Here is a 138,052-nt window from a genome sequence, read left to right as displayed (position 1 = left end):
AACTTAGAAGAACCAAGTGGGATTTAAGAAGAAAAGCTGAACACATGCTTCGTGTGGGGGCAGTGCGTGCTCGGCCCCTCACCTGCAGGCAGGACCCTGATGAGGCCCCGAGGGTCAGGACACCCACGGGTTGTGGGGAGCACCCAGGACACGGTGCTGACTGCCCCAGCACCGCTCTGACCAGGGCAGGAGGCTCGCTGCAGACAGGGTCCCAGCTGGCAATCTGTTTTACAAGCTATCACGTCACAGTATGCAGAGCATTCAGCACACGTGTTTATTTAGTTCCAGGATTACTTGTCAAAATAACAATTTAGGATTGTTGCTTTCCTAGCCTTAAACCTCAAAACTGCATTACTTGTTGGGCTTCCCTCGGACGCAGGGAAGCTGGAATCCAGGTCTGATTTCCATCCCTGTGCAATGCATCTGGCCAGGGACGGCAGAACAGAAATACCCTGAATACCTGCGGATGCTTGGATCCTGGCCCTGGGACACTCTCCAACCCAGAGTGTTGGAGGTGGGAAAATCAGGCGCTGAAGAACTTGTGGTGCATACCTATGGCTGTTCATCTTGGCCTTCACCCTCAGCCTTTCTGCCACCCACAGCTGTGAAGCACTCAGGCCATTTACATCCCACTGAGCTCCAGGAAACAGCCAAGTAGCTCAGGCCAGCGGATGCTTTGTTACGCTGAGCACCTTTCCTCCCACCTGGCTGCCAGGGCTGCCATCACCTCCAAGATGCAAACTTGATTTCTCCACAGATTTCAGCCTAAAAAAAGTAGCACACAAAGCTTTAATGTGGAGACCTGGGCCTATGGCTGATCTGTTTTACAGCACACAACAGCAACACCGCATGGTGAACGCTTTGCTGGCGGAGCTCTGCCACCCAGCAACCACCTTGGGGCTTTCTTTAGGGCTCCAGGCTCAGGGGTTTGTAGCAGGGAGGTCTGGGGCCATGGGGAGAGGGACGCAGGGACGGGTGTGCTACGCAGCTGTGGCACAGACGGTCCCTGTACGGGCGCACAAATTTTCCAACGCCAGTCAGCAAAACCACTTGCTTATTTAAAGATGGGCACCTGCTTGAGTTCCTGGCTGTACTTCAAGGGAGAAAAGCCAAAAGAAAAAAATAAATTGTTAGAATTTCAATTGCTCTTTTCTCCAGACTTCAAGAGTTCGTGTATCAATGAATTGGAAAAAAAAAATAGAGTAGATTAAAATTGCTTTATTACTCATCCAACCACATGTACACATGCATGAACTTTAGATAAATAAATTCTTCTGCCAGAAAAAAATCCATGAAAAACAAAATAATTAGTAAGAATAAAATGAAGCAAGGCACATTAAAATTAAAACTGACAAATGTTTTGTCTCACTAATGAGACAAACCTTAAAATTGCCACACCAACTTCAAACAACCAAAGCACACACGGAAAAGCCACGGGCATAACCTAAAATGCTAGTTCAGTTGTCACTTAGGATTTCACAGCCTTATGCGGTAATTATAAAGAAAACTCACACAGAGAATTCTTTCTAAAATTATCTCTTAACTTTCCACATGAAATTGCCAAGAAATTGGATACAGTTGCAGCATATTACTTAACTCATAAATCCTAATTATTAATAATTGAGGTAATCAGCTTTTACAAGATTATTCTGTCACACATACTTATTAACTATGATGCACTTACAAGAATAATTTTTGCTTCTGAATGGCCACCTCAGCGTTCGATTTCATACCCTGGATAAAAGAAATACGACTCACAATAAAATTAAAGTTGTAATAGAAGTAGAACCAACTATATAATTTAAGAGAAGCAGGAAATTGAAATGTAGTTATTAACACCTCATACAAAGTAAAGTCTCAGTGTAAAATCAGTAAGGTGCTTTTTTAGCTGAGAAAAATCTGAAATGAACTAAATAGAGGCAGGGAGAGTGTGCCTGTCTGTAGGGCTGGTTACAGATGAGGCTCAGCTGTTTGCCAAGCGTAAAACCCCAAACATTGCACACAGGGAAGAAATCTGCTAGTACAGCTTTCATCCCTGTCTTCACAGCAATCAGGTTACCCCAGTCAGTGACCCTGAACATTCACTAGTGAAAATTAAGTCAATCCTCTGTTTCCTAGCTAGTGCAAATGACCTAAAAGCTGATGTAACGAATCTGCAGCAAACCAGAAAGCATTTCTGTACCTGCCTGCCACTAAACATGCCAATATCGCCCTTGCTACCCAGAAGACTGTTTGTCATAGCTACTACCAGGCAGACAATTAAAAGGCATGCACAGATCTGTTCAGTGGTGGATGTGGTTATTCCCTGAAAATCCACCAAGGAAAATGAGGGATTATTCATCTTTCCCCACATTCAAATCAAGAGCATACTTTTCTCAGCCTGATAACCTCTTCCACAAACCTCAGTGCACCGGTAACTGAGTAAACTGGGACGGCTCGTGCATATGGGAGATCAGACCAGAGAGACTCTGGGTCTCTCTTCATGCTCAGCACTACACGTGTACCTCTATGCTGGAAGTTTCAAATATATTCAAAAGTTTTACCATGCTTAGAGCTTTTACAAGGCCGGCCTTGTGCTACCAAACCACAAAGCAAATGCACAGAACTGCTGTCATATTATTCTTACTCCTTATCTTCTGGTACCACGTGCCGAAGATTAGCTTCTTACGCATTAACAGCTTTTTCATGTTATCCCAATGGAATTTTAGAGCTGTGGAAGAGCAATCACTGCATTTATCTCACCTGTTATTTACTTCTCTAACAAGTACACAAGATGAACTAAAAGGTTGAAAATCCAAATGAATTACACTGATTTATATGAACTGAATCTCCTAAGCATTAACTCTTCCAGAAAGTTACAATGTGCAATGTGACAGAAGAGGAAGAAAAATAATTGGGCATTATTTATGTTAAGTTTCAAAAAGCTTTCATATACATTGCTGAGCTCTTGTATGTTGGGGGTCTCTAGTTCTTCAGCTTTGCAGACAACCTGGAGATATTCAGGAAAATTCTCTAGAAGTGTCTTTAAATAAAGGGACTTATATTGTTTGCTGCACCAATGCTTCTTAATCCATACTTTTATCAGTCCCCTCTCTCTCCCAGTTGTTTTGAGGACATAGGGAGATATGAAACAAGAACAAGCGCCCATGGAAACTGACTGCAGCAGAAATAAACGCTGTAAATTTGCTGTGAGTTACACGGCTTCAAAATTGTCCTTTTTCAAAGCCAGGTCCCATGCGCTGCACTGGCAGCTATGAGATATCAATATAAATATTCTCTTTAAGCTCTTTTCATGACTTCAGGCAGTCTGTTTACAGTTACTTGGAAAAGAGCCAACTGTTCTCAGAAGATTAGTGCCAGTCTCCATCTCGTAATTAGCATGCATGAATGAATAAGACTCTCACTGTCTCCCAGAGCCCTGCCACGACAACAGGAGCGACAGAGGTCACCCCAAACTGAAGCACAGACCAGATGCAAGTGTGCTGCAGCCAGGCCACTGGCAGAATGCTTCTGCTGCTGCTTCCTGCGCTCTGGCAGGGCCACGAACTTCAAGGGAGCGGTGCCAGTGCGAGCAGGAGATCTGTGCTGAGGAGGACACTCGTTCCCCACCGCCACAGGCAGTGGCAGTGCACCGCCAGCCCCAGCACCCAGCAGGGACACAGCCTCGCTCCTCTCCCTGTCCTGCCCGCTCTGTCCCGTACTGCTACAGACTGTGAGAGATTTTGCTCTGGGTAACACTCAGCTAAATTGTAAATGTAAATCGATCAGACAGCCAAAGGTGGGTTCCTTAATTCTTTCAGTTTTTCTCTCAATCGTTTTTGCTGTTGCTAAAATAATCAGCACAGGCAGGAAGCTCTGCAGCATTAGCTAAAAGCTTTCAGGGACAAAAAACCCCAACAGATTGCACTGCAGTAATACAGAACCTGTTGGTGCCTGCATTCTAATTGCCTTCCTTTCAGCCAAGGCATATGGAAACAAATGTTTCACTGCCAGCTTATTCTCTCCCTATCCCTTGCCCAAAACCACCCCTCCTTTCTCACCACGGATGGTCCCAGTAAGGTCCAGCTGTGGGCACTGTGTAAAACCCACAGACTGAGTCACTTCATGTGCACCAGTGTGCCCCTGAGGTACTTCAGATGTGATCTCAGCTTACGTTAATGGGAAATATACAGCAGGATTTGATGTTTCCATCAAGGACTAACAACTTTGAAGCAAGTCTCAATACTTACTGCTAAACTGGGACGTAGCTTGGAACAGGACAGCAGAAAGGGAGTAGGAAAGAATGAGCACCCTCTGAGACATGCCTGGTGCTTGAGGTCTGCTGCCTCCTTGGTCCTTGTCATGCAAGTTATGAACTTCCCATCTGCACCATTATAAAAACAACCCTATGTTTACTAACACTTAAGCTGATGCTACTGGTTAACCAGGTCTGTTAACAGCAACCTTCCCTAATAATGTTTGTTCACTGCCTGCATCGAGGGTGGCTCCTCAGGGCATCTCCTGCAGCGTGAGGGCAGCTACGTAGCAACCCCAGCTGTCATTGTCCGGTGCCTGGGAGCTTCCCAGCAGGAGCTGTGCAGACTTCAGCATCTTGACCGAATTGTGTGTATGTGGGATTTAATTCCGACGTGAGAACCAGTTCCTGCCTTGCTGGAATTATTTGTCCTCTTTTCCTGTTGCTTTTTATTTTCCAACAAGTTTTATATCTACAATACTTTCACTAGTAAAACTTGCACGGACTTCACTGGAGATAATTAGTTCCACTGGGGTTAGCCTATTGTTAAAGTAGGTAATTTCTATAAAATGTTATCAAACTTTCCAAAAGTTACACCTACTTGTAAGCTTTGTTCAGTGAATGTGCAATGAATCTGAATTTTAAAGGAGAATCGAGAAACAGAAAACTGAGTCCCTTCATCTCCAATTTATTTCTATACGGTGTTTTTCCAGTTTTAGGATTGCATTTACATGTCTGCAATTCTGAAAGTGAATTTCAAATCATTAATCCAAAGAATGCCCTTTCTGTAGGGGAACAGTTAAGGAAAAGGCTCTGAAAAATGTAGATATGAACTCTTTTAACTGATTACAATAGTTCATAAGATGTTGCTATTTCAACAGCCTAGCAGGAAGATAAGGTACTTCAAACATTTCCCAACAAAAGGATTGAAGCATTGCTTGCCATAGCTGAAGACATTTTGTGGTTGCTATTAGAAACTAAAGAAAGCTTGGGAGCCTGCACAACCACATCTTTGCAGCTGAAGGATGCTATTTTCTGTCTGCTCTTTCTTTATTCCTTCTTTGCCTGCATGTTGCAGAGAAAATGCCTGAATTAATGGCAGGGGGATGAGGGAACTGGGCGGATGTTTCCAAAGAGCTAGTTCTTAGCCCTAGTTTAAAAAAAAAAAAAAAAAAAGGCACCTGAAGAACCACTGTGTTTGTGGTCAACTTCCATAATGATAGATAATAGCTTATGGGTTTGATTCACTGCTGGTGTCATTCCTTACAGCTGGGGCAGAAAAAGCACCCATTTCTGTAGCCCCTTTAGGGCTGTGCCTGTCCACCTCATGCTGATCCTGCACCCCGGGACCCCCAAGAAACCCCAATGTGGTGCTGCAGCTCTACAGACAGGGCAGGCACTGGGAATGCAGGCTGAGACTTTCAAACCTGCATCTCTCTGGTTAGACACCCGAGCCCTATTTGATGGCGTACCTCAACTGGGCTGATTTTCAGGAAAGCATGGTTCACTGTCAGGCAATGACACAAGTGATTAACCCACAGTTACTCACCTGACTTTCCCTTTGCTGTATTAAAATCCTGGAATTTTATGGCTGTCATAGCAACAGAATCAGAAAACGAGGAAATCTGGAGTGTGAGGCACATAAGCTTATAAATGTTTTTCTCTAATGAGTTGAAACTCCACAGTGTGCCTTTCCTCCTTAAAATGGAGTTTGCCATTTGTCCTCCCCACATTCAGATTCCACGCTTCGCTTAGCTTCTTGGCTGAGGTCCCTTCAGTGGAAACTATGCACCAACACATACGTAACGGGTGGGATCTGGGTTCCACGAAAGGCTGCAGGAGTTTTATTACTGACTTCAGAAAGACCCTGATTTTGGCTGTAACGTGACTAATTGCACCTCCATGACAATGAGTTTGACAGAATTCCTGCATATGCGAAGTGAGAAGCCATTCCCTCGTTTCACCATTCCTTCTACATTGTAACTCCCAAACTGTGTGCTGGGAGTTCTCCAAACAACGTGTAAGGAGGTTTTTGTGGTGCTTGTTTTTTTGGTCAAGATCAGTATATGAAAGATTGCTCCTTTCCTGAACATTCTGAAAAATTGGCACTTCTTTTATTATTTTTCTTTTTCAAGCTATTAGAAGTGTTCCCAATTCAGCTCTGAACCTGCTAGTTAACTCAAATACATTTTAGTTGTCAGGATTTAGTCTGTCAGTGTGTGCTGAAATTTTCCACTATGGTTTCATTAAACTCAAACATAATTTTGTAGTTATCACCCTTGCGGTCAGATTTCTGCTCTTATTTTCTAGCAATCACTTCAGTGTTCCTCTCATTTGGAAATAACTTCTATCATATTTTCTATTTTCTAAGCCCTTTTTATCTCCTTCACCTTGACTGTGACTTACTTCCTAACCTACTGTACAAAACTTCAAAGTTCATTTTCATCTCTGCTTCTCTGAAGATCCTTAGGACTGAAGAGACATATCCCAGGCTGAACTTTTGTTGCATTCTTCCATTTTCTCATTCACTACACCACCATTTTAGAACTGATTGGCTTTCTTCTTCAGTGAGCCCTTTTGACATCATTCCCATCATTCGCTTCTCTAAAAGAACCTTATGTTAATTAAGAAAGGAGGCTATTAACAGTGAACGCAATTAGATAAGCAATGCACAAGAACCCACACAGCCCTACCAAAATAATTCTGATAAATTATACAAATGCATACAGCTTTTATGTGTATATACATATGCATACATGAAACAAGTACACAAAACCCCAAAGCACATCTCAGCACTTACATGCAACAACTCCCATTAAAAGCCCAAGGATTAAAACCGCAGCTGAAGCATTGCTTAGAAGTATTTGTCTTACTACCTGGTCAGCTGCAGCTCTATCATTGCCCTCTGAGCTGGAAAGGACCCATTTTTTTGTCATGTTGCAAAGATGTAAATGACATGTCCATGACCAGCTAGGAAACCTCTTGACAGAGCAGAGAATTAAATGTACATCCTTCAGATTTCAGTTCTGCCCCTTTCTGCTGGTTCTGCCATTGGAGAGAAAGAAAATGCAAGTTAGGAGTGACTTCTGCAAAATGGAGAGGAAGTCAGTATAAGAAAAGGCACACCAAGCCAAGCTTTGTGCTCTTTGGTAGTATTGTATTATTATACTTTTCATCTTGCATTTTTGATTTCTTTTTTATAGCCTGTCTAATTTGTGTGATTTTTGAAGGGGTCCAGAAGTTGTTCTATTAAGGACTGGTCAGAGAACCATACATTTCAGCCCCACTTCTGCTACACCCTCTCCATGACTGCTGCGACAGGAAACACAGAACTGGCACCAGCAAACTGCCTTCAGCTTCATCTCTCCTGTACAAAGGAGACCCCCAGCTGTCTGTGCAGACACCTCCTTCCTGGGGGGCTGTGCTCAGTGCAAGCTACTAAAAGCAATCACAGAGAACCTGGGTTGGTTTTCAAAGACCACCGAACTAGCACTGCCTCTGCCCTTGTATCAGACAGCAGACAGGGACTTCTCCTGCAGCAGCGAGGCGTGGGTGAAGGTCTCAACAGGCTGAGACAGTTCTGTGCTCACACAGCTCCCAGTACTGCAAAGCGTTACAGAGCGCCACTACAAAGCACGTTTATTGCCTGACCTGCGAATGGCAGCTCTGGCACTGGGATTCTGGGACCGAGAGATGCAGTTGTGAGGAAGGAAAAAAAAGGAGAGGGGGTATGTGAAAGGGAATATTGCGGGAAGGAAAAGAAAGACCTTCAGCTGAAACAAGAGCAAGTTAGAAGCAGAGTGAGAAGTGTGAGAATTCATACAATGCTTTCAACGAGACTAAAGAGAGAAAAGAGTTGGGGACAGAGAGGCGTTTTCTGAGCCAAGAACAGATTCCCAAAAGAGAAGTCTGGATTCAAAAGGAGGGGAAAAAAAAGATGTGGACAGACAAAGTAATGTTTTGCCAAAGGCCTCTGTCTGAGGGAGAACAGCTCGTGTGCTCTGCCGAAGCAGTAAACTTGGCTTTCTGAGATTATTAATTTTATCTCTGAAACAAGTTCCCTTAGACAAAATATTTTTATTGCTTTTCACTTGGCCTCAGAATTACTGCTAGATTAATTTTATGCCTGAAATCAAACCGAAGGTGACCAAGACCTTGAAAAAGGCATTCTTCCAGAGAGGCAATGCTGGACCCAAAGTAAGCAGAGTCCTTGCCCAGCACAGCTGTGGTGAATGAGTTGTTTTATGGATGTGAATGAAGAGCTTAAATACTTTTCAAGTCACTTAGAAAAAAAAACTTACTGTGGGAGCCGTGGGGCCTGCCTTACCCCCACAGGTCAGCAGTACAGCGTGCAGCACAACAGCGAGCTCGTGTACCTTACCCAGTGGGGAATTGCTCCGGCAGGCGGGAGCTGGGGCACGGCCCGAGACTTGTCTAAGGTTTGAGCCAGGTGAACCGTGGTTCCTGGTACAACGCTGCTCATAGTTATACCTGGTCTTATCTATGATGCTTTGGCTTTTCATTTCTACAGGCTGAAATGGCATTTTCAATGTTGTATCTTTTCATTTTTTGTTGAAGTATGCTCCTCTGGGCCGTGGCATTAAAACTGGTAGGAGTGGGCTAAGGTACGCACACATACAGCAAGGAAGTTTCTTCGCAGCTCTCAGAAATTTTTGTCTGGCTCCTTCCTAGAGACCCCTGCGTTGTTAAACACACATTTCTGGATCCATGTGTGGTGTCAAACGCTCATGTTTCATTTACATATTTATTCAAATTTTCTCAGGAGATGAAAGACAAATAAAGAGGCTGAAAATGTTGAAAAATGCAGTCTGAAAGCAAGAGAAGAAAAAATTAACATTTCTGTCATTACTTGGAAAACCTAAAAAGAGGATTGCAAGCGGCAATTTGTCTGTGATTCTGCAAAGTGCTTCCTGTTCTTGTTTCTGCATGTTCCTTCTCCTTTGAGAACCTGGACAAGGAGGAAAAGGGGATGCTGGCACCCCGTGTGTCCCTGCAGCACCGAGCTGGGCGCATGGGGCTGGTGCTCGGGAGCAGCCCGCTGCCGTGCCGGCTCGCTGGGGCATGGAGCTTGCTGAGGCACGGGCTGACATTCCAGGGCAGTGCTTCGAAGCAGGCTGTGTTCTTGTGTTGTCAGTGATAAAAGACAGAAGCTAGAATGAAATACAGAGAACACATTTTTCTCTCTAAGAGAAAACCAAAGAAGTGCTACAAGCCAGTTTACCTAGCTTGGTGTCTGCTTGCTCTGTATGATAATTAACCATTTATTTCAAACAGCAAAATAACCAAAATAAATTATCTTAATCATCTCACTTTGGGTCATATAGGCTTATTGAAAAGAGCAATTATTTTCAAGACCTAGCTAAGGGACATTAAATACCAGATACAAAGGCTTGCACGTGGTGAACTCTCACGTGCTGAGTGGCAGAGAATGTTCCTTTTTGTCAGGCAGAACACTTCTCCTGCCAGATGCTCTCTATGGATTGCAGTGTGTATCAGTTTGTGAGTGCCGTTACGGACTCCTGTGACTTGGCAGCAATCATACAGTCAATCTCACAGGAAAGGAATTTGGCCTTACATTGCAGCCGGAGCCATGGCACAATCCACACCTCTCCAGCTGTATAACGAACAATTCTTTATGATCCGCTCAGCTCAGCCTGTCCAAACTCCTTTGTAAATACTCATAAACGAGTTTACTGATTTAGAATTAATTTTTGAGCTCCACCAATACATGCCAGCTTTAAACAGATTTAAGTGCATGCAGTGGGGATACAACAAAAACGACAGTTCGCCATGTACAATGGGGATGCCGCAGAGGGGAGTTCTGAAGTAGCTTCAGCACTGAATTTAGGCCATCTAGAGAGGCAGCAAAGTGCAAACCAGCTAGGATCCATTATAAAGAGTACGACAACTTCAGTTTTCCCGTGGAATAAAAATAACTCCTCAGAAGAATTAACAGTTGTTATAATAACTCCAAACACTAACTAAATGGATGAACATTTTCTGCAGAACAGAGATGTGCACATGCCGTAACGGACAGACACGGGATCCTCTCGTGCCCCGGTTCTTTTTTCTTTGCTGTTGATGTTTAACTTCATTCCAGTTAATGATCACATTCACTGTAGTGCCCCAGCATGAGGACACGGAGCCTGAAGCAGCCCCGTATAGCACTGCTATACGCCCCCAGCGTGTCAGAAGAATGGAGACACTCAGTCCCCCCGCAGACACAGAGCAGCATTTCCCCAGACCATCAGGGAGAGGTGCGGGTGCTCAGCCATACCCAGCGCTGTGCCACGGGCACTGCAGCCCCACGTCATGCTGCCGGCACCTCTGCAACCTCAGCTGTGTCCGCTGTCTGTCCCACAGGCACGGCTAGAGCCGGTGGCCCCAGGCAGGCTACGATTCATCGTGATTCAAAGTCTCAAATGCCTTTACCAGATATCCTGGGAATCCCAAGAGGAATATTTAAGGCAGAAGCAGGCAACATGAAAAGGGACAGCCAGCTACAGATGTTCTTATCCTTGTGAGTGAAAACCTAGGAATACTTGAAATACTCCAGATAGTTATGACTGGCCAGCGAACGCCACAGCAAATACCTATCTTTGTTTTAAGTAAACCATTAACAGAAGAGTCCAGTCACAATGATAAAAAACACACCAGTGTTCTTGGACTAAACTACTTACCCAAACTGGCCAACAAAAACTAAAGCTACAAAAACTGAAATGGTTCAAATACAGGAGAAAACACAGAAACTGCAAGCTTCTATGACACAAACATTTTGAAAGCTGATCTCCAAAACATGGGAGATTTATTAGAAGTACGTCATACTACAACAAAAGAGGTCTGCTCCAAAATTTCAGTCTAAAAATAGCCTTTCTCACAGAGTCCTACTTTGGATGAAAGTTGTATTTAAATTACAATATAATTAAATGCCTTGCTTTGCCCTTTTGCTGGTACTCACTGCAGAAACGGGAAAGAGGGATGCGTTATTTTGAGATGAACATTTAAACACCGCTTGTATGCTACATACTTCCATGAATTAAATATTTGGGCACTTTAGGCACATTATTAAGACAGTTATATATGTTTATAGGCATCAATACACATATTTTTTTTCCCTAGTCTAGATCCAGACTTCCCTCTGCCCACAGCCACCAAATGGGCCCACAGTGCCGGCTTTCCCAGGCACCCAAACTGGCAGAGAGCAGGCTCAGAGACAGGTACGCAGCCAGGAACAGGGCACAGGACGGGTGTCACCGTGTCACCGCACCCTTCCCGACACCGTCCTGCATGCCTCCCGAGCTGAAACCACCAACCCCGACCACCACGTCCCATTTGCTGAGGATGGGACCGCTGCAGAGGCTGTAAGTGTGCCATACAGAGCGGCCCCAAGAGGCCCCTGGCAGCGCTCTGCAAGCCTGTGGGAAGTCCTGGTGGATGTGGGGCTGAGCGGGGAGCGCTGGCTTTTTGCCCGTTCGGCTCCTGGTTTCTTTACTGAGACTGTACAAAGAGGTACAAAACAATGCCAAGCACGCTGCTCTGCAAGCTGATGTTAAAGCTAGTTCCTTTCTTTTTCATTACTTATGCACCTATCTGTATTCATATATTCATGTATACATTTCTGTAAAAAAAATGGCTGGCTTAGAAACCACTCTGTGATTATTTCTTCTCTCTTTGTTCTCAACCCATCATTGCTAGTACCTGCAAGAAGAGTACTCGGCATGCCTCGCATACTTCCAGTCCTCTGGATAGAGCAGCTGAGGTCAAGGATATGTAGCAGACCGCCAGCATATATGTACAGCGTGTTTGTTTGGGGAAATACATATTCACAGCTGACTTTGTCACTGACAAAGAGTCCGAAGCCTCTTTATCAGGAAGGGTACTACTTTCCATTGTCCCTGTCCCTCCCAAAGGAAACAGAGGTTTCTCTCATTTAAGCACAAGAAGGACAGGCAAATAATGAATCAAAAAATGGGTCGCTCCTTCCAGGAGCATGGAAATCCTGCTCCTAGTAACCAGAGGTAACGCCAGGATGGTAGGGCTGCCTGCTTCTGACACACAGAGAGCTTTGCCCAGGACTGGAGAACAAGATAGCAAATGGAAGGCAGCCACTGCACATACATAAAAGCTCTTGTCAGGGTAAAAGAAAAGCTCAGCATGGTTTTAGTTCTGTATTTGAAAAATACAGTATGAAAAGCTCTTCACAAAGAGCTAAACAGAGGCAGCGGAGCTAGCAGTCCTAATAGACCCACATTAACAAGCAAGCAAGCAGGCAACTTCTGAATCCATTATAAGAGAGATTTCAATACTTTTTTTTTTTAATTATTATTTTCTTTTAATTGATCTCCTTTCTCCTCTGGGCTGTACACCATCATTTCACTTACACATGCTTCACATTTTGTCCATTCTCATGCTCTTTGGAGAAAGAGAAGTGAAAAGACTGTATTTGGAAAAAACAGCATGGAACAATAGATTTAAGTGCACATTTGCCATGAAGAGTGTTCACTTAATAAAGACCAAAAAGACCAATGTTAGTAAAGGAGTCCTTTTAAATAACAAAAATAACATGTAAAGTAGGGCCGGTCACAGTGACTGTGAGACTTGGGAAATATTTCACGCATATCAAGGCTATAAAGGTGAGACAAGAAGCACAAGTGTCCCGTCTCCTACACCAAATTCCTTCACACTGCAGTTGCTCAGCAGGCAGTGTGCTCTTACGGGGAAAAGGATGTAGCTGGACCAAAACATGACCGGAGTGAGAATGGCTTAGACATGGAAAAAAGAGCGCAGAACGGGCAGTTCCAAATCCTGCATTCACTGACCAAAAACATACTCAATGAAAATGAATACATGACTTAATCATTTTAATAAATAAGGCCTCTGTTTGGATTTCCATGGTTTGAGAGGAAGTTTGTCTGGCTTTGGTTGCCTTCTACCACTCCTAGCTGTGGCAGGGGCACTAGGAACACTCTCCAGACTGTCCCCTACCCCCAGAGCTCCTCTCGGCCCCCTCTGTTCCCAAGTTGTGGACCTCATGCTGGCACGGGGACACCAAGGGTTGTCCCCAGCTAACAAGAGATGCTGTTCATGCATCTCCTTCACCTCGTGGAAGAAGTATGCTTAGCCACATACAACCGCAGCACCGTTTTTATGTACAAAGAAACTGTGGATTATAGTCAGCTGGCTGCTCACGGATCGGTTGTGCTGTATCTACGGCAACAGGCATCAGACTAACGCATGTGTGACATAAAAATCAGAGCCCCGTTAATCCTTTGTTTCTTCTGCATTCAAATTCCCAGGCTAGATTAAGAACTGAAGAAGTTTGTGACTTACATTCCTGGACTGATAAGCTCATTTCCTGCTAACATTTACAAGCCTCCATCTGAAAATGTAGTGTGACTAAAACTTGGAAGGTAGAAAAGTGTGGAAGTGCCTGACCTTAGCTACTGCTTCACCTAGGCACAGGAGGACACATTTGTGTCACACACACACTCACATGTCTGTGTGCAAGTCGTGTATTTGCACTTTTTGCTTGAATAAGTCCATCTGCAGGAAGGGGGCTTTAACTCATTTCTGCAACATCCAAAGTTCTGAAATAAGAACCTGGAATATTTCACATCATTTTTTTCAATGCAGAGATGATTAGCATCGTGTAAAACTGTACCATGTGCATCTCAGCAGGAGTTGCCTCTGCTAATCCTTAACTCTTCAGCTGAAGGCTGGAAACAAACATCCTCGACTACTACAGAGGCACAGGAACACAGCAAGTGTCAGCCTGAAAATGACATCTGTAGCTGGTTTAGAAATCTAAGATGCTCCCCATGTATTTTTAACAATTCAACTCAAATCCAACATTCTTTAGGTTTTGAAATTATGTAGGAAAATGTTTTTTCAGGTTTCTATCTGGGACTACCAGCACAGCAGTAGGAAACCACCAGAAAATGTGTAGCTATATGGAATTTGCAAAGTGGCTTGGGAGAACTAAGAGGTTCACAAAGTGTAGCTGAACCACAGACAAGCATCCAAACTGCAATTTCTTTTGCAGTGTAAAATATCTCTTCCCTAATATTTCTTTCATGTAGAGGTTGAAAGACTTAAATTTTGTACATGTTTCCAACAGCACTGCTGATGTTGTTAGCTTTACCAAACATGATGGGGGCTGAGAGCACGCCAGCCTGCGGAGAGGTGGAGGTGCTGGATGCCACAGAGGGGGGGGCTGAATGCTGCACAGGGGCACAAAAGCAGTGAGGGGGGACTGAACAACATGCATCCACAGCTCCATGGGGGAAAGAAACCTCACTGGTGGTGCTTCACGCTAACCATGCAGCAGTGGGTACCCTAGCTTCTGTGAATGCTGCTCATGCTGCCACTGTTGCCACAAATACATAGACTGCTTACTTTACTATGTCTTTGTTCACCTTATTTTAGCCCAGGAAGGAGCGTAGCAGCTGTAGAAAAATGAGAAGCAAATGAAGAAAAAGCTAGCTTTCCCAGCCCTGGAGGAGATGTAATCCTTGGATTACAAACGGATGAGCTTTTCTCCCCGAGCCTCCCTCGACACTTAAAGCTCATTCCTAGCAGCATTTTTCACCTACTTCCACAACCTGCCTCAGTTCATTTCACAGAGGTTTTCCACAACTGACTCACCCCACTTGGAGACAGATGATAAAGTTAAAATATAAAGGGACAGGAGAACTTGAGAGAAACCTACCGCTTTTCTTTGCCGGTTTGGTGGAGAAGCACAATCCCCACCTGCTGTACTCAGCTCCCAGGTACTGCTGGATGCGAACCTAACAGCAAAAGAGCCTCACCGAGGCACATCACCCTCAGGTCACACCTTCCCACAGACAGGTTTACTCGCACGGGCGGGCGTGTGTGTGACACTTCAACACCGTTGCAGCAGAATGCCATGCCTGACTGTTTTTCACAGTAAATAAAGAAAAAATATCAAGAGAGCACCCAGGCAAACCTGCACCCGATAACATCTGGCAACACAGGCAAAGCACCAGAATCTGGTGCTTTGCTTTATGCAAAATGACCTGCACCACTGGACAACAGGAAGACAACCTGTGTCCTTTATGTTATGCAAAGCATGCAATAAGAAACAAGTCACCATTATCCCAATTTTGTTCTCATCAGGTGAGAGGCGAGATTTGTATCCTTGCTGGGAATCAAGTTAAGCCGGCAATATGAGTTTTTGAGAAAATCCTCTCCTAGAAATCACTAATGCACAGTATTATGAAATTTGCCACACGCCAACTTGCACAGTACTCATTTCCATCCCTTTTGCACCGTATGGTGAGGTTATTAATTTGTCGATGCAAATAATTCACAGATCACTCAATCACACACATATTTCCTTACCTGCCCCTTTCCCTTGCACATAAAAGAAGAAGCAGATGCTTAAAGAAAATAGAAAAGGATTAAGTTTTATTCTCATTTACTTCCACGCAAGTTCTCTGCCTGTGTTCTTTTCAAATCTGTATACAGCTCAGCAATAACCAAAAACCACATCCTTAATCAGACTAAATTACTGCTGACCCCAATCCTATTTAAATTCTGCCTGCATAAAATAGAGCTTCTGCTAAGACATCTAGCTGATAATCTCTGTTGGACACTAACTAATAGTTATTTTCATTTACAGACGAGAATAATATACATTGTAGTTTGCCAATCCTATTACTCCAGAATTAATGCTTGATATTTGAGGGAGACAAAAGAAAACAATGCTTTAGACAGTGATTTATACGCAGTTGCAAGCAATCATTAAACCAGCAATTACATCACTGGCAAAAATCAGTTTGTAAGAGAGAAACTTGTTTAAACAGAGTCAACGAGCAACGTGTATTATCTGCAAACATATCAACTGACCCTGAGATCCAGACGCTGCTCTTTCTCGTATTGCCTTTGACTCCTGCGAAGCTGCTACTGTACACCGTCCTTATCTGCTAGAGCCTTCTGTCTTGCATTCCTCCCTGATATTCCGTCTTAATTCCTACCACCGAGAACACATGCAGGAACAGCCTTTTTTTTCTGATCTTCACTTTGCATACCACAGTATAATCAACCATTCACTGTTTGCTCTGGTGCCCCATTGCTGACTTTTCTTGAAGAACGCACCCAGGGAGGCCCTGATACAAAATCAGCTGCTCCTTCAGATTTATCCTTCAGCAACATTCAGTCTGAGGTTCTGGGACCTTTCAGCTTGCTCTGTTCACTGTGACTGCTGCAAAGAGCAGCCAGCCTTAGCAGAGTGCTTTAGACACAAGCCCAGTTAAGTGACAGTTACACTTAGAGCTTAGGGTGCCTTTAATTCGAGAATTGAAGGAGCAAACAAATGCTGGTTGGTTTACATGGATCTCTGGAGAACAGCACTCTGAGATTTACATGTCAAACTCCACTTAAGGCGTAATTCCTTTGGTAGTCACTGCAAGCCTTCAAGCTGTGATGAACACATCTGGTATTAATAAGAACCATAATGTAATTAAATAGGAGTCCCACTGCTGTCAACTGCAGCTCATGAAAGTAAGCATAAACAGTTATTTATAAGAACACTGAGTTATAAAGAGAGCATTTGAGAACCAGTAACAGAGAGATCTGCACAGTCGGTCACTGCAGGCATCTCTGTTCCCGCGAGGATGAGCACACAGCTGTGTGAAAGGCAGCGTGTGTTGGCTAGGAAGGGAGCCAGTGTGGGACTGCTAATCACCAGGCTACTCCTGCTCCGGCACCAATGTCTGGGAATTAAATCTTTCTGCCCACACAGAAACCGTGTGTGTAGAATGGAGTTTGTGCTGTTAAATATATACATACACCCCACACACGTATATTATATGCATGTATACAAATATGTATATATGCATCCTCACCCAGGAAATTTGACGAGGGTAGCATTACTCCAAAAGAGTTTATAGGTATCAAATCAAGTGAAAGAACTAATAGTGTATGAGTTATGTGATCAGTCACAAGTGATCAATATGATAGAATTGCTATGCAAAACAAACAAAGGCAGAAAGATCTGAATTTAAATATGAATATAAATCATGATCCTAAACTTGTTCAGCTCAGTGGAAAGACTTACAGCTTCTCATTGACTTAAGCAATTTCTGAGTCTGGCACATAAGGTTATTCCAATTATGCAAACACTATCCAGAAGTCAAGGCTGACTTATTACATGCAGAAAGAAGGGGTTATATTTGCAAAGAACATTCATTAATGAATATCTGTATGGCATGTTTATACAAATGTATAAATGGCTTATAAAGAACACAATATTCTAGTCTAAGGATAAAAAGAGAGTTTTATTCTCTATTTGTATATTTCGTTATGTGATTATTACATTAGTTATAATGAGCAACGTGAGCTATGGAATTACCGCCTTAATACTACAGGTTAAGAACCAAGCACATTTTTGTCCAGCTACTAGGTCAGATAGGGACTTCTCATGAGGACTGAAGCAACGCATGTGCAGGCCAGCAAGTTCTTCTGCAAGTGTGTGTGTATCTCCAGATCCACAGTCTTCATCTCTTTGTGTGCCTGCTTCCCACAGAGATCAAGACAGAGTATGAGAAAGCAATTGTGACCATTTAACGTTAACACGTGCAAGTTTGTTTTATATGTGATTGACATACACAGTTTGTTTCATAAAAAAGCAGGCAAAGTAGCCGTTTGGTACTAAATGGAGCCACAAAACCAGCAACACAATTTCAAAAGAGCAAGCAACTTCGAGAAAGCCTTAGAAATAAATTTGTAAGAGAAGCTGGTTTATATACAACCACATTTAATAATTTGTTCTCCCCTCCAAATTAGCTTGCTTTTCTTATTCAATTTTGCACAATTGTATGTAGGAAACACCCTTTACAGCGAATAGGAAGAACAAGTTAAAACTGACAGGATAATGCTTCCTGCCAACTGTTGCCTTCCCTCAGTTTGTCACCAAATGGAATTTTTAGCATCTATCAATCTTGGGAGCATATTAAAACTTTGCATGCTGGGTTACCCACAGATCTTGCTGTTCAGAGCAGCAGCTGAGAGACCCTCATGCGTTGAATATGGCCCCAGGAGCACACGGCACCTGCCCTCTGTGCTGCCCTACTGAGCTCAGTGTGCTCCACCTCAGGCTGCAGAGCAGTCTGATTTGCCTTGTGCCTGGAGAGAGTTCAACTCAGGGCCAGAGGAGAAACCATTTTAAATATTAAAAGGGAGAGGAAATAAAAAAAAAAAAAAAAAATTCTCAAGAGGGCAGATCCTAGAAATCCTGAAGTGTGAAGTCTGAGACTCGGCAGGCAGCCAAGAACCACAGTGCGTGGAAGAGATGACACGGGGCTTGCAAGGAATTGGCAGGCAGTCGTGATGGGAGATGCCAACACCACACAAAGAGAGTGAATTGAGTCAGAACTTATAAAAGGAGATGTAAGAAAGAAAACCCAGCTCAAGGGGAGAATGAGAAATAGGAGACATGATCCAGGACTTGCAGCTTAAAAAACATCGGACAAAAATAACTGAAAAACCTAATTCACCAGATTCAGTCTGGTATATGGCAGAGAAAGGCAACAAAGAGATGGGGCACAAAGAAAAGCGCTTACACAGAACTCAGATAAAGCAATAGTCCAGAGACAGCAGTTGAATCAAAGTCCTGAATTCTTTCTGGGCAGGGCACTTTGCAAACTGCAGGTTTCTATTATTGCTTCTCTCTCCTTATCTTCAGCCTTTGCTTATGCAAAAAGCAAGTCAAGGCTGCAGGCTCTGACTGGAGGTGTTGCAAGGGAGGAGACAGATTTAACAAGAATGCATTCCTTTTATAAAATTCTGTTGGCTTCACTGGAGACTTCAGACAAACATGCAAGTTTAGACTTCACATTAAAGCTCTGCTGCACATGACTCTTCCAGCTAGCCACAGCTTTATTTCTGTCTCTACCTGCTTGCCCTGAGATTAAGAAATAAAGACTGCCTGCTTAGAAAAAGCAGAGTTCTTGTTTCAAGAGAGCTTAACATATAAAAAAACGGTGCCATTTGTTTTGCAGTCTACAAGCATCTTCAGCTCTTACCTCTGGCTGCAGCACCAACATGCTATCGGTGTTTGTGGGGCGTGCACTTCACCTGACATCTGAGCAGCTCCTAGTGAGGTCACCTTCACTCCTTCAGGCTCCGACCTTTGATCCTCTGCAATCTGACATCATTAGACAAGGATAGCGTGCTGAGTCTTTGCCTCACGCAACTTCTTTATTATTTCTGCTTACTTATTTTGATTTACCACAACTAATGTAGGCAGTCTGACTCTCAGATCTAGGCTGTACAATGCACGGATGCATATGCACATACACAACAAACACCAGTATACAAATCAATTATAATACCAATAATTTCACTAACTCTGCTCTCTTCACACCTATTTTCCATTTTGATAAAGGTTTTTTTTTTAAAAAAAAAAAAACAACAACAATCAATACAATTAAAAAACAAACAAACAAAAAAATTCTTGAATTCTTTGAAACATTCTCCAAGATCAAACAGAGTGGTAATGATGAGTGGGTAGGTGTGCAGCAGGAGGGTGGGCTGGCTCTGGGTTTCAGAAATCTCTTATCTCAATGAGCACACACCTGAGTGTGACAGAACAAGAAAAGCAAGACCAAGTAGGTGGGTGTCAGGCTGCTAAACTCTAGAGACCAGAGATAACACCTTCCCCAGTGCTGGGAGGCAGCTGGGTCCCTGCTCGCTGCTGCACCCACCCTGCAAACCACCAGCCCTGGGCCAGCCTGCCTTATGGGGTGATGGTGTTTTAAAATTATGAAAAAGTCCCTTGGGTTTCCCATCCTCACTGGGCCGTCCATGCTATTGCCCCTGTCCCCACCAGGCTCACCTTGAGAACCGGGTGCTGCTGGGCCCAGCAGAGCAGCACACACGGCAGCCCGTAGAGAGCCCTGAAGTGGGGCTGCTGCAGGACCTGAGCTGCGCAGGCGGCGATCCCAGCAGAACCTGCCCCTTTCTGCAGGTAAAACCTACCTCCAGGAGCACCACGGGACCCACAAGAACCCAGAGTGATGCAAAGTCTGCTCCCACACGGCTTCCAGCACAAAGACAGCTTCCACTTGGGAGCCCGAGGCAGGTTTGGACCTCTGGCACTGAGTATGTCCAAGGGGAGGCGTTAGATACAGCCACAGCTTGAGAAGTGGCAAGCCATCAGGGAGTTGTATTGGTTTGGGTGAAAATTAAATAAAGGCAGCTAATCTCTTAGGAGAAAGCTAATGGCAGAGTACGGCCTCACATGTTTATCCAGGGTCTCTGGAGAAGTACTTGGAGCATTTACCATGTAGAAAAGCAAGCCAACCATCTATTTTTAAACTCACTTGATTCAACACATATGGGGCTGAATTCTTTTAGAAGTAATGTCCTTCTGATGTAGTTATTGAAATTGCCACTAGACAGGGCTGTTTATCTTATTTTTAACCTCAGAAATATTTATGAGCCCAGCGATGTGCTAGAAGGCCAAGAGGAGTTTGTGCTACAGACTCCATGAAAAGGGCACATGGCTCTGCAGCTCACGGCGCTGGCGCCAGGCTGCAGTTTTTGCATTATGCTATTTATAAGCTTCTCGCTGGAGCCGAGGGGCTACATCTGCAATGCATAAATTCTCTAGTCATTTACCAAGAGCTAGTGATAAAGAGATGACAGATTAAAAAAAAATATATCCAGTTCTTCCTCCGTTAAACTACACTGTGTGTCTGTGGGATGTGAAAATAAGCAACACATCTGGAGATCTGCGCAGACTGTGACAAGGCACTGATTGTGCAGCTTACTGACAAACACATTTTGCCAGGAAATTTTTGGAAAGGTGCCACCAATTGTACCTCTGGGAGACAGAAAGGTTTCAGTTCCAGGTAGGTGACACACAGTCAGTAAGTCACCATGTTAGTGCCAGCACACCAGACTCAAGAGCTAGGACAATGCAAACTTCTTAAAATACTGTACTGTAGTTTGACCACTAGGTAATGACATGTCTCATTGCATATGCCTTGCTATCCCTGTGCTCTGATGCCCCTCCAAAGCAGCGGTTCCAGCCATCAAGTAATGCAGAAATGGGGTTAAATGCCAGTTGGCATCCGTGGAGCTATGCCAGTTTGTATCATCCAATTATCCAGCCTTTTGTGATAAACTCGGGGTAAAACACATTGTCTTTAAATCAAAGTAAGCACTCATTTTGAGATGAAGCAGACAGAGACCAGCATTTTCCGAGGGCTCACGCCCTGATTTACATTGCAGGCAACCGGGAGCAGGAACTTCTGGAATTTCTGCAGCTGTAGCTACAGCACTGATTTCATGTTGTGACTGCAACTCAAACAGCTGTGAGCCACAGCCAGCACTCATGTAGAGTCCATGTAGAGAGTAAGAGAGGTTGGTGTGCTATCCGAAGTTTTAATTCACTTCCCTGCTGGTATGGGACACGGGTTATACGGTTCCATTTTAGTGTCAGGCACAGTAAGTGGGCAGGCACCGGCTGCTAGGCTCTCTCTGAGGTCCTGTGAAGGCTACAACAGGACTTGAAGTGCCTAAATGCTGCACTGCAGGTAATGCATTTGTTGCTTCAGAAAACAATCATAAAGCCTTTGGCTCTTTCTCCTCCCTGACTCAGCTGCATCTCACTTCCACACGCATGGCCCAAGGCCGGCAGTGCAAGCAGCCAGCCCCGCGCTGTGGGAGCAGGCCTGGGCGGCCGAGCTCCAGCAGCACCCAGCGTACACACACCCCTGGCTCAAAGCGTGGCCGTGCCAAGCTACCAGCCTGACTCAGGGCTCCTCGCCCGCCCTGCACGAAGCAGGTGCCGCATACATGGAGTTTGGCATTGCCCTGCAGCCCGTTCCTCCTCCTGGAGGCACACCCGAGGCCCGAGGCCAAGCTGCGCCATGCCCACGCTCACAGGTCCCGGGGAGCAGGAGGAGCGGGGCAGCGGGCAGCAGCCAGGTGCCAGGATCCTGCCCACTCCCACTCGGGACAGAAGAGCCAAACTGCACCTTCTGCCCCGGGGCAAAGTGCACAGGCACAGCCCAGCCACCAGCACGTAAACGGAGGCTAATTCATTATCTGCTATTCCCAGCACTAAGCATTTCTGTGAAGCTTCGGAGCTCAGTGGCAGTTCCTGCACCTGTTACCTGGCTTGTGGGTCACTCCTCAACTCTTGCAGAATTTTTGGCTGACAGCAAGGAGGGTTCACAGCCGTCTGTAAGCTGAATGCTCATATCCAGCTGCTGGGCACAAACAAGGAAGTAATGATCCTTTTGTCAGCTTCAGTGATGACCTTTGGACATTGGCAAAGGACTGGTCAGCTCTGGCAGATGTGTAATGCAGAAATATGCTTCTGCAGCTGTGTAAGGGAAACACTGCAAGAAAGATACAAACAGGAGGATGGACCTAGAAGGCAAAACTGACAACATAGATAAATACAGGAGCACGGGGCATGCCCGTGAATTATTGTGCTTCGTGCAGTTTATCTCTGGAATTTGCCACTTGCCCATACAGAACCTCGGGCTTCTGCTCAGTTCTGTGTTTCCTGCCTGCCCCTAGACTTCAGTTCTGTAAATGAGTAACTGAATATCTCAGCTGTCTGTGCAGATGAATACCCTACCGACCGTGAAGAACTCTGATCTTGTGGGGACAGGAATGTATCGGTGAGGGGAGAGCAGGATGGAGTTCAGCTTCATCCTGTCCTAGGGGTTGCTTCCATTCATTTTGTATTCCATCCTGAGTTTTTATTCCTGCTGCCACATTTGTATGGAGACCTGTGAAAACAAATTAAAAACCTGCTAATCCTAGTGCCAAAGCCATTTTCACATATAATCTTTTGAAATATATACATAGAAATATGAACTTGGAATGAAAGTTAGATCTTGAAACATGAGTGCAATGAGTTGATTTACTCTATATATACCCAAGGTATCAGATTTTCATAATCTTCAAGGAAAATGCAGATTAGAGATATTCTGATTCTGTGACATTGCCAAAAGAATGTCAAAACAGAAGGTTGTTTATTATCATCACTCAAAACAATAACTCGGAAGTAAAAATTAACTTTGTCTGGAACATCTCTCATTCTTTATTTGGAATTAAGCTCCTGATGTGTTTTTCAAAATCTGATCAAAGCACAAGATATAAACTAACATTCCCTTGTATTCTATCTAGGAAATAAATGTTTCACTTTATTCTAGCTCATTCTCCTCTGAGATAGCTACACGGAATGGTGTCAAGCCTTTACTCTTACCTGGTATTCCCAGATCTTGGTGTCCTGAAACACAGTTCTGCCGTGGGACTTCTGCAAGAACACAAGCTTCTTATCCCTGGCTTTCAGTTACAAGGATGCACTATAAAAGCACAGGAGGAGATTAAATCACCAGCAAAATGAAACAAAAATACATAACTCTTAATTCTAAGTACTATGGTGACATCTGAGTATAATCTGTCTTAGAAAATTACACATTCACATTCTACTGGGCTGGTTTTTTTTTTGTTGTTTGTTTGGTTTTTTCCCCCACTAAGATTATATGGGTATTTGAAGAAGTGGCAATCATAGCAACAAAATCTCATTTGTAATATAAATACCTATTGTACCATTGTCTTCAGTGAAACTGCAATTCACACTGGATCAGGGTTTGCTTAGGGTATTATGTAGCACAGAACACTGGTAAACAAAAAACTAAATCTCCTATTGATGTCTGTCTGGAACAATTAATTGCACAAATGACTCTTGGGATACAGGATTCAGAAATACCCAAAGACAGGGAATTTTTCAGTTCTTTACGTGTTTGCCAGGTTTGCCAGAGTTAAGGACTGAGCACACTTCTGTGTGGGGTACAAATGTGGGCTCTCCTCAAATTCTGTGCTCTTCTTTCTGCTTAATTAAAGACCAAGACCCAAGCAGTCACTCCTGCACCATATAACAGCTGGGTAATCCTTGGATTTTTAAAGATAAAACCCTAATTGTGACACCACAAAATTCAGTCACAACTGCATCCAACTGACAGCCTCCTGCTGCTCCTCTGGTGCAGGCCATTGCTCTCTCCATTCTTTGCTCCTCCCAGGCATTTTTGTGTCTGCCCACCTGCCAGGACACCAAGCTGATGACTGGATATTGCAGTCATCGAGACCAGAGCAATATCTGATGTGCCTAGAAGACCACTATGGGTAAGCAGTATCTCTAGATTTTTTCCACAGCCTTTGGCAAGCAATAAAATGCAAAGCTCACTTTGAACAGCCTCAACAGCTATGGCTGGGAGTTGTTGTCTTCTGACAATTAATCTTGGGCACTTTGTTCCAGATTTACCAGCAATCAAGGCTTGATTTAGGCCACTTCTCCTTGGCAATCACACTGCAAAGTACATACCTGTTGACTTGCTGTCATCTGTCATTTAGCAGGAGAGAAGAAAAAAAGGCTCAGAAAAGATCTAGTTTTCTCACAATAGATAAGCATGCAAACAGGGCAATGTGTTGAACGTTTCTTACTGACATCTTGAATCTACCCAAAACAACATTTGAATGCTTTTGGAAGAAGAGAATGTAATAAAGAACCACCCACACGGTATCTACTCTGAAACGCAGATTTTGCTTGCGTGCGAAACAAACCTCTGAAGGCAGAATAATGCCATGAGAAAGGAATTAAGAAAAAAAGTATCTGGGCATTTGGTAAATGGCTAATAAGCGTGGAATGAAGTTACTTCAGATTAACTGAGAAGACCACAATTTAACAGTTGTGTCGACCAAGCTTTAGACTTTCATGAGGTATATAACAAAGTGATTTTTATTAGGAGGTTTGATCCGCTGTGAGATGCTCCCAGCTTCCCTAGCAATAGCCCTACACCTCAACTCACAGCTCAGCCACCCCAAGAGTACAGCCCCTCCCCAAAATTGTCCTCCACTCACCTGAAAACAGTCACGGAGGTAATCAGTGACACACTTCCAGGTGTTTTCACTGAACTTAACCCTGAATTTTGAGCCCCGAAGGGACTGTCAGCTTGTACTGGATGGAGAAGCTTTAAGAGCCATGGTCAGTGCCCCAGGCAGTGGGGGAGCACACGATGCTGCTGCCTGTTATCCTAACCCAGCTCCCTCCACCAGGAAGGTGTGGATAAAGAAATTGGTTCACGACTAGAGTGTGAAGGAAGTTCTTGAAGGAAGGGAAGAAAAGGCCTTAAAATACATTTTAGATGTGGTTTCTGTTTTGCAGTTTTCTGGGAAATAAGGCTTACCAGTTCCCTGTGGCAGTTTGATTGAGGAACAAGCATTTCAGCACTACTTGCTTCCCTCAGAACAAACTAATGATATCTTTGAGGTGATACTTCTGCAAAACACAGCTCCTAAGCTGTTCGTGTGCCTTCCTCCCACCTCTCTGGGCGGATGACTTGACCCAAGCAGCCTTGTACTGGCTGTTGAAGGGGTGAAGGTGGGGATCTTGTGCTCTGCAGCATTTGTGGTGAATGTGCTCAGCTGCTCATGCCAGCAGGCAGACAAAAGAAGAAATCCAAAGCTTGACTGTGCTTCTCATCCTTTTGTAGAGTACAAAGGACAATTCAGTAAAACAAGTGGCTTGTTTTTACCAGCTCCTTATAACCACTTGAACATGAGAAGCTAACATAAGCCTTATCCCAGCTTTTCCTTTCCTTTTTCACATCCTATAGCTAGAAAGTATTTTTAAAAAACGTGGCCCCACAGGAGAGCTTTTAAACAATAAACTGGACACAACATCAGACTAAAAATAAAAGCAATAGCAGTTGCAGCAGCCACACTCAGCCAATGGACACTTCCCTGCATTGTTCCTACTGAAGTGCCGTGATTTTGTGAGCAAACCACAGCTTGGGTGCTGCCCTGGGTCCCTGTGTCCCCATGGGTCCCTGCCCAGGTGACAGTCACAGCCAGCTGGGCTCACTGCAGCGCATCACCCCCTGCCAAGCTCAAAGGATGCTCTTGCCAGCGTGCCCCTATAAGCCTGCATTTCCTAGGGAAAGTGACTCCTCAAATGCATCACGTTTGGGAGCAATAGCTTACATGTGTTAATTTAATTGCCCTTGGGTAAGAAGTTAAATAAGGCAACTGGGAAATTTGTGGCAAGGGAGGTGTGGTGAATCACCTTTAATTTGCATTTACAGCAACAGACCAGGGCACCTGGAATTACTACCATAAGCAGTTTTCATTTATAAAAATAGAGAAAATTGATTCCACTTCATTTAGTTTGTGTTTTCCGCACTTACACTCCACTGGGGTTGGCCATGGATGGAGAATTACTCCTGAATAGCCAAGTAATTCAAATAATGATTGCTGTTCTTTAACATACTTTGATATTCCTAATCATGTTCACCCTCACCAGCCCTAGCTGTTGCTGCTTCTGCTGTCAGCCTGTGCAGGTTGAAAAGAGACTGTAAAATTTGACTTGGCAAGCAATTCTTCCTTTTATTGTTTTAGAAGACTTCAGAAACAGCTCTGTGGCCTCACTACATCCCACCCTGCTGCAGCGCATGAGAGCCTGGCTCATCAATACGGCAAAAAGAAATGAGGGGATCCTCTTAGGAAATGTAGGAGACACGTTTTCTGGCTTAAAACCTGGAAGGGAGAAGGCAGTATAATGGGCAATCTTCTGCCACTAATCACATGGAAGGCCTTGAACACAGCACAGATCATGCCGTTCCCTGGAAAGGGCGTGAGAAGGGAAAGGCAGGACTTCTCTGCAGGGAGTATGAAAAGAAAAACTTAATAAGAGGTAATAAAGAAAATCAATTAAAAAAAAAAAAAAAAAAAGAGAGAGAGAGAATGAAATATGCCTCATCTTTTTGGCGGACTTGTAGTGTTAGATGGCGGTTGCACTTGATGATCCTGAAGGTCAGTTCCAACCTGGATCATTCTATGATAAACACGAGCTCAAGAGGCTGGACATTTCCCCGCTCTCGGAAGCTTTAAGGGTGGAACCAGCTGTGGGTCAGCAGTGCAGGAGAGCACCCCTTGGCCAAGGAGGTGGCCTGCTTCCAGCGAGAGGCTGCGTCCCTCCTTGCTGCAGGGCTGGTGGCCCATGGGCTCAGCCAAGCGGCCCAGTGGCACCCAGCTGGGGTGAGGTGGGCCACAAGGCAGGACCTCAGCTCCTCGTTCTGGAAACTTTATCTGCAGTTTTATGTTCATCTTGTTCCCAGTTTCACCACAAAGTGGCACTACAGTAACTGGCATTCATTTCAGTCAGTGGATAATGAAGAACTTGTGACAGCCAGCTTTTTTTTTTTTTTCCTCTCCCCCCTGCACTGAGTCACCACTAATTCCCCTCTGCTCATGCCATAATAACCCCCACAGAGGGCTCACTTCGTTAAGCATGCGTTAGATGGGAGTTTACTGCCTCAAAATCATTTACGTGCTGCAAACATTTTGTTGCAATACTTTCTGCTCAGTCCGTTTTCCAACACTTGGCTAATCTGGAATAATAAAAAGTAAAATGTTATGTTTGCTTTAGCAAAACATCAGCCCAACATACTAACATACAAACCATCAGAGTAACTGGTTACTGAACAGTTGAAACAAAACTCTGGGAGAAAAGTAAGAGCAGGTAAGAGCAGAGAATTCTTCTCCAAGGAGTGCACTTTCCTCTGCTGAGGATGCTTGCCTTCTTTTTCCCACCTATTCCAGTACGCTTTCTTCTAGTGCAGGCAAGGCCTAAAATAGCTAACTGACTCATAACAATTAAAACAAAATTATTAGTTTGGAGCCTATTGAATACCACAAAAGCAGTGCTCCTGACTGTTCATTCAGGCTCCCCGTGCACGCCTGCTTACAGCTCACTGCTCCCAGTTAGCTGCGTGCTAACTGCGCCGTGCCAACCTGCCTGCAAGGGCCAGTTTTGTCCATGAGGAGTGTGCAAAAAAATGCTATTAGCCACACAAGCAGCAATTTCTGCAAACAAACCTGAACTCTCACTGTGCTCTTTTTGTGCCCAATGTCTTTAAGGCACTTCATACGCCGCACCTTGGCTGACTTTGCTGTCCATCAAACATGGCAAGCAGCAATCGCGCTGGCTAAAGCCAATGCACACGAACTGCCCTGCGTGCACAGTTGTGGACAGTCCTAGAATTCAAAGCTGGTTCATTACTGATTTGTAAATAGATAAGAGAGCCATCTTCTTCAGATGAAGTATCTGTGTAAACAGTTCTATTAGCTGGTATCAGTTTTATGGTACTAATCAGCTTATTGTAGTAAGAATTCATTTTTGCTGTGTATGAGTAAAGACAGGGCAAGCTGGCCCTTGCCACGCAGGACAACCCAGAAATAAAACCTAATTGCTTTTGTTGCTCAGTCAACTAACTGCTGCTCACACTCGCTCATTCTGGAGCTGACTGCTTTAATAGTTGCTGTTACGCCATGACTGGTGGCAATTTATCCTCAACCAGTCATTTTCTAATTTCATTTGATTAAGACCCATGGTTAGAGGTATATTATGATGATAGTGTTATGACAAACTGATATAAAATACTTTAACGGAAATTGAAGTTTACCTCTAAATAGGAAAAATGTTCACTATTAAAATGAATACATAAACTATATGTATTTAAATAGAAAATATTTTCAGATGAATCAGAAAATGTAGAACAATTTGAAAAAAAAAAAAAAAGCAGGTATGAGGAAGGATGAAGAAAAGGGCTAGAGGCAATATGAAGATGCAGTTATTAACTAAGGACAAGTGCTGTGTCTAACTAATATACCTGTTCACTGTCCTCTGAGCTTGTGGTGACTACACTGCAGTCTTAACTTTTTTCAGTAAAATTGCAACAATTTCTATTGAGCAATAGTTGCACTGAGCAGCAGCAAAACAGCGCAGGGTGGAGGAACTCCTTCCTGACCCATCATTCTTAGCAACCTCAAATATACCATGGGTTATAGTTGAAAATAGAAGAAATCTTAACTCTGAGTTAATTTGTTTTTCGAGGGGTTCAGATGTCTTCTTTTTTTTTTTTTTTTATTTTTGTAAATTTAGATGCGATATTTTCTTATGTGTCACATAATTTTGTCCATGCTTAGCTGATTATTTGAACTGAGTAACAATCACCACAGAAAAGTCAAGTAACTGAAGTGCCTGTCCTCTGGCAGGCCTTGTGCCAAGTCTGTTTTTTCACGTGAAATTCACAGATCGCTCTGGGGGAGCCAAGCAAACCTTCTGCTCTTATAAACCTGCATCCTTCCACGCTGCCCTTCTCCTTCCTGCTGGAAAAGCGTGAGAGATTAGTGCCTCACCGAGCTGCTTTTCTTGTTTAGAAAGCACACAACTGCTTTCGAAACATTAAATCAGTGGAAATCAGTGTAAATCCAAATGGCTTCATGCCAGCTTTTCCTTTTAGATGTGACTAACTGGCTTCCTGCAGCAGATTTTTATCTTGCAGCTACATATGAATGTCCCCAGCTAAAATGTGTAAGGCATTTGATTATACATAAGACCTAATTTTTTCTGGCAACAAGCTGTAGTTCTCACAAAGTGTAAAACTAGCAGTATGACATGATAGCAGATTCCTCACACGTCACTATCTATACTAAATTATTGGTACTTTTTACTTCTTTTTAATGTAAACAGTCTTTATGAACACATTATCCCAGATTAAATATTATTCAGCTGGAAAAGATATTTCAAATTTTCTTTAATTATAATACACACAATCAAAATCGTGGAAAATCGGACTAAAAATAAAGTGATTTTGTTACCTCTAACAATCAATGAATCCCAAATTTACTTTCCAGGTTTTTGAGTCAGAACACATCTGACACTTCAGTTAGGAATTACCAGCATGTGATAAATAAAGCAATAAAATAACATCGTGCAACAAACCTGGCACAAGATTTCTAATAGGGCTCTGACCTCTCAATCTGTCAAGCTAATTAGGAAGATCAGACAGCCATTAACAATGCAGTCCCCCCGGGACACGGGACGTGTTATTAACACAGCGTGACACGGGAGCACGCAGTGGTGTGAGACTGCAGAGGGTGTCTCCGTGCTGAACCGCGGCGAGCGCAAAGGCGGCCACGCAGCTCGTCCATCACGGGCTGTCAGCTGCACCTCCCTGTCAGACGGGGTGCCATACAGGATTAATTACCCGGAATCAGCAGCCCCAGCAAAGCACTCATCATCTTCCAGTCACTTTTCATTTGTAACTACTAAACTTATCTTCCCCAACAAGGAAGGTACGTCCTCGGGAACACCCGCAAGTGTGATTGGAAGCGTGACGGAAACCTTAGGGTTCAGCAACTGCAGGTGGTCACCCTGGTGCTGGGGGAGATGGGAAGAGCACCCATGTGCCCTCTCCACCCCCAGCTAGCCCGCAGGCTGACCTGCCATGGGGTTGGGTAGGCTGTCCCACGTCCAGCTGGAGTGGGCTCTTCCATGGCTGGGTAATGGAAGCGCAACGTGCCCTGACACTGAAATGAGGGAAGAGGTCCCAGAGCAAACACCTATATTAAAGATGAACAGTTGCTAAGTCCAAATGCTACATACCTTGAGCTTGAGACTCCGGAATGGCTGAAAGCTTGAACGTATTCGATTCAGGGGCCTTTTTGGTGATGATACAAAGTACAGAGGATGCCGGGATGATTCTCCTGGAGTGCCCAAAGGGTTGTGCTGCCCGGAGCAGTCACCAGGCAGCAGCTGAGGTGGTGCCAGAGCAGCGCAGCAAGAGGAAAGTCCTTGGCCAGTAGTGGGGACAGCAGCACGAGGAAGACAGGGTGCAAAATGCAGAAGAGCTCTGGGTGGGCTCTCAACTGGCATCGGAAGCTGCTGTCATTCAACATGCTTTGAATCTACTGGGGTTCATTTAGTTTTAACTAGGAATGAGAACAGTAATGTTATTTTTACTTGCTATTGCTTTGTTACACTTGCCATCTAACTTGATTCATGGTAATCCTTTTACTGCAGCCATCTGCCAATTTGCAGTAAATTACTCAGACATGCTGAGCCTCTTTGGTGGCACTAGAATGTTAATCGCAACCATCTAGGCCTGCTCTCCGTCAGCCAGAGCAGTGTGTGCCCTTTCCTTGTCACTGCTGAACACATTTCCCAAAATGTGCCCTTGTACCCAACTGTACAAGGCTTTCTTTGGACATATCAAGAACACCTTATCCTTCCTTTCTCAGTGATTAAGCAGACGCTGGGATATGCTACACTGATTTTTAGCTGAGGTTAAATGTATTTTTAGCTACAGCTTATTGTACATTTCTGTAAAAAGGCATCCTTTTGGTATAGTTATTTTCCCCATATCATTACAAAGCAATATGGATTTCCAAACCTCCAAAGACTAATGTGAATAGTGCTCTGGATACTTAAATTCATTTACTGCTCATTCAGTTAATGAAAGTGCAGATTCACTCCTTGCATTGCAGCTGTTCAGCGCCTGCTGTGCCTGTGCCTGCTCCCTCATTTGGAGAGACAGGTTATGATTTACATCCATGGAGAAGTGGAAAAGATTTTTTTGTCATATTTTTGTCATCAGCAGTTGGAGGCAGTCTGCAATTGCAGACCCTTCTAAAGAAAACAAAGAGTTTTCTCATGTCAAAACACGGCCAAAACTTTGCCGCTGACTAAGCAGATGTCTTCCACATGAAGGGGGTCTTCAGAGATGAAGTGGTAACTAAAGGCTGTCTCGTGCAGCAGGCGTGCCAGGAACCGGGCTGACATCTGGAGCTGAGCTGTGAGGGGCCAGCTTTGTTCTGTCAGCAAAACTACCCTGAAATATAGGGGTGCATTCCTGCAGAATCAGAAAGCCAGGACAGCTATGATTCAGTGATTAGGGCCTGCAGAGCGTATATCCACCTATTTTTGTTTTAGCTTTCTGATTTAAACTGTTTTGGCATAGGGTGGTGCGGAATAGACTGGCTTCATTTAATACTCAACAACATTGAAACTCCAGTGACATCTGAATAAATTCATCCTCAGCTAAGTTCCCACCCTGTACAAAGGAAGGCTTTGGGCATGCAAAACGAGAAAAGCTGCTCTGGCCCAACACACAAGATAAACTGGATTCATTAGTTCTATCTTTGTGTGTGCTTCTAATCGTGAATGACTTCTGTTCCAGAGATGCTGGCTGGGACCGGAGGGTTGGATTAATCCCCAACAGTCCTCCAGCAGCTCTGGTCAGGAGGCTCTATTCACAAAAGCATTTCACTTCCTATAATTCTCTTTCATAAAGCCACTGCTAACCCCAAGCAAATCACACTGAGTCGGCAAGAGTGCCCGAGAGGCTGAGCAGGAGACGCTTCTCAGCCTTAATTCATGGCGTGGATTATTGACACATCAAGGTTGTCTAAAAGGCTTAGTTTGCCCTAATGCCACACAGCCTCCCGCTACTTGGAACGCCGTGAGACCTACACAGATGTACATTATGGGATTTTCAGTGTTTGAGGGGGAATAAAAGGAAACAGCAAATGCTTTCCAGCTGGCTTATTTAAATGCTCTTCATCTTCATCTGAGCCATGTGCAGGTTAATTTCAGCTGATGACAGATCCCTCATCCAACTGTCGCTCCAGATAACACGAAGCGTTACACTTAGCCTGCAATGAACCTGAACAAGGGAACATTCCTGAAATCATATGTCCGCGTGACTGCAATCAGATCTTCCTGAAACATATTAACTTTAAGTACAGAAACAAGGCTCAAGGTTTGAACCCACAGCCTTAAACTAATTACACCCTTTCATACGGAAAGCACCATGAGTTGAGTACGGAGGGAGTTAACACCTTCGGGACCAGCTGGTTTAGGTTGTGCTATCTACATCCTGCTGCTTACCATGAGAGATAGGCTGGCTGCTAGAGCTAAGTGCCAGATACAGGCCATATGGCAACGATGCAATGTACAATTAAGAATAATATATACACAGAAAATTAATGTCCCACACTTGCCAGAGGCTCCCCACACACTGAAGAGGAAACAGAATGGACCCCACAGTCCTCCAGCCCATTAAGCTCATTTTCACATTTCTGGTACCCACCAAGCTCTCGATGTACAGCGGCGTTATGCACTGTGGAGAGGAGCAGCCAGCGCCTTGGGATCCTGTCCCTCATCGCCCCAGCTCACAGCCCTTCTTCCACCATGAGGTCTGGGCCAGGCACCTGCTCAGCACCTCACAGCAGCCCCGTGCCGTGATGGATGTCCCGTGTCACCGCGCTCACCGGGCACCGCCGCCCTGCTGCCATGACCAGGACCCGGTGCATACATAATGGGGACTAGACCAATAAATCCATAGGGACCAGAGGCACAGGGACCTAAGTACATAAATATTAACCTGAGAAAACAGGAAAAATGAAACCAAGCAGTTCTATTACTTATTGGCATTATTTTCAAAAGTTGTAAACTTTCCATGAGCATTTAAAATGAAATTTCCAGAAACCATAAAGGCTCCTGAGACAATCCCTCTGGGATAAAAAGTACAGGGTGGAAATAAAGTGTTTTTTACTTGCCATCTTCTCTAGTTAATGGGAAAAAAAAAAAAAAAAAAAAAGGTAATTTATTTTTGGTTTTGTTCAGCAGGTTTTACCTATACACTCTTATAAAATAGGGAAGATGTAAAGTTTTTCATCTGTCAAGGCAAAAGGAAACTTACAGTGTATTAATTATGGGGCTAGACAAATATGCTCTGATAGGAAAGTGAAGAGTTTAAAAACAATTCCTCCCAGGACAAACTAACACCCGTTTGCTTCCATCTGCAAAAAGAGTGCTGCACCTCACTGCAGGTCCTGACTGTACGTGTCACCTCTGGTATCTCCTCCTTCAGTGTTTTCCTCATGGAAGTTTGGCAGTCACTCCAGGCATGATATTAACCTTTCCAGCTACAAGTAGAGGCAGAATCAATTTTTATTCCTTACACAAAAATGAAATGCCAGTGGTTTTCTAGATCATTTGTCTAAATAATAAATATTAATGAACTGATTTAGGCCTACAAAGATAAAACCTCTGCAATGCAATTAGCCAAGGCAATTATGAGAACAATAACACACAACAAAATGCAAAACCCTTTTTATCAATCAGTACTGATGTCCTTTCATCAGTGCAGTCAACAGTGATTCATAACGTGCCAAACCAAAGAGCTACTGTCACTAATTAAGGTGAGACATCCTAACAGAAAAGTATGGAAAAGATCTGAAAACAGGAAACCTGAAAAACATCATAAATTTCAAGCCAAACATGCTCACGTATAATTCAAAAAAACAAGTCCAAGTGGACTATAATGAAAGTGCGTGGATAGACAGAAACAGAGGGAAAAAGCTGCAGCACAGATAATTTTACCTCCAGCAGGATAGCTGGGGTCAGCTTGCTGCAAAGTGATGAGCTCCAGGGGAAGGAACAGCTTTTACAATTACCACTTTGTCATGCTCTTCATTAAATAATTCAAGAACATATAACACCATTTGCTTATTTTAAGATTAAATTGCGACATAAATCCTCTGAGGCCAAAGCAATATTGCAGCACCATTGATGTACCCCCATAGTTCCCTTTATAACTCCAGGGCATCAGATCTTATTATAAACAGCCACGTATTTTTAAATGCCCCATCAAAGCTATTGTTTTAGGAACTCTGACTGATGACTCCATGGTAATAAGTGATGTGCTCCAAAGAATCCAGCGTCAGCATAAAGGAGACAGGATGACACATCGTCCTGACCGTCTGGGTGAAGCCGGGCACTGGGCATCCTGAGGCAGGCTGGGGAATTCCCCTCACGGCAGCCTCAGGGTGGAACAAATGGCACCATTAGGCAAATGTGCTGCTGAGCGGCTCAGGGACCCACAAGGTGAGGTGCAAACCTCAGGACATGCTGAGGCCGGGCTGAGCAGGGCCACAGGGGCCAGCCGACAGTGGGCTGGCACATGGCAGTGCCCCAGGCACCTGCGATGCTTCCACAGCATTCAGCCCTGGTGGAAGACACACCAGGCACTGCTCTGGGCTGGGTCCGTCAGCTTTCCCTACACTCCTCTGAGAGGGATGGGCACTCAGCACAGACTGAAATTTCATTCCATGCTTAACTAATTAAAACAAATACACCATAGCATACATGGGCGTCACGGACTTTGTATCGAGCAAGTGTTCATTCATGCTCCCTATGGAAAGGAGAGGAAGAGCTATCAGGGCCTGCTGAGGGGGCTCCTGCCCTCGCAGCCCACAGATGTCCTGCAGGGCCGGGCAGGGCAGGTCCAGCCCCTGGGACGGGATCCCCAAGGCGCCTGCACCCCTCTGGCTCTGTGAGGCCGGCAGCACAGCCCCACTGCTCCCAGCCGCACAGCGATCTTCTGCCCGCATGTCCCACACAGTGCTCGAGCTCCGAAATTTGTGAGCTCGCTGTCACAAGATACAGACAAGCATGCAAACAGGGGATGGGTAATCTGTCTTTATGGAAAAGGATAGAACGGAACAACTTTTCCAACCTTAATGATTGTATGATTCCATGATAACTTACCCTGAATTAATCTGCCCTTAAATACTGTTAACAACAGAATGGCTCATGACAGCAGTCATTAGGTTACGTGAGGTCTAATACCATTTCTTTGAAAACCCATAATTAAACAGGTATGGCAACAGATAATGTAAAACATTAGCTTTAGACTACGTGACTAAACGCTGAAAAGCAAACATGCTGCTCTTGCTATGAAAATGCATAGTCTGTCTTCGCCATAGCGAATATGGGCCAAGTAATGGGAAGTTTGGATCGCGTGGCTTTGTTTTTCCGAGAGAAACCTGGGAGCATGAGGCCAGCAGAAGTGTTCCTCGTGTGCTCCCTCCGCCAGCAAAGACCACGTGGACTCACGCTGCGGCGCGCTCCCTCCCGGGGGACTAATGATCCTGAGACCACACAAACAAAGCTGGAAAGCAGATGTAGCTCTTTGTGCCTCGCAGAAATGCAGAACAATGAGAAAGTGGAGCATGCAGACGCAGGCTGCCACTCGGATCTTTGTAACTTTGCAGGGCATTGTTCTCTAATTTCCAGAAGTGCGATAAATCAGTGACAGAGCTCCCTCTCCAACTGCGGTGCTGGAGGTGGCGATTTGACAAGAACAAGATGAGTGAGAACATGGAAGTATAATGGGACCCTGTGGCAGAAAAGGTGCAATAGCCATATGACCACAGACACAGAAAAAGGGCGAGGAAACAATTCCTTCAAACTGGGAAAGGGAAGGGAGAAAAGAAAAAAAAAAGTATTTGTCATCAAATTAACACTAATCCCAAGGCCCAAACTGCCAGTAAAACATTTTGCAACGACTCCTCAGTGGGCATGAATGGCACTGGGGAATAAGCGATGGGGTTTGCAGACTGCAGAGAAACACGGTCAGAGTCTGGCCCAGGGCGTAGTAACAGAAAGTCTCCTCACAGCTGTGCAGCAATCTATGTGAAATATCAGTGACTGCAGATGATGGAACTGGTTTAAAATGAATAAACAAACGGCCCATACAGGGCTGCGATGGATCATTTAATATGAGAGGACTGCTGGGAGGATATTTAAGCTGAACATCATGATGAAATGCAGCACCAACAGCCCTACTCCTGGACTTTTTATTACAGTGCATTTGGACAGAACTTCAGGTTTCTCGTTTGCTGAATGACACATAAGGCTCTATTGTAAAACTATCTTGAATAGTGATTGCTGTCATGTTGGCCATAAAGAAAAGCTGAAAAGAGCAGTAAGAGAAGCACACTGAATTGGCAGAACGGATATCTGACTTTTCATTTCTCCGCCTCTAACATTACATTACCTAACCGACACAGATTCTGCAAGTCGATAATTTTAATGGAGAAACAGCCAACTACAGGTTAATGCACTGTGCTCCACCTGGGTCCAGTGAAATCAAAGACACAATTCCCACTGCCTTCAGCAGACAGGATCATGCTCTGATGGCCTGATCCAAAGACAACAAAAGCCAACAGAAGATGCTCATTAATTTCAGCAGGCTTTAGATTGGGTCAGGATCTCAACCAGTTGCCACCTCATGTATGGGAATTTTGACATCAGAGTGGCAATAAACGATCTTTTTCCCCCTCACATCATCGTGGCATAAATGATGAGAGGGCAAGACTTAGCCAGAAAATCTTTGCATCTTGGAAACAAGACCTCTAAAAAGGACCATCCACAAGCAAAGTGCTTGGAATGAAACTTAATACTAACCATATGCTGAAGAAAAAAGCAATGCTGACTCATAGAGGAAGCTGCACTAAGGACTCATGCTTCACTGCAACATGCAGTCAGCACAGAAATAAGCATCTTCTAAGCAAAAGAAGTCTTTGCACTCACCTGGTTTGTTGGAGAGAGAAGTGTATAATCAATACCAGAACCAGAGGTATTACGTATGGTATTGGAGGTACTACAATGGGAAGATTGAAAAGTTGGTGAATGATCAGAAAAACGAAGCTACATCTGAGTACTGATCTTCTTCTTGCATCTTAAAGCTTATTTGATCAAGCAATAATTTGATCTACAAATATAAATCTAATTTCTCCTACAGCCTTGCATAAAAGTCATGTGCACTGTCATACACTACATCAAACAGCCTCTGTGTCTGAATTAATCACAAAGGCCAGAGGTTTGCAGTGTTGCAACCGTTGCATCTTGACAATACAGTTCCGTTTGCACCTCTGTCTCCACCAGTCCAAGTCACTGGGATGACTGGGGCAGCAAATCAGAGCAATCTTAAAAGGAAGCAGTACAGAAAACAGCTGTAACCAACATTGTTTGGTGATACTTACACACAAATGTTTACACTGTAACCTCTCTGCTGCTTTTCAATTGCCATGCAGTTAAACATTTTGTCACGGCATTGTCAAGTAGGGGATAGGGCTGGGAGAGGTAAATCCTGCACTACTGTTCTCAGTCTCATTTTGTGCAATTTGTACTCTAAAGGTGCGAAAGCAGATCTACCCCATTTCAAAGCCCATGCTCTGGTCCCTGCTCACTGACACGTCTCTCCACGAAATGGCATGCTCCTTGCTTTGTCCCCATTGGGATGCGATGACAAAGCCGTCAGAGAAAGAGGTAATGAAACTTGCTGAAGCTACGCCGCACACAACGAGTACAGGCTGCAGAGAAGAGCCAGCAGCTAATGAGGAAGTTCATTAGAAGGAGGAACTGGATCTGATTAATTTCTTTGTAACACTGATTGACTTGGACAGCACATTTCACTAACATTTATGTTGCAGTGAAACCTAATTATGATTTCACTGAGTGACAGGATAAATTGACACAAAACATACAAACATACAACCAAGCTTTGAAAGGGCAAATTAGGTGGTTCTTTCTAATTGCTTGGGAACTATTTTTCAGGATTACTTGGGCAGTTCAGTACACATACAACCAGATGAAAACCTGGAACAGCATCCCCAAGCCCTAGTCAAAGTGCATTCCTGCACTCCACGAGTTGCTGCTGCTGTTGCCTGCCTGCACAAATGAGCCAGATGTGGAGCTGGTTCCTGCCCGATGGGCTCCCCTTATGCCCCTGCCACAGGCAACAGCATCACCTGCCAGGCCTCCTCGGATCCCCAGGGACACATTCAAACGTATTTGATGCTACCAAATCCCTCCCTCTGCTAACCCTTCTGTTCCTTTGGTTGTGACGCTGATCAAGAGATTAAAGACGCCACCCTGCCCGTCAGCTCAGCGAGCAGCAGATGCCTGACTCTCAGAGCTGAAGGTGTTTTCTACAGACTGGCTGAAAAGGGAAGGTGAGCGAGGAGAAGAGGTTCCCTGCAGATATGTGTCATCTTAATGTTTTGGTTTTAGTTTTGACAAAAGCATTTGTGAATATATCAGAGGGAGGAAGAGAAACAAATGCACACAGGATTTAGTAACCTCTGAGGGCACGGAGCAGCACACCTCTCACGTTACCTCAGAGGAAAGGACAGCTGCTGAGAACAGCTTTTTACTTCCACTACTGTCCCCCCCACGTGACACTCGGTCAGTACCATCATCAGAGCGATATCTGTGATGCTGAAGTGTACAAGCTTTTCCTCACGGGCTGAGCCACACAGAACGCAGCAGTGATCTTTGCTGGTGTAAAGATGTTCCTTTATAGACAAAATTCTGTCTTCATGGAAACAACATGCAGGACTATGATATAAGACAACATCTAATTACAACACATCTATTACTACAGAATAATTGACCATGTTTATGCCCCCAGTGGCTGCCTCGCTCAGCACCTACACACCCTGTGCCCCCACAGCTCTGCGCCCCCCTGCCAGGCTCTGCTGAGCTTGGTGCTTGGATGGGTGTTTAAGTGCTGCTGCTGAAAATGGTCAGCATTGCCTCACTTAGTTTTGCATTTAAAAAGTAAAACATCACAAGACACATGTGAATTTATCATCCAGCATTAGATCAGCATTGACTTGTGTTTGAAAAATTGTCTGTATTTCAAGTTCAGAACAAGATTTGAGTTCATGGGGGTTTTGTGCAGATATGTGCACTGGCCAGGAATAGCTGGGGCTTGTAAGACAACTCTTGACAAATCCTGAAAAACCCTTTTCACACTGAATGTGGTCCAAATTCCTCTTTGAATCTCATTATGACTTATCCTACCAGCACACTGCTACACTGCTCAAGAATACTAGAAGTGTCTAAGCCTTCTTTTTTTTTTTTTTTTCCCTCACCTGGAAAAATGACTTTATCAGATGAATTTATATAGAAGAGATCTTTCTAGATCAAACTGAAATTTTATACAAACATAAGATCCTAACTTCCAAATACACATCTGTTTTTATCCTTGAAGCTGACCTATCATTATCATGGACTGCTGGTGTTTAATATGCAAGCTTCCCAATTTGTCTTTGAAAAGTTATCAGAGGAATATCATGCCACAGAATATATAATGACTTATTTAGTCCCTCAAGTCCTCCATGTATGTGAACCAAAGAAAAATGGAACAGAAGATTCCATACAGCACTAAATCAAATGCAAATTGACTTTATAGCATGCTTACAGCTAGATTAAAAAAGAAGGTGGTGGAATTTAACTGTATTCAAATTCCCTATCATTTCCTAAGATGTTTGTAAGCCTGTGTTTAAACATTGCCAAGCTCTGCTGCCTCATAAGAGCTCCCATTGCTTTATGCAGCACCCGTTTAAGAATAGCATCAGATTTGCAAGCAACAGAAGTTGAGTTTCCATGCTTTAATGTCATTGAAAGGAAGCATTTCAGAGAGCTACTGCTCTGAAACCAAAACAAAAGATTATTGCATTGGAGTCGCTTACTCCAGGCTGTTTACCATTGTGTTCCTGCTACCTGTTAACAAAGCCCGCTCTGCTCAGAAAAGCTCATGTGTTAATTTGTGTGTAATGACATCAGGAAATAAAGAGGAGATTATCTCTTTGTCTTAGAGCTGATCTGCAGGAACGCAAGTACTGGGGGAGAGTTCAGCCTTCTGCTTTTCAGTGCTTCCTTGGCAGACAGCACATGCAGACTATTTGACAGGTATATACAGGTGACTATCAAAGAACAGACCCAATTGTGATTTATACTTCCTGTTAAAAGAGTCTGAGGAAAATAAAATAAAATAAAAATAGCAAGATTTTTTTTTTCTCCACTTTTCTTTACAAATACCAGGAATTTAGTCCAGATCTCTCGTCTTTCTTGGAAACTGTGTTTCATGTATACGTCATAGCTATTTACTGCAGAATGTCACAGCTGAAACATGGTAAAAACACCGACATTTTAACAGAGATGCGCTCTCTCTGACTCACTCTTACGGACTGGAATTACCTCAGTGGTAAAAAAGCTTTCATTTAGAATCAAGGAACTTGAATAATTTTCTTATTACTTCTAAAAGTGGTGAAAGAGTCAAAGAGAACACAGTGGATGGTAGATTACAGTGAGGTGCTATTTACAATAACAAAATTCTGAGGTACCTGAAGCCTCTTTGAGCAGAAAGAGAAAAAAGAAAAAAAGAATAAGGGTGTAGATGCCTCCTTTGCAAAGGGACTGCCATTTTTAAAGGCTTCAGCTAAGGCCCAAAGCATGGATGTTAAGAGGGTTTGACCTAACACATAATAAATAGTTGTTTTTGAAAGTACAGGCCAATATTTTAAGTGGTGTGACTCTAGAATGAATATGTGATTCTTATTAATGTTTCTATAATAATAAATCAAATTTAGGAGTTAGACCATGGCTGGAAAGGAGGATTTTTTGCACCAAGGCTGAGGTGAGCAGCTCAGCTCCTTCCTGCTCCCCCAGCTGACCATCTCTGTCTGGAAGTGTGCTCTTCTAGAACCTGGAAAAGCACATTGTGCAGGTTCACCAGATGATTGCTGGCTTCTGAACAGTGACCGTTTTCCCTAATCCAGATTCTCCTCCACCAAAGACTTTTTTTCCCCAGCAGATGTTGAACAGATGCGTTTTATTATAAACAGATGGGGAAGATTTTTCAATTACCAATTATTCAAAGTGACAAAAAAAGCCTGTTGCACAATTTGCAGACGATACTGAAATAACATTTATGCACATTCAAAAAGAATATTAAAATGATATTATTAATCTGGATTATATGGTCCTTATCTCTCTGTTTTCTCAAGGTTTGGGGCTGTACCCTACTTGCTGCAGGCGCAGCACTGCAGGGACAGCCGCACCCTGCCCTGCAGCCCCGCGGCTGCCCTACTGCAGCATCAGCCCTGAAGGAAATTCCTGGTGACTTTCACAACATCCTGGCAGCACGGGGAAGTCAGAGAGCTCCAGCTGAGAAGCAGCATTACTACGCACCAGAGCAGTGCACTCTGACTAAAGCAGCTGCTAAGCACGAGCTGCCCTTCTCACACCCCAACACCCAACGCTAGCGTTCCGAGGGGAACGAGACCCTGGCTTAACATGAAGACATACATCCCTATTTCCCTTCTGTGGCAAACAGTTTAAGGGAACAGGCAGCACATCATATTTGTCAAATAGCCCTCCGGTAGGTTTGAGATGCAGATGCAGGGGAGCACCCACCGCTCTCATCTATGAAGCCATTTTTTTTGCAGGAGTGTCTTTGAAACAGTGCGGCCAATACAAGCACCCATTTCCAGCACTGCTGCCGTAGTAAGGAACATGACTTACATCAGAAAAGTTTAATTTATTCTAAAAAGCACTGTCCTGAGTCTGAAGAAGAGAAGGACACATAGGAGAAAAGGCCACAAAACTATTAGAAAAGAGGGAACTCCTAATCTCTTGGCCAGCACACCTCAGCTACTCTAGGGAATGGTAAGGGAAACCAGAATTACCAAGTGAGAAAACTTCAAGCATTTCCTTTTTTTAACATTGTCTCTTTCGAACGTCTTATGGTCATGTGAGTATAATCTTAAATGAAGCCTTTGTTTGCTCATTAGCCTTGGTGATGGCATGGAGATGGAAAACCAATTGCAAGAAAAGCCTGCTGAGGTCCTGAGTCTCACTGCAGGTGCTGCTACTGCTTCCCTGCAGCAATTCGACAGCAACACACATGAGATGGGAGCAGAAAAAGATAGAGAAAACACAACAACACCCTGTGACAGCACCACACTTTCATGTACATCAGCAGGAGAATGAAAGGCAGGTGGGCAGAGGGGAGCTGCTGGCAGAGCACTTACCCGCCTGACGAGCTGCAGGCAGCTGAGAACATCCTCCAGGTTGTGAAGCTGTTCAAGAGGGAAGTTTCCATTCAGCACTCTTTTTAAACAGATGTGCTATGCCATGATTTTTTTTTTTGTTGTTCTGTGATGGTACTTACATGTTAACTACAGAGTTCCCATATAGCTCAGTGATTTTCTAAAGATTCTCTTACAGTACTGACATTTTCAATTTCCTCCAAAGAAAATCTTCCATCTTATACAATGACTCCCCCAACCCCGATAACAACTGGAGAGGGATAACAAACTGAAGCTTGTTCAGAAGCTAAATCAATATCAATATCAAATAATTTACCATTATTGTCTCTGTGACTGTCTGGGGTACTTTGAAGAAGGTGATGCATTTTCCTGCAGTCTCATAACAAATGCTCCCGTTAGCATAAGTCAAATATTTTAGTACTGTTGAAGCCCTGTAAGGCTTTTACAGTGTGTGCTCCCTCTCCCAGTCACCACTGGGAGCAAATGTAGAAAAAGCAAAGGAAAATCACCGACAGGGAGTAATCTTTTGGCTTCCAATCACTCTCATCAATGCCTCCGGCAACTGTAATTGCCTGATTTTCAGCAGATTTCTTTTTCAAATATTAAAACAAGAACATATTTTCCTCTTAATTCCTGTTTGATTGCAGAGGGAATTTGTGTGAAAGGATATTCCTGGATATTCAAATGAGCTGTTAGAAACGATGTCTCATGAAGTGTTTAGAAAACATACAAACAACGTGCATTCTTTGGGATTCTTTGTCAGGGCAGATGCAACAATAGACCTTAGGAAACATGAGCAGATGTTATTCTGCACACTCTACATTTCTGAGTCTTTAGAAATTCATGAGGTCTTTTGTAGGTTTTATGAATCTTCTAATAACCCTGCAGCTGTTCAATTCAGAACTACAAAGATGTCCTCCGACGTTCGCTTGAATCTGCGAGCACAGAAGGCAGCACTGGAGCAGCCAGCACTTCTCACAGGTCTGCAAGATGTTGTCTGGAAGGGCCGGCCCGGCCCTGCTCTGAACGCAGCCACTTTCCTCACCCAACCTTCACAACTGCCACGCCACAGCTTTTGTAATCCTGTCGCATAGCTCCCATCCCTTTTAACCAGACATCTCAAAGACAGTTCAACTTTTTCTGAATATTCCCATTTTCCACATGGCCAGCACTATGATTATTTTCTGATTTTATGAAAAGAATCACTTAAGTTGTCAACAATAGCACAGAAACTCATTTACTGCATCACACTGGTGCATTCTCATAAATATATTCTGGTCAGGAAAGACACAAATCACATTGCAGATGGTTTCACTAGAAAATGTGTATTTGATCAACAACAATTGCACTGCGCTGCGCTTGGTTTGATTGCTGAGAGTCAAGCTGTTTTACGCTGACCCTCTTCTGACAGAGCTGCATTCCCTTCTGGATTGCGAACGGCCAGATGGAGTGCTCGCGTCTTTGCTCATTCTCCATTTTTGTTGTCTCACCTTGCATTTAGTTTAAATTCATTGTTGATTTTATTTAGTTCACGGTATCTACTGCTAATTTGGAAAAATGCTACTTGATCTTACTCATGTAGTAACTGATGTAGTAATTGGATGGTCCTCTGGAGAAAAAGATGTTTTAAATATTATGCTTGGCTACTCTCCAAAGGTAGGCAGCATATCACCAGCTTCTGTCCTTGATCCACCATTTGAAAAATTCACTTCAATTACCTTTAGAGTTCCTTGAATGAGGCAAATCATCACTCTAAATGCAAAGCATCTGGGTGATAATTGATCAAATACGGTAACTGTTCAAAAGAATTATTTCTGTGCATGGCAATATAAGTTTACTTTAACAAGAGCAACATTTATTTTAGCAAGAAAATTTGCAGTCTACATTCAATATATTTATTCCTTAAAATAAGACCTATCCTGCTGTATGTATTAAGTATTGTCAGTAATAATACATGGGAAAATACTAAGAGTGTTAACTGGATTTGATGTTCATAAGCACAGAAGAGAGAGGCATGAAAGACAGCAATATGTAATGCAGCTCATAGAATGAACTGCCTTAAAAAAATGCTGTGAAGTGAAGCAGACTTGAAATCACGGAGGCAGTTCTTCAGAAAATGAAAATGTAGCCTACCCAGAATTTCTTACAGGTAAAGCTTTTACATCAGCATGTAATTCAGAAACTCACTGGCAGAAGTCGTCATTTAAGCTAAGAATGCATGGTCCTGAAGGATGTGTCTTACAACGAAAACGTTTCTGGTATCTTGTTATCCTTCTTAACCATAAGTTATGCTTAGGAAATAGTAACCTACGATTGCACAGATTAAATCATTTTTTACAACAGCAATTCCCAAACTACAGACAGTTGGCTCCTCTTGGTCAATGGAGCTATGGTCACCAGTCTGCAACAAAAAGTTCTACGAACTCCTTGGTTCCATGTGGCTGCGCTCTCGGTCCACCACTAACACAAAACTTTACGACCAGGGGGTCACAAATGAGATGAGAAGACATATTGTTGTCTTGGGACTGCCTCCTGAGTGCTTCTTGCTCTTGCACGTGGGGTGGCAGCCAGCAGCTGTGCCCGGGTGGCCAGCCCCCATCCTGACCCCCGCCACGCGGCGCAGTGCAGCTGGCGGGCAGCACAGGTACCCTGCTGCCTTTGTTTGGCTTCAAACACATCCAATGCAATGAGACAAGATTTAATCAGCCGTGTATGAGTACTACTCTAAAGTAACATATAGAAGCTCTTGTAAAATGCTGAAACACTGCAGAACCTCTCCACGGACAGAATTTGGATACAGGAAGGTTGGCATCTGCTTTGCAGATATTAAAGAACTTTTGGTTTACCACAAGAAACTGAAAAAAAATAAAATCAAATAGCAATTAAAGCCATTAGAAAGATAGATAGATTCGATGGCTTTAAGAAAAGGAAGGCTTTTCCTGCAAGCCTGTAAGTTTATACACTAAATACAAACGTGTTGCCATAACCAGTGTGTAATGCTCATCGTCACAGAAAAGCCATGTATGACGTGTTTCAGTATGCTTCCATCAATTTATTGCAGAAAAAAAAAACAAAGGACACTGCCCATATCAGACAGGGCAGAAAGCTGCTGTGTGGCCCCGGGGGGCAGCAGGAGGCTGCAGGGCACGCGCTGCCTGGCGGGGCTGGAAGGGCGCTGGGGCTCTCAGGCTGCTTGTGGGGTGGCTGCAGGCCCCACGCTTAGACCTGCTTTGTGGCAAACATGTTGATCACAGCATTCTATAGAGTTTGTAGGACTCACCCTAGTTGAGAATTATTCTTGCCACAGAAAATAAAATTACAGTGTTCTGTTTTAAATAAGCTTAGAATTAGTGGCGTTTAAATAAGCTCAGAATTAATTGCTCGTCTGGGGCAGCACTGAAGCATTCAGAAGGCACCAAGGGTGTTAACTCCCCTGAGGGGTCTCAGCTCAACGCTGAGATGGACAGAGCTTAAGGACACGTCTCACAGACCAACCAAAGCAGGGATTGGGCACGCCTTGGCAGAATTGTAAGGTACAGCCCCATGCACCAAGTGTCATAAAACCAGAGAGCTCCTCCTGGCAGACCCTAAGAACCTGCATTTCTCTTGAAGCAGTATGGCAGACTGCAAAAAGGGAAGCGATGGTTCTTGTGCTTCCTGGAGAAGGAAGCCTGGAGAGCCTGCTGATTAAAAATAGAAGAAAAAAGTAGAACAACAGAAAAAGAGAAGAAGCTCAGGCTTCAGCCAGGTGCTGATCAAAGAGCTTAGCCGCGTTCTGGGGCATAGCAGCGGACAGACACACGTCCTCCTTTCTTCCTGCGTCCCAGTCAGTCAGACGAGACTTCTGCCAGGTTGGACACAGCTGAATGAAGCAGCAAACTCCTACCTTGTCCCAGGGTGGGCTGGTTTTGTTGTAGCGACTTATCAGGGAAAGGTAAAGAAAGGAAAAACTCCCTGCAGGCCAGTTGCTTCTTTCAGGTCGCAACCACCTCTGTCAGGCAGCACACTGCATTCACTTGTTAGCTTTGTGCTACAAAAACCACTGGAAAGAGCTGCTCACACAGAGGGATGTCCCAACAAACATGGGCTGCGTGGGTCTGTAGGCAACGCACGTGGAGGAAGGAAGGAAAGGGGCAGCAGCCGGCCGACTGAGGGGCTGCTGTTCGCTGATGCTCAAAGGCACACTGAGCAATTAAAAAATACTTGTAGGAATATGTTGTAACTTAAGTAATAAATGTTTTCCGAACTGCTTTCATACTTGGGTTTTACAGAGACATTGCTACTGATCTCTGCTTTCCACAAAGATGACAAAAATAAACTCTGCAAGGCACAGAAAATGAGGAGGAGGGAGATGCTGTGAGGAGATAAGTAATGGTTTTCAGTCCGCAGACATTTCTAACAGCTCGCACGCACTTCTGCGCCTTTCTCCTCTGTGTTCACCACCACCAAACGCTCTGCAACACAAGGAGGGGACAAGGTAAATACATGGACTGTCTTTCAAACCCTCCCTGTGAGGGAATGCTTCAAGCATTCAGCATGGTCAGGGCTGTAATTTTGGGGGTATTTGCTCTGGTTTCGTGCTGTGCTGGGCAGGGAGGTGAGCACTCCTGGAAGCTGCCCCTGGTGGGTCCCCAGCCTGTGCTGGGGGGAGGCAGGGCTGGTGAGCCCCGCAAACTTCCCCATTGTCTGCTAGGAAATTCAAGCTGCATGTTCCAGTTCTGCTGAATTACCCGTCCGGGGAAAAAAAAAAAAAATCAGGTCAAAACACCCATTCCTATTTCCAGTCTCATTATAACTTATCAGCTTGCCATTCTCTGCTGTCTATTCAACTCAGAAAAGATCACATCCACACGAAGAGCTGTTCCAGTTTTCTAACTAGCAGCAATATGGGACGTGATTCATCAGGTGGGCGAGATTTCACATGAGGAGCAGCTGTAGCGAGCAGACTCATCAGCATCCCAGCTGCATTTACTCTTACAAATCGAAGGCACATCTCCTAAACATTTCACTAACAGTAATATTACACAAAAATGCAACCATGAAAATTTTGTTAATTTTGTAACAATTAGAGAGGAAGTCTACAGACCCCGCTAAACTACATTCACTTGGAAAAACATATGCAGAGATTCAGAAATATTTTTTTATACCTGTTAAGTCAGTGAGACTTCTGCTATCAAGGTAGCAAAGACACTGGAGGTAAAACTTCCACAGACTTCAATATGGCCAGGATTTCATCCCTCTAAATCATATCTTGGCACTCTGGCTGCAAGAAATCCAAGCAGACCAGAAATATGACAGGGCTTGAAGCCTGTAGCAGTCCGAAGCTGCCAGCTGGCATTTCAGCAGGTGGCCTGCCTGCTAGCTGGGCTCTGCAGCCAAACGAAAGGTAGAGGCGACAGCTGGACGTGCAAGCAGTTTCAGCAATGCTTTGCAGGCAGTGCTGGAAGCGGGTGTAACACCCATCTGAGTGCGCTACTTCAGCCAGCAAGGAGAGGGAGCTGCCCAGACCTTGGACCAAACCGAAGCAATTAATTTAAAAGCAGACCTGTAATCACCACGGAAGTGGGTCTGTAGCAAGACCAGGTGATTTTTCTCTTCTAAATCTTTTAAAGCTTCCTGTGAATTGTAACAGCTTGGCTTCAAGCTTCTAGGTCTAGTACCTATCAAAGACACACGTTTCAATTTTACTGGCTTTGAACTTTGCTTTAAGCTAACACATTTCACCCATTTTTTACTGTCAATGAGATATCAAGAAATGTTCTTGCAGGAATTCCTTCTTGCAGTTTTTTTACCTACTGCAATGTTCACACAGTCAAGGGCACATTTTTGCCACGGGCAGTTATAAGACCCTTCAAACATGACGTCAGGAATACACACACAGAAAATTCCTCACAAGAACAGCAGTAGGCTGTGGGACTGGCAGGCTGTGCTGTGCATATACATTTAACTGCATTTTTCATAATGCTGTTAGCTCATTAAGACACACAACACACGAGGCAGGTGCAAAGCTAAACAGGCAGGAGGCTCAGGTGCTCTGAAGGCCCGCTGGATGTGAATTGTAACCCAGGGAAGGCGAGGGCCACCAACACTGCAGTTTCACCTCCTTACATCTGTGCTCTCCTATTCCCTGCAGCTTCCCCTTTACCTCTGGAGCATATCTCCATTGAACCCGTATTTACGGGGCTCTCAGCAGGGAGCCCCGCAGGAACCCCTTGGCAAAGCAGAGGCTGTCCCACGAGCTCAGCATCAACCCTGGAGCCAGAGCTGCTGGGCACAGGGGCGGCTGCACCCATGGGTGCTGGAGGGGCAGGGAAAACCCCCACCCACTGTGCCCGGCACAGGCACAGCCCCGCCTGCAGCTGCTCGATAAGCCATGCTCCAGGAGAGAAGGGCACTAGAAAGGCCAAGACCAAAACATACCAGGAGGTGACTCACAAAGACTCCTCTCCAGATGCAGCACAGAGCTCAGCCCAGGGTATCTGGATGTAAAGCAGTGAGAACAAACACATCCCCGGGTAGTAACAAGACTTCAGCAGAAATTGGTTGGCAGTGTTTGGGCTGTAATATAAGCACAGATTAACATAACCAAGAGGTTACAAATTAAGCCTCTGAACAAATTAAAAACGCTAGCAATCAATGAGAACACAACAAGCCTTTCAGCTGATCTATTAGCAAAACAAGCACTAACCACATTAAGCTGCTTTTACAGAAATTATCGGGGCCTAATAAAAACAATCGACCAGTTCTCAAGCCAATGAAAGCGACCCAGCCAGCTGCAGCAGTTTAACCTCCCTTAGCTAGGGAAGGGGAGTGCCAGCTAAGGCAGGGTTGTGCTGAGGGGTTTGTCATCCACACTCAGCAAGGCACACGCTGCTCCTGCCCAGCAGGAGAGGGAAGCAAAACCTGGAATGCCCCAAAAAGTCTTCACTTGCGTTTGAAGAACCTTTATGCTTCCAATGCTGTATTTTTCTTCCTAAGCATTAAACAAACCCTCTAAATAAAATACCCTCAATATCCTAATTAAGGGTTTGAAAATGTCTTTACTTTCACAGGCCTTTGTCCCGACTGTTTTTCTGTCTAATAAGTACTGGCAAAGCTACTCTGTAATTCTGATTTAAAAAATATCTGTAAACAGAAGAGTGTGGTAGATGAAGCAAAACTGCATTTCCAACATCGGCATACACATGACCACAGAATAATAAAGAAACAATAGACTTCATCCAGAACTTTCCAAAACATGCTGTCATTGTGCCTGGGGCTCCAGCTGCCAGCTCGCAGTGCTCCTCGCTCTGCATCCAGCTTCAGAGGAACTTCCCTCTCCATTGCTGGCGCCCAGCAATCAAACCCAGCCCAGCTGTGTTCTGGAATTAACTCGTGTTTAACATTCCCTTTCGTTAAGGCATTTCTCCCAGTTACAGGCTCTCCATGATGCCTTGTACGAGGACCCTCTCCTTCCTGCGGCGGGCACAAAGTACCTGCCTTGGATGGGGAGAAATGTGTGTTCAACATGCTTTTTGTAGGCTCGGCATCTCTTGGAAAATGCCTGAAGGGCCCACTGGGGCTTTTCTAGCTCTAACCAGTGCTGCTGCAGTGCATGCAGGTGCAGTGGTGCCCCGGAGAGCAGGGCTCCGTCCATCCAGCCTCTGCTACATCGGTCCCTGAACACCTGCTTAAGGCTCTGAGTCACTGACACCTCAGCCTTCAGTCTCTGCTGCCACTCCAAGGGAAAGTCATACTTCCAGCAGTACAACCAGCAGCGAATTCTAGTGACTGGGACAGAGAACAGTGAATACTCAGCTGTTTTGGCTGGGCAGGCATTTGGGATTATTCCAGCCTTTTGGGGCCTATTTTGTCAGACAAAGTTGGGAGAGATTGGATCAAGGCTGTTATGATCTATAGCCGAAAAGTCATTTCCAAGGTGAGCCTTTTCTTTGAACAACAGACTATGGTGAAATTCTTGGTTTGGATCTGTTCTTTTTTCTTTTTTTTTTTTTTTTTTTTTTTCTTTTCAAAATGTTCCCACTGAGCTTAGAACCAGAACTTCACCTAGTTGCTTAAAACAAGCAATCTTAACAGAAATGACATGCACGGTATTTCTAAACACAGGCTCCAGATTCCCACCTTCTCATGCATTCCTTCTTGTGAAAAATACTCTTTGCATTTCAATATCAAAAAGCTTGTTCCCAGACTAATATAAGTATCTTCTAAAATGCTTTCAGACATGAGCAAATATGTCACAGCCTGTGATTACTCTGCAGAGTAAAACAGAATAAAAATGCATTTATCTACAGGAAAAAATGCCCTTTAATCTTCGTACAAACCCACAAAATGTAGGTTGCATCTTAAACTGTTCTGAGCAGCTGAACTAGGTTAAAGAAAACTCCTTTGTACTCTTCATTTCTCATGCTTACAGCATTATCACTCACAATTAGGCGTGACATTTCAGTAAACATTGCTTGCATTGAGTTAATAGACAAAGCACACAGGAGACAGCTATCAGCTAAAGACAAAAAGAAGGGAAACAAAGCACTGATGAGGCAGACTTTTATGCTGGCAAGAGGAACTGCAGAAATCTGTGGATTGTCATTTTTACCTCCACCCAGACTAAACTCTTGGTATGTTGCCCACATGTACTTACGCACTTTCAAAGAATTAATATTAAGAGACTCAGCTGTAGAAAAAAAACTCTCAACCTTAAAGTAGCCCCTTTCATCTAAATTTTTCAGACATCTTAGGAAAGGAACCAAGTTTTAGTGATTTTAGTTTCCTGAACTTCTTACCTTGTATACCATGGATGAATAACTTCTATAATCATATTCACTAATTTTATTTAATGCTGAGTGGATCAGTGACACCTTACTGAACATGGGCTATTTGAGCATGGTGTTGTTTCCATTCAAAGTATGCATGCTGAAAAAATAAAATTGCAAACACGATACCTGTATGGAACAGATTTGCTGCTAGGCTCCATATTGTTTGAAAGGTTGTGAACTCTGACAAGATCATTTCATCACTGAGGGTTAGACCACAATCCCTCCATGTCGGATGGGAATTTACGCCCTGGGGACTTTCTGCCATTAGTTACAGTTGGGTTACTCATAGCATAATCATGCTATGAACAAGGCTACGGGCATCACTCGTACTTGGATCTAGGTTGCTAGATCTCAGGTTTAAGGTCACTTTTAAAGAACAAAAGATACATGTTGCATTCAATTCAGAAATGAAAACTGCTTTCCTTTATCTCTAAAAGTGACATAAAGAAAGACTACTCTATCTGCACATTAAGAAAATGTCAAAACGTTCCCCAAAGGTATCCAAATTAACATGTATGTAAATGATCTGTCACTTTGATTGCTGATAACAGTCAGTGTGTGCACAGCACTAAGTAGTTCAAGAAGAGATATGACTTACACTTTGTTATGTTGGGAGTAAGGGCAAGCCTTAGAAATAAATGCCATGTTTGCAAGCAGTCCTCAGTCTCCAGCCCCGGGGTTAGGCTGTGAATCATTCTTCCTTCTTCCCAGTTCACTTTCAGATACCGATCCAGACCCCAGGCTAGGAGGACGTGTCACTGCCTTGCAGCACATTATATGACTTTAGAATAGATTCTCCTTTGGTGAATGCTTTAGCTGTTCTCAAGAAAATCAGTTTCAAAGGACCATTTAAACACCATCTGGACAACAGGTTTATTCACAAAATATGCAAACCTATAACCATTAAATAGTAATGCAGCCAAGACAGGGGATTAATTAACTAAAAGCATTATTTCCTTTCTAATATACACACAATCTTGCATTTTTCTTAAAGCTCCCCACTGTGGAAATTCTGCAGCATTGCCATATGAGAGTTTATTATCATAAACTCTTTCAAAAGCCTTTGTTTTCAGGAAAGAATCAGCTCTGAATATAACACTGCTTCCAGGCACAATGAAAACCTCAGCAGGAAAAGGGTCCTGCAGTGCTCTGAATAAACATCTTGGTGCATGTCCTCTGTATATACGCAGCATGCAATACACAGTTGCTACCTCATATTTCCAATATGCCTGGAAGTTATTGCTTAAACAAAATAGCGTTAGTAAGAACACGCAGTTCCCAAGGGGGATATTCTGACACCCACAGTGCTGCTCATGAATGGGGCTATTACCATGGAAAACAAGCTTCAGCTTTTAAAATTCAATATTGATTTATGGTTCAGACTGTTATTATAGCATGCAGCAAAACATAAAAAGCCCCTAACTTTTTTAGTATTTAAGCCCCTTGAAGGAAGACCTTTATCTGCTCTGGACCTCAAACGAGCATCCTCTCTGAGAACGCAGTTTGATCGCATTGTGTTCGGGTTAAGGTCCTGCCATTCGCCCTTTCAGACCCTAACTGTAGGCAGGCTTAACAGTCCAGACTCCAATTATCAGAAGGAGAATGTAATTCTCCTACTTATTATCACATCTTCCTCTAAAAATTCAGAACGTACAACCAGGGTTGCCCAGAACCAGAGCCACCCATTTGCCAAATTTTTTCCCTTTGAATGGATGAGTACATTTTAATCCTATGCTGTATTTGTGCTCCTACAAACCCTAGGAAAGGCAACCAGCTCCTTCATTCAAAATGCAGCCTTCATTCTGAACCTAATAGCAATCGCTACCATAATCATATATTGATTTTAATTTGTAATGGACAGAAAATTCACCTAATGCAAATATACATCTCTGTCAAATTTTATTTTCTTCTTCCTAATTCCCTTTCCAATTAAATATATGCACATTGGCATTAACAGAGAAAGGTCTGGTGGCAGAAAACTGAAGTTTAATCATGTATTATTGAATTCCTAAGCCAGAGATGTGTGAAACCTTTCCTGTTAAACTTGGCCTTCTGGAGAGCAGAGAGCAGCGGGGCCTCCTGGCCAGCCAACCCACTGCTGCATGGCCACGCTGAACATGCATGGGATGAACGGGTGACAGGAAGAAAAATACCTGGTTCATTAAGGGCAAAAATTATATGGACACCACTGATGAAACGCTAACCATAAATCTTTTGTAATATGCCTGTATTTTCAGTTGAATGTAACTTTACCAAATGCTAACCATCTATGCTAAAGCTCCTCATGTTAGACACTGGGGTTCAGCAGTGGACAGAGAGCATTAACAGATAGATGGATAAAACAGGTATCAGAGATGGGTCAAGCTTTATGAAAGCTTTTTAGAAGAAAATCATGTTTCACATATGGTTGAGTTTTTTCATCGGTAAGGATGTAGCACAGACAATAAAGTGTTTGAGCTTTTTCAGAATGCTTTTCTTGAGATCCCTCAGCAAAGATTCTCAAGGAGCCTAGTCTGTCACGCAAGATGAAACGTAAAAAATTGTAACTCTTGCTTTTCACTTAAGAGAAAGCTGTTCTCTAAGGGTGAAAACAAACACAGAATGATTTTGTTTCAAAGAAGTTGTTCCTACTAGCTTTCACAATTTTGAAACCTTAATAGCCATATGATGGGTAATACCAACTTGCAATGGCAAAAGGGTTTAGGATCAAGGCGTGCGTCTGTCCTGTATCAAACTACTGATCGTTGTCTTTATTTTTTTACTGGAATTGCAGCTGTCCTGATTTTTTTCTGAACTCTCGCTGACAGTGGGAGCAGTATTTTCTGCAAACACCTGAGAGAGGCTCCTAGTCAGTGCCACCCAGCAGTCACAGTTAGCATATACTTCCATTTTCATGTGATTCGTCTGTTTAGAAACTCGCATGTGCAAACCTTGCATGTGGCACAGCTCCATCACCATCTGTTCCAATGTCTCCAGAGCACAGACAGCAAGGAGCTCTGACAACTGAAGCTGGAACATACGGAGAGGTTTTAGTGCTAGTTATTATATGAAAGCAGGCCTAGGAAAGAGGGTGAGATAGTTTGGACTGTCCTTTCACATTAACTTGGGTATCTTCTGATGCTTTGGTTGAGTAAATTGAGTGCTAAGTTTAAAATTCAGCAAAAAGAAAATAAATCCTCTAAGTTTCCCTAAGGAAACAAAACATGTTTTCAAGTTTTCCCTTGGAAGGGAAGGGAGGAAGACAAACAGAGCAAGAGCTACTAGCTATAATGCTCAAATATGTAGTTTCAAATTATTTTGGCACAGGAAACTGTTTTAACAGTTCCAGAACATTCAGACTGTGTAGTGTGGAGATCTCCTGCCCTACCTGCACATCTGCCTTTAGCAGAGGAGAAAGGTTGGGCCGTATCTCTGGGCCATCATCCTGCTTTCCGGCCTCTGGAGCCAGCTCATGGCTGCACACAGAAGTAGAATAATTTAGGTCAGAAGGGACGTCTGGAGGTCATCTAGCACAACCCCTTGCTCAGGGCCATCTGAACCAGTTATTTTCCTTGGGCAGTTATCGGTGACACAAACAACAAACACAGCACGCGCTGTTCCTTACCACACACCCAACGTGGGAGCCCAGCCCCACTCTCGCAGTTAGGGGTTGGAAAGTGGAGCTGATGCACACTGAATACAAATTCACCCTTACAGAGCGTGTGGTGGAGTCTCCTTGGTACCCTGCTGAAGATCACGTTTGTTCCTGAACAATCACTCGGCGATGTTCCTTCAAGTGTTGAGCTTGAGAAGCATCAGAGCAGGGTGAATATGCTTTAATGTGAGAGAGCAATTTATTAGATTTTTCAGAGCTTCTTCCACAGCTGTGACAAAAACACTGTGTGGATTCACCTAGAAAAGACATGAGCTGGCAGTAAAACCATTGTTTAAATAAAGTCTTTTTTCTTATTTTTTTTTTCTTTTACAGTGACCACTGCTATCTCAACAATTATCCCGAAGCTTCCTAAAGAATAAATCCCTTTTAGTTCAGCTGGTACATATGCTGATTTCACAGCACATAATTATGCAGGAAAATGTCCTCATAAGGATATTCAATAACAATATTTTGTGGCCATTTCATATTTTTCAGCCATGTTCTCAAGTGCTTTACAAAGGTAAGCAAATCTCTGTGCACACAAAGATGACAGAATGAGCCCAAGGAATGCACGCACTGGGCTGCATGAGGGCCATCAGTGGTGGCAGAGGAGGGTAAGTGGGGGGGGAATGCTGGGGGTGGCAAGGAAAGCCAGGCAGCAAATGGCCATGGGCACGGCATCCCCATTAGCATCTGACAGCTTGGAACAAGCTTTCGTTTTCTCCACAAAAACGCTGCACTTAGCAGAGAACTGCACTCCAACCAATGTGCAGGATCTGTTCCAGCACAAAACAGATACGAAAACAGACAGAAAGGTCTGCTGTGCACTCCAAGTACCTATGCATCTGATCACTGCTCTTAAGTTCAGCCAAACCCACTGGGAACAAGAGAGCAGTGAAAAAACTGTCAGTATTTAAAAACTCCTGGAACGGCTCCATTTTTTAATCATTTCTAAGCTCCAAGTAAGCAAGAAAGGGCAAATGAACAGCTCTGACAACGTTCTGACTGACAACGTGTTAACATTTTTAAAGCACTCCTGGGGTGCTTTCCAAGCAGGTTTTGGGAGGTGGGAGCAGCGATCAGAGCGCGGCGCGTGCAGCCGGCAGCGCTGCTGGATGGCGTCTCGGCAGCTTCGGCAGCACTGAACGTTCTTTCATTTGCACAAACTCCAACAATCTGTCTCGGAAGAAGCAGCTCCAGGATGTTGCGACAGGAAGGAAATGTACTCTGTAAATGCTGGATTGTCCTGTGGAACTGCGAGATGCTGCATCTGAAGAAAACTAATTAGCAAATGCTTAAGATGCATGTCTAAGGACCAGGATTGATGTGCCCCGAAACACAGAAAGCTGATAAAGTTGAAATTGCAACAAGACATATGTCTGTTACCCTGTCCATTACTAAAGTCATCTCACACATCAGCTGGCTTTTATGATTGCTTTCCATCACCTACACGTCAGTGATGGAACAGCACTGGTATGCCAGAAATGCGATTCAAGAATGAGAAATGGGTCGAGTTTGGAGTAATGTTCACTTATACAGGAACAATCAGCCCCAGACAGTTCATTCCTGCAGCACGCCAGGAGCCTTGAAACAAGGCCTCGGAGCTTATCAGGCTCCCACACCTTATCAGGCACCCGCAGCAGCGCGGTCTGTCAGGAAATGCAGTCATGGATTCAGCCGGGAGCACAAGCGCGCGGGCTCCTCTGACAGCAGGCGGTAAGTCAGACCTCGGTGTGTCACAGCAGCACTTGTGTCAGGCAGAGGGCCACAACAGGAAAAAACAATGGACTTGGGAGAAAACTTTCATGCGGGACCTGTACACTGATCCACTGCCATAATGCTCTGCCGCTTCCTGCAATAGCGAGGCACCAGCTGTGTGTGCTGGTTACTAACACAAAAAGCTGGCTCTTCGGCTTAATGCACACACTAGATCGAGCTGCTTAACCACCACCGAACACTTACACCAGATTATTCAAATGGCATGCAAATCCCTCACCTGAAGAGCTCAACTTTCCTAATATTTGGACCGCCATGAATTCAGGTGGCTCAACTTTGAGCACATTCATTCAAAACAGAAGGTATTCTTCCACACAGCTGTATTAACATGGAAACACTATTTATCAAGAGCCTTATGCTGTTTCATATTGGGATTTCAAACCCAGTGTTAACAAAACCAGGATGACCTCCTTACCTTTTCAAAAATAAAATAAAACAACAGTGCTCATATTAGAAACTCATTTTGCAATGGCGTTAAGTGATCCTCTGAGCAGGGCCTGAGGTCTGCACCCCACTGTCCTAGGCTTCTGCTCAGCTTGGCATGGCTTTTGCAGCCCTTGCCTTGCAGCATTTTATGGTTGCCTCATGTCCTTACTTGTCATGTCTAAAAGACATCTTTCCTACTGAAGCAGAAAAGCTTTGGAATCACTTGAGAATCAGAATCTGATGTGTAAATAGTAATTTCAAGGGGCAAGTAGGGCAACTATGAGCATTGTGAAGAACATTTTCCCATCCTTTACAGCTGCTTATTTAACTGAGAGATACACCCAGTGGCAGAACAGCAATGTGCTACCTGAGTGACACCTAACGTTACTTGCACAGGACGCTGGTGTGCCAGAATGTGGCTGTGCAGAGCACTGTGTGGAAATCCAGACTACATTTTATTGGTTGATTATAATTGCAATTGAGATAATGAATGAAGTGAGCAGTCAGTCACATCTACAACAGCTAGCAGACAACAGCTAAGAGAGAACTGACAAATCTAATACACTGGTAGAAAATGGTGCCAAAGCAATAAAGATGCCAGCACAAAACGAGAAAAGTCAGTCCTGGACCCACAATTTGCTCTGTTAAGTTAGAGAGTACCACGAAAAAGTACCAGGATGTCACATCTTTACACTTTATTCAGTGGAAACCTGAAAAGAAGAAAGCCTGCAGGGTTAGAAACCTAAGTCAGGGTGGGTGGGGATGGCAGATGTCTGGAAGGGAGCCTTGCAGAAAGCTTGGCACTCGTCCCGGGCTGGCAGCTCGGGCGCTGCGGCGGGAGGCAGCGCGCAGAGCCAGGCAGAAGCTGCTGCCGCAGGCGGCTGGGGGTCCCCAGCCCAGCAGGGCAGGCAGGCCGTGAGGCTCCTCATGTGGGACTGCCCAGCAAGCAGGTGGGTCAGGGAGATTTCTGCAGCCAGCTTGCCTGAGGACATGTTAAATAACAAGCAATCATGCCAGGAGAAGGGAAATGAAGTAGAACTAACAAAAGCACTTCGTGCTGCAGACAAGGACGGCCAGTCCCGAGGTCTCAGAGGAGCACCACACGTCCATGAGACTCTCCGTCAGAAAGCAATTATGTGACTGAGCTGATTGTTTGCTGAAATTCGTCCATTAGTAGAGATTTTTAATCATCACTATGTTACTTTTTCTCAGAGACAAAGAAGAGGGGACGGTATGTACAGACAGCTCTGAGAAGCCTTTGGTGATAGCGCTGTGCAGGGCACGTACTGGTGGCCATGGAGAACAGTTTACCAAAGGTTAAAGGAAACACTTCCAGACTCAGCTGATTACTGACCAGCCAGTCTGCATGCATAAATGTATTCCAGCTCTGCAGGACTTCATTCCCTCCTTTATTCTCCACCTGTTGTCCAAGCAAAAGGCAGTAACAATATGTTTGCTCCAATGCAGTTTAGCGCTGGCCTTCATGTTGACCTCAAAGAGTAAATGAAAGAGGAACAGGAGATAACAGCAGAGGTATTTCAAAGCAATTTAAAGGAGGTGTTCATACACTATATTAGTATGCATTGAAATTAATAGAAAATTACAAGTTGCTGAAGCCACCAGACTTGCTGTATATGATCACCAATACAGTACCTATGCCTTTAATTCAAAGATCTGGAAATACTTTGTAAGTACTCATTTTACACTTCCTCTGCAAAATACCCATTACTGTATCTACTTACAAACAGGTAAGCAAAGATTATATAAAAACAAAATAGGAGAGTAAAAAACAAACTTTTGAGTTGTCACTGCAAATCCCCCATTTCCTTATCAATATAAGATAGGATCTTTGCAGCTGAAGGGTTAAAAAAATCAGAATGTCATTAACACTGTTTTTGACATTGTATTATTGAAAAAAAAAACAACAAAACACATTCTGGATGACAGAAATTACTCCCTGTTTTAGGAACATCTAATTTTGTTGTTGTTTTTCCTTTTTACAGGTCCCCATTTCTGACAACAAAATGGCATTGATGAGCGTATCACCTCTATCCCTTTGTGCTCACACCTCCAGATCTTAAACAAAACCCCCACACTGGTGAACAGACATGATGAAAAGCCTTCGCTCCAGTGGCACGCTGCAGCTGGCACAGCCGGGACTCAGCCAGCTTTCAAACCGCAGTGAGCTCAGTCCTGCCCTGGCAGTGCAGGGAGCCGAGGCCTCTGCCAAACCTGACACGTCTGCTGCAAGTAGGCGTAACATCACTATGTGACCAGTACAGCCTGAAGAATGCCTGCTCAGAGCATTAACTTCAGATCATTTCAAGTTCATCTTGGGTATTTACTGTCTTCCAAACAGCATATTCCAACCATGCTATCAGCATGACTCATTAATCCTCCGTCTACTGTGACAGCACAGTCATATCTCTGGCTTACATATAAAGGAGTTGAAGTAGTCATTCAATTTAACTCCGAGAAGAAGAAAAAGCAGTTTAAACCCAACATTTTTCAGCTATTTAGCTGCTTAGCTACCTGAAAACATCATACAACACATGACTGTTTGAAATCTCCACTCAAATTGGGAGGGTACAAGAAGCAGGTGCTCCGTAGCATTGCACCCAAGATGAACACTTCTGTACCTGCTAAGCAAAATGAACTTGGTGACTACATCCCAGAGCCACCACAAAACCGGCACTTTCCAAGAATGTTTGGGGTCAGAAGGAGCAGAAGGCCTGCAGGAGGATGGTGCTGGACAGGCTCTTGGACAGCACACCCACCGCAGTGCAGTGCTTGGTAGGAACTGCAGGGAAAGGGGCACTTCCAGCACAGCGGGTCGACCCCTGCTCAGGGTGTAACCTGCAGGCTGACATCTAAAGGCTCTGCTCTGCTTTGCTAGCTTGGTAGTAAGCAATCTGACCATCTGACTTCTGGAAAACATCTGCTCTGCTCCGGGGGAACTACATAACCGAGATCAAACGGCCCGTGTCCGCCAATTAGGAAAACAGCTCCAAGTGGAAGGACATCGAGCAGGGCTGCCATGGATCAATTGTGCTCTGATTTTATCGATCACCTGAACCACAATTAAATTAGCAATTTTTTTTTTATTAAGCTGTCTCTCAGGTAGCACACACAGATGGACTGGCAGCCTTGATTTCCAGGTTTATGCAGGGCACAGTATACCAGGATCTTGATCTCAGCTGAAGCCTCCAAACATTGAGATACGAGAGTAATTAGGCCTTCACAAGATCATGACCATCAGATATTTTGGAAGAAAAAAAATGTATCTTGAGACCAAAATATCAATATTCCTTCCCAGAAGAAATGGATTTTTTTTTAACTGTCTGAAAATATATTAAACAGTACAGGCCCATCCTTGTACATGTCTAATCCTGAAAGTCTTTGCAGAAATCACTCCCTAACACACCATCCATCAAGTGAATGGCAACAGAGGAACACTGTGCCTGCATCCAGTTTCCACATTTGAGTTTTTAAGGGGCATAAAGTGTAGCCTACACACACTTCACAATCCGATTCATTAGCCCTGTGAATCAGCATCAACCCTTATGATCATTTTAGGTACTTTGTATGATGAAGATCAATTGATTTGGTAAGGGAAATGTCTCATGCTTTAAAATCTATTTGTTATTTGTAGCTAAATCAATAGCTGTTTGTCAAAGACTTTTAATAATAACTTGATTCACAGAGAAAAATATTAGAGTTTTAAAAACTCCAGTAAAATTTGAGCATAGCTATGAAAGGAGAAAAAATGTTTTCCTGTTTCTTTCCCCAATTCAGCTGCTAGGCTTTTGCAATAACATCCCTTTAGGAAGACGATGAGGCAATGGAACCATTTCCCCACTGCTCCAGTTCATCTGTGACAAAAAGTGGAAGCTGTTTCTCTTTCAGATAAAAAGCCTAAAACAAACAAAAAGAACCTTGCTAGTTTCAGGCCACAGACAAGTTTTCCCATGCTGCTTTTTCTTCCCAAGAGGGCCAAACCAGTTAGCTCCAGAGGCACTGGCTGAACCTCTGCTCTGCAGCATGACTGCCACAGGGCACTTACTCCAAGCTAGCACTACACCCAGGCAATCAACCTGAATTCAATTTTTTTCAAGTAGAATTGGACTAATAGCAGTGTGCTTGTAGTTAGAGTAAATCCTTACTGCAGGTCACTCAGGAATCTCACTCCCTTCTTTGCATCCGGTGGACTCACCAACAGGTATCCCACCTGCAGACACACACAGCGTGTTCCCTGCCCTGCCTTCACTGCTGCACATTCTGCAGCTCCCCAGGCAAAGCACTGTGAGCATGAGCCCCTGGAAGCCCACCCTGCCCATCAGCCTAGCTGGCCTCCCCACATGCCCAGCACAGCTGGACAGCCAGCGCTTCAGAGACAAGGAGCACGCCAGGGCTCAGCCCTGCAGTACTGTCCTGGGGCCAAAATGACCTCTGAGGTCCAATACATGCCCTCAGGCTGCCCGTTGGTGCTGTCAGCACTTTGTTCCCAGCACCTGCTGCAGGCTGAGACTTCAGTGCCCCGTGATGAGAACCTGCTCACTGCACCACCAGGGTGCCAGAGTCACCAAATAGATCATCTCCAGTGAAAACGCCTGTTCTTCTCCTTTCTTTTCCCCTTCCTTCCCAGTTGGCAGCTCAGCAAGATATATATGCAGATAAAAGCAGCATGTTCTAAAGGGACTAATTTTATAAATAATGCATTATGCTGCCACTGGTGCCCTCACTCCTTGTGTTCCTTCCTGAATACCGACTGATTTTGTGCAGCTCACTTTATCAGAGTCTGGGCCAGTCTACTCCTTTATTAAACAGTTCATTAAATAATTAGGACAAATAGATACTATTAACATAATGGTGCTTGTTTAAGTCCTGTAAGAGAGAAAGGCATTAAGAAATAAAGGGGACAGGTTTCTTCCCAAGCTTTGTTGCCTGCTGGGTGGTAGAGCATGGTCAACACAGCACCTGTCTGCATTTCCATTCCAGGTCAGCCTGGAGTGCCTGCTTGACATCTGTCTGTCATTCCCACTCCCACACTACAGTTTACACTGAGAGTCCGGTTTATGGGCCATGGGGATTGCTCTTCAATCTCTTTACTAGTATGGATCATTTCTAGTGAAGAGAAATAGAAAGTGATCCCTTCAGAAGTACAGCTGGCTGGCAAATGGTGAGATGGTCAAAAGCTGCTAGAGAAGAATATGCCCCTGCTGTTGTGGGCAGCTCTTCGCTGAAACATCCACATCCTTGGAGAGCAGGCAGTAATAGTTACTAAGTCCAGGACACGAAGCTCAGCTTAACAGTTCACATACTTCTCATTTTTTGACTCATTGTGGAGCAGCAACAGTACATTACAAAGCTTATTGAGGTAAGATCTTGGATTTTTACCTTATATTATTTTTTAAATTATGCCACTTCATGGCTACCACATACAGAAAGCCACCAGTTAAGTTTCAACCAAAGTCCCCATATAGCTGACCATTAACACACCAGTAGGTGTGTGGACACCGTTCAGCAGCATCAACACCAGCAGCAAAAGATTTATTTGCATGCCAAATTTGCAAATTAAAAACGTGAACAGATGACTACTGAACATCTTGATTCACACTGTGTTTCTCCTGCTTGTCAGTTTCTGGCAGTTATGAATAGTAACTTGAAAAAGTGCTAAAAATAAAACAGATTCAAGCCCTGGCTCAAAATTCCTTCCCCCCCTTCCAATTTGCCTTTGGTACTTTGTTTGGTATTGCTAATAATAAAATCAATATGACTCATAAAACCACTGCTTTTATTTTAAAATAACAAATGTCTTACCTATGAAAAAGGTGCAAACCATAACCTCCAGAACTCATTCTGGCATTCAGTTGAAATGACACAGAGCTACAGCTCCAGCAGCCCGGCTGCAGCAGCCTGCCACGAGCAGGAGGCAGGGGCAGCCCATGGGCACCCACTGCCCGCAGGCACCCACCTCCTCCCTGCCCCCAGCTTGGGGACTGGCCCTACCGCTGGTAAGAAAATCACTGGTCAGAAGCAGAGATTAATAAATAGGAAGGTCCTTTTCCAAAAGTGACAAATCACAACTAAAGGCTGTCTGAGGGAATCCTGAACTAATCTTACTGTTAAAGTGAGTAATAGCATTTATTGCGTGCATTATTTCTAATAAACACAGCAACTTTTTCTGTAAAATGATTAATACCATATTCAGTTTAAAATCTTCTTCAACCATGGCTGTCATAGAAACCAGGATTTTGTTTTCCTCTTACCTTCAGATGTTTGTTTTGGAAAACATATTCCAAAAATCTTGAGTGAGAAGTATTATTTCACCTGGGTTTAAGGAACAAACTGCACTGCATCGACTTGCACATAGCATTAAATAGCACCTGCACCAAAAACATCCAAGGCCAGATTTATAAAAACACTTTGGTGATGGACAGCGTGGATAGAGGTTAAATGAAATTTCCAGAAGCTTCTGTGCCCCACACTCACCATGATTCTCCTAGAAGACAAGAGTCCCATTGCTACTGGAAGTCCCTCTATAAATACTCAAGGGTGGTAACTCTTAAAATCTCATTTCACGTCAGTATTTTTGACTCCTTGCCACAAAACAAGGGCTCTCCAACCCAGTAGTTTAAAGGATCCAAGTGAATGGTGTCATACTGTAAACCCCACTGCAGCTCTAACCACCACGGAACAACAGTCTCTCAATTTCCTCTGTATCTGCACTGCTATTACTGACCATGGCTGTGGCATCTGTTAACAGAAAGAACAAAAAGGCAATGAAGAGAGCTGCTGAACACAAATAGTTAGGTTTTGAGGACCGTGTTTCTGTAGGTACTTTGCATGTTAATCTCAATTCATCATTAAGGTATGCTTCAAAAGGCATAAATTTATCACTTCTAATATGGCAAGAGACTCATAAAAATTAATCAAACATCTGGTTCTGATCATAAGACAACCTTTGCTTTGCCTAGCAACTACCATTAACTGTGAAAATTAAAGTATCTTTACGAGAAATGTAACATGAAAATTTATGCCCGTTTAGCTCTATGCCTGAAATTCTGCTGCTAGATGAGTATTTCTGCTTTAATTCCGCAGACAATGGCAGGTAGGAGGCAGATGCTAGTCAGAGCAGGCAATGCATATATTTACACGCACATGCCATAGTAGCAATGGGGTTGGAACGGGTGGCAGGGTTGCTAAACAGGCCATTTAAAATCAAAGAGTTGTGTTCATCCGAGCCAGAAAATAGAAAATACAAAAAAGTTTGGTGTGGAAAACAGCCTATTTATGTTAGATACTTTATGAGAGGTCTTTATGAGAGAAAGATTACTTTGTTCAGAACCAAATGTTCTACACATTAAGCATCCAAACAGCGTAAGAAGAAATATTAGCACACTTTATGGATCCTGCCACGCCGATGAAACCAGCTTATATAAGTTTATTCACGTCATTCATGCTTTATTGTTGACTACTAGCTTCATTTGTCTCTCGCACGAAATAGATCTTCTCCTTTTACCTCCAAGAACTCCTAAATTCAGTTTTACCACATGAGCACCTTATAACGATGAGGTTTCCTCATGCACACAAGCACTGTTGCTTCAGACAGGCCGTGCATTTACTTAGTGAAAGAAAAGCACTGGATCAATGAGCTCCTTTCCCTTCCTGCCACCTCAGTGAATCTCCCACAGCCTCACAATCAGATTCAGCAGGATGCTGGCAGCTTGGAAGAGGCACAACGAGTGACCAGAATTTTGCTCAGGGCATGGCAGGACTAGGGCCCAGTACAGTTACTGTGCAGCACAGCCTTGTTTTCCCGAGAGCAACAGCAGAGCAGACAGATGTTGGGGCAGAACACGCACAGTGCACGTGCTGTAAGTACAGCAGGTGCTGCTTCTGAAGCTTCCTCCCGGTGTCTGGTGGTTGTGTTCTGACAGACTGATGCCTGCCTTCCACACAATGCACCACTTCCCCGCTGTACTAAAAGGCCGCTACAGATACCACCCACGCGTGCCTCTATTTTAAAGGCTCCATCCAACTGTAGTGTGGATGATAAACCTCTGAACACATTATCAACAACCTTTACTGTAACAGCAGAAGTTACTGAAAACTGAGGCAAAGAAGTCATTGAGTTCCTCAGCTCTGTGCACTGTCACAAAATCACCCACTGGATTCAGCAATGAGCCCGTTTTCCTTGCTCAGCCTTTACCGCTAATTTAGCAGTAGAAGCTCATCTTGTCGCCCTTGATGTCCCTTGCAAATCTCAACTCCAATTCTGTTTTGGTTTACCTGACATTAACCCATGTTCCTGGCCAACGTTTCAAAATTCTTCCTTTGCAGCTTGTCCTCTTTTCCACCCCCTGTGCACTGTTTTTGCATCAGAGCTTCATCATACATTGCATCGTTAGCCAAGCCAATCTCCTGATACATCTAAATGTCTTTGTGCATATTGGGATGGGTTACTCTTGCACTTGAAGGACGCTATTCTAGAAGGTCTTCCAGCTTTCCTGAGCTTTTTGTGCTTCAGAGCTGCCTCCCATGGGTTGCCAGACACCAGTTTCCTGAAAAAACTCAGGGCTGCTCACCCCATGTCCAGTGTCTGTAATTGGCTCCTTGCCTTTCGCACTCCCCCCAGGATCTTTTTGGATTGCTTTTCATTCGTTTCTTCTGATGTTCCTAGAGGAATGGATGTTTCATTAAACAAATATGCCACCAGCACAATGAAAAGATGTCACAAGGTTCTTGCCACCATTTACAAACAAACTCATTTAAACTCTGTCTATAGTGTTTTTTAAAAATTTTGTCCTAAACTATTCATTGCTCTGTATAGTTTCAAAACTTAAAACTCACAGAACATACAGTACATAAATATAAAATACTCTTACCTCTTTCACGTCTTGAAAACATTTGAGCACATGATCAGGTAGGTAGTGAGGCCCCTCAGGAGGATAGCACCAACGCACATCCATCTGGAGCAATCTCTTGATTCTTTCAGTACCACAGCTGTGTGCAGACACAGCTCTGCCCCGTACACACTACATACGGTTAAGAGAGCAATCACATAACAGGAACAGGACAGTTTTTCTGACTTATGTATTTCTGTTGTTGCAGCAGCCGAAGTAAAAATCTGTAACAAATGAGGATTTTGGGATGTGTTTATACCCTTCCTCTGAACTCAGCAGGAACTTTACAAATGACCTTGAACATGCAAGATGAAGTCTATGACTTTCAAGGAGAAGCAAAACAAGGTGAAGATGTGATAATTAGCTCAACTTAGGTACAAAAATGGCTGCAGGAATTAGAAAAGCATAGCTGTAAATATTTGTTTTATAGGCTCAAAATATACAATGAACTAAAAAGGCAAGAAATTAATTTACCATGAACTGCACAATCACCAAAGAATTTTACTGCAAACTGTAAAAGCTACAATAAAAGTAGCAGTGGTTTTACAGCTATTATAAAGTTTGAATTCATGCATATTGCTTCTCCAGTGCCATTAAGAGAATATAATGTAAAATTCACAGTGACTTTGTTTAGTTATGAAAATGATAATTTATACAAATGAAATACAGACAAAAGAGAAAGATGTCAACAGTCTTTAATCTGAATTGATTTCTTCACTTGTCCTGTTATTTCTGCTACTTTATGCTACAGGTTTATGTTGTATTTGTTCAAACAAAAACACTCTTCCCCTCCCCCCCCCCCCCCCCAAGATACCACATGAACCATTTTCGTTCTTCTAATATTTTCACGCAAATGAACAGATATAGAGAAAACACATATGAAAATGTTTGAGCTGTAAAGTTTTTAAAAGGAAGTATTTCAGATATCTAATTAATTGCAGTGTTTTTCAGAGTCAGATAGTTTACTCACACTATTCTAAAACCAGCTTTTCCCCTCTAAAATTTGACTTTTGCTTTTTTCTTTTCAAAGTTCAATGTCCATAGCCTAGTTCAATGAGGCTCAGGCTCTAAATTGCTTTTGCACATTAATTTCATAGCAGCTGGATTTGCAGAAGCTTTGATCCTGGTATCTCTTTGGCATCTTTACATGCCCTTATGCTGACTTTTTCCTCCCTCAAAATTCTCATTAAAAAGACAGGATTGAGTTCTACGTGCTTGTTTGTTTGTCCCCCTCTTTATCTAGTTTTGCTCTCAGAAAAGTCAGCAGGTTTGCTGGTTTCAGCTGTACAAGACTAGTTCACATGAAAGAAAGTTGGTGACTTCATTTTACACAAAATTGGAAAAGTAAAGTTAAAACATTCAAATAAGTAGATGACATGATTAACTAACTTTTATTTTTCCTTAGTGTTTAGGCAGAAGTTCGCTGTTTCACAACATTAAAAAAAAAGTCTTTAAGCCCTAAATTAATAGTAGTTTTGTGGAAAATACATATATAAAAAATTCTAAAGCAAATCTCATACAAAATCACTATGGATTAGTCACACGATGTATTTGTCAGTATGCTATATTTCATACATAGGCATATTGTTTTGTAAACTTCGATTTTCGTATTTTATCGCTTTCATGCTTTAAAGTGTGACTGCTGACTGAGGAGAATACAGAACAATGATTTGTTTCACTATCTAGAGAATCTGGGTACCTGAAGAATGCCATGCTGATAGGTACCGTGCCTCCTGTTTGCACTTCATGGCATACACCTCCCAGGCAAACAACCTGAACGACACAGTGGTCCCAAAGGTTAATAGGGACGGTGACCTCTGCCAGGCAGCACAGCACCAAGTGTAATTCGATTAATGTACTGCCAAGATAACAAGAAGATAATCAGGCACGAAATTAAAGTGTGGAGCGACGCCTTTACGCTTATCTTTGCTCAGTGAAAACAGAACACAAAAATAAAACAATCCCAACTGAGTTACTCATCTCTGATGCTTTTAAAATGATAAACAGGTTAGAAATGTCTTCCAGAAAAAGAGCTCACACCAGACATTTTGGCACCCCTTTTGCAAGCTGCAAAATGGGATGCATGTCACTACCCAGCCAACAAATTCATCACCACGCATGCCGCTTTGATTCACCACGTATTTCCAAGGGAGAAGGACCACAAAGAGGCAAGGGAATGTAACGGAGGGGCAGAGAAGCAGTCTCAGGAGATGCGAATCTTACACTGCTCTCTGCCATTTCTTTCCTAGAAATCTAACTCTTTCTTGCTTCATTTCTTCCTTGGCACTCTGGGACTGACACTGCTCTCCCCTTCTCTTTTGTTAAACGTTCTGAAACCCACTGGGAAAAGCAGCACGAAGACACAGCTGAGTGCATTGTGCCGGTAACTGGGGCTTCGAACCGGGCTGGGCCCGAGCAAGCCTTGCCCCCAGGTGGCACCTCCGGAGGTGGCTTTCTGCCTCCTGGGGCTTTCTTTGTGACCTGCCTTTTTAGAAGGAAAATACATTTCCTTTTCAAGTGAGACATTTCTCACGAAGGAAACCACAATGTCAAACTTTTCCTGAAAAGACAGGAACACGGCGAGGCATGCTCGGCCACCGCGGTACCAGGACGCCCCTGGAACCAGGCGCGGGCAGCGGAAAGGGGCACTGAGCCCCAAAGGAAACGGGTCTGCTGCAGCAGGGGCAAACTGCAGAAACATCTGTAAAGGCTGATAATAGATCCGCTTCCTGAAATTCTTCCAGAACTGCTGTGAAAAGCAGGAAGTATGGGCAAGGGAGAGGAAGAAAGTTACAGATGAGAAAAGAAAGCTCTGTTCCCCTCCTTCCATCCCCCAAACTGGCTGGGATTGTGGATGCTGCAGGTGTCATTAATGAAGTCTCTATATCCCAGAACTATAAAGGGCCAGCAGGGTTCTTTCTGCCATGTGCCAGTCCTTTGCCTCCAGTTTGGGTCCAAGCTCCAAGCAAATGGGGATGAAACACAGCCCCTTCCCATGGGGGCTGCATGCCCCAGCAAGCCTGCTCTCCTCCAGCAACCAGCAAGGCCGATCCGGACCCAGGACCTACAAAACTCTTACCTAGGCTCAGCTTTGGGCTACTGTAACCAAAACTGGCACTTTAGGAACAGCATTTAATTATAAGGAATACCAGCATTTTGAAAGACTGACCCACTAAACCAAAGCTGGCAAAGCCAGCTTCAAAGACGCTTCCTCCTTCCCTCCAAGAAAGACAAAATTCTCTCCCAGCTCCACAATGTCCCATGAGAAGGAAGCACAATAGGAAGCAGCACGAGGGGGGAGCATCGCATGGTAGCACCCTGAGACATGGGGCCAAGAGCTTGGCTCTGTCACAGCCACTGCTCAGCCACACGCCTGCGCCTGGGACCTGCACACCTCGGTACGCTCAGTTAAGATCCTCTACTGCAGGCCAAAACCCTCACATTGATTTGTGTCCAGAAATGAAATAGTAACCAGTGTTGTCTATTAAGCAGAGACAGGCTAATAGCAAGGAAAACAATTAGTAACTATCATGCAAATTCTGAATTGCCTTTTTCTTTTCAGCCACTTTTTTTTTTTGGCATCCATGAAAATTGCTTTTGTTCACAGTAATATTTGGAAAAGAGGTTTTATTTATGCAAATAGATGCATTTCTAAAAAAACAAATTTGCATGTAAATGAGTGTATTTGTGCATCAATTAGTGAATTTGAGTTCTTCTTTGCTGCAAACACACATCCATTTAGATGGTTGTAAATGACTAGTGAGAGGGAAAGAGGAAACATAAATGAGTCAATTTTCCTGAGCACTTGACAGATACGCAAAATGCCTATTGTATGGGAGACAGGGAAACTATACAAATGCATAAAGACAGCAGCACAAAGCAGTGTAGTCAACAGAACTGTAATTCTTGGTCAACCTTTTAAGTCTTCTGAGACACAAAAGAAAAAAATGGTACTCCAAAAAAAACAAAGTTTATTCTGTCTACATTCTGCAGGCACGCTAATAACACTTCATTGGAAAGGGTATCAAAGACAACTAGATCTTTAAAAACTGACAACAGATGGAGAAGGAATTGCTGGTAAAACCAATCCCTTGATAGGACCCCTACCTGGTGTTAGAAGATAGAACAGTAAATCCAGGTGTGACAACAAGCATAAAAATCACTGAACAGATTGCCTTGACTTAAGAAAGCAAGCTTGAGTAAGGATGTGAACACTGTCACTAAAAACCAGTGTTTTCCTTTGGACAGAAGGGGAGATGGTGGCAAATCTTTCTGCTCACTTTCCAGGAAGTTCTCTTCAGAAAATGAAAACCTTTGCATGCACTACAATACAGGGAACCCCAGGTTTTGCTGACACATTCATACATTCATTACATATGGTAACAATTACCTTGCCTATTGTCTTTTGCTAATTTAAGCATATGTTCCCAAAAGCCTTCAATGAAATGGAAAGTTCACAAGACCATCTGTTATTTATTAATTCTTATTTCATCTGTTCCTTCTGGCTACCCGTGCCTAGAACAAGACATCTCTTGCGGACTGGAGTTGGAAAGAAAAGGGAGGGAAGAAACTGCTCGTAGATTCAGCTGACAAGCCTGTGGTCAAGCCAGGCCCAAACAAAAAACTTCCTATTGTGCTCAATCAACACAATGTGTCCGTAATAATCCTCAGAGAGGATTATGGCTGTTGTGTAAAAACAGAAGCAGTTTTTCTTCAGGGCAATTTTCACTACAAAAGGGTAGCTAAATCACACTTTTGACACAACCTACGAAAAATGTTCATGTACAATTTTAGTACATCCTGATTTTCCACCTCCCTTTCATTCACATATTACCTTCTGCGTGCTGATAATCCTGTAAATCACTGATGTTTGACTGACAGTAGAGTTCTCCCACCAAGCAGAAATGTGAACAGAAAACAGAGCAAGACAACTGGTTTAGACTACAACTTATTTTTGTCCTGTTTCAAGACCAGTAGTAGGTGCAAGCTGCTGTGAGGAAGACCGTATCTATGACTCAGAAGTTTGTCCTTTATAACTTGTAGACACACAGTGCCGCTTTGCCAGAGATTATATGGAACAGTGGAATTCAAACGAAATCTCCGAAACCACAGAAGCAGAAGTAAGAACGACTTCTGAGAAAGCCCATCAAAAGGGGAATGGGCAAACTGAGAGCACACGGCCATGGTGGAGAAGGGCTAGAAAGCAGATTGCCACGAGTATCACGAGGTCACTGCTACTAAATCACATCAAACCAGAACCATTCAATTCATATATCCCCTTCTCCAGTTCATTTCCCTGAACCAGGACCGCGTACACATACACTGGATGAGTAAACTACTCATGCAATCACAGGTAATAGTAACAGAGTTGCACAAGTATTAAACTGCATGGCATGTAACAGGCAGAAATCCTAACTCTTGGTGTGCAAAGTGACTCCACAAACACCGAATAACTTGTCAAATCCACAAATCTAAATTCTTTTTTTTGGCCTCAATTACATTAGTCCTGCAAACTGCTGAATCTTAAATAAACCTAACGACCTATCTTTTAAAATCCAAACATGGGAAGATCTCTATCCCATTATGTTAGCCCATCGCTTCATCCAGTGTTATCCAAATCCAGATTCCTTCTTCCATCTGCCTGATTTCAGCAGAGATGCTCATCTTCCTCTGAACTGACTGTTCATGCAAACTCAGTCACTGAAAACCAGCTGTAATTCTCTTCACTGATTGCATCATTTCTGCTGTTAATTTCAGCAGGATTTTTGGGTGAGGAGCTTCAGAAGGAAGGATGGGAATGTACTTCATCAGTTTCCTACCTATGGAGGGTCATTAGATTATCAATTAAACATATGGAAGCATTTATTTACTGAAATAAAGTGTTCTTAATTTTACAGTGGCTTGCTTTTATATACTGCAATTAGACCAAAGTAGCTGGTCTAGCAAATATTCAGGTACTACACTATTATTTCATCCACTGTCCGAGAAGATTCCCCACACACATACAGCCACAAAAAAAGCCATTTCTTTAGACAGTAATATAAAATGCACAGTGGATATTTAAAAAAAAAAAAAGAAACTGTTCAGGCAATAATATTCTCATCTGATCTTAATAGTGATGTTTATGCAGCATATATAATTAAAAGCATTTTCAGTATCAGCTTAATTAATCTCAGAAGTTCAGTATTCAAAGAGCAAAGGAAATAAGCTTTTGCTACTCATTATATATCATGCAATTATATAATGAAGACATCCAATCATAATTATGTGTCATAATAATAATCCTGTGTCAGAAAAGTTCCATATATCTAGAAGAAATAAAAAAGCATGCCTTAAACAGTTTGCCTCCAGGCCTAAGGGGATGATTTTAGAGGCTCTAACCAGTACTGAAACCTAAGGAGAATGATGATGGGGGGGGGAGGGAGGAAGAGGATCTTGCCTCAGGGACAAAATTAAAACCTCATTCCCACTGACACAATTCCCAGGTGGTCCCAGAGCAGCACAGACAGGGGACAGTGACAGGCTGAGCTGTGGGGCTGCTCGCAGCTGCTGAATTTCTGTCTGTTTCTCAGCGGGTAGCAGAACAAATAGCACTGCATTTGGGTTCCCCAACAGACAGGATTGGGGGCCAAAAAAAAGGACTAACTTCTTTCTTACTCTCAAGAGAGACCAATTAAATAGAAATAGTACCTAAATGTCTCATCGGATTTAAGCAGCATGCCTGCACTGTTACCTACCTTTAAGCCTTGGTGTGTCCATGGGAGCAGGACCTGTGTCACCCCCTGGTGCCAGCTGGGGACTGGCGCCCACCCCAGGGGCAGCACAGCGTGGGTCGCACCTGGGGGAGTGGGCACAGCTCCCCAAGGGGCACTGTGCAGGATCTCCAGAGCAAGTCACCTCCAGAGCTTTTCTCAAGATCCATACCGATAGCAGTTCCTGGGATGCCTGCTCCCATTGCACACAGAAGGATTTTTCTTACAGAGGACTGACAGAGCTCAAATCCATATATTTCCTATATATGATAAATTAATAACAACACTTACATCTCATATTCAAACGTATTCACTTAGAGAACTACAATTATTTCTCATACTCTAATAAAAGCAAGCACTGAGGTAATACAGAAGGCAGGCAAACTTTTACTTATCAAAAAATAACATTGTTCTAAAATTATTTATGTAAATAGATTCAGTTGTGCTCAATTAATGCAGCCAAACAGGATTCATCCAAAACAATGCATTTAATTTGTCAACTCAAATAATGATAAATTAGATCTGCTGTAATTCAAAGGAACTCTGTTTCAACTTAGACGTGATTACACACGTGCAACTCTCAGTAAAGCCCACTAATCTGCATAAGCTAATAATAAAAACATAGAAGTCACATCAAAAATGTCAGCATCACGAACTACAAAAGCCCCTCTTGACCATAAATAAGCGAATACTTCTTTAAATAAATAACAACAGTTCACCTTCGATGACAATATTTATTCATCTGACAATAACGATGCTTGAGGTTCCAATCTACTTCCCTCCCCCATGAATGCTCAAACTAATCAAAAGCCAATGAAAGGAAACTCTGGGAGGATGAGCCCAGTGCAGCACGGCACCCTTTAGCAGCCCATGTGGCCAAGAAGGGTGCTGCCTTGCCCTCCCCAGTGCTGGTGCCCGTGCCACTGGCATGAAGAACATCCACTACCCCAAGCACCCCGTACGCCTTCTTTACAGGACAAGATCTTCAGAGGAAGAATCTGGCTTATTTCAACATTACAGCAGTTTTATTACACCTCCATGGAAGTCATCTACATGTGAAGTTTAGGTTATTCTCATTTCTGATGCCTTCAAGCATGTAATATTGAGCCTTATGCAATATTTAGGTGGCCCATCAACCAAGTGTTGTGTTAACAACAAGCAGTCTCACCTCTTCTACTGGAAAGGAAGGAAAACTTCCCATTTCAATGTATAAGTTTTTTTTTTTTTTACAGCAACAATTCATACTCATGACATAATTCAGAAAGGCTGAAATTCATGAATTAATCATCAAATGATGAAGCAGAACTTAAAGCAGTAAGAATAACACATCAAAATAGAACATTAAGTAATTTTGACAACCATCCTGCTTAATTATTTATCTTAACAGCTATAGCATACTGACCTACTGCAGCATATTTAGTGAACAAAAGACTAAAACATGCTACAGTTTTTATATATTAATTGCATGTTGGAAAATGAGAAGAGGCTGCTAACCATTATATTGGGCCAGATATCATAAAGCGTAGTAAACAGAGGACTAAGATAGCCGGGTGTTTTGTTGTTAATTATGCACAGAAGATGATCTTGAATGCAGGTTACTACTAAAACATGGAGTCCTGTAATTATCCATACAATTATCCAACCATTTAACTGTTTGCCTGCTGCTAACCAGCCAGCAGCACGCACCTGCAGGGAGTCCGTAGGCCGCCTTTCCTGCCATTCTGCTCTGACTTATCCCCGAAGCAGTGCTGAAGAGCACCCTGCCCAGTTACCAGGATAGAGCATTAACATTTTCTAAGTTTATATATTTGAGCCAATACTCCAAGGCACCTCAGAAATTCGATGGCAAAGCCTTTCAAGCCTACCGCCGGGCTTCAACAGCAGGGTTTGCATCTAGGAGGCTGCGCAAGCTCACTGCTCAGGACAGAGGCAGCTTGGTGTGGCTATGGGAAGTCAAAACCATTATCATAAAAGCAAGCAAAATGTACTAAGCAACAGGATGGCCAGCAAGACAGGAAACACCCAATCCCCCTTTACTCATTCTTATACAGTTCACCTTTGTAATTAGCGCATTATTCACTCAGAAGAAGAAAAAAAAAAAAAAAAACAACAAACAGAATGTGCCATTTCATAAAAAAGTTGTATTAACTGCTGGCAGTAAAACAAGCAGAATTCATCCTTCCTTGAAAACACAGCGTGATAGTGACTTTTGCTAAAAAGAAGCCATTAAGAAAGTCATAATCATCGGATTTTATGAATTCACGCAGAGAGAAAATCCCTTTGGTTTGTCTCCATTACAACACCCTTTGCGCTGCTTTACGCAGTGCCTCGCCATTCAGAACCCTGCTACGGCAAGGGACTGAAACGGGAGGCAAAGAAAAAAAGGTCATTAACATTTAGCTGCCTGTAGCTAAACAGCCTCTTAGAAGTATCCCTAAATTTCAGGCAGTACTAACTGTTGCCATGATCACAGCATGCAGAAGGTACATTAGATAAATAAAATTAATTAACCTCGGCCTTGGGATTCCTAACTATGCATAGCATCTGGCAAAACTGTTACTCATAAGCTCTCTCTAAACCATTTTAAATCTTTCAGGGCACTTAGCTAGGCTAAAGCTGAAGGTTGCTTTTGCCCAAGATTGCTACACCACTTCAGCATTAGAAAAAATATTATACATATATATATATATATACACATTTTTTACTGCAAAGAAAGCACAGAAACTATCAGTGTCCACAGGCAGTCTCTAGGGTGATAAATGAGCTATTTCAGTATTGTACTGCATGTACTGTACGAATGACAAGCTCAGTACTCCCACACACATTTCTGTCTAATACATTGATGCCTAAAAGATTTTTCTAGTCACCAGGAACTCTTTCCTTTCTTGCTATGAAATTCCGGGAGTCATCTCACCATTACTGGCTGAACATAGGCTTTGCTCCTGCTGTACACATTCCTGTACTTATCCAGAAAAACAAATGCCAATCTACACAGCCTGTCTGGAAGCGGTAAAATCCCACCTGCATTGCAGGGAATTTCCATCCCCCCTGTGCAAGGCTGACAGAATGCTCTCCAATGCCCACAGGTGAGACCTGCTGCCTTTCCTTCTGCAGCATTTATTGTGTGGAGCCCCCGCACCTCTAAGCCATCCTGTCCTGGCAAGGACTATTGATGACTGAGGAAAAGAAGTAAGTCAGAGCCTTCCAGCAAGCTGCGACCATCCCCTCGGGAGCTGGGAGCATGCTGTGGGTATGGCTGGGCACAGGAAGCTCTACAGCTGCCCCATGCGCTATTGCACTGAGCCCAGTCCTCACTCCCAGCCTTACCACCTCCCACACCCTCAGCTTCGTTATCCCTACAGCACCACCATAACCCCAGGGCTGGTTGTGCCTAATCCCACAACACAGCAGTGATGATTCCATTTGGGTTTGCAGCAGCTAACACAGGACTTCCCAAAGTGCTCCCAAAGTGCTGCATCTTCCCCAGGGGGATGCAGTTGTCCCCCCCCCCCCCCCTTCTCCTCTCCTGCAAGACCTGCCTGATTCAGCAGAGACCTTATGAGCACTCAGGTGGGAAGTACCAATCTTACAGACTGCATTTCACCTGGCTCTGGTTCCACCTGATAGTACTTAAGTGTGTGAGGCACAATCCTGCTTCTAAGATCTGCCACGTCTGCACTAGGGTATGTTTCTTCTGGGTGAGGTATTCTGATTAGCTGTACTGTGCTGTTCTTCGTATCAAGCATTTAAAAGGCCAGCAAGCACAGCACGTATGTGTGCTATTAGAATTGTGATCTGCTGCGAGGCACGTTGCTATTTGACTTTAGCATACATTATAATATATAACCTTCCTTTACGTGCACGCTATTTCTTGAGTCAAAACAGAAATAGATTACTCTTCCAAGACTTCCTTGCTATCACTAAATCCACTTGCACATCTTGGAGTGGGAGTAGCACGGGGGAGGAACACGATGCAGTGCCATCTGAGGAGAGAGCTACTCCGATGTGCAGTAAGGGAGAAGATGGGAAAGAGGCCAAACAACAAAATATTCATTTAAATGCCAAAACCAGCCTTCATCAAACACCTTTTTTGCCCAACAATTTGCTACACTTGCTGAAATTTTAGTGTATCCAAGTCTGCGTTGATGCAAGGAAGTCCTGAGCAGGGACACGAGCCCCCAGCTTCTCTCCCACTAAGGCATCGCTGCGAGCAGGCTGTTGGTGCAGCCTGCTGCTGGAGGGGCATGGGCGACACCAACCATGACAGGCCTGGAGGGCAAGGACGCCGTAACACAGGCTCCCCTAGAAAAATCACACAAATACTTTACTAAGCTAGTTCCATGAATTTCCAGGAGGACAGACTCACTTTACAATTTTAGCACCAAAATCCATAAAATGACTGTTGTTGCTATGAAGACGTTTGCAAAAGCCGTTTGTCCAAAGTTTCCTAGTCATCAACAGAATGCTGGGCTTGGGTTTCGGAGCCATTTTGGGGGGATTCCCCAAGCTCCTCCTGTTCCCATCTGAATAATTTTGTCCACCGGTTTCAGAGATCCTGAGTACCTCAGAATGAAACCCTGGTTGTGACTGACTGAAACCAATGCTCTTAAGGTAAATAACACTGCACTGCTTATCTGACTCCTGCGGAGCCTCTCCTCAGCTTCCACTCCCTTGAGGAGCAGTACGGACACCAGACAGTCCCCCCCCAGCTCGGGAGCAGCACGCCTTACCAAGGAAACACCGTCCCCTTCTGTGGTATCTGCAGCCTCACTGACCATGAATTAGATAACAGACACTGACGTTGTGTTTATACCATGTATCAGGCATGTGTTAGCACAGAAAGGGAAATACATTTCTGCACATTTTCTTGTGATCCAAAGAGTCAAGGAGAGGCAGAACTGCTCCAAACTCCAAATGTGCTTGGAAGAAGCAGCTTGAGGGAAACTGCTATGTTCACTTTTGATTCCCTGCCTAAAATCTGTCCTTTACTAAAAGTCCTACTGGAAGTCTCAGGAGAATAAAGGACAATACTGAGAAGAGATCCTGCATTTATGTAAAAGTTAGAGGTGCTGCCAGCACAAGTATGTCAATACTCATGATCAAAGAATTAAAAATAGCAACATAAAATGGGAATGCTTTCTCTCCTCTTTTCTTTCTACTTAATTTCTTTTTTTCTAAATGTACTTTACACATTGTTAGTTAGGTATACTATGTGTGGGATGTATTATTGAGGTTGCCATGGTTTTTCATTTTTAATAAGCCTTGAGACTTTATAATCTAACCAAGTACATTCATAATTACTACATCTCTTATTTCTCCCTACCCTCTCCCTCCAAAGCCCTTCAAAAATTACTAGTGGTAAAGCTACTGATTTGAAAGACAATAAAACATCAAAGTAAAAGCCCACCCTCAAGGAGCTGGCAAACAACAGCTTAGGAAAGTAATAGGAGAAAATTACCAGCACTGAACACCGGGATATATCCCTGTCCTTGTGCCTGTTGTTAACATCTAAAACCAGGATGACATTTTGCAAGGTGAGGTGCAAAATTGCCCTGCACGCACAGAAAGGTGAGGAGTGTTTGCCACCAGAGCTGACAGCGAACCACTGAGAGCTGCCTACCCCAGCTCTGGTGCTTCTCGCCACATCTCCTCTTGCCATACAGGAGGCCAAGAGCTCAGGCACCTGCGGCAGCTCTCCCTGATGGGTGATGCCCCTGCTCACAGCCTCGACTGGGCAAAGCCATGGAGCCACTGCCTGATGTTAACAGCAAGAACCTGAGTGGGACAGCTCCTGCTGTTGATGCCTGTTCCATCTGCTGAAAGCTCACGTCGAGCTCTAATGCTTTCAATAGCTTTGCCCATCTGCATTTTCTTACACTTGGAAGGAATACGAAGAAAAGAAAATCCAGCTCATGGCATCTGACTGACGTGCGCATGGTAAAGAGGGTCATGTTTTCCAGGGCCACAGCATAAATCTCAGTTAACAACATAGGTAATGGGGATGTTATAGCTTTTATTGATTATCCCTCTGTGCGCTGGCTGGTAAAAGAGACCCTGAGAAACCCCCTTTGCCAGTACAAGTAAATGACATTTTCTTGACAACAGGATATTGTTGGGCCAACCACATTCACACAGATTTTTTTATTTCTTTTTTCCTGAAGGCACTGAAATTTTGGCTTCTACTGCAGAACAGGCACTTTGGAGAACAGTATGCGTTACTGGTGTGCAGACCCTATTTTTCCTATGCTAAACTCAACCCATTTGGTTTTGCTCTTACCTAGCACAGGCCCACAGCAACCACATACCAGGAAACCCCATCTTGATTTCCGCTTGCTGCTTGGCTTGGGGAGAGCCTGCAGGCAGCCTCAACACCAGCACGTGTCAGCCCATGTACCTCCCGTAACAGCCAGGAGAGCAGCAGTGCCCCAGAAACTCAGCCTTGCTCTTTTGGGCAGTGTGTGTGGGGCAGCAGGCCAGTGATGGCCGCACTCTTCTGGGACTCATCCTGCTCCACGCAGGGCGATGTCAGCAACCACCACACAGCACTGTGCAGCACAGGCAAACTGAGGCTTCACGGGGTCTTGTATCTTAATCAAATCTGGGTGTTTTTCTAAAAAGACACAGTACAGCACATCCTTGACTACAGGAATTTCTCAAACTAATGGAAAGTTCCTGCTCCAAAGCATGAAAATGCTCAATAGAACTATTGTAATGTTTCTTTTAATGTGGGCAACAGAATGAGTTTCTTTTCTAGTCTGCAGCTTATTGATGGCTGAGTATAATGCTAGTATTAGACATATGTGAAGGCTCTTGTGAAATACTTTATTATCCAGTCCTCAGATCGACGCTGTAAGATAGAGCATGTCAGCTTGCCTGGCACTAACCTGACATTCAAGTCCATGCAAGAATCAGAAGGAAACCACTTTTTTCTCTTAACAGCAGAAACCACTTTTTCTAAATGTTAAATTTTATCTTTAAAGCATTGTCAAAGGAAAGCATGCAAAAAATCACAGTAAGCAAAAAATAAAAAGAAAAATAGAAATTGCATGGTCTGATCGTCTGATTCAGCATCATATGATTTTTAAATAACTACTGCATTCTTTGGGTGATGGCATGGCACATCAAAGAGTTGAAGAATAAACTGGTATTTAGACTAAAATGTAAGACTACCCACATCACATTCACACAGACATTTTTCCCCTGAAAGCACTGAAAATAACATCTTGAGTAGGGTTAGTTTTTTTACACTGCTCTTTCTATAGAGAGTTTGAAACACTTTTCTACTATTTCTGAAGCCAAGGATTCTCACATGTTCCTGCCACAGCAGCAGGATGGCCTTTAAGACAGCCAGCCAATATGGGAACGTTCTTTACATACTTCACATCAACATCATAGCAGTTCTGTTTGAACTTTGCATTAAACCCTTTTTAATTTTTTTTTTTTTTGACAGTGGTATCTGTTACTCTACCTAATTTTGGATTACTTTAAAATTCAAGATCACGCTAAGGTTTCCTCCCAGAGGAATGAAAGGTTCTGCCTCTCCCTGCCCAGTGCAATGTTCTGACAACACTGAATTCTGAATGGCTTTGAGGAGAGCACGTGGTTGGATACAAAGAAGTGTTACCCCAGTGCTATCCTTTGTAACCGATTCTGCTTTAGTTAACACAGTTTGTGCCATTCATGTTTCGTAACTGGAGAGCCATGTTTTATGTTCCTGCCATTCACACGCATTTTCATTCATAAATTTATTGGAAAACTTCTCTCTGACCTTACCAACTGCTTTCTCAGAGACCAGACTAAATTGTAATTGACCTTTCCACCAGCCAGTTCCACCTCAATTTTAAGGATTTCCTCTTCATTTCCTCAGGATGCTTAGGGCTTTCCAAAACACTATGCTAGCAAAGGAAGTGTCCTGCATTTTCTTTTACTGTTCATCCACATGCTGCTAAAAATAACATGACCAACTCAGTGGTTTCGGTTCTCTCCAACACTCTTGTATATTCCTCAATCATTTCCTACTGCATAACTATCATGTTCCTTTGACTTTTCCAATTTTAATACAGCACACCATCAATATTGTTGGTTGTTTTTTTAATTGTTTCTTCACATAGCCATGATGTTAAGTGCATGAAGTCCAGAAATTTAATCAATTGTCAGCAACAGACTCACACAAACTATGTCTTACAGCATGAATTTCTATCACTTACGAGTCTTAAGATGAGATAAAATTGGAATTTCTCCTGTAAAATCTAAGCAATTATAAAACAAGTCACTCATCAGAACAAAATTATACATGATAGTACCAGTTTACCAAACAAATGATTTTACTTTCTGAAGACAAAATGGAAAAGGAGCTATCCAAACTTTTTCAACAACAAGAGTAAAGCAAGTTCTCTTTTTTGTCCCGCTTCAGATTGGCTCTTAAGGCAAATCTTTGAAATTCTGCTTCCACTGCACTTGGAAAAAATTCCTTGCAGCCCTGGATGCCCCCTCCTTCCCTCAGGGGATTTACCTCAGCAGCTGGGAATTCTGCCTCACAGAGAAGAAGGAATTGATTTAGCAGTGCCAACTGAGTAATCTGTCTTGTTGACACCAAACATCACTGTTTTTCTTCTTTGTCAAATGTGCTTTGACGTGCACAGCTCAAGTTCACTAGGACAAACTGCATCTTAAGTCCCTACCTGTAAAAATTTGTTTTCATCAGAAAACAAAGAGGTTTGTCACCACACTGGATGTAAGCTGTGTTTCTGACAGGGGGGGTTACACAGGTCTAGAGCACTGCAGAAACCTGTCCAAAATCAGGAGGCTGCGCTGCAGGCAGGTGAAGCACTGCTGGGGGGCCCTGGAGAGCAAGCACAAGCTCTGCCCCACTTGCTGTAGGGAAGCGTCTGTGCCTTAGGCCCGAGGCTGATGCAGACCCAAATATATACTGCCCACATAAATACACCAAGGATGGAAATTCTGCGTTCCCCTGTGAGGCATTAAGGTCCTCACCCTTTTTATAGAGGTTACACTCAAATTTTCCACTTCATTTTATCATTGGAAAAATGTCACAGATCTATGTGCCTCTCTCCAGTTTTTAAACATCAGTGGCCTTGAACACTGTGGTCTTCCATCCGCTTCAACAAAATCTGCAGCAGAGCCTCATAAGCCACGTACAGTACTGTTTCAGTTAAAGTCACTGACATGCATCAACAGTCAGGAGACACCTAGAAATAGCCCAGGCAGAGCAGCACAGAACAATACAGGAGCGATTAGTAATCGCTGTCTGAGATGACGAGGAAGTCAGTCTTTTCAAGTATGTCTATAATGATTTTGTCACTTAATATGATCACGGAATCTGCCATGGCATACATTGCCTCGACTCATGAGCTAATCTCTCTCACAGTCCTGAACGTGTGGGAGACAGGGAGACAAGGAGAGCCATAAAAACTCCACTGGTGGAACGAGCACACTTCCCAGTATTTTCACTCCAGCACTGTTTGTGTGTTTCTGTCAAAAGTTAAAATTATCATGGTCAAAAATCGGGAAAAAGGAAAAAAAAAAAAAAAAAAAAAAAAAGAAAGCAGAACTTCCTCAAGCTTTATGAGATAAGGTATGTTCCTTTTTCAGAATTAGAACTTGGAAAGAGTTGGTATATTGGCACGACAAATACTTAACGTATTTTGTTCAGGAATGTGAGCGCTCAGCCTGCATAAATCACAATAAACAGAGAAAATATTAAATCTCCATTTGTGCAGTGCACTTCTTTTGTGCAAGCCACAAGTCCATAGAACGTACCGACCTTTTCTAACACGCCATTCTGCCTGTTCTTCACCCATTTCAGAGCAGTGGCTGAATACAAATTCACTGCTATCGTTCAGCAGCTGCACGCAGGCAGCCCGCAGACGGGCACCATCCTGGCGGGGCTGGTGGCACTGCCGCCTGCACATAAGGGGGAAAGAGAAAAAATAAGCCAAGGAGAGAAAACCATTGCTGAATTTGACTCAGGCTCTTTTGTAAAGCATGAGTGTGGGAAAAGGATCTCCATCCCTTCCCTGTGCTTCAGGGCAGGATCTCAGAACATGAACAGATTCAACTCTGTGATGTTTCTTTCCACATTCTTCTTTACTGAGTATTTTCTTATCCCAAGAATAAATGTAATTAATTAGACATTGAGCCATAGAGTAAAACAAATTTTAATTGATGTGGGAAAACAAAAAGATTAAAAAAAATAAAATAAATTAATTTCTCTGTTATTGCTTCAGAATGTGTAATAACTGGCATTCAAGCAAACTATAGGATCTTTCATCTGGAAGACATTCCAGGCTAATACATCTGTGGTTTATTCTTTTGTTTGCAGATACTCAGTGGCTTGTTACGATCATAATTGGATCATAACACTTTCTAATTCTTTGGATGGTGATTCATCAAATCTCAGAACTGCTACCACCTCCTCCCTGAGGCACATGGACTGGTCTACATAGTAAGCAAGAAAGAAACTAAGAGCTATTTTGGAGCAGAGTAGTATTTGGTTTACACCTAATGCAAATATTTAACAACCTATTCCCTCTTTGCTCTGCAACAACAACTGCTCTTTCTACTTAGAAAGAAAATCAGACCTGTGAAATACGCTTAGGATTCTTTAAAATTGGGTTTCTCTGCAACTCGGCCGGGAGGCTCAGTATCACACTGTGTAACAGTCCTGCCTAAGGTCCAGTTCCTCATTGTAAAAACATAACAATATGAGAAGGAAATGTCTACAAAATGTATTAATTTGTGTTATAATTCTGAAAATTGATTAATTACATTTTGGTGTATCTCACCCACAGAACAACATGACACTAATTTTGTTTTAAATTAAAAACTTGGCATCTAATAAAATCTCTTCCTAGAAAGAAATTCAGTGGTAACAAATATCAGGGGTATTGGCCTTCCCACTCCCCACGTATGCCAGCCTTTCTCTCACTCATTTTCTGTCTTTTACCTTTATTGGCAGTGGTGAAGTGAAGCAGTTTTAGCATGACTGCAGAAAACCAAGCAGAAGGAAAGCAGCTCACCACAATGGCAAAACTAAGAGAGAATAGCTTTGAGGTTTCCATTTTAGCCTTTCTGAGCACGAAAAGTCAAAATATTTGCAGTTGGGTCTGATGGCTCAGAAAGTCTAATGTCAGTACGTTAGATGGTCCAACTTGCATGTGTTCGCTGGTTTTCTTTTGCTTTATATTTTTCAGGCCAAGAGGGCAAAAGAGGGTAAGATGTAAGACAGAACCACGCTGGATATATGTTGTTCCCTTCAGTAACATAAGCATTAAAGCATTGCGACACCAGCAGCACCGCCAATTAAGTCCCAGCAAATTGTGGAGGACACAACATGTATGAAGGCTGAGCTCTGCTCCAGCTTTCTTCAAGACCGATACATCTCGGTGGCATTGTGTCAGCAACCTGTGTTCCTGCCAGTCCTGCAATTGTCCTCAACAAGGAAGACTTGTCTACAGAGCCAAACGACTGTAAAATGAGCTAAGGGCATGGATTTCAAGGCTAGCAGGTGTTTTGGTCTCAGATTTGGTTCAAACCATGAAGACTTGTTCAGAACATGAAGAAGTTCCCTCAGCATGGAAAAAAGCACATCTACGTGACAGCCAGCACATTTGGACAGAAGTTGGAGAATGAAGAATCCCACTGGCTTGTCAAGATATTGCAGGTACCAACACCACGGAGCTGCTTTAATAGACACGCCTGCTTGGCACAGGTCCTTGCAATGGACAGATTTTGATTCTCATTACTCACCTGGATTAAATCAACACACAGAGTTGAAAGCCAAAGCTATACACACAATGATTAAATAATAGACTCTTCTCTGCTGACCTGCACACCAAATAATCATCTAGTGTTAGTGTGGATAAGCCAGTTTTATGAAAATTATAAATGATATGGCCTTTGACATTTTCTCAATGATACGAAGCTTTTCTGGACACCTAGCTGCAAAGCCAAAATGGCTAATGATTGAGAGAAAATAGGAAAGGCCATATTCTCCATGTTTTTAATACCAGACGTGAATGTCTTGCAATATAATATGCCACCTCCAGAATCTGCTGCCATGGGCTGACATTACCTTTCTAAGAGTGACAGGCATGCTGAGAACATTACCTGTCATAATACTGACTGCAGAATAACCAGAAGGAACTGCTAAACGGGAATAATTTAGCACTCCAAGAGTCTCCATAAAAAGGAAGCCCCACTTTGCTTCACATAATGTACAAGTAATCTTACAGCTTCCCAAAGTACATTTCTCAGCGAGGTCTGAACTCATCTGCAAGGGTCTGTTTGTCCCCAGAACCCAAGCCTCCACGTATGTTTAGGTCCCTGAGAATGGAGAGAACTTCTGAATCCTGACAGAACTCTTAAAAATGAAATCACTTTATCTCTGTCCCTACTTCTTGTTGTACAAAAATGATTTATTTTTTCCTTCCACTGTGACCACCCAGCTACTCAGCGAAGACAGGCATGGTCACATACAGCTGGAGTTTGAGAAGAGGATGCTTGGTCACAATGCAAGAATTTGCAGCACACAAAATGAATCAGTTACATTATTCAGTCATTCATGTGAAATAAGATTTAGGTCAACTCCCTGAGCTGCACAGAAACGTTAACCCCGGACAGTGGATGCACACAAATATGGGAGTAATTGTCCCTCGGCATAACACACAGCGTCCCAGAACTGTGCTGCTTCTCCAGCACACCAGGTGGAAAGCAGGCAGCATGAGCTCCTTATCAGAACAAACCCTCCTGCAGCGAGGAGGAAAGCGAGTGCTTCGCAGTGACACAAGCTCGTCGGGTGCTTGAGCGTAGCCATGGAAACACCCATCTCTCAGAAATGCTAGTACACATCTACACGCTTTTGGATTTTACATTCTGTGTAAAACATGAACAGAACTGAGAGCACTGGAATATTTGCTCCATTAATCGGGTCCTACTTCAGCCAGGAAAGTGCATTTCAAGGCAGCAAAGCTCCCTCTATACCTACTCTCTAAACCAAATCCCTCCAAAGTATGCAGCTGTAATTTCTGGATTACTCTATTCTTTGCCAACAGTATTTATTGTTCTGCAACATGGATATAAGCCCCGCAGGACTGCAAATATTTTGAATGCACTGTACAGTACCATTTACTAACATTTGAGTGGCAAATAAACCATCATGTAGAAAAATAGGATGGAAAGTGTTTGACTATACCAACAGATCATTATTATTACTATTATTATTGTTGTTGTTGTTGTTGTTATTAAAACTATGCTGTATAGCATTTCTCAGGAAATCTGGCAGGATTAATAACTTTTTAATCCTGAATTAATCAGAGGCTCCTTTAAAGAAAAAAAAATAATCATATTTCTCTATTTTTTGGCTCTGCAAAAAGAAACAGAAATCTGAAATTCCAATGGAAGTATAAGCCTCCCGATACTTGACTTGCTATTCTTAGATAATCTGCATGATTTCTTTTAATAGCATATCAGCCCACAAAGATCTGCGTGCCTCTGACTGAAAACCAATGTCATAAACAATAACCTCTGAAAGTTATTGTACCAAGATATTACTGAATGAACAAAACTGGGGTGCTGTTCCATTGAAACAAAGCAGTGCGATTTCATTATAGTGTCATTACGACATTCAGTAATTGCACAAGGAGAAAATTAAACGAGTGCTGCTTCTGAAGCAACTGACCTCTGTGCTGCCTTCTGTTCTCTTCAAACAGCAAAGTGATTGTCCTAAAGCCAGCGTTTTAAACCCAGCTCCTTCCCAACAGTCGTTTCGCTTCTTCACTATATGGCATTCAATGGCAAAAGCATTCTCACAAGACTCCACTTCTGTTACATGCTTCACAATGTATCAAAACTCTACCTATTTTAAAGTAGAAAGTAGATTGATTATGGTTTAAAGACTTAAGAAAAAAAAAATACAGTATATATGAAATTGTATTTTAAGGAACTTCCTTTCCTTAGCTTCATTTTTGTGCTGCTTCTTATAATTCAAGTTCCACTGCAGGTCCAGAAAATGGCAGAGAAATCATTGGAAGCAATGCATGCAATAAGGAGCTTTTATTGTTTTTTACAAAATAAAACAAAGCAACAAAACACACTAAAATATTTCTAGTGGTATATTTGAAAGGACTGGGGCAGCAGTCTCTTGGAACCAGGTAAAAGCACTGAACATCTACCAACCCCTTTTTGGCACCTTTGAAATCTCATTCATGTTGCCCCTCCTGGAAGAAAGAGACTGAATTAATTACTGTTTTTTTTTTAGTTATTTTGTGCAAGCTTTTTGTATTTATATTGGCAAAAGAAAAAATAGGTAAAAGCTTCTTCTGTTTGGGGGAAAACAAATGAAATCTTGGTAATCATAAAGAAACTGAAGAGCTTGTAAAATTCTACCTGCCCTCTTCACATACCCTCCTGGCACAGACTTGCACAAAGAGAAGCTAATAGATGAATATTACTGTTGTATCTCAGGCAAGTACCCAGCAGAATGGCTAACCAGCATCTTACCTGCAAAGTAGCAGAATCTGCATTTCTTATCAAAAAAGCACAAAGTTAATATTTCCCTTTCTTCATCTCTTTTTAAGATCTCTAATTATCACTGTTATGCTCAGAATTTCATTAAAAGGGAGGGGAAAAAATATTAAGTTATGAATCTGAGGTCTGAAAAGTGAAGGCTTAAACTTGAGAATGTTTCCATCTTTCAGAGGTGCATAAAGAATAATAGCAATATAGAAAGACAAATATATATATAAATATATATAATATATTTATAGAATATATTATATATAGAGAGAGAATATATAATATATTTATAGAATATATAAAAGGAAATGGAATAGAATAATTCACAAGATTTGGAAATTTATTTTAATTACAGAGACCATATTTACAAGTGGAATTGACAGTGCATTCAGGGTAGAATCAAAATAAAAAGAGCCAGGCAGCCTGAGGTCTGCCAGGCTCTCAAATAGCTCAGGCTGTTACGCAGAAAGCAGTGAATATTTCATGTTGTTTATTTTGAGTGGTTTTACTCAGGGGTCAGGTCTTCCTGGCCAATACAAAACAGAATCATCACCAAGTCACAAAAACAGTCCGTGTGATGATGAACACTCGTGAGGAGCTGGATGAAGTCCTGTTGACCCGAGAGCCCCGTTACCGTGAGCAGGCTGCAGGCGGCCAGCCCCGGTGCGCACCCTCACCTTCCGCGTGCCTGCTCCATAAGAAAGCTGCATGGGAGCAATGGGTTTGCTCACAGCTTCGGAGTGCTTGCTAGGACTCAGGGCAAATATCAACTTTTGAACCTTAGATATTGTCAGTAAGCAGTTGTCAAATCATTCGCTTGCAAAAAGAAAAGAAAAACAAAAAGACAAAAATCTAAAATGCTTCACATTCTGATTAAAATGATGAAAAGATGAAACACGATCAAAATGTTTATGTCCTCTACCTTATGGACATCCAGATTGCGTGTGATCATCCTTGAAGGGGCTGAGAATGGTGCTTTTGTACAGCTGTTCTCTTCCCTACTGAGCCCCTTAAGAAATACCACCAGACATGGATGTTTGCCTTGCTGTGCGTGGTGAAATTTCATTCATACTCTTCCGCAAACAACAACAAATTACCAGTGCATTTCCAGCCCACAAAATCACCTTAGCAACTCCTGCAAAACATCTTTTAGAGGTAAGTCACATGGAGATTTGCAAAGCCTCCAAGAGAAAAATATCACCTCCAGTAAAAAAGTAAAATAAAATAGCTTTATGCTTTGCTAAAGAGAACATTGCAATCCCTAAAACACATGTATACATGTTTTGAGAAGCAACTGTTTTAAATGTAAAGGAAAAACTTTTTTAATGTAAGGGAAACACTTGTTTTCAGAGTAAAAATTTCATAGGAAGTGTTTTAGTGATAAAATTTTAAACTCAACTACAGTTAATCAAGTTTTTAACTCTGAAAATCCTTTGTCCACTTGGCAGCTGCACTGCCAGAATATCAGCAGATATAATGCAACACAAAGCAACAAGGTTGGGTATGAAAGAGGCAGAGAATTTTTAGGATGTTCACGAAAGCATTTATATATTAATGCCTACCATATCCCCTAAGCCAGGTTGAGTTTTAGCTCTTTGATCACAACTTCCTTAGCCCCTCTAAATGAAAAGGAGCAAGTCTGTGGGTCACTTGAAAAATGCTAAGGTCAGCTTAATAACAAAATAATTTCCAGTTCTCCGAAAGCCTCAATATTTTCTTAAATATGTACAACTTGTGAGATAAACTAGGGTTTAATCATCTCTGAAATGGAATTCCTGAAAGGTGCACTTACAGGAAGCTAAAGAGATGTGATAATTACACATGAGACTGTGCTCCATTTGCAAATCACATTCATTTGCTGCAACATTACATACAAGATACTTTGAAAAGATGATGTAGGCTAGTCCGATAGATGTTTCAATTACAGATCTAATTAAAAGACTGTTTCTGCAAAGTTCTGAGCAGTACTTTGAAGTCGGAAGGATGAAAGGGTGTTCAGTGTCTGCCAGCCCGAGGGCTCTGTCATAAAGCAGCAAAATGCCCAATTACTTATTGACCAAGGCTAGAGCCTACTCCAGGGATTCCACAGTTCTAATCGAAAGGTCCATTGCCCACTCTTCCTAGCTTATGCTCAGTCATGGAACAACACTTAATAGAAATTTTGAACCTGGATAAAAAAAGATGAGTTCAAGGATGGTTAAAACAGGCTCTAGGAAAACAAACAAACAAACAAACCAAAAAGAAACAATCTACAAAAACCTGGAAAACTTTTCTACCAGCACAGACCAGAAGAGTCGAGTTAACGTTTCCCCTTGCCTAAATAACTGTGCTTTTTATTTTTTTTATGTATATATATATATATATATATCAGAGTTGAACAGGAATAAGCAACCCCTCTGTAATTTCTGTTTATTAACTGCTGAGAGCTTGTTTGCAGCACTGGTGTTCTGCGCACAAACCCCATGTCCCCCTGCACAGACTTGGTGCTGTGCTGGCCGGGCCCAGCATGCAGCTCATTCACTCCAGCACTGCTGAGCACGATCACTGGTTTCTGAACACTGATGGAGACAGATCTCTCTTTGAATAAGAACACATTTCTTGTGAGTCAAGACTACCCAAGTGCTTGAATTCCCTCCCCCATCTTCTTTTTTCCTACATTCTGGAATGCAGAAATGCATCATAATTGCGCTTGAAGCAGGAGGGAACACAAACAGGAAGAGTTGGTCTCTCCTTCCTCTTTCTGTTCCTTTGTTTGCTGAGCATGATCCAGTGAACGAATGTTGCCACAAAAGACTCGCTGTTACCAACATGCAATTAAAGCCTTCACCAGAAAAATATTCAGATTGTATTCAGACATTAATGCTTCAGAAATAAAATCTTTGCTATGTGCTCTTGATGCTTAACCATCTTGTAATTTTATTCCTTTGTGCATAAGACAGATAAGAATTTGGGAAGAGGGTAATTTTATTTTAGTAAATAAGTGATATTCAGTACAATAGTTGTATAAATATAATAGATCATAGTTCAGCACAGCTTTTGTTGTGGAAAGTCTACTGCAAACATGAAAAATCAAGTGCTGCTTAAGGTTGTTGATGAAAAGCACAGGTGTTACACTCATTGAATGTCGTTATATTAGTAGTGGTTTTTCATGCTTCTGAGCATCTATTAAGAACTTTCACATTTAGGTTTGGGCTGTAAGTGTTTCTAGAAACTATTCGAACATTACAGTACTGTGGTGATGCACAACCAAATAAAACCAACCAACCAGCCAACATACCCACTCCAGAACAAGAATTTATCTTCCTTCCCCTTCAACTTCACATCTCAATTTTTTCTGCCCAACTTAATTTGCCATATTTGTTGTTTTCCTTTTTTCAGATACTCCTTCAGTATCTGAAGAAGTTAGTTATTACTTACTGAATAAATTAGCAGTTATTTTTTTGTGTGTGAAAAAAACACTGAGTAAATTATATTGTGGAAGGGGAACACATAAATTGCAATGGGGTTGAAAGTGCAGTTAGTTTGCAACTTGTTAGAGGTGAGCAGTGCGCAAGTCTTCTATGTCCCCAGTTTTCACTTGCGCAAATTTAAATAAAGAATTAAAAAAAAAAAATCAAGTAAAGTATAGTACTCTAAAGGAGAAGCAGTAAATATATGGTATGATATTGTAAACATGGTATGATTTCCAACTGAATTAGAATTATTTAGTCAGCTTTCAGGTTCTGCAAGGCTGTTTGTGTTATTACAGTACTCTTGTTTTTTTGGTACAGCAAGCCTGAGAAAATAAAGCAAGGACTCTGCATAGTAACAGGAGAGCAATAATAGAGCTCTGAGGACTTTTAGCTAGGAAACGGAATGCACATTTTTACAATGTCTCCTCTGTCTCTTTATCTGCTTGTTAAAGCTGTGAGCAAAATGCACAAAGATACACAACACAGCGTTAATTGCTGGCGATTAGCCTCTTTTGCAAAATGCTTATATTCACACTGTGGAAGTAGCACACAGTTCTTCAAAAACGTTTTGTTGTAGATGGAAGCAAACAATTCAGAGTAAAGGATTTAAATGGACACAGCCTCCTCACTCCATTTATTTTGAAGTACCACAGCAAATAACTGAGAGTAGTTATTTTGATTAGGATTAATGTTGCTCCCAGGCAATTATCTCTCTTTCAAGATACTCAGAATTGTTTTGACGCAGGGATCACACAGCACTTTTTGGGGGTCTCCCAGCCAAGTAAGAACAACTCTTGTTTCCAGTAAGAGTTCTGATATTAAAAAATAAAATAATAAATAAATAAATAAATAAAAAATCTCCCAGAGACGCTCCCAATGTTTTCTTTACCGCTTACGGCAATAGCCTGATTCCTGATTCCACATATTGCGTTGTAGCACATCCCAGCAGACTAATGTCAAGGGACAACAAAGCAGCAAAGCAGGAGCAGGTGCACCAAAGCGCCAGAGCTGGGTGTCAGCACTGTGCTACCAGGGGCAGGCACCTGCACCTGAACCACAATGTCCACATCTCTCACAGTGCCCAGGAAGAGCCAACTCCTTCCTGGAGCTGCCATTCTCCAGAAGGAAGAACCACTTTGGAACCACTTGGAACCATGAGCCAGAAAGCTTGATCCTTTTACGTGACCACCTCTGCAGATGTTTGTTAAACACTTCTGCAAAAGGAACACAGCTAAAATTGCAGCAGCTGGAGAATCTCTGTGAATGACAAGCATCCTGGGGCTGGCCGACAAACACAGCAAGCAGACCCAGAACACGCGCTGGGTACAGAAGCAGGAGTCTATCAAAGCCACTTCTTTCTCCAGCAGTGTCTCGTAACTAAAGGCCCATTATCCAGCAAACAGCTACAGCACTTCAGCTGCTCGCTGAGGTTCGTCACCGTGCTCCTGCTCCCACTGCAGTTTAGTAATATGATTTAAGCTCACTTCAGGCACAATCATTTTAACAGGATAGATCAAGCAGCATTTGGACGATTTTCTCTGCTGCAGGTTCAGCAAACAGTAATAGCAGCTAAATCATAGTGCTGGTTCAGACAGAGGAGCCTCCTGTAGAAGGGCTGAGAAGCAGCTGAAGATGAAAACACCTTCAGATGCTCTGGATCTGGATCAGGATGCCTGCACAGCCACAACTATCTCAAGACGTGATCTGGAAAAGCAGGCTGGGAGGTTGTGTTCCCACTTGCCTCCCTGGTCCAGTGATCACAACTCCTGTACTTTATGGAAGCTGGATGTAAACTTCCCCAGTTCTCACATCATGAGACTCATGGGGACTACTGTTGTAATTTGAACAACACTTATGGAAGGAACCATGAATTATAACACAAGATATAAAACATGTAGCTTACACAAAATAATTGCTGCATCATCCTCCTACAATTGACAGGAATTTAAATTATAAGAATTGAGGTCAATGAATAAAATATGAAGTTAGTCCAGGAGAACAGCAGTCACCCTGATAGTTATTTGGATACAAACCCCCATGCATTTTAGCTGCCACTGCAATACCAGTTGTGGCTGCTCTTTTTTTAGCTCACGGCACCGTGTGGCCGACCTGTGCCACATTATCCTGCCTGCCCACCCAGCCCACCTCCCCGCACCGCAACACCCCCGGTCACTCACCTTACTGCCAGCATTCCCACCCCATGCAGAACCTTCCAGAAGGGCGGCAGTGAGCGCCAGTCACCAGGTGTTGGAGGAAGCCCATCACAACCTGCTCCCCTCGTGTCCTGCATGCCCCCAGGCACTGCGGCTCCTGGGTGCAGTGGGATGGCATGCAGTGATGAACCTGCCTCTTACTGCAATTGCTTGCACGTTCTGATAATAAGCATAAATAAACATAACAGCAAATATAAACTTAAAATCTAAGTATCAGAAAGAGTTTTTAGTTGTTCTTCATTTTATGCTGATTAAAAACAAACAAACAAACACCAGACTCCATTACCTCTGAAAGAATTCTGCCCAGGCTCACCAGAAAGCAAGTGGAAGGACAGATCATATGTGCAGGGACTACAACCTTGATATTGAAAAGAAACTTCAAAACATGCACTATGCTAATTAATGCCTGATTTATTCTATTTTTTTTTAATGATTAACCAACACGTTAGGGAATCTAATTTTTCCAGAACATAGAATAGTTGTTTGCTTCTAGCCTAGTTTTCTGCAAAAACTGTCGGCAGTCTAGTGACCTAATGTGCTTTATGGATTTAAAAAACACCAGCAGTTTAGAGTTATCCCAGATGAATTCATAGACATTTGTACTTAAGCCCTCCATACAAACACTTATTTTATACTAACCACTGGAAATTTCTAGTAGCTACTTCCCCTTTCTGTCTACATTTCCCTACCTTTTTCAAAATGTACAACAAATGTTTGATGAAATAAATGTAGTGATTTAGTTTGTACTTTCCTTTTAGACTCCTATTACTTTAACTGAAACTCTGTTGGAAAGTATTCAGTGCTAAGCTTATGCTTTTGGTGGGTAATTTTTTTTGTGTTGTTCTTCTTCCCTGCCTACCTGAAGAATGTGTAGCACAGCTACAGACCCCTCCTGCTCATGGCCGAGTTCTTCAAAGGCTGTGGTTCTGTGTCTCCCACATTTCTGTACTTCCTTGAATCAACTTCTCATTGTTTTACTTCTCCCTGCTCAGATCCCTAAAGGATCCAGATTTATATCTTCTGTGATCTCCTTTTCTACTTCTGCCTTCAAATTATTCATTCCTGATTCAGCTGCAGCCCCAAATCCCATTGCTCCTCAGTCTGACCCTCAGCCCGCTGCTTTTGCCTTTGCTCATCCTTGCTGACCGTCAGTTCACACCCACTGTCCTTTCACTGACCTGAGCTTGTCACCTCGGAATCAGCTATGAGTCTCCTTTCCCCATTTCTTTTCACAACCAGACATTAGATAACTCACACCCTTATTCTTTAACATCATCTCTCAACAATTTTTCCTCCTAAACTTTATTGGCAAATCATCCACACTGCCTTTTTTTTTTTTTTTCCTTATTCCATGCAACTCTCCAACTATGTGATTCTTGTCCATACCTTTTCTCTTATTTCAGAGCATCCAAAGGCAGCTGCAAAAATGTTTTGCCCTTGTTTTGTGCCTTTCCCTGTTGTGGCTTCTCTACTTCCTCCAAAGAACTGTCAAGTTTCTGTTTGCTCCTTGTACCTTACCTCTTATTTCCTGACTTGCAACAACCTGCAAAACAAAGTAATAAAAAAGGGATTTAAATAATGCACACATTCACACACACTCTCAAAATCCCTGCTCTTCCCAAATGTGCTCACAGGCAGGAATGACAACCACCCTCATGTGATACCTATGGTCCTGTTCTGTGTTTTCCAATACAGGTGTGTGTGGGGAATGTATGGAAAAAATTTAGAGGCAAAGAAAATGTCACAGTGAGTTCTCTCAGTTTTATCAGGAAAACAGGAAAAAACAAACAAATCACTTCTTTTTCGATAAAATAAATGGATTACTTAAATCTTTTATTTTTTTTCATTATTAAATTCATCTCATTTTCTGAAAGAAAATATCAAAATATGTAACTGAATACCACTGAAATTAAATGTTATTTTTTGTAAATATTTCCCAGCAAAACAATACAGTTAATTCAACTTAACCTAAACTTAACCTTTTTTATTGAGCAAACTGTTCACATAAAACAAACAAACAAACAACAAAAAAACACCTGTCCAGAGACACAAGGATGTTTCATATGATTTTTGCCTTTAGTACATTCACATTAAAAGGGATGGGAGACAGACACAGATGATAATATTATATATTCTCATCTTAAGGTATTTAAATTTCATCTGAAATGGAAAATCAACTGAAGGAAAAAGAGATATAATGTTTGGGTCTCTTTACTCCTGAGCTGTTAGGAGCAGCTATACTAACTATTAAATATTTGATCAAGGAGAACAAGTATAGCAGATCCTGTTGTGGTATTTCCCCAAGGAATTGTTGATTTTAAACTAATTCACAGTTCCTCTTCCACTTTTCATGCTGTTTAACATATATTATTAGATCAGCTGCCTTCCTGTGTTTATTTATTGGTCAGGGAAGGCATTCAGTTATTGCATAACCTGTGCTCGAGGGCATCTTTGGGTGCTGGTGAAGCACAAAGCCAACTGGAGGGCAGACTGCTGGCTCTGCAGGAAAGGGGACTGGCGTGCTGCAGCACCAGCTGACGCCACCTCTTACCACACTGCCTCTGCTGCTGTTGCTCAACCACACTGGAAGCTATGAAAGATGACAAAGAATGGAAAAGGAAGAATTAGCTGGAGCAACTGCTTGATATTCTTCGGAGGTAAAAGGCATGGACAAGCAGGCTGACTCAGTAGCCCACAGGTAAAATCTCTGACTATCACTTGACCGTCTCCATCAGTAATTTTAGTAGAACAAAGCTGTCTGGAGTAGGCTTTCATACATTGGAATCATTTTTAGTATTTTTTTCCTTCATGTCAACCATATTTAGCCTTCCAAATACTCTGCATCAGTCCTCAAGTTTTATCTTCATCCCTTTCTGAGCTGTTTAGAGAAGCATGCCAGTCTGCCTCAGTTTAATATACATCTAAATAAACCTTATGTGTAAAACCAATGCCTTTCCTTTTTCTGTATTTGACTTAAACAGAATTTTAGTCTGCTACACATTCTTCCTGGTCAGCCATCGTTATGTTTGCCCAAACTAGATGCATGAATAGTGTTTTGTGCTTTCCAGGCAGTTCTTCAAGGACAGCAATTTTTTTCTAACAATTTAATGCCACTGAGGTGTTTGCTATTGACCGGATGCTATTTCCTTTTTACAATTCTGACACATTTCTGCAGGCCAGAGAAGACTTATGTTAAGTTGTCCCTCTATAAAGGTCTGTGCAGCTCTCACTATTATCTTCAGCAGCTGTCACTATATCTCACTATATCTGTGCAGCTCTCACTATTATCTTCAGAAACACAAAAGGTTCCCAACAATATTTTCTTACATCTCTACCCTGAAGCTGTTAAAATTGGATTGTCTAGCATTTTGTTTTTAACTTATACTCCCAGCTACAAGTAAATCATGTTTCAGAGCACTAGAATTGAACACCAGAATTATAAATGCTTTCACTTCTTAATTACACGAGTCTCAAAGGGAAAAATAAAATATTTTGACCCCCAAAGACTGATGTACATGTATAATAGGTATGAAAGCCTGAAAGCATCAGCCATTACAAGTCACATACGTTTTGGAAAGGAGTATTCAGTAATGTAACTAAACACAAACACACCTCCCTTAGCCTGGGTATCACCTAAGAGAAGGAAAATTCAACCACATGGCCCAGCCCCTCCAGCACCGCTGGGCTGGCTCTGCTGGTGCTCACAGGCAGGCAGGGGCTGCCTGCTGCTGGAGGCTCACCTCTGCCTGCCCAGAGTCTCCATGAAGCACATGCTAAGCAAAGAGGTCTGACTCCAATGCATCCTTTTTATTTTCCTGTTCTTTAAACCTCTGGTCAGCCATCCAAAACAAGAGCTGGGGCTATGACAGTGTCCTGTGACAAAACCACAGCAGAATTTGACAAGGACAAACAACTGACGGGTTGCATGATGTGGAGTTTTTTTGTTTGCTTGCTAGTTTGTTTTATGACCAGTCACTCACAACTTCTAACTGTTCATGCAGCATTTCCATGCATACAAGTTTTGGTTCCAGGCCATCATCATCATAAAAAATCCTGGGAGATGCAATTCCTGCTCTTAGCCATCCTGATTTAGAGTCATAGACAAGCTGAGGCTGAAAGGAACCTCTTCATATCATCTGGCTCAACTTTCTGTTTTGTAGACCTGCACCCGAACTGAGTTCAGCAAAAGTCCAGCTTCAGAGAAAGCACAAATTTGATATTCTTCTAAGCCAATGATCTTGAGCTACTAAGAATGATTTATTTATGTATTTATTTGTCATGAAATAAATAATTTGCCTTTGATTCCCAGTGCTTTGTGCTTTGTATATTGTTTTATCTGTGACTACTATGTTCCTAAGTTTCAAGAAATTTCTGTATTTCTTAAACTAATCTTAGTCCTAAATAGTTTTGAATTTGACCATGAGCCAGAATTTCATGGTGAATTGCACACAAATCAACAATACATGTCATTACACAAATAATTTAAGCCATAATGTCCCTCTTTTTGTCTGAAGAAGAAAGCACAGTCATAAAACAGAGTTTAGTTCAACACGGATTATTCTCAGTAATATTATAATTATTTACAATAATATTCATGGTAAGCTTAATAGAATTTTCCCTACATGTGAATGAACAGTCACTCCAGCAACAACCACAACTTATGTAAAACCTCTCTCTTGCACATATATTTAAGGATTATTTATATTACCAAGTTAAAGAGCCATAACAAATTAGAATCTTTCTCAGTAGGATTTTAAGTGAACACCATTTAAATTAAAAGACACTAGAAAAAAAGTTCAGCACAGTTTTGTTCTAATTATACTTTGAAATTCTTCTGACAAAAGAGACGTTCTAGCTTTATGGGTATCAGTAATACAAACTTTCTCTTTGGAATGTGCTTTAGTAACCTATGAATAAAAAAAAATGTGCAACTATGGTTGTGAGACTTTACAGGAAGTGTAAGATATTTTCACATAAATCTCAAGCTGCTTAAAAAACAGTTTCAATGAAGAAAAAAAAAAAAAAAAAAAAAAAAAAAGATTTGGTTAGACATAGTCCATTAGAAACACTGGGGTTTAGTGTTTTTTAATCCCAAACAGACAAAATCTCTATTTAGATATTCGTCAAGAAAAATATATTTTAATTTGAAAAATGGGAAGTGCTAAAAATATTTTCAGTTTTAATATCATAAAAAATGTAGTTTTCACAAACTGCTATCTTTGACAAAGAATATCCATCTACGCATGCATTATTCTCCATTGGATCGCCATCACGCTGAAGCAGGAATCTTAATAAAGGAAAATGTGCTTCATTATACATTGAGCCAGGAGATAAGCAAGCTAGTACAGCCTGCTGCCGTGTATACTTTGTTTCTGCAGGAACTTCATTTGTTTATTTTACGATATGATTAGTTTTTACTAATTTTAAAGTGAAAGATTTTTCCATAAAGCTGTAAGGATAATAAACCAACATCTCTGAGCTTTTTTTTTTTTTGGCATTCATGGTGCATTTTGAAATAGTATTATTGTCTAGAGACTTTTATAACCTTTAAAACACTGTAGAAACAGTCAAACATGTCTTTCTTAAAATAAAATATTTCTTGCTACATTCAGCTGCAAGACTGCTGATGTCTCAATTTTCAAGACCATGAGTTTTGCTTTAAGCAATAATTAAAACCAAAACCAAAAATGAGAGAGCCTGCGCTTGCTGATTGCTGCTTTCTATCTCATTTGTTCCCCTTTTGCTTTCCCAATTGTTTCAGGTTATTTTACAGGAAACTAGAAGCAGTTGATCTGTAGCAGCACAGTATGGGCCACTCACGTCACTGAAATGGGGTCATGAAAACACTCCTACAGGAGTGCATGTACAAGTGTGTACCCGTGTCCTCCTGAGCACTTCAGCCATGTCTACATATGGTAACATGCTACAAAAGAAAATCTAAAAGCTTTCTTTTAAATTAGACGCATACCCAACAGTAAGACTCTGTAAAATACTAGTAATGAAAAGGCTTATTGTTATGAAATAATAAGTAACTGTAATTTGGTCCTGAAAGATGACTTCACGTTAAATATAAAGAAATACTTAACATTTAAAAATATTCATGTAGCCTGGATCAAAAGGTTCCTTCCTTCCTTCAAACTAAACATAAAAAAGTTAAGTTCTGGCTCTACAGAAATCAGCAGGAACAATTTTGTTACTACTGATTTCATAGACACTAGGATTTTATAGTAAACAGCCTAACACATAGGCCTCTGCTACCAAAATCAGGAAAGCAAAAAAGCCAAAAACCCCCACCCTGCTGCCCTTCCCTCCTGGTAGATCCCAGCAGCTCAGCTGGGACGGTGCCGCTCCTGTGACACCACTGAAAGCTATCAGCTTTTCTCCCCCAAAATTCCCATTCACCTGTTTAGGCTACTTCTGATGAAAACCTCTGTGGGTTTTCCTCCTCCCACAGAACTCCACGGCAGAGCTCACGGGAGGGCGGCAGCAGCAGAGCCCAGCCCCTCAGCAGAGCGTCCGCGCATCTCAACGTGGTGTGAGCGCTGCTGGGGACAGCTGGTACCCACAGATCCCACTAGGGTCAGGTTAAAGAGATGCATGGCAAGTTGTTACAAAGGTGGTTTGTTTTAAGCTTGCATGGGAAGCAAGCTGTAAATGCTAGCCTACATTCTGTAGACTTGAGAAAATGGGTTACATAGGATGTAAATGCATTTTCAATGAAACACATTTTTAATGAAAAAAAAAAAAAAAGATGCTTTATGAACACATACTTGTTACTTAGCTTACCTTATTTAAATTACACTGCATGCAGTTTTAAAACGAACTCCAACCTAAGCACTCTGGAAACACCTCTTCTTGTCAAGTTGTAGCTCAAGAATATTTTGCTAGAAATTCATGAGGTTATTTCTTTATGAATCTCGCAGGGAGAAGATGAGAACCAGACCCTGAGCTGCCCTCGCTGCTTTCTCATTTCCTGGTCGTGTGCTAGAGCGCGGGCAGATCCCTTCACCCGTGACTAAGGGGCCTTCACGGGACGTGGCATTCTCAGTGCCTTCGGGATCCTAACAGCACGCCTCCTGTTTCCTAACGTATTGTATGCCATTATCCCTTCTCATAATAAGAGGCTTTGGATTTACCTACTGACACATAAAATTGCAGGCATTTGATACAACCTACATGAAGCACTAAGCACCACTGAACATTCCTACTTGTTGTTGAGACAGAAGCTTGTTGAGATCTAAATGGGGTTTCTTTGTAACCAGGCTCAGCAGGACATTACTGCGGTGCTGCCTCACTACCCTAAAACTGATTTAAAATAGGAAGTCAGAGACTGAGATTCCTTGTGGTCCAGCAGGGACTGGAAACATATTTGCAAAGCATACTCTGATATGGCAGTGGGCTAAAATGTTTACTTAAAGGATTTCTTTATTGGGGGTACAGAAACTGAGTATTTCAAAATATGTGGTTCAGTCTTGGCTTTTCAAACTATGGATCAAAAAGTTACGTGCAGAACAAGTGGCTGATAATCCAGTGTTGAATTCAGGAGCTGCTTAAGAAAAAGGTTGTTTTTGATCAAGGCATGGGAATCAGCATCCCAGGTCTGATAAACAGACCCTAAGGACTGACTACCCTACATAGCATTAAGCATTTGATATTTTTTAACATCCTGTCAGATTAGGTCCTGAGCTGATACACTGCCTAATGATAAGAAATTAAACTTTGTATATTTAAGAGAGTATTTTTCATTTACGTGACTACCAGCCACCTAGAAATCTCCTTAGGGGAAGTTTATAAGAAGAAAATTAAGGTATTAAGACTGCCAAAACCTAGACATTGTCAAAGTAACGTAATGAGGTGTATTCCACAGATCCATATGGTGGAAAGCATTAATCCTCTACTGTCATTCCTTTAAAAGGGATCAGCTTTTCTCTGTGAAGCCTGACGCATCACACTTACAGCCTCTAAGTTCCTTTGCCAGCTCCCTGTCCTGTGGTACAGGCACGCTGTGGATATTCCTCCCTGGGCTCACAGACCTTGGATGGAAATCCTCAGCCTCCTGGGGTTGTGTCCAGCACCCCAGAACGATAAAGCAGCACTGTAAGGAATGCTATCACAAGGTGAGGTAATGTATTTACCACAGCCGGGAGGAAATCATTCCTGTTTGTGTCTGAAGTATAGTGGAAACATCACCACTTGGGTATGGGAAAATTATCTCGGGCAAGCGCTGCTGGGGTGAGGCAGACCCCCACGCACCGGGGTCCAGCCCTTGTCTGCAGGAGCAGCGTGCTCCTGCACCATCCCACGGGACTTCTGCAGCAACGCCAGAGGAACTGGCAAGAACTTGCTCTCCTGGAGAAATTCTTGACCACGACAGAGGGAGGCCGGTGAGTGGATTTGATTGCAACTGCCTTGCTTGGTGGGATGCTCAGTGGCAATTTATAGCATCTGTGGTCTGCTGGAGCTCAGAGCTTGCAGAGCGTGCTTGGGGCTAGGCTGTGAGTAAGACAGAGGGTGTGGGGGAGGCTTCCTGCCTTCGAACACAGCTGATGGGCTGCGGAGCCAAAAGGGTGGGGGAACGGGAGAGGAAGGGCTGAGCTAGGCGCAAGTCCAGGAATTGGAGAAGTTGGAGAAAGAATTAGCGGTAAACAGGAGAGTTGGTTGGACCTTTTCCCTTTTTTCTTTTCAGTATAAAAATGGGAGACAATGGGGAGAAACCATGATTATTTACTGAGGTGGTCATGGAATACAGCTCTGTCAATGCAGGAGAAAACATCACCAGATGGATGTAGAAGCTGTGGGACATACGTTAGCCATGAAAGGATACCTAGTAGAAGTTATTTATGTGTGGAATGAGCTCAGACAGATCTCACAAAGGGCATATCAGATGATTAAAATGTGTCTAGAAAATAAATGACAGAAGAGTTAAGATGGGACAGAGGAGGGGATGAAGATGCTGCACAAAAACCTCAGGAACTGCAGGTCTGTCTTAGAGGAGAGGTCATCTACAAAAACATAGCCACAAGGAAAAAGTAGGACTAATACTGACCGTGAACAGATTACACATTAAAATCAAAAGTTAAGATAAAACAAATAAGCAAACTTATAATAAACAAATGTCTGCAATTACATTCTTCATTAGGTCATTTTTTTAAGAATTGAAAGGGAGTGAGTGAACTCAGCAGGTAAGGGAGCCACATGTGAAAGAAATGCCACATTTATTATATTCTAGTCTAAGTGTCAAAAAAATATTTCTAAATTTTCTTCCTCAAAAGTGAGGAGAAAGCTGCTGAAGAGAGCTCCAGAGCCTGGCTAACCAGCACAGAGATGGGTACATGGTAGAAAGGCGAGAGCTATGCAGAAAGAGCTGTGATTGTCGTTGCAGAGGCACAGGTGTTCTCTAGGAAGATGTTAGTCACCAGGCTCTGTCCATTTTCTGAACAGTCCTAGTCCAGCACCAGTGCTGACGAGCTGTAGCTGTGATGTGTTTTTATACGCACTGCCTGGGAATTTTCCAATGGGCCATCCACGTGGAAACACACGGACAAATCTGTTTTCGCAGAGATGCTGGGAGACACTAGGATAGACTACGACTTTTCAGAAAAGTTATATTCTGTCTAGAAAAGCTAATTTTCTGTCTAGTTTAAAAACAAGCTGTCCAATACAGCTTGCACAATGCGTATTACAATGCACATGATACTAATGTGTATCCTACCACACTGAAACATCAAGCTGCCATTGTTTTCAGTAGCTTGCATAAGATTACCATCCTTGTGCACATACACAATGCACAACTAATAGGCAAAATACATTTTTACTGTAAAAACAGTGAAGATCTGGCTGCTTATTTTACATCTTCATCCTATATTTTATTTAAATGCTGGAATGAGAGCTTACAATGAAATAGTCTTTGCATGAACCTGGAAAATATCAATCTTTCAAGTATGTTTTCTTCTATAAAATTCATTATCATGGAGCTGGGGCCCAATCCTGCTGCAGTCAGTGACAAATTTTCCATTTGGATCTTAGTATCACATTAGAATACTTTGGGTGCAATCATTTTATTTCCACTGGCAGACATGTCTGTTTTATATAACATTAAAAATAAAGCTGCCAGAAAGCATACTGATTAGAAAAGGCAAAAATAAACAGCAGCCATTATATCCAAACCAAGACCACAAAACCAAAAACTCATGCCTCTCTCTTCCCTGCTGCTGCCAGGCTGCCAGCAACTTCCAAAGGCAAATGTGGGCACTGCTATCTCTCTTGTCTGTTCTCAGAGCAATTAATGCATCTAAACCATGGCAAAATACACTGTTCAGCACAAAGTGCTTTGTTAACACCAAGTAAGATTTCCTTGTGGTGTTATGATCTCCACAGCTACAAACAAGGAGATGGTGGTTTATCTGAGAAGCAGATGATGCAAGTGAAAAGGAAGAAATCAACATTTCTCCCCCCTATCCCTCATTTGTTGGTCTCCAGTACAGCTATACCTAAAGGAGAATCAGAGCAATGAAATGCAACAGAAATATTCTGCTGTTTTACTTGTCTTCCTAGAATTGCACTGCAAAAACAGAATTATCTGCCTTGGTGTGATAAGATCCATAAATATAATTACCACACATTGTTAGTTCTTCCAGAACTTCTTCAGCGTTGTCTAGTTTATGAGCTTCCTGATTCACATGACTGGGGAAAAAAATATATTTTTTTTTTTCAAAGGACAGAGGACAGAACTTTCCCCAATTCTGTTTCTGTTAACTTTGATGAGGAAAATTTTGAACATCCTACATCCAGCGTAAAAGCACACCTGTGCTTCCCGAGAGTACGCCAGAGGTGCTTTGGTCACTGTATTTCCTACAGAACGTCGGCAGTGTAACTGTGAGAAGAACAAACAGAGGTTTTTAAAAGGGGGGCGGAGGGAGGGGAATCCCTGCAGATGTTGAAATTGCAATATGCGGACAACCTCATATTAAAACCAAAAACTGAATATCAACCAAGACACGTTTTTTGATTAAGTGTGGTTGGAGATATACAGCCTTATTCTGGCTTGATAGCTAATTACATTCTCCAAACAGTCTAATAAAACAAAGCATGCAGCCAAATGGGGTCTCTAATTAGCAAGCAGTCATTGGCTTCCTATACTCCCTCGAACAAAAACAAAAAAGAAAACCCAGCGATGCTGCCCTGCAATACTAGTACAAAGAGGAAAATTGTATTGAATTGTAAAGCTATTTTACCTGTTTTTCTGCAATTAAAAAAAAAAAAAAAAAAAAAGAGAGAGAGAGAGAGAGAAGAAGAAAAATAGAGGAACACACATGTCCTTTCTATCTCCAGAGAGCAGCTGGCATCCTAGCACTTCAGGTGCCATATTGCATGATGTGAAATGACATGAAACCAATTTATGTCACCTAAATGACTTGCCATTGACAGTGTGTATCGGAAAGCACGTATTTATAGCTGGGACAAGTACATTCAGATTAATTAGCAGCTTTCTCCCCAAATGAAAAAGCAGCAGCATTCCAGACAGTCCGTGTTATTTGTGAACTTCCAGGAAGACTGAATTTAACAGCACTGTGAGAACAAAAGATTCACTTAAAAAAAGAAGGTGCTGAGAGGACCTACATAAGGAATTAAAATTTTTAGAGCAGGTTTGGAAGTTACAAAGAGGAATCTCTCACTTTCTCAAATATACTGAGAAATGATATAACTCACCCATCTCCTAGCAAACATTTTATATATTCTTAAAGATGAAGCTTTTAAGAAAATAAAAATAAATAAATAGTTAGACAAAGGACCTGTGCTATAACAAAATGTTCATTATTGTTGGTTGTGCTATTTCTGTAAGCATTTCTTTGTTTCAGACTTTTAACTTACAGTTCCCACCCTTCTTGGTTCAGCTAATGATGTCAGGATGAATAATTCTGATCTATTTATTAATTCTGAATCAACAAACTGTAGTCAAACTGATACGGAAGACCTCATGAACAGTCTTATGTATAAGTGTACCTTTCATAGGCATGTCTTTAGCTTGTGAAAGAAGCTGACAAATGAAGCTCAGGGGGGAGTTCTGCAACCAAAATGAAGCACGAGTCCAATGTTAAGGAAGACGAGGTGACAGATGGTATGCTTCCTATTCTAACTTTACTTCTAATTTGTTGGAAATTATGAAAAAATAAGAGAGGTGCCATGAGCCAAGCAAACCAGATTAAAAAAAAAAAAAAAAAAAAAAAAAAAAAAAGAAAGAAAATAAAACTTTTAAATTAGATGTGTCAAAATGCATTTGTTCTTTTTTAAAATCTGCAGACTGTTTCTTCTCCCTAAATCAGCTTTGAGAAATAATTGTAAATTTAACGAGTGTCTCAGTGTCAGAAGATACACTTTTTCGTCTCCCATCAATCTTCCTCTACAAAATTATTTCTATAAGCACCAGCCCGTCTCTGTGATGAGTTAGCAGTATGGGAGCTCTCATTCTTCCCAGTGCTGTCCTGTGAAAGCAGCAGCTGCACGAAGCGGGGCGCTCTGCCCACAGGCACTTGTACCAAGCCGCCACCCAGGGCGTGTAGGTAGGCAACAAGATGATGAGTAGTGAAGAAACAGAAGAGTTTGGCCACTGAAAAACAGAGGACCTTGATGGTTTCTGTACACTGAAAACAGTTTAAGCAGTGCTATTATTTTCTTCTAAAGGACATGCTCCAGCTGAAGCAGAGCATCCCGCATGCACATCCTGCAGCCAGTAGTGCTTGTGCCAGAGCGGGCTGCGTGGCGAGCCGGGCACCTGCCTGCAGGGAAAGTGCCCGTTCACCAGTGCTGGCAGAAAGCACCGTTTGTACACTGAAATTTCTACCTTGGGTGAACTCTTCACAGATATATCCAGGCTGCAAATTGCTCGTGCTAGGCCACTCATGGAGACGCACAGCTCATGCAGCAGCTTTGAGCAGTTCAACTGCAGAAAAACAATACAGCAATTTAAGTTTCTTTTGGGACTGAGAACTACCTCCTTGTTTGATTAACAGACCTCTAGCTATACAGAATGGGTCAGAAGAACAGGTCTGGGCTCTAAATGAGGAGGAGTCCGTTCCAAAACCATCTTCTTCCAAGGCACAGCACTGCGGAGGCTGGAGCTGAGCAGCTGGCGGTGCGGGACTCGCATATTTTCAGAGCTGTAACCTAAATTACGTCTCCAAACTACCCTGTTCATTATTGCCTTTCTGTGCTCGTTACTTGCATTGCTCGATAATTACAGGTCGTGTATCATTACCAGAATTCATCAGCAGCGATCTGCTGCTGCCTGTATCGGGGCCTAGAGCTGCAGCATCTATTAACCCTTCCATCCCTGCCGCCGGCTTGGTGGGCTGCCAGCCGTTACTCATCGTCAGGCAATACACATAAAACGGAATTGGCCATTTTGTTTATTTGCCTCCTCGCCAGCTGTATTAAAGCAGTTTATAGAATAATTTTTAAAGAGAGACAAAACATTATGTATTCTGCTATTTACACACAATGCCTGTTCTTATTTTTGAATAAAGAAGATGATCAATCATGATCAGTATTCTTTGAAAACTACTCCAAGAAATAAACGTTAAGAAGTCTTTCTAATTATCTTTTTTCTTTGATTCTGTTTCATCAGAAGAGAAAGATTTCTTTCAGAGAAGAGAAAGAAAAGGGTCTTTGTTGCATTTTTTTTTTTTTTTAACTATACATTTGTTGTAATGTACATGAGCAACAAACGATTTGAAAATCATGAAGAATTCCGGCACCCATCCACTAACTGCAGCTCTCTCTGAACTCACACTCACCAGAGAACAGGGATGTGAGTTAATGAACATGGCAGCAGTTACCTGCTATCATTACATGTACAACAGGTTTTTGCACAGGAACTTTATTAAAAAAGTAATTTCAGCTTTTGAGATGAATTCTTTCACATCTACATGAATATTTCATAGTATTTAACCAAAGTCCCAAAAGAAAATAAATGAAAACAAATAGACAAGATCCATTTCTTGTGCAATTAGGCTGGAACTTATGGTGCTAGAAAGAATGATCTAATATTTTTAACTGGAGGGTATTGAGTTTGTGTTAACAGTTCTCCATCACGAATCATTACACCCATGAAATAAAGTTGCACACACATCTAAAGTTCAAATATTACTCATCTGGTAAAAATAACAGCTCTAATTGGAAGTTAGTTAAAATCAATAGGTTTAAGACTGAAAACAACTATGTAAGGAGAAATTAAACCCCATGACAGTCTGACCAACTACTAATTGGGATTCTGTGGTTGAACAGCTTCACAGCTTACATTGTGAAGAAGCTGATCAGTATAGATCAATCTTTGTGTTGGGCTTCTCACTCACATCATTGTAACTGGAATGTACAATGGCCGGAAAGGGGAGGGGCTATAGGAGAACAGGGAGAGACAGTTTCTGGATGTATTTAAATACAAAAATTCTTTCTTCTGTTCATGCCCAGTGAAAAACAGAAATGATGGAAGTCAGAAAAACTCCTATCTGTATCAACATAGGCAGGTTCTTCCCCTTTCTGCAGACAATCTAGTGACCCAGAGAACACATTCACAGAATTCCCAGGGCTGGGACTGTCCATCCAGCTAGAGACAACGTGGACACTCTTTTGGATAAAAAGCTTTTTCACTCACCATGAAGAGAACTGTAGGTCACGTTACAGTGAGAATGAGGCAATAGAGTGGTTTGGGCAATACAACATGTGTTTTCTATTTGTTTCATTTCAGGGATTTGTGAGATATCTTTGCATAAAATATACAAATCACTGTGTAAGACAAAGATATTTAAGATTTTCTTTATTAGTTCATTTTAAGAGAATGTATTCAAAATGCTGTTACCAATAGTGATATAAAGATTTCAGCTTTAAGACAGCTGTTCTGAGATGGAACTGGAAGCAACGCAGCCTTTCACTTGCATGGAAATATCATAAACGATTCTTTTCTTAATCAAGAAGCCACTAATGTGAGAAAGACAAAGTATTAAATGTTGTTTAAAGTTGCATAAGTTCCTTATCCAAGGAATTCTGTGGGGTTCCATGGTGTCACACCCCACAGGTTTCCCGGAAGTTTTCAGGCCAGTACCATCCATTTAAAAGTTACCAAGCCTAGGAAAAAAGAAGTTGTTCACAGCCGTACTTACTGAGGTGCTGGCCGGCGTGTTCCTGGCTCATCAGAATGCTCAGCTGTAGTGCTGGTTTCCTTCCACCCCCGGCAGGCTAATGGAAAGTTAAGCAATAACGTCAGGAGGAGCACAGCTTCACTAGCACAGAAATATTTGAAAGCCAAGTGTAAGACGGGCCCTAAGACAGACACAGCCTGCTCACCTGGGGCTGCAGATGAGGATGCGTCCCAGCCCAACAGCCCACTGGGCAGTGGACAAGTACTTCAAGCTTTGTAAGAATGTGTGTATAAAGTTTTGGCATTGTTTGCATGATGATGTATACTTCTAAGAGCCAGGAACATAACCATAAATCCTTTGTCTCATTTTCAATAACAGCCTTTCAAACTCTTCACTCAGGATGAAAAAATAAATAAATAAATAATACAAATACGTCATCTCCAGCCCAAATATGGAGAGAAGCCTGCTGGAGAAATTTGCACTCTGTTGTTATATTTGGAGAGTACTTTTGCATGAGATGGCAGCGGGACCTGGAAAATAATTGCCCAGTCCTGGTTCGCTGATATTTGATCATTTTCTGCTTGGAAAGACGAGCAAAAAAATGCTCCCTCCCGACATTCAATTAAGAGAGCCATTTGGTGTCAAAGAGCTGAGGGAATTTAGTGGGACCAGTTATTGCTTCTTTATGCATAATTCGGAATTTGCTGCTCTAATGAGCCTTTCTCTATTTCCTTAGTGATTGTCACTCATCTTGGTGAAAATGACTTGGCCTGACAAATCCTGTTAAGCCTCAGAAATTAAATGAGATCTGAAAATGCTTGAGTACACATCCATAGTTTCACATACTGTTCTGATCAGCACTGTTAGTTAAGCAAACTTGGAGGAAAGCCAATAAACCTAGAGCTATCAAACAGGATCGCCAGAAGCAATTAACTGGGGCTGAGAATAACTGGTGCTCCCCACTCCTTAGGACCGAGCCCAAAAGAGAGAGAATAGAAACAATTAGCAAAGATCTGAGATAATTACTTGGATCCATCCAGGTCTGTTCTGCGTGGAATATACAGTTTCCCCCACAGTGCAAGAAGCTGCATGAAGAAGCCAAGTTACCCTCCAGCGGTACAGGCAGCAACAAACAGGCTGCTTAGGTTCCTCAGCTCTACCCTACCAAATACTTTTCAACAGAGGCTGGCAGTAGAATTGCTGTCCCATCCTCCACTAACCAGCTGCAAGAAAAGAAAAAAAAGTAGTATTTCAAAAAAGAAAAAAAAAAAAAAGAAAAAAATAAAAGGGATTGCATGGACTGTGGGATTGTCCTGTCTGTGACAAAATAAGGCCAGAAAAGTTGGAGTTGGGGGGACGTCTGGACAAGCCTTTGGATCCCAGACCTTCTTTCAGACCCTCCCCCCCCACCCAAATGAAACTATGCTTCCACATATTTAAATCAAAAGATCTCTTACTAGTAGACAAAAAATTGTAAAGGCATCCAAGAACTTACCTAGAGGGAAAAAAAAAAAGAGTTATTTTTTGAGTGATTTTAGGGGATTTTGTATTCAATACTAAACAGTTCATACTGAACTGTACATTTACAGAAACATAATATATAATTGTTTGAATAATGACTGCATTTTTCCACATCATTCCTACAAGAAAAGAAAAAGAGAACACATGATGAGGCTGCTTCTTCAGCTGCTGACAGTAGCAATCAGATGATCTTACACTGTTCATTCATTGCTCAAGTACCAGTTGCACAACACTAAGCACAGCCTTAACATTAAGTTTTGCTTGTGGATGGCCCGCTGTCTGACTTGTATGAGCATATGTCCTTCCCCAGAACTTGATTTCAGCCCGAGGTAAGCTTTCAGACGACAGAGGAGCAGTTTTATGAGGCTCACAAGAGCAGCGCTACGTGACCACGTCTGACAACAGCCAGATTGTCTCAGGCAAACTAAAAAAAGGCACACAAAGTTAACAAAATTCCCTTTTGTCTGCGCAAACGCAATCTAACTTAGACAAACAGAAATGGAAGTATTCCCAAACCAGCCTTGCTCCCTTCCTCTCCAGAACACAACTCCCCGGGAACAATGTGGTTTAACATCAGCAATCCTGTTTGTTACCAGGATGACCCACTTCACACGAACAACACACTTACTTTGCCAGCATATGCTGTACATTCAGTGCACTTCTCCATATTTGTGTATTTCCTACATTATTTATTTTACACAAGATCTCTGGATCCAGCCACATTTTCAAGCCACAGCGACCTGTTCAGCAAACACCTGGGTGACCTAACAGACACCACGCAACTCGGGCAGGTACCCCGCAGGAATCCTTCCTGCGGCCATGCATATTATAAAAAAAAAGGATTAAAAAGCTCACAAGGGTTGTGAATGTGGCTGCTGACAGGAGACGCGGATGTTGCAGCAGCAAGGCGATGGCTTTCAAGGAGCCAGTATCTCAGCTGGTTTCTCGAGGAGGAGGAAGTCAAGGTGTGAATGCAGACGGCATTTTCCCAGCTGCTGTGTGTGCACTCAGCAACTGCACAGCTCAGAGCACTGCGGGAAGCTGAACTCCTGAGCGCAGCCACCAGCAAGGTCCCCAGCACAGCGTGACTGGCACAGACACTGGTACGATGGGCGCCCACCCTCAGCTGCCGCCTGCCGTGCTGCTGCATCTGATAAAGATGCAGGGGGGCACCTGACAAAGTCCAGCGACAGCCTGTTTGTTCCTTGCACTTTTAGCAATAAACTGAATTAAAGAAGCCAAAGCAAACTTTCAGGAGTCGCCTTTCACCATTCCCGTTCTGTGAAAGCAATGTGTCTCCTGAACATGGGAGCCTCGCTCTTCCCCGAGGCTGATGTGCTGACCATGACATGAAGCCACCCTTCCAGCCTCAGCTCAAGGGCCACGTTTCTGACACCACTGTCGCAGCAAGAGAAGTGCAAGAGCAGCAGCGCGGGCGGCAGGAGAGGAAGTCTCGAGCAGATCCACCCTTCCTTCCTGGCCAGGTCCCAGCCCCAGGCAGGGGCAGCGCCCGGCCAGCCGAAACGGGAGCCCTGCAGCTGCGTGCAGCATCTGTCGAATAACAGCAGTATTTCACAAAATCCTGAAAAGCTACCTTCTGTATGTCAAAGCATGAGAGAACACGTTGTAGGAAGAAAAAGATTTTTTTTTTTTAAATCACATTTTGTAATTCTGAACTTTACAATCACCTTAAGGAAATTAAAAAGGCCTAAATTTATACAAACCTTGCTTGGGCCCATGAAGTCCATTATTTATTTTATATATTTGTAGAGAACAACCAGCCCCTGAAACCACAAAACTGCTGTCTGAATGTTGCAGCATACCGAAAGCTGGAAATAGTAAAGCTGACATGGCAAATGCTGGATGTTAGGACAACATCTGGTCCCTGTGAAACAGGGGGCGGTTTCCCTGAAAAGAACCCTGAAAAGAACACTTTCAACTTCATAAACTTTTAACTAGTTATTCCATTACAAAGATGGGCAATGAGGCAGTGCTGTGCAGGGGCTTTGTGCTATCTCTAACAAGTAAAAAAAAACCCTCCTTCAACACAGTTGACTGCAACCACGATTTTTTTTCTTCAGAATTATTATTGCTTTTTTAAAGCAAAATAAAACAACAACAACAAACACAACCAAAGCCCAAAACAAGCCACCGAACCAACTCCCGCAGAAGCCAGAAGCAGTTTCCCCATGCCCTGGCTGAGCACCGTTTGTGCGTTTCCCTCGAAGCCCCGCTCAGACAGCACTCATTCTCCCTGGCCTGTGCTTGCAGCTACCTCTGCTCAGCCCCGCCAAGCAGAGCAGCATTTGCACAAAGTGGCCAGGAAGCATTTATTCTTTCTGCCAGTAACCGAAGCCCCCCCCCAGTCGTGCTGTACAGCAGAGCACGCAGCTCGGCCACCAGGCTGAGCCGGATCATTAAATACAGCTTGGTGCTCTTTAACCCAGCGGGGCTGTTGGCAGAAAAGGAAACAAGAGGCTCTGCACACGCTGCAGACTGCCAGGGTTTTCATCCCAACTCTTTAAAACTTCTCGCTGCTGTACAATGGTATCATTTAAGATCTATTTTTATTCAAATCCCTGATGAGCCTGATGCAGGTCTATAAAGACTGATTCGGCGTTCTGCAGCTCAGCGGGAGTATTGCAGGCAAGAGAAGGCAGGCTGTGAGGTTATATGTTTCTTGGCAGCTTTCTGCACTGCTATTAGTATTTACAGGCAGGCTGGGAAGCCGTACCATCTTCCTCTAACAGCTTTTGCCAGGCTGATTCACTACCCAGCCCAGAAAGCAAACCCCTGTGAGCTGCCACATACAGACGTGCTCCGTGTTCACCCACCTGCCAGGCACCCAGGCAGGCACAGAGAGCATCAGCAACGCCACCTGAGGATCTGGGGTGGTTGGTGAGAGGAAGGGAAGGGAAGCCAGCTTTTTGTCTCCACTTACCCTGGTCCAGCCTAACCAGCAGCTGGGATGGTTCAAAGCACACTGTGAGTCAGAGAAGTGCAAGCAGCAAGGCCGTGCTGCCAGCTCGCCCTGGCCCTGCAGCATCCCACTGATGCCACAATGTCCTCCTGGGACTAAGGAGGAATCACAGCATCACTGAATGTCAGCTGCTGATGGAAGCACGCCTCCCTCCCCTGCACCAGCACTGGCAGCCTGGCAGAGGAGCAGCACGAGGAGCATGCTGCTACAGCTCACATGCCATTTTAATGGGAAGGTATTCCTACAGCCACGAAGATGAAACCATGGGAAACATCTACGGAAACTACTCTGCTAGAAAGCAGAAGGCCTTCCAGCAACAGGAAACTCGAGGACGGCAGATGATTTCTCTGTCCCTACCCAAGGCAGATGCCTTCCATTGCCAGATGAACTGCTCACAGGACTGCAGGAATTATTTTTAGTTCTGTCGCAACCAAAGTCTACTCATGTCTTCTTTCCTATTAGGAGGAATAAAAATACACTACTTCAATTCCACACCCTAGCGTTTCCCATGTCTTTTGAGCCTCACAGCAGGTGTCAGTCACAGCTGTATCTGCACAGATGCAAGCAGCACAGGTCTCCTTGTTACATCCTCCAACTCCCCGTCTATGCTACGTCTGCCCCAGCAGAAAGGCATCACAGCACCACCCACGTGGTCATTGCATGTAGAAGGTACAGCAGGTATTTCAGTTGTAGGGACTGTATTTAGAAGAGCTGCCCTTGCCCATCTGATTCTAGACTTTAGTTTAGACTTTAAAAAACAAACAAACAAACAAAAAAAAAACATGGAGGAGAAGGCTCTTGATGACAAAAATATTTACCTTGTAATATTTTGATCACTTGAGATTTGGAAGACGTGAAACAAATTAATGTGAGTGTTTTTTTGGGAACAAACTGAAGTGGTAATGAATCTCTTTGTGGGCAGGGAGTAGCATTCCCAGGAACTGTCTTTGCCTCATCTCTCCTGTATGCAGACTTTTCAAGTAATGTGATAGAGGTGCAGCTCTACAGAGCAAATTTAACAAGCGAAGTATTAAACCAGCTTCAAGAGACCAGAAACCAGTCTCTGCCTTAAGAGTCAGAGCCCAGCTGCAAGCCAACAGTTGCCTATGTACAAATGGCTCAGCTCAGCATACAACCTGCAGTTTGAGGTGGTTCTGCCTACAATAAATTAAGCAACCAAAAACAAACACGATGAAACGAACAGCAAAGAAAACTTTTAGAAATACAGCACTTCTCCTAAACATCCGAATGAAAAACCTGGTGAGACCAAAAAATGCCAAATTGTTTTTTTTTTTTGTTTTTATTAATGGATTAGTTACCATATTCTGGATCACCTAGCATTGTGCAATAGGAGCATATGAATTAAATTTCTGCTGCATAGCGCTCTAAATAGAGAGAATGTGTATATATATAGTTATGCATATGAAGCAGCAATTTCTGGTTTATTATGCAGAGCTCCTAGATGACTGCCAAGTCACCAGAAATATAGTATATATTATATGGGTGCAATCTGAACAAAGAATCTATAAACATTCGCATTATGCAAACCTTATTCGTCCATGCAGTATGTCTTCTAAAAAATCAAACTCCTTCCTGTTTTCTATCAAAGGAAGACTGTCACCAGCAGAAATAATAAATCATATTGCTGCCTCATGCAGAGGAAACCACTATGTGACTGAAATGGCACCAGAGTAGGCTGGTTTTATCCTACCAGTTCTTGAGTTACTTCCAAAGTCAAATCATGGCTGATTAAAAAATACAATATTGTAAGTGGATTTTAACAGTTCATCTCAAAACCAGGAAAAGAATGAGTTTGATAAGCTGCAATAAGCTTGATTTTAATTTTTATTTTAATTTGTTTGACAGAGGAAAAAGTGATTATAATGTCAAACATTCAGACACCATTGAGATATATTTCTAAAAATCAAATACATAAAAAGGAAAACTATTCTTGTGGAAATAAATCTTCTTGTGGAGGTAAGACCCAAATATTCACACAACCACAACGTTGTGTTGAAAGAAACTTTCTGCTTCTCTACTGACAGTTAAACCAAGAAATAACATAAAAAAAAAATATATTAAACTACATGGAAGTAAAAGGAGTTCCAATCTAAGCTTGCTCAGAAAAATAAAAAGTTCATTGGACAAAAAAATTAGAGAAATATTTTGATTTTTGTTGTAGCAGTTTCAGATTGAAATTTAGATCAGTTTTGAAATTGAAAATATGATGTCTTAAAGCAAAATATTTTTAGCACTTCCTAGATGAAACTTGGTTTTGAAAATACAAAACAAAGCACACTTTTGATCACTTACCCAGCATCCTCCCAACCCCATGCAAAAAACTGGGTATATTCAGCTCAGGTTGAGGAACAGCTTCGGTCCCTTTTTACTGCTGTATTCAAAAGAGAAGTTAAAAGAAGAACCTCCCTTGTACCACATCTTCGATGGTTACTGCAAAACCTGGTCCAGCTGCCTGTCAGCTGCGCAGGTTTTTGGTGTTTAATGGAACATGGACCCCAGCAGGGGAATCAGGGATCTCCTTCCCCAGCACTCTGTGCCAGCCATGAGAGGGGCTGAATTCACCACCACCATTCGAAATGCTGTGTGAAAAGGTATTACAGCCTTTACAGTTGGCTGAAGTGTCAGTGACAATATTACCGACAGAAAAGTAAATTGTTAAGCTCTCTGAAACACCCATAATATGTCAGAATTGGATGCCCTCACCCGCACACATCCCCTCTCACCTAGCACACAGCTCCCACCCCACACTTACATTTACACAAGCAATCACCGTTCTCTGGTGAATTCATTTCCTTCCGACACCCTTTTTTTCACTCTATTACAGTTAGCTCTAAGCAGTTTATCACCTTTCTAACTAGGGGGAAATCCTCAAAATGCAGCCCCTGGATCACAACCAGCAGGTGCCCCAAGGAGGCTGAGGATCAGTCGGACGTGAGCAGCGTGCTGCCTCCCCTGGGAGAGCTCAGCGGCTTCAGCCACTTTGCGTGGCTGCTGTGAACACCAGGGTGTTCAGAGGTAACCAGAGCCTTCAGGCACCCAAACCGCACTTACCCCATCCAGGGAGAGGAGGCCTGAGCTGTGCAAAAGCAGTGCCTGGGCTCTGCTACCCTCCCAGCACCTCTGCAATTTCCTCTGCTCTGCAAGGAGACAAGGATTTCTTCATTTTATTTTATTTTGGTGATGAGAACTGCCAGACAGACTCCTCTGTAACGAGGACTGTCTCCTTTTTGCCATCTCTGTGCTCTAGACCAAACCTCTTTCCCTCCCTCCTGCACTTTCCTGTTGTTCTCCTCCAGAAGCAGCTGTTCCTGCCAGCTTCCCCCTGCCCAAGCACAGAGCATCCAGGGTGAACTGCAGTTAAAAAATTCCCTCTATTAATTTATCAGCTAGCTGTAATCACTAATATTTTGACTATTTATCAACACTATGCAAGGATAAATCAGCCTTTCCCTTGCCTTTTCATTTTTTAAGGAAAGCAAACCCTTTTTCAATACTCCCCAGAATCCTTCATCTCGCTAACTGTAAATAATGCAGCATGGCAGGAAGAGATCCCTCCTGCCCAGTAATGAAATCGTCTGCAGCCCTAAGCAGCCAGCAGAGGAATAGGGCAGTGCTTACAAGCCGGGCTGGACAGAGCAGCAGCCTTGACGCCACAGCACGGAGATCGCAGCATGACCTGGGGAGAGAGCACTGAGGGGAGAGCCCGGGGCTGAGGCCAAAAAGGGGCATGGGTGGCTTGGAGGGCTATCGGCACTGGAGCCATGAAGAACAGAGAATCCATTTTCACCAACCTTCTCTCATCCCTTATTTGCATTTTCCGATGCCGCCTGGCTGATACAATATGGAAACGGTTTGACCAAGTGATGTATCTGCAGGTTTCTATGGTGATCAGCACATAAATTGCCTGCCCAGCCACGTGTGAAAGGAACCATCATTTCCAGAAACTGCAAACGCCGTGTGGAGAGAAAACGGCCCCAAAGGAGGCTGTTAGAGCATGGAGCCTCACAGCACAAAGCCCAGCACCACCTGGGCGAGCAGACATTGGTGTGGAAATGTGGGAAAGGTACAGCTGGCAGGAACTCAGAGCAGTAAGTAAAAGGCGCACAAGGATTCATACTATGAGATCTGATGTGGAAACTTTTAAAGGACTTAAAAATGATGCTTCTGTGAGATTATTATCGCCATTAAGAAAAGGAAACATGGGACAGAAAAGGATATTAAGAGATCTGAAGCCAGTGAAACGTGGCCTGGAGACGCAGTGACATCCCTGTACTGAAGCTTGTGCTTTCTTTAACTTCATGGAATATATGGGGGCTAAGATTCTGCCAATTTCTTTAATTAGACAAATACTCTAAAAATAAAGAGAACAGTTGGAGTGGAGCAGAAAGGGCTGGTTTATGCTGGTTTCTTAATTTCCTTTAATTTTTGTCCTGGCGTTACTCCCAGAACAAGTATGTTTGACAAAAGTAAATTATGGTCAAATACACATGATTAAAATAAACACAAGAATATACCATAAATAGGAGCTTCCTTCAAGGTTTGAATCATCTATGTGGGGAGTCCCTCCACTGGTTCCCCATCAGTCAAACAACTGATGAACTCCAGCTCCATCCAAAACCAAATTACGATCTAGGGACGAGCATCTTATTTGTAGCACTCCAAGTCAGCATCCAAATACTGCACAGAAAGCTTTCATGATCTACCCAAAAACCTCGAAAAATGGTTTTACAAGCAGATGGAGAGAGACTCCATGCATCATTTTCCCATTGAAAAAGCTTGTTTCAGTTCAGAAAACAAAATTTCCCCGGAACGAGGTCAATTTTCCTGTCACCAGCAGAACGAGCAGGGCAGCCCCACAGCAGGGGGATGCTGCAGACCCAGGATCCAGCAGGACACAGAGGAGGACAGGCAAGCTGGCAGGTAATGCTGCTGCTCTGCGGGGAACATCTGGATTTTGATCAGACATGGAAAGCAAACACTTTGAAACAAGCATATTCGATGTAGTAAGTAATGATTTCAGGTTAATATATATTGATACATATATTTACTAATGTGTTGACACACCAGTGGAGCAATACACACACTATTTCTGCTTAGATGGCATGAAATATACAAATACCGTATCTGAAATTTCACAGTGAAATTCCAGAAAATTCCTGAGCGCAAATTATTCTCCTTTCTGTTATGTGAAAACTAAGTGTAAAGAAAAAAAGAGATTTCATACCACACTGTTTTTGACGTAACATCCATTTCCATTTCTAACCTTCCCCCACCTGCCCTTCCCATACTCGATGCCCTGACTTGCCCCGAGGCAGGGCACCGCGTTACCCCCTGTGAGCACTGCGGACAGGCCAGGCTGCACCAGCTGAGCTAAAAGGCCACGTCTGTCGAGAGCAGACAGGGAAGGAATGAATTGGCATTTCTATAACAACCCCCACAAACAAACAAACAAGCCAGAAAAACAACTTCATACATACACCTATCAATGAACACCCGTGTAGACAGCTGTTATTATGAAGTCCCATTTAAAGAAATTAAAGCTAGATTTTTTTCCTTAAAATAAAATACTACTGAAGCATTAAGCATGTAATAGTTGATCTCAGATATCAGCTACTCTCATAACAATAAGGCAAACAACAAATGGTAAGAATGAATGAAATTAATGTACTTTGTAACCAGCAGATTGTATAAGCTATGCAGAAGGCATTTTACTGCATGTTCACCGTCCTCATAAACGATGGTACAAAGCCTCGTCTTTATAAAAATGTTAGTCCCTCACAGGTTTTTATGATGCTGAAAACATCACGAGTCCTGACTGCAACATCCTTTAAGCAGAAGTGCTAACTGACTCCAGCTATTTAGGATATTCCCAAAAGGAAAGTGTGGATAATAAAAACGAGCACTGGCAACAAGACAGCCCTTGTTAACCAATACAGAATAAATCACTGGCCAGCACTTCTCAGCTGCAAAAGCATCACCTACATTCTTCTGGAACATCTTCCCTGCGCCCAGGACTATCATTTGCCCACAGCCAAAGCTTTTTTGGAAGGGGTTTGCTACCAGGAGGAGTTCAGACACCCAGTGTAGTGCCTGCTAGGAATCCAATCTAGAATTTGTCAAATCAAATGCAACTCATATAAGACAGTGTTTAAATTTAAGAAGTTTTTAAAAGTGTATGCTTATTCTCAGTTTTCCACTAACAGGCTCTGAAACACCAGCCATTTTTTGTTTTATCCTGTTATGAAGAAACATAAATGCCAACTCCTAAAACATATTAGGAAATTAGTATGGCTGAGAAAAAGGGTATAATAACCACGATGATTTTCTTTTACGAAGCAAATTGCCCTGGTTTCCAAGCGTGAATTAAGCAGCTGCAAACCTTCGGAAAGCAGCTGCTCCACGTGCACTCCTGCTCTGCACAGCCTGCGCGAGCTGGCACAGGTGCTCCACCAGGACACGTGGCTACGGCTCAGGCCAGGAGCCCAAAGCTTGACCCTGCTTTCTGAGGTGTCTCCAGATACCATTTAGTCATCTCAGGCTACACGATGCCCATTCCCATCCACGGGCTTTGTCTTTTTGAGCACTGTGTGATCCAAGTGCACAGGTTAGAGGAATGAGAGGTTCTGGCTCTGTAGGTACTCCCCACATCACAAGGTCTAGGTCTGCCTGGGAGCTGGGATGTGCTCTCCTCTAAGGCTTTAGCAGAGAATTATTGGCACACACAAGAAACAAATATGGAGCCATAGCACTGTTCCCGCTCAGCATCCATCCCAGTACACAACCTCCGGAAGGCCAGAGCTCTTGGGAAACACCACCCGCCAGCCACCATTAAAAGCCTCGCTGTGCTCACCAGTGGATGTGTTACCAACACCAAAAAATGGCACAAACATGCATTAAGATAAATAATATTATTAATAATACATAAAAATCACAACGTGCAGCTACTCAAGATGCCTGAGCAGTAAGTGGTGAGAATCAGTAGCCTGTAAACAATAATTGTAAACGTTTTCTTTAGCATTACATTCCAGGGTCAATAAATACCAACCTTTCACCAGACAGAAAGAAGGCCACGGCATACTGACTGCTTTTCAGCAGAATGAGCTATTTTATTTTTAGAATGCTTCAACTTCAAACATTAATCAGAGTTTATTGCTTAAAATTAGAGGCTGGAGGTACTATTGCTGTTGCACAGAGCTTGAAGAACACACATAACGTGCCGTGCCCAGACTGACTGAACTTCAGTTAATTGGCTAGATTACTTTTTTAAATCACAGCCGTATTTGTCATGTGGCACCTGCTCTATGCCCAGTGAAATCACCATCAGCTGGAACAACCCGTGACTGGAAACTTAAGTGATGGGTTTGTAACCCCTGTGCAGCCCTCCCGAGCTCGTCCCTCGGTGCTGCCGTGCAGAGCTGTGCCCTGGGGCACCCGCGGGGCCCAGCAGCGCAGCCATCCATCCTGCACCAACCCCGCTTCCTGCCCACAGCTTCCTCAGGTGTGGACACGAGAACATTTACTTCCTTCTTAAGCACCCAGATACGAGCTCAACCACTCTTCTTTAAATTGGGACAGAATGGGAGGAAGCAGAAGTTGGTGGGTGTGGAAGGGAGGTGAAGGAGAGCAAGCTGAGGGCACAACTGCGGCGTGCTGAGGGTTTTGAGTTGCACAGCTCTGAGGGGTGCAAACACAACCACCTGCCACTACCTTCAGGAGCAGGGGAGCAAGCACAGCACCGCCGACACAGCTTCAGTCCTGGTACATCTCTGAGAAAGCCACTCTGCCCTGAAGGCTACAAGTGATGGAGAGTCCTCCCCGCACACACACAGACTGCTTAATTGTTTACCTACCTGCACCACTTCAGAAGAAAAACTCCTGCTGTATTTCCACACCATGCCAGCAATCAGCCATTCTTCCCCAGCCACCCATATGGTCAGTCAGGGTTTATTTCAGCTTTGCTACAAACCCATCGTCAGGGAAGGGCAGCACCGCTACCTGCCATGGCTTCACGGGCAGCAGAACAGGGGATGGGCACGCTGCGTTCCAGGGAGAGCTCGCATAAATCAAAATATGGTAACACCACATTTCGAATGCAACTTTTTATGTTAATTTTTTCACAAGACGGTGAAGCACAGAGATACATATAGCCTATTTTGCATTGGTAATTGAAATAAATTACCATACTCCTCCCCAAGTCCTGCAACCGCTATTTTTCAGATTGAAATTTTCTTGGGTGTTTTAAACATTTTTTTCCTTTTCCTTAAGGATAATTATTGGACTTAAAAATTTTAACACCTACCCTTGAAAGAAGTTGTAGCCTCTACTGAGTATTTACCTTCTTACCTGTTACAAGTTTTTCAACATGCTACTGGATCAACTTCCAGTTAATTTCTTGAGCAGTGTGAGGAGCCATCAAAAAAGTCCTTTAGAAATGTGGTCAGTCTTTCAAAAGATATAGACCCAATAGACCCAATTTGAAGTGAACTAAAATAGTAACAGTTGCAAACAGATTAATTCCTGAGCACACTCAAATTGTATATTTTACATCAAACCTTTGGATTTCAGGAAAATAGTTCCAGCTATTTTCAAGAGCGGGGCAATCCGAAGGAACTAATGCTTCTCTTTTCACAGGTCCTGCAGCATGATGTAGTACTTACACCAAAGCAACACAGAAGTCTTGCTTCCAGAAGTACAGAACTGCAACGCTTTTTATTTTAGAATATGTGTGTTTTCATATACGTAGACAATGTGCCTCTGCAGTGACCCCCAGACTCACAGGGTTCATCTGTTTCTGAATGCAGAAGAGACAGAAGGGTAGGAGGAAAAGGCAAGTTTGGGGCACCTTTGTTCTCCCTCCAATTCTGACATACTTCGGGGACTTATGTAGCTCCTGGCATCAGCCATTAAAGAAGAAAAAAAGCAATGCCTTCCTCTGACACCGCTCTTTGGATAGGGCAGAGAGCAGCTGCAGGGCTTAGCGCACGGCCCCGGCCTGGCAGTGAGCAGCAGGTGCTCACCGTAGCTGCTTAAAACACTTAATTTTTTTTTCCCCTCTTAATTACATTTTCAGCAAAAGAAACTTTTACTGCTATAGCTACCATAGGCTATCAGCTATGGACGCTGAAACAAACCTTTATGCCTGTGGAGCCTGTCTCAACATCCTTTGGGCAGCATACAGTAAAGCGTTCTTCCTTCATTTTCACAAGAAAATGCTGTTAAACACATACTAAAAAGATGATGGATTTGGTAGTTGGTACCGTTTAGAACTGGTGTCTTGAGGTTTTGCAGTGAACCACCAGGGTCTAGGAGAGCTCTTACCCTGTAAGTGTCCCAGCCTCCTGGCCAGGCAGTGTGCAGGGCCCGTGCTCTCCTGCACGTTAGGTCGCGTTAGATAATGCTGCAAGGATAAAAAGTTGCCTAATGGGTGTGAATAAGGAGTATGAACAAACCTTACTGATACTAGCATACAACATACTATAAATCCCAATGGAAAGGGGAAGAAAGAACTGTACAAAGTAAAAATTTTATATCCACCTATTGCCATTTCAAGATGGCATTAACTATTTATACGAATCCAGCATGACTCCAAGATCAGAAATACCCACTAAGAGGAAAAAAGAAAGAACACCCTACATTTTAGACATTTGGAAAAATAAATAAAGGCACAGGCAAAGGCATTTCATTAAGCCTTCTTCCTTATGTACCAGGTAGTTGCCAGACTGTGGAGCAGCCCGAGATCTGCCAGTGTTGCCTCGCTAGTATTGAGCACCATGAGCTCACGGCACCCCGCACAAGGCTTTCACTTCCTTCTGCCTTCCGAAGAGTAAAGAGAGGCAGTAAAGCAGCTGTCTTTGAAGGAGACATCCAGGAACAGCAAGCCAAAACCAGAAATGCAGTCTCTTAGCAGGCTGGGGGCAGGCAGAAGGCAGCAGAGGCGCGTTCCCTGCAGCCATCCTGGCCTCCTCCCGCTGCCTCCCCGCTCCAGCCCCAGCCCCAGGAGCCAGCCCCAGGCTGGGGCAGCCGAAGGGCCCCTGCTGTCCTCACAGGCGAGCACGCTCCTCAGGGACAAAGCGCCACCTCCACATCCCAGAGATCATTCTGTCATCTGCTCAATTTTGCATGTTGAAAATATTCACCAGCATGGGTGGGGCCCCAAAGCACATTTAGTGACCGATGGACTTTGTAAGCAATTAAAAAAACTTTTTAAAGGGGTTACTGCTTAGAGAACAGTATTTTTTTTTTTTAAATACATGTCAATGTTTTACAATATCTTTCTTAAACCAACCACGCAATTTAGAATAAACTGGACTTCAAAAACCCTGCAGAATTAGTTAGGATTTTCTTTTAAATGCAATTGCTGCTTTTAAGGTCAAAAGGTCACAATATTAGGTACACAGGAAATAATTAAAATACCAACTGGAGTTAAATTCTGCTCTCGGTTGCTCAAATAAGCCTCTGGTTTCAAAAGGGTTACAGAAGAACAGTAAATTGAGCATATATACACTTGTAGAATCAGAGAATAAGTCAGTCCAGTTCAGATCCATAGCAGTAGATCAACACAAATATCACTTCACAACTAAAGTCATACTGAAAATTCTACCGAAGGCAATTAGGACACCTAACGCACTTGTTGGGCGTTTGTTTACATCCTGGAATAATAGAGTTTATGTCTTCACATCAGCATGCACTAATGTGCTTGCCAAATGAACTCCAGTTACCCGTCAATTAATTTCTGTTAGCTAAGTGCTGAAAAACCCCGAGTGACTGATATAGGAAGTCAGCATCTTACAAAGACCTGAAACAAGCTACAACCAGATGCACGTTGAGCAATTCCAATTAATCATAAAGTCTGTAAAGAATCCAAGAATATCCATCCTTGAACTCTTAGCGTTTCAGTCTAGACAGGTTTGGTTTCAACTTACTTATCACGAGAAATACACAAGCGGGACACGAGCTGCGAGTTTTATTCACAGACAGCGCTGACCACAAACAATTCTGACTCGTTTGACAGGTTGCTATCCCTGCATCTGGTAAAAGGCTACACATTGTACATGCTGAACAACCACAGTGATTTTCTGGTTTAGCAATGCTGAAAATTAATTTCTGCCAGGTCAAAAATGCTTGAAAAGGAACAAGACTCTTTTTGGTGCTTATAATTGGCTGAATGAACAGGTATCCACGTTTCTATGCTACTGTCTGATACCCAATGCACCTGGACACTGAAAAAAAAAAAAAAGTGGACATTTCCTGAGTTGTAGATATCATATACAACTTAGTATGTATGCATAAATATTTATGCTTGGAAACCTGTAACTTTTGCTATCACTACTGAGGTTGAAGTAGAGCAATACTGTAAATAAATAAATATCAAAGTACCTGTGAACACTCTAGTTCCCTCTACCAGACCGACCTAGTTCTTTGGTAAATCAGATTTTCAAGCTGTTTCTCAGCTGAGAGTCCCAGCCTTGGAAATACCTTAAATATACAGTGTTCTCCTTATATTTGTTTTATTGCAAAAATACGTGAAGCATATGGCATGTATTTCTGGAATCCAGGCAGCTTGTGCTGTACAGTAATTCAAATGTGAATCTCCTCTCTATTTTTTCCCTTAATTAAAGGAAAAACCAAAAGATTCAACAGCCAAAGAGAAAGCAAAACCCACACTAAAGGAAACATAATATTTGAAACAAGAAACACAGCAGAAAATAGACAGCCAATCTGGAACGTGGCATAGTATTCAAAAAAGATGGGAAATCAAGATCTCAAGCATTAGAAACTTAATTACTCAAGTACTTCATTAGCATGCTTTCATCTTAACTTTGTTAATCATCAAGTAAACTTGGCAGCAAACTCCCAATACTAAATTGAGGCACGTAGCACTACTGTAGTTCATTCAAGGAGTACAATTACCACGAATATCATCTTTAAGTACATATGGCTTCCAACTACGTTGAGTCACTTTGCAACTATCATCACTGTAAAGCTCCAGGCAGGTTAACAGAGATTTTGGTGATTAGTAGTGTAGGCAGCAGTGTCGGGGAGTTATGAAAACTTAGTGTAAAATCATCCCTGGTAGATAACACATTGATTGCGCAACCTTGCTTTGCACTTTTGAATTCATTTAGCACCAGAAAAATCCACAATAGATGTTCACAAGATCTTACAAACCACACGGCATATACTACCAGCTTACGAAAACAATCCAACAGTTTCTCAGCGCCTTTTTCAACCTTTGGGTTGAAAAAAAAAATAATTTAGAAAATAACTCAGTCCCTACAGCATGGCGATTTTTATAGTGCTACATTAACACAAATGTTAAATCATATTTAAGCATGCACTCTATTTAGCAATAATGATCACAATAATTAATATTAGAATACTTAAACCAAGGCCAGTAAAAATAACGAAGTTTTCTGAAATCATTCAAGTATCCTACCTCCAACTCAAAGTGCTTTTTAGTATCTTTTCTGATTCAAGCATAGGGCTTAATTAAACCAAGATTTCTGCTAGACATTCTTAAAAAAAATTTCTTCCAACATTCAAGTCTGTCTTAGAGGGAAAAGGTCACATGCACTTTTAAGGAACAGCATCATTTCTGCAGACTTTCTGTCTTCAAGCTCCCTCTTGATCTTCTTCCTTTGCTTCATTTGGTACTGCAACTCCAGAACCAGAACTTCATGATAAGTCCATGAATCTTCACTGGAATCAACACTTCGACATGACACACAGTTGAAAAATGGAGGTGTAGGAAGCCAAAAAGGTGTGCCAGAAAGGTGCTGAAGCTGGAAACCAGAGCAGGGCTGGGGGCACAGCCCCTGCCACAGCTCTGAGAGGCCTTGCCCCTCCTTTCATTTCTAATTGTCACAGGTGCTGCAGACTACCTGGAGACAGCAAGATGGCAAGGAATTTAAACGATTCCCCTCATCAGGACAGTGTAAGGCCTCCTTTCCTTGGGACTGTCAGCATCAGGGCTGCAGGAGCCCTGCTGGAGTGGGCATCTCTGGGGGAGACCCGGGCACGGCACCTCCCGAGCCATCGCAGCAGGAAACGCAGCTCGGCCTGGGACCTGCCCTCAGCCTCCAGGCACAGGTGTCACAGGTAACCGACAGCCACCCTTCTCAGGAATACCGTCAGGTGCACAACTTCTAACAGCTAAAATGAGACTTCCTTCCAAGCACCCACATCGGGGCCCACACCTGCTTACACGGCCTACTCACAGTAGGTCAAACGCAGGTGCAGCGCAGAGCTTACCGCCTTACCTGGAATGCTATCCTCAACAGCTTAACGCCAACTTGTAAGCATTCATACTAGTTATTTACGTTGGTTTAACAGTAACACTGCAGAAACAAAGCATTAGGTTAATAGACCTGTGAGAAATTTACCAAGGGAATACCGATGCACAGGCTGGCCTGTACCTTTTTCGCTACCCAAGTCAAAGAAAAAACACTTCCATTAAAGATTAGTTTTTCCACCCAGAAGCTGATTTAAAACCATTCACAAGAATACTCTCAAACATCCCTTTTCATCCTAGAGTTGTAATACAACAGAATAACAAGCCTTTATCAAAAGGAAAAAAAAAATCACAATGTCACTCTGGTCAGACCAGTTGCTGTGGAACTTCTTGCACACTTGTAGTCACGCAGAGGAGCATCTGTAACCTGCTACCTGGACATTTGGTCTATTTACTATGCACTTTTTATAATGTTATCTTAAAAGCAAAGAGTTTAGTAAATGTTTCTTAAGTCATTACAGCTGACGTTACATGTCATACACCATTTTCCTAAAAATCTCTCTGTATCCCAAACAAAGCCAAGGATTCTGGATCACTTAGTCTCCTCTTTGCCCAAACCTCCAAAAGACCCAGAGACTGCCAAAATAAAGTCATCACACAACAGCTGCTTCCAATCTTTTGCAACTTGTTTGAACAGCTTACAAGTTCTGGTTAACTTGCTTCTAACTTTATAGTGGTTTAGATAGGAACTAAGACATATTGTTAGATTTTGCAGATTAAGTATTTACCTACAGTATTTGCTTTATGCATAATGTCATCTGGTGCAGCACTGCACAAGCATCAACAGTTTTAAATCAGCACTGTTGTGCATTAGAGCAGTCATACCTGTGCAGGCATTTTAAGATTGCTATGGAGAGATTTAAATGGCTGTTCTTAAGCTTTCTGTGCAGAAATCTCTGCTTGACGCCTTTATCACTTGACTAGTTCAGGTTTCATTGGGTGTTTTCTTCATCGTGATGGTAACTGCATGCAGAATTGAGATCACAAAGGGTGAGACCACCTATGGCAAGGGCAATAATTTTGACTCCAACTTGAACAAAGTCAAAAGAAATACATGCACGCACACACTCTTCATTGGGAAATACAGTGAGCTTCTTGATTACAGACTAATAAATCCTTAGTCTACTTAAATTAAAAACAAACCAACATACACACAAGACTCATTCCCAGCAAAACGCTTCAAATATCATCACTATAACTCGAGTTTCTTTAATCGTTTGAACTAAAACCTATTTTTCAATCATTCTCTCAGCTGCTACTCATATGTTTGCCAAAGACTGTCACCCCCAAATAAAAAAAATAAAATAAAATTACAAGTCAGGCAAATGTTGAATTCCTACAAAAATGAGATTTTATATCATGATGTTATAACAACATGACAAGAACGAGAATCTTTTTGACATACACATTTTGTATAAAGCTATAAACACTGTAGGAGGAGGCTATAAGCTATAAAGATCATTATTTGAAACTATTCCACCTTTGAACAGAGCTCATGTACATAAACTTGCTTCTATAGCAAGTCTCAAACCTCTTCAGAGCATGAATGGGCACTCAGAATAGAAATTCCCAAGGGTACAGTGAAGGTCTGTCAAGATGTTTTTTTGGGTTGCCTGCTATACAAATCTGGAAAGTAAGACAGCTTCTAATAGCAAGCAGTACAGCTCCAAACGCTTTCCATTTACCATCACAGGAGCTGTCCATTAATTTGAATGGCAGCAGATTCAAGAGGACACATATGCCACTCCTTTTCACATAAAACTCTTAAAGAAAATGGAATTTCTTGCATTTTGTCACTCCTCAAAGAAATCTGATACTTAACAACACCTGCATGCAAGGAGCATCCAGATGAAGAAGTCATAAAGAGCCAGCTGCCCTTTATTCAAAATGCCCTTTGCAAAAAACTTGCCAAACATTCTTTTGAGAGAAGCAGAACCACCAAGGAACCCCACAGCCACAGAACGTACCGTGGTCTGCAGAACTGTAAGCATCAATAAAGCCTGAGCACTGCGTTGAGAAGAACCACAACTGTATTGAAAATGAGGTTTAAAATACTGCACAGTTACAATCACAGAGACTGGCATTTCAAAGGCATGCTTCCTTGCGATAGAACAAGCTTGGATTTTTAAAGATACAATCATAATGTACAGCAAAATATGTGGCCATAGGACCAGCCTTAAACTAAGGCCTTGTTTACATGATTTCTGGACTGTCAGGAAGTATTTTGGCTGGGCATGTAATTTTTCTTCCAAACCAATTAAATTTTTGCAATTCTCACTGTGAAAAGAGCTATATACCACCTTTATATTGACACTGGTATAACATATTCCCACAGGGAAAAGAAATAAGAGTACCTTTATATTGATACAATATTTTCCTCTAGTGTAGAAGCAAATATAGCTTTCATTATTCAGTCAAGTTAAAGCAGTATTTTTTTTTTTTTTTTTCTACTTTATAGACAAGGCCTACGTTTAACAAGCACCAAAACACTTCAAGGTATTTGGAAGATCAGACTACTGAGCTCAACTATTTGTACTGTCCTCACCAAGTCATAGAGAACATTGAACATCTAAATACATTCAAAACTCTGATTAGACCCATGCCATATTTTTTTTTTTGATTTTTTTTTAAATCCTTCACTGTTTGACAAACACACCTTTTTGGCAAGAACTAGAGTATATCTACAAAAAAAAAAAAGTCATAATCCAGAATTTAGCAAGTTGCCTTCAGCTGCTCTGTTAGGCTAAGGAAAACTGGACTTCACGCCCCACTGTGTGCTACTTACACCCATTTTTGCATCACTCCTCAATCACAACACAGGCAATAGGCGAACAGGAGGCACTACAAAACATGAATACTCTGCTACCTGTTGTGGAGAACAGAATGAGTATCTGCTTTTACCAAGCTGAGTGAGTTGCTTTCAATACACTGATCTGGAGCAAGGCTTGTTAGGTGCTAGAAATATATATATAATCCCACTGAATTTAAGGCAAAATTGGACCATCACAATAGCTGAGACATAAATTTATGGCAAATTGTATTTTTAAAACTTCAGTGCAAGATATGCCTGCAATCAAGCTTTCATCATTTTCAATACAGTATTTTTTGTTAAAAGAAGCCCCTAATATTCAGAACATACTCTTATCCAAATTTTCAGGAGATACTGCATATTGCTAAGATCAATATCCAAGCCCCAACTGGAACACAATATTATCATTTTAATTTCAATCACTGAGGTTTCACTGTTTAGAATTAAGCTAAAACTAAAACCACTCCTTCCAGTGTTGAAGCAGAAAACTTTCCTAGTTAGAAGAGGAAATGATCAGATTTATGGCAGACATCAAGGCGGTTTGTTTTCAGTTGGCCTAATTAAAAAACCTTTACACACCATTGCTTAATTTCTGTTTCCATGTCATATAGATAACTTCAAGTCTTCTTGGGATGCAGAAAAAGAACTGTGGTTTTTTGTGTACTAATCTTTAAAGAAGGGGCTAAGAGAGGAAGGTAATGGAGGTAAACAAACTCCCTAGATCTTCCAAATCACAGAAGGTACAGGTGTCCTCCCACCCCAATCCTTCCTCATTGGAGGGAAGTAGCAATAGTCTTGATGCATAATTTCAAAGAGTTAAAATGTAGCAAGATTAAAAGTTTAAATTTTTAAATAATTGATCTTTAGAATTCTGCTCTTCCTGGTAAACCTGTTCCTAGTAAAGGATAAGTTCCCAACCTTACAAGACGTTTTCCCACTGAGGCCGCGCTACCCTCCTAAAGCTGCCCACTGCCCACAGCGTTCCACGCGCATGCTGGCATCACACAGCCCCAGGACCCAAACACAAATGAAAAGCTGCATCACCAATTGTTATTTTACCCAATATTTAGTAATCTTGGGGCTTGTTTTTTGTCTATTTTTTTTTAAACGCTGTCCTTAGCTAAACCTAGCCCCCCCCCGCCACTTTTGCATCTATTACAATATAAATCGGGATTAACGGCCTATGTGAAAGTGTTTTGTGTAATACATAAAAGCGCACAAAGTTGTTTTCTAAAAAACAGCATTTGTATTAAAATTCTGAAAATGGATAGACATCTCTTAAACGCATGTCTGGAAACAAAATGACAGTTGTTAGAATTTTCTTGGTACATCACAACGTTAAGGTTTCTTTCTTTGCTGGCTGGAGGTACATCCCACACTTAGAAAATAATAAAATATAATAAAATAAAAACTGAAAGAACAAAAAAGCCCACCCCCAAAATCCCAAAAGGCTAAATTCTTGCAAATTTGAAGTAAATGAAGCCCGAACTTGCAAGACATGGAAATTACAGTTAAAAGGCTCAGATGGAAATAAGAAATAAATTCCACTAACAATAGGCCCTTTTGTCCTGGCTTGTTCAGTATGATTACTGAAAGGAAACTGTTAAGTAGTTTTTGGAGTAGTAGATAATGGGATTCTGTGGAGCTTTCACAGGTTGGCACCGGCTGGAACAGCTGAGTTTTGAAGGCACTCTACAGACACAGGGCTGCTGTTGGCCCTGTATCGCATTTAGGAAGTCTTTGCACTTTTTAGAGAGCTAGTCATCAAAATCAGTTATTGCCAACCCAAAAAGAAAAAACCCTAGAAACCAAAACACCGCCGCTCCCACCCGCCAAAGGGCAAAATAAAAACGAAATCACACACACACGCACGCCTAAAAAATTGTGCAGATTTGTAACATTTTCACAGCTGATTAAAGGAAAAAAAAAATAAAACAACACGCTACCACTCTCTGCAAACTCCCATCTGATACAGCAGGTAAACAAAATAGAAAATTATTTCACAAGTGATCAGCAGACGCCTCCCGGCGCCGCACGCCGGTGCCGGTGGCCGTGCGGTGCCCGCTTTGCATAGATCCGCGGCCTCCTCCCGGTCCCGCTGCCCACGGCCGGCTGCGGCAGACACCACAGGGAACACGCGACGGTGGAGACTGGATGAACGTACATGCTGCGAAAAGCCACGTTTCCAACGCGATTTTTTTTTTTAAGTGTTTTTTTTTTTTTTTTTTTTCCTTCCCCCCCGCGGATGCCCGGGGCGCCGCGCCCGCCCCCCGGCCGTGCCGGTGCCGGTGCCCGTGGCGGTGGCGGTGCCGGCGGCGATGCCCGGTGCCGGTGCCCGGTGCTCGGTCCCGGAGCTCGGTGCCGGCCGCCGCGGACCTTTGTTCCCGCAGCCCCGGCCGCCGGCCGCTCTCAGAGGATGGCGCAGGCGGCGCAGCACTGCTCGTCCCCGTTGGGCTGCGAGGCGTAGTTCATCTGCCTGACGATCTCGGCGAAGAGCTCGTCCACCGAGGCTTTGTTTTTGGCCGAGGTCTCCATGAAGGGGCAGCTCCACTCCTCGGCCAGCGCCTTGCCTTCCCCGAAGGAGACCTCCCGCTCGCCCTCCAGGTCCACCTTGTTGCCCACCAGGATCATGGGCACCCGCTCGTACCTCTTGACGCGGATGATCTGGTCCCGCATGGGCTTGATGTCCTGGAAGCTCTGCTGGTTGACCAGGCTGTAGACCAGGATGAAGCCCTGCCCGTTCTTGATGTAGAGGTCCCGCATGGAGGCGAACTGCTCGGTGCCCGCCGTGTCCAGGATCTCCAGCACCGACGGCGAGGAGTCCACCTCGATCTCCTTGCGGTAGAAGTCCTCGATGGTGGGGTCGTACTTCTCGATGAACGAGCCGGTCACGAACTGGACGGTGAGGGCGGACTTGCCCACGCCGCCCGAGCCCAGCACCACCACCTTGTACTCCCGCATGGCTCCCGGCGCGCCGCCTCCCTCGCCTCCCGCTCGGGGCTGCCGCTTCCCTCCCTCCCTCCCTCCCTCCGCCCGCCCTCGCCGGAGGAGGAGGAGGAGGAGGAGGAGGAGGAAGGCGGGCAGGGAGGGGCGCTCCGCGGGGCCCGCCGGGGCGGGCAGGGGCCGGCCGCGCCTCACGGGCCCGCTGCGGGCCAGCCCCGAGCCCGGCAGCGCCGCGCCCCGGGGCCGGGCGGCGGCGGCGAAGGAGGAGGAGGAGGAGGAGGAGCGGGAAGCGCCGAGCGGCCGCGCCCGGCCCCGCCGCCCATGGCGCCCCGCGGCCCGCCCACACGGCCCCGCTCCGCCTCCCCCCGGTGGCGGCGGGGAAGGGGCCGGGGCTGCCCGGCCTGGCCGCCCCTTATCGCCGGGCACGGCCCCGGCAGCGCCCCTGCCGCCCCTATCGGCCCTCCGCAGGGGTCGCCGTGCCCTCGGGGCTGGGCCGGGCACAGGCGAGGCCCTCCCGGGGCCGCTCCCCGCGGTGGTGCCCCCCCGGCCCGGGAGGCTCCGGAGCTGCCCCGTGTCGCTGTTTCGGCGGCCCATGGCCTGCTCAGAGCCATCCCGCCGCGTGGGGTTGAGTCCCGGCGCTGGCTGCTTGCCGCTGTTGGTAGAAGTCACCCTCACATCAATCCGGCATTCCTTTCAATAAAATATCCGCAGTTATTTTTGGCACCCTCTGCTCCTTGCTTTTACACTGTATCCAGTTCTTCACTGTTCTCAGTCTTTCTTCAGATAATTGTGGCGTGTGAGGCCTTTTTATCACACCTTTGTGCTTACAAATCTAGTTTAAACACAGTAGTTGGTGCAACAGGCCTTGGCAGACAAAGACAGAACTATTTGAAATAAACTGCAAGCAGCATTCTCTTACTACCAGACAGTTCTCACACAGCTACATTCCGATTAAATTATTTTTGCCAGAATTCACTATGGGGATTTGCTCTGCTGGGTCTGGCTGCGCTGCATCTCCAGTGATCCTCAGGGGAGAGCTGCGACTCTGGCAATCCCATCCCTGCAGGAGCTTCAATGACACCCCTGTGCTGTTTGTGTGGGTCTTTGCAATGAAACATCTCCCCGTGAGGACAAAAGCTGTGTTCTGCCAGCCCGGCTGTGGGGCTGCTGACAGTTCCAGCCGTTTGTGCTGAGGACACCCGCGCCCACGGCTTGCTGTGACTGCAGATAAAGGGTGTCGCAGTCACTCAGGGTGGAAGAGAAGTGGCGGGCCACAACTTCCTTAAACGCATCGTGTAGCTGCAGCCTGGCACGCTCCGCGTTTGTTTTGTAGGTGTAGGTCATGCCCTGTGCCTGTCTCTGCCGAGTCCCCAGACAGGCTGCCGGTGTGCCAGGCCTCCTCCGCCTGGTTCCTCCCGGGTGCAGTCTTCTTGCCCGTCGGCAAAGTGTCACCTGCAGGCTGACCCTCAGCTAGGTCGCTGCACAGAGCTCTACAGATCAACCAGTGAATGTTTTACGTGATATTGAATCCCGAGGACTGGGCTTCGGCTGCCTTTCTGTTCTAGACTCTACCTACCGCATTACCCTTAACTTGTGACAAACCTAAGGCCATTTTATTCCAGAGGACTTTGAAAAAGTGACATACTCCTCTGTGAGCACCTCTAACTGCATGTTCCCGAATGAGCCTCGACCACTGCTCACCTCCTGCATGGACATGCAGAAATGTTGGTTTTGGAAACAAACTAACTGAGCCCGGAATGAGGCTTTTAATCCCCACCTCTCCCTGTTCCTCATTTCGCTGTCTGTATGACTCCCCCTTCTAGAGGTACTCCAGAGGTGGGGCTAGCACATCTAATCCTCACAGCGCACTTCCACCTTCAGCTAAGCCAGCCAAAACCAGTCATCAACCAGCCATTGTTTGAAAAGTTATCTTTAAAAGCAGCTACAAAAATTGGTTGAAAGTCTACAGTATCACTGAGAAAATACAGTATTTTCTTGTTCTGCTGACATACTTTGCTTGCGCTACTCTAAGGTTTTGGGTACCATACAGATTTGTTTACCTCCATCACCTCTACAGCATCCCACATGTAAATTACTTACACTGCACTTTCCACTGACATGGCAGCAGAAGATTTTGTAAAGACCAGACAATTGTAACGTTGGCTTAAATCCAATCCATTTAATCACAATTCACTGTTGAATCATTTGTTTATTTCAGGGACAGAATAAAATTTCAGTATATGTATTTTTTTCATTCTTCGTGATGCTGTTCATTGCTGTCATTTCTGAGGGAAATGTTTTATGTTCAAAGCAAAAACTGGTCTTTATGCTGTTGACATCTTGAAAATGTCAAAGTAGAAATCATCTTAAAAGTATAAATTTGGTTACTAAGTAGTTTACCATGCAATATTTACATATATAACTAGCTTTTATTGTGTTGAGTAAACCTGCTCATTATTTGTGTGAGTAGTTTTACCGAATGATTATTTCTCTGCGTAATTTAGAAAGATCAAGTCATGAACTTTTCCTGTTATAGTTGCCTTTGCCCATACATGTACCAGCACCTTAAAACTATAAAGCATTGTTGGTCACTCTTTTTTCTTTTCCCCAAAATGAATTTCATTAATTATAGTAAAAGACTAAACTTTTGTAGTTTAAATCAACAGCATGTATGATATCAAAGGTTTCAGTACCATGAATGTTCATCTGTGTCTGGTAACATCAAGATTTGGCACTATGAAAACAGGTGAAGATCTTCTGGTGTTACTAGAGGGACTTCCTAGCCAGGTCCTCTGGTACTCTCTCAAAAGACTCATAGCCAAACCACTTACAGCCATGGGATTAGGCCCAGGCAAGGTCAATGTTAGCAAGGGGGTGTGTAACCTTTGAGCTGATTAAGTGCAACTGAGCTTGTTTAGGATGAATATTTTATAGAAAAACTGTGCTATACCTGGGGAACAGAAAAACGATGCGAAGAGTGGGCTAAGTTGCAAGATATGTCCTGCTTTGCTAGAATCTGTACATTTGTGAATTTCAGAAAGCCTGAGCTCTGTCAGTGAAACAAAGCTAGAACCTGTCGGAAGTGTGTGGCTTTCCTTAAAACAGACCCTGTGAAAGTATGCTTAGAATTAGTTGAGTGTGCATGGACATGATTTTATTTGAAACTCTATAATGCCGGGGAAGTGGCAAAGAGATGATAGCCTTTATTTAGATTTTCTTTGACTTCAGTTAGTGGCTATTCATTTAAATCATTTTTATTAATACATCAGAAGCTCTTGTGACTGTGAAGGAGACTCCTCTGGGATCATAGTGCTCTGCCATTTACTAGCTAGGTATGATGATAATTGAACTCTAAAGCTACAAATAATACTAAATATCATATTTTTTCATTCAAGGTTTATGAGGTAATAGTGATATTAAGAACAATACTGTAGCATATTTTTATGTAACAACTTTCAATTTCACGTGAAGATGCAATTCCATATGCATTTCATGGTGATGGTGGCCAAAGGACTTCATACCTTTTTTTGCTCTCAGTTATACAGCAACAGTCTTTAGGTCCACGGTGTAAATAGGCCCTAAAAATGATGAACTGATCTGTGGTGGGTGAGAATAGGTCCTTCTATTGTGGGTTCTGCTTAACTGCTTACAGGCCACTGGGGCTAAATACAAAGAGCTGAGCAGTGAATTGATCTGTGTTTTCAGCAGAACTAAAGGGGCAGAGAATGTCTTAATTCAGCACTGCTGCTGATAAATCCTACGGGAAGTCATGGTCAAAGAATACTGTACACGGTCATTTAACGTCCTAATGTCTGAAATGTTCCCTGGACATAATAGAGATCTGTTTCAATCCACTTAAGTTTTAATGGCTTAACCAGTTCAAAATTCAATATAAAATAGTTAAAATGAGAAGATTTGGAATGATCTGAGGAAGCGATGCTATTCGCTCACTCCCGTACTGATAGTATGTGGCATTAATATTAGCAGTGTACCGTAAGGCAAAGGGAGAAGGTAAAGGGCGAATACTTACTGAGGGAAACCAAGATGACGAAGTAATCTCTGTAGAGTTCAAAGCACAGAATTACACTAAGTGTTTTCTGGCATTGAACAAATCCAGAGAAATTTTTCAATGTATATTCATTTTGAATACATGAATTTGAGTAAGTTCTCTGGCCCTGAATCAGTTTTTAATTCAGTGGCATACAAAAAAAGTCTTTATTTTGGATTCATCAGCAGGATGATTGTATGTTGGTTTAGGATTCATTTGGTGGGAGCTGAGGAAGGAGAAGATGACCTTCTGAGCACAAAAATGTAAATACTCACATTTTAAAGTATTTGCCAATTTTAATAAATATACGATAAACAACATTTTTAAGATTTTGTGTGCACATTTGATCCATAAATCATCCCCTCACCCCTTTAATAGCACTAAGAGTGGTTCTGGTTGATACTTAATTCTATTTGTCACAGTACTGTCTAATAACATTAGTACTGACATTCAGTGCATCTCTTGCTCTGAAACAACTTCACTTTTCTTTATTTAAATTGGATTGCTCCTATTGAAATAATGGTAATGCATTCAGCATTGTGCAAGAGATAATCTCAGCCCTAAAAATTTGCTGGTAAACTTTAACCTAAAATCAGCAAGAAAGATTTACATAGTGGGCATTATTCTCGTTTTAAGAATAGCAGTGGAAGCTGCTGACTACTTTTTAAAATCTGTCCACATCCTGGCAATGGGTGGCTGAAGATCTGTGTCGTCCTATCTCTACTTCTCCTGCTTCATCCTTCCTCTTTCCAGTAACAGGAAGCCCAAGTACTGATCAGAAGGCGATGAAACATACTGCTCTAATAAACTAGGCTACTCTCATGCTCTGCCCAAAAATCTGTGCAAAAAGCTGGACTTGTTATGATTGTTAATAGAAGTGCACTTGTTTTCCTGTGCTACATTACAGAAGATTCATATTTAAGAGAGAAAAGATCTTTCAAAATTCTTCATAAAAATAATCTGGTATTCCAACGGGATTTAAATCTAATAATAATTAACTTGTCTGCACCTTGAGTTACTGCTGATAATTCTATTCATGAATATGTATCTAAAACAAGACTGCCTAATTTCTGTTTATCTTAATCCTATGGTATTAACTATTCTTATTCTAGAACCAAGATGTCTACACAAGGAGTTAAATGAGATAGTCAATTAGGGTAATTCCATGGGTAGAGTAGTTTTATTATAAGTGAAACTGTTCCATCTGTTCAACACCTAGATAATCAGAAAGAAACTGATAAGACAAATTGCTAAGTGACTCAGGCCAAAGGTACTCCTTAACGCCGTAATTTGATATGTTTGCAGTAGCATGAGTTGGTTTCTCCCCTGACTCAACCAGCTGAACAGTCTCCCTTCTGCCAGCTCCTTCCTGAGGAGGAAGTGATTTATGCAGAGTCATCCTTTTCCTGCCTGGCTGTATTAGCAGGTCTAGCACACCTCTTTGGAAAATGCAGCCCTACTGTGACTCCCCTCTGCAAAAAGAATTCTGAAATGCAGGACTACCCAGCTTTCATTTTAATGAAAAAATAGCAGTTGCTGGTGGATGTAAATAAATAATAAAAAAGGTAGGACATGCAGAAAAGAAAGTCCATAATTTCCAACAAAAGCCCTGCTAGAGATCTTATCGGTACTGAAAAAATAGCCGTGCTGCCACAGTTTACTACATGGCATCTCCCTAGATCTGGTGTGACAATACCAGTTTATTTTTCTTTATGATGGGAGTGTTCAATGGCATGTTTCTAGCCCGCTCCTAGATGTGTTGTTTATAGTCAAAATATGCATAGTATATCAAAGTGCAGCTGTATTTCTGTTCTTCACTAAATATTAATCCTTATCAATCAATATTCACTAAGTGTCAATCCTTTTGTATTTACCAGAGTAGCAGTTTAAATAAAAGGTGGTGAAGATCGGGAATTTAGATAAGCATGCAAAACAAAGAGAGAACACTTCTCTTTTACTATCTGCAGCA

General features: G+C 42.8%; 1 protein-coding gene across 8 annotated transcripts; it reads right to left on the bottom strand.

Moving 5' to 3' along the window:
• Positions 1 to 17,534: 17,534 nt before the first annotated feature.
• RAP2B (RAP2B, member of RAS oncogene family) lies at positions 17,535 to 132,295 on the bottom strand. Of its 8 annotated transcripts, none has more exons than XM_072042583.1 (16): positions 108,492 to 132,295; positions 95,888 to 95,926; positions 94,723 to 94,879; positions 93,301 to 93,495; positions 66,367 to 66,608; positions 66,067 to 66,157; positions 63,971 to 64,234; positions 52,241 to 63,864; positions 49,250 to 49,387; positions 33,964 to 34,069; positions 33,232 to 33,525; positions 30,747 to 31,072; positions 23,505 to 23,604; positions 22,399 to 23,025; positions 19,300 to 19,421; positions 17,535 to 17,788 (listed from the first exon to the last, which is right to left on the bottom strand). In XM_072042583.1, the coding sequence occupies exon 1, from the start codon at positions 132,051 to 132,053 to the stop codon at positions 131,502 to 131,504; it is 552 nt and encodes a 183-aa protein (XP_071898684.1). In that variant the 5' UTR covers positions 132,054 to 132,295; the 3' UTR covers positions 17,535 to 17,788; positions 19,300 to 19,421; positions 22,399 to 23,025; positions 23,505 to 23,604; positions 30,747 to 31,072; positions 33,232 to 33,525; positions 33,964 to 34,069; positions 49,250 to 49,387; positions 52,241 to 63,864; positions 63,971 to 64,234; positions 66,067 to 66,157; positions 66,367 to 66,608; positions 93,301 to 93,495; positions 94,723 to 94,879; positions 95,888 to 95,926; positions 108,492 to 131,501. The 8 variants fall into 8 exon arrangements, 7 of the variants coding, with proteins under 7 accessions (XP_071898684.1, XP_071898687.1, XP_071898688.1 ...); XM_072042586.1 differs by lacking the exon at positions 95,888 to 95,926 and adding an exon at positions 42,812 to 42,859; XM_072042587.1 differs by lacking the exon at positions 95,888 to 95,926 and having other exon boundaries at positions 22,399 to 22,626; positions 22,872 to 23,025.
• Between the last annotated feature and the right edge of the window lie 5,757 nt (positions 132,296 to 138,052).

The sequence above is a fragment of the Anas platyrhynchos genome, chromosome 9, assembly GCF_047663525.1.
Source record: "Anas platyrhynchos isolate ZD024472 breed Pekin duck chromosome 9, IASCAAS_PekinDuck_T2T, whole genome shotgun sequence".
Taxonomy (NCBI): domain Eukaryota; kingdom Metazoa; phylum Chordata; class Aves; order Anseriformes; family Anatidae; genus Anas; species Anas platyrhynchos.
Note: the sequence above shows the minus strand (reverse complement) of the source record. Positions and strands in the feature narration are given on the sequence as shown.

Coding starts and splice junctions, on each gene's coding strand:
- RAP2B (XM_072042583.1), bottom strand. CDS start 132,053: ATGCGGGAGTACAAGGTGGTGGTGCTGGGCTCGGGCGGCGTGGGCAAG.